The sequence below is a fragment of the Falco rusticolus genome, chromosome 15, assembly GCF_015220075.1.
Source record: "Falco rusticolus isolate bFalRus1 chromosome 15, bFalRus1.pri, whole genome shotgun sequence".
NCBI lineage: Eukaryota > Metazoa > Chordata > Aves > Falconiformes > Falconidae > Falco > Falco rusticolus.
The window spans coordinates 3,711,683-3,855,146 of record NC_051201.1 but is presented as its reverse complement, the minus strand read 5'-3'; the positions used below and the strand labels follow the sequence as shown (position 1 = coordinate 3,855,146).

Here is a 143,464-nt window from a genome sequence, read left to right as displayed (position 1 = left end):
TTCATTTCTGTGTTTTTCAGCAAAGGTCCAACCTTTTCCACAGCAGGAAGAAATGTTTTCAGTTCATTTCCCTAACAGCTGTTACACCTTGTATGTTCTCCTTTCCTTCTAATTCTCTCTTAATACCACCTCTAGAAATCTTCCTTCTCATGTTCTCCCCAGGAAGTGTTTTATATCTTATCACATCTTCCTAATTTTTTTGTATTTTTTTGCCTTATTTAGTTTAAGCTGTAAATTCTTCAGGGTGAAGAGGAGGGCTACATTTTGGCAGTCTTGCTTTGTTCTTGTTGACTTATTCTGGGTTAGATCACCAAGAATGAGAGCAGCAGGAGGTACTGTCCACTCAGTGCAAATACACTTTTAGAGAAATTGTGGCTTTTAATATTTTGTGTTTTAAAGAGGAGGGTGGGTTAAGGACAAAAGAATCCGGTGTTCCTCAGCCCTCTGCTACGCAGCTGCCCATCACTGTCAGATGTTCTTTTGGCATTATTCCTTTGCAATAAATAATGGTCATCTCTCCCACCTGGCTAGAGCCAACTAAAAGCCTGAAAGTATTGAGACTCCTGTGGTCTGTCCTTCATCCCAGAAGACTTTCCAGAGCACCTGAGTTGAAAATGCAAATGCAGTGTTGAATCAGCAGTAACCTGCACTGGACACTGGTAAGGTCTTCCTAGCAGACTTACCCCTTTTCCTACCAATTTCACTGAGTCTGTCACAGCTTATTATCCAAAAGCAGATGCTCTAGGAAGAGCTGTTATGACTGGAGCCCCTGGGGTATGCAGAGGGAATCGTAAAATATGTGTGCAGAATGTGTGCAAGCGCAAGCAAATCAAGAGTTACAGAAATAGGCAGGTATTTATAAAATAATGGTGTTTGCAGTGTGTCCTTCCCTGTGGAGAGGGAGTTTTGGTCATGCTTTTGTCATGGTAACAGTAGCTCTGTGCACTTTCATCCATGTCCGAGAGCTCCCATGATCCAAAACATTTAGAATTTGTGAAAAATCTTTACAATTTTCTTCTTTTCTGTTAGCTGTACTTACAGAAAAAGCATTACTTAAGTCCAGCAGCAATAGAAGCAAAGGTGATGCTGATACCTGCTCCAGTTAAGACACATTTGAATTTGTTTCATTTCAGTGGTGTTCCAGGAAAAGTGGCAGAAATGACGGATGCAAAGATGATCTTGCCTATTATTATGTGATGAAAGTCCTAAATCTTTCTTAAAACGTCATTAGTGTTTCAAGGCTGCTTTTCCACAGAACGCTAAGCAGTATTTGATTATTTCCAACTGGAGGAACATATAAAATAACAAAGAGTTGTTACACTTGATAGTGCCTCATGGCTGGTGGTCTGGCAGCTGTTTGGATGATACATAGGAACACTCAGAAGAAAGCATCTTGGCGAGGTTTGAAAGCCTTTCTTAGAAATGGATATACGTGTGATCCAGTTCACTTCTTTTCCTCAGCCATGACAAATAAATGTTACCAGTGTCAGGAAGAACAGTCCTGGTGCAGGGCAATGGCAGCTTGTTCAAAGAGGGATTACAGCTGAAACCTGGAAGCAAAACACTGTCAGCCTGGCCCTTGGAAGAGGGGAAATGTTCTCAGAGAGAGGGATGTGACATAGAAAGAAAACCCAGAGTGTTTCCTGCACTCATGCCAAGTTTGGTTGGTTTTTTTTTTCCTGGAGGAAGATCGACCCCCTTCCCTGGGGAGAGCTCTGCAACCCCATAAAGAAACAATAGACTCAGTCATGTCAGACAAGATTCTGCAGCTTTTGTGTTGCATATGGGAGTTTTGTCTGGGATCAAGGTAATTAATGACCCATATAATTCATCTCATGTTTTAATTTTTCTAATCAGCCAATGCAGACTGTAAGTAATGATTGCATGAGTAACTGCAGAAGGAAAGAGGTATGTTGTGGCGTCTGCTGCAAGATTTATTTTTCTGGAAACAATGAATAATACAGCTTTTTTTTGGTGGCGGAGTTGATATACATCCAGGCTGAATGCATGAATCAGTGCTGAGGATCAACAAACTGCAGCATTTTCCCTTTTACTCCTAGAGCTCTGTATTTTAGCTTCTGGACTGGAAGGACTCGGGTTGCTACCTCTTGTATCCTTTGCATTACTGCAACTGCTGAGAAAGGGTCGGGGAGATGGCACCATCGGTCTGCTGCTGCCTGCACAGGGTTCTCCTTTACAGTTCACCACTGGAAGACGTAGCAGATGTCACCTGAAGTCAGTTTTCAGTCCAATGCAGCATTTGCTCATCTAGCAAGGTTGGACTGTGACACATCATGAGCACCAAATCAAAATATTCAGTATTGCTACTGTCAGTGTTGCACAAACTGACCTTCCCACAGTCTACAAAACCGAATGCTAATCACCCCCCAATGCTTGCTCTGCACGCCGAAATTGTGTTGCAACTCAAGGAAACCCACCCTTCATATCTCTAATCCAAACAGTGGAGTTAGAAGGAAGCATGAGGCTGCAGCAACAGGGATGAGGTGTTGCTCACACAGTAACAATCCCACCTTGTAAGTAACTACAGGGGCAGCTGTATTTCATAGACTTAACCTTGCTTCCACAGTCTACCTAGCTGGAAGAGTCTGAGTATTACCTAGAAAGACAAAAATGCCCAGGGGGGAGGTGGGCCATATCTGATATCTGTCCTTTCAGCACCAGATTTCTACAGGGGACAGAGGAGACTGACACGATGGGCTGCAGGAGGGAGGATGCGATGAGGAGCTGCTTTTGAAAGACACTTGCTAACAAAGCCACAGATTTTCACGGTTACTCATTTCATGTTTCTTCATGTTTTCCTAAATTCTGTTTTTCAGTGTGGATCAAAAGTCTATCGAAGACTGTAGCTTAATTTTCCAGTGGTTTGTCAGTATAAAAAGATGCCGTTTCCATACAGCCTGTTGTTCCCTGTGTAAATATGTTTTTAGGCACAGAGCAATACAATCCTACAGCTTTACAGAGAAGCTGCAAACCCTTCTGTCAGTGTCTGAGGCAACATAAATGCTCTGTTTCCATTGCTCCTATTTATGAAAAAAACAAAGGCCATTTATCTCCTAGATTCCCATGAGATTTTCTATAGCTTAGTCAAGAGCCATGAATTACTGCTTGATTGGAGTTATTTCAGGGAAACTGCAGAGGATGGGAAGAGGCTGTGCCTCAGCAAACAGCCACAGTGTCTCTAGCCCGGCTTCCAGAAGGGACCATGCTTTCTCCTGTTCTCCAAGAACTTCTAATTTTTCTAGTGGCAGAAATGAGATTTTCATTTAAAACTCCTTTGATTAAAAGTGATCTTAGGTTTTGTATCCCTGACCTCTGGCTTCTGAAAAAATGGCATCCGTACTCATTTAAACCAGCTAGTTCTGGAAAGCGATGGCCTGTTGCCACAGGCAATTCCAGCCCGGGGGAAAAGGAATTGGATGTGTGTCCCATGTGGCAGGGGGGGACCCCAGTGGGGATGTACAGTCACAGGAGAGAGAAGACACAGAAGCCCTCCCAGCTGTGGTGGCTGCTCAGGTCTCCCTTGGTCCTGGTGGGGACAGGCCCAACTTTTTTTCCCATAGACATTCTGTCATAGCAAAGTTTTTTTTTCTTGAGCAACTCCAGACCAAAAATAAATTTTAAAAAAAGGAAAATCTGAGTTCTCCTGACTGGACCAAGAGAAATTCCTTGTGGTTTAAATGGTTAGACTTCAGCTATGTGCTGGCAGAAGGCCCAGTTGAGAAGGGATGGGGGATGCATCCGTTGCACCGAGACCTTTTGAGGCATCCTTCAAGGGCTGCCTGGGTGTCCTTCAAAATGCTCACGCCACAGCTCAAGGCCACACCACGCAACACCACGCTGCTCACAACCTCAGGCCCTCACGTCATGCCATGCATGCCCTGCTGAGTGCTGTACGTCAGCCGGATGATGCTGCTGCTGTCGTGAGATTTGCCCATCACTAAAACACCTTGGAAACTACGGAGTTGTTACGTGATTCCTGTTTACAATGTAATAAACACGCTTCTATTTATTTCTGCTGTTAACACCTCATCTCAGTTTGTAGGAAGCCTTATGTTTCTGAAGTACTTTGGCAAAAGTAGAGGGCAAAGTGGAGTTATTTCTGTTTTGGTATTAAAAAAACCTTTGGAAGACAGATTCTTTATTTGTCTTCTGGTATTTCTAGAAGAAAATGCTAAAGGACATGTAAACCACTCTGCAATATCATTCCAGGAAGACCAAAGAAGCCAGATAAAAGGTATATAAAATTCTTTCTTTAGTGATTTTTTTTTTTAATAATTATTTGGAGAAAAATAAGCTTCTTGATAAAATAATCTAGCTTTTGATGAAGATATCATACTTTAAAAATGAAGACTAATAAGAAAATCCCTTTCTTGGAGAGCTTAAAAAGCAGGGAATAAAAAGAAGATCCTGATCTCTCTCTTATGGAAGGTTTTCCTCCACTCAGTATCCGAACAGATGTTTTAAATTACGTGATACAACATTGAAAGTCTGGTAATTTCTGCTGAGAGTTTACTACTTCCTAGGGGTTTTTTTTGTCAAGAAGAGCTGTCTTCCTGCTCCATCAGCTGATTTCACATTGTGTCAGGAGAGCAGCAGCTGCATGGTGGAGCCCTTGGCTTTTGCCCTGTTGCTGCTGCGCAGGCTCATTCCCACTGCAAATTTAACTGGCGTCCTAAAGAAATCATAATGCCAGGCTCATCTTTTTTTTTTTTTTTTTTTTTTAATCTTTTCTCTATCCAGTAGTTCAGTGAGTTGGTTCAGTTTTAGGAAATCTGAAGTCTTTATGACAATTGTTCTGTTAAACATGGACTTGGGTAAGAAAAAGCGAAATGATTTGAGCCAATTCATTCTTTCCACAGCACTCTTAGGCTCAGAGGGGATTTACCAAGAGCAAAGGTGTGCTGGTAACAGGCTAGCTGATACTTGGCTGGCCAGAAACTCTGTAATTTCTTATGTGAAGGTACAGATCTGGATCATTCTCTAGGCAAATTGTATGTGTAAATAGGAGATCTATCGCATCCTTGAACGTCTTGCCATTTTACAGAAGTTTGTAACTGAAAGCAGATCAATTGAAGTCAGTCCTTTGCACCTGTCAAAGAAGTGGAAATCATGTCCCTAAGTAAAATTCTTAGTGTAATATACTCATGTAGTAACTGGTAATGTCATTATAATGCCACACTTACTGATTTTTACTTTTTTTTTTTACTGGATCAGGACCTTTGTCTTCCAGCACTCCCTCACGTGGTATTTCTTAGATACATTAGACTACTCCCATGTGTTACAGGAGAGCAGCTGAGGTTTGAAACCTTACCTTGGGTGGCTGGTTTCTGCACGGGACTTCTTTGGTGAGTCTCACTATTCTTGTATGTCATTGCTGGCCTCATGCCCTTAGGAAGCGAAGAGCAGTCAGTGCCAGGTTAATCAGCAATTACTGTAATGAAAACCAACGCCAGTTGGTTTCAAAAAGAAGGGTTTAAGTTGCTGGTCTGGTAAGGAAAGTACTGGAAGAGAGTTGTTTATGCCAACATTGGCTCCAGAAAAATGAAGTAGACAGAAAGAGATGTGTGTTTGGGTTTGAAGTCTCTCCACCAAGGCAGAAAACCAAGACTTGCATGCTGTGATAAAATCCCATGCAGGTCATAAATGCACACAAATCCATTTTGACATGAAACTCTGCCAGTTTTGGCCTAAATAGCTGCGAGAAGTTTTTTGCTGTTGCTCTGAGCAATGGTGAGTCTGCTGTGGTGCCTCAACCCCAGAGACACGAGAAATCCTGGCAATAAAAATGCTTCCTCCAATAACACCTTCAGGACTGGCATTGCTTAATGGGCTGTGAGATCACATGAAAGCAGCTGCTTCTCACCATTACAGAGGACACATTACTCCTCTTAGTCAGTTTTAGCACATGGAAACCACAAAATAAGAAAAAAAAGCAAATCAGGGCTAAAGTATGACATTTCCACCTCCACACGCAGGAAACAATGATAGTTCAGTAGTGCTGGCACGAAAGGGACTGAACTCAGCTTTATCATGCTGGGAAGGTAATAAACACCCGTCTTAGAGGAGCTGTAGGTCACTTCGTTCTTCCTGCCAACCCACTGTGGTTCTCTTGTTCCTGTCTCCTGCCATCCCATGGAGGAGGTTAAATAACATGAAGGATGGACTGTGCTGCTTGCCTGAGGTGGCTAGGAGATTGTAGAGACCTGGGGCTCCCTTTGTCCGTAGTACAGTAAGAAGAGGCAACCTGCACTCTGAAAAGCTCCTTCACCCAAAGGAGCACCTCTACCAAGTGGTTGTTCCTGGTAAGGAAATGCCCTGGCCCCCCGGGTAACTCCATTCCATGTCGCGAGGTGGAGACCGCCAACCAGAGGACATGGGCTAACCAAGGAGGAGACTGCAAGGCATCCAACTGCAGTGGGACCAGCTCAAGCCATCCCCCACATCAGCTGGAGCAGAACAACCCTCAGACATGCCTTAGGATGTGCTCAACAGCCACGTAAGATGAAATTCCAGAATAATCTTCAAGCATAGTTAAGACAATGGAAGGTTTTTAGGCAGACTATTTTTTTTTTCTACACCTGAAAAAGGAAAGGCCACCTACAAGAGCAAGGTCAGCATTTTGGTTGCAGTTTCGAATATGAATATTTTATATTCATATCTGAAAAAATGAGAAGTATGTATAGGGCTGAGCTTTTATTCTGGCATTCAAGCTAGCAGGGACGTAAGAGCTCAGATTTCAGCCATCATTTTCATTGCTAAAAAGGAAATATTCAATGCAAGCTATGCTACTAGGATAATACTGACATGTGTTATGCTGGACCTTTCAGAAGGGACCTCACCTACTGGGAATGCTTGCTCCTTTCCAACTCTCCTTCTTTTTGCCATCCCTAGAAGAAACTTGTGAATAAATGTGATCTCATGTTTTCATTCCTGGAAGACAGAAGTCTTGGAGAAACATCTTCCTTTGCTCCTAAAAGGACTGTGGTAGCGAACATGAATTATGGCGTATCCTGCAGCTGATGAGAATGTCAGACGCGGGCACCTCTCTGGAGACAGAAATCACAGGATTCCTTCTTCCTTCTGCTGAAGCCAGAGATACCACGTGTGGTGTGACCGCAGGTTTTTTGTTCAACGAGGCCTCTTAACAGCGATTTAGATTTCAGGAAAGGCATGGCAAGAAATTCCTTCTCCTTATTGTTTGTTTTTCAGGATGGAATTGAGTGTCTGAGTGTCCTGCCTAACTTTATGGGTAACTGGTTTCTCAGAAGTGTTGAGACAGATGATCTGGAATAGACAGAGCTTGGCTTTTGCCTCCTGCAGCTGGGAGGTACAGGAATATTGCTCTTCCATTGATATTTGCTGGAATTCACACCCTTTTCTGAATCAGTTCCTCCAGGTCAATCTGTTCTTTTAACCAGATTTTTAGCTTGATGCTGCTTCTTTCTAAGTGGGTTTGTATGAGTCAAAAAACTCTCTTCCAGAGGCCAGTTACCTTCGTGGGTGGCATGACGGCTCACACTGTCATATACACTCCACATACTGTGTTGGCAATGGGAGATGTGTTATCATGTCAAATTAGTCAAGGAAATTAATTATGTGCTCATTCCTTACGCAGTTCTCACATCTTTAGGTGGTCTGCCATACACTTGACCTCTGGGTTGAACAAATGCCTGAAAATCGCACTTTGTGTTTTCCTGATTCTGCCTGATTTTTTTCCTTCAAACATATTTATGAACACCTTTGGACATGCATGCTGCGGATGTGTGTGCCTGCAGACCTGGCTCACTGCTTCACTTTGCTAGTTCTGGCTAAAGGAATAAAAATCCTTTGCAAATACAGAAATCTGGCTTGGGAAGTGGAGGACTTTGGAGAAATTTAGCTTGCCCTGGAGATCTGACCTGCAACATGCCATGGAATAAATATGTTCTTTTCCTATTCTGTGCTTCAGCTGAAAATCGCTCATTTGTAATTAATAGGTCTTTGTTAATATTGGGAAAGAATGAATGAAAGAAAGAGGCTCAATTTTTTTAGAGTAGCTTTTCAGCTGAACAGGTCAAGAAGCAGATGTAGAAATTCAATCAACCGTGTTTGTTGTCCACAATATGTTTGGAAAACTAACAAGAAGAGGCTCCACGGTGGGTTTTGGGTGGTTCTTTTTTGTGTGTTTCCAAACATAGTGTTCTGAAGCCTGGCACTTCCAGCCAATCTTGTTTATATCATTACAGTAAAAGCTGGTATAAACAGAAGACCATTGGAAGCATGAAAGCTGATATTTAACTTCATAAAGTGTTAGTCATGACCTTCTAAGAGTTTAGAACATCTGTTGCTTTTTCATAATGAAGTGAATAGAGGCTTGTCTTGCAATTGAGTGTTGTTCTCCGCCGTTGCCACTCTGTCAGACTCTGGTTACCTTAATTTGGGATTGGTCAAAGACCTGATGGAACCTGCAGGAATACTTTTGTCTGATGTTCCTTCAGCAGGAGGAGCGATGGCAGTGTCAACCTCTGTTGGTTGCATCTAAGTGCAGTGCATTTCCCTGTGCTTCTGGGCGACAGTAGTTCCTAATACAGGTGTTACCTTTAGCACGGCAGGTCTCATCTGCAGCATCTTCCTGCCCAACCCAGCTTCTGATCTTGTTGGAAAACCAGCTTGGTTTGCAGCTCTTTGGTGGCAGGCCTTACAATGGGATGCTTCTTTTGGTAGCAACTTTTCAGGAACGTTCCTTGAAGAAAATCCTGAAAAGTATCACTGAGTAGCAAGGTGCAGATATTAATAATCTTCACTACTCACTGGAATGAACTGGATGAACTGGGAGTGGGATTTAGCCAGATGACTTATCCTCCCTCCCACCACTTCCCCCATATCTGCCTCTCTTGGATGATACCCGATGGCAGGTATGTTATAAACAGTTTAAACCAGCATGACACGCATCTTGATTATATTTTGATGTGGGATTATTTTACATTTATCCCTCTGAAAACCATTGTAGTGAGACACCAAGCACTTCATCTTGCCTAATGTTTATTGAATAATTTTCTTCTGGCTTCTTGCCCCTAATGCAGCAACCAAAAGTAAAAAATAGCATGCACTTGGCTTGCACTTTCTCCTCATGCTGACTCTCCCTTCTGTTTTATTTCAAGGTTGGGGGCTTTCTCTAGAAAGTAGGTATGAATAAAGTATATAAGGAAAGCTTACGTGGTAGTCTAGCTTTTCAGGGTCCAGCAGTGCTGTAGTTTATTTAGTTGCCAGTTAATTACCGGTTTGAAACTGCAGTTATACTCCCAGGTTTTAGGGCAGTCAAATTAAACAGGAAAAAATGATCCTCAAGGGCAGACAGGTCTGTAGTTTTCAGAGAGAGACTTTCATGTTCGTGTTCATGATGTGGAAAGTGCACAGATTCAAGGTCTAGGGGGAGTTTGTCTTTCCTTGCACCAACATCTTCAGCCAAGTGTGGGAGATATGTTGAGCTCCCTGTTTTTCTGTCCCCTGCCCAGGTGATGTCAGCCAAGTTACTTTAAGCTGGGGCAGAAAAATTAGTCCTATCCTACCACGCCAAAAGCAGCTTCATTAAACTCCACATCTTCAAGACCCATGCTTAGCTGCCAAAGAAGTCTAACTTTCCACCAGTAAATGTTCTTGAACAGCTTGTGCCTTGAACATACCTGTGCCTGGGACCTTAAAGTTACTTTAAGTATGGTGGTGTTAAGGAGTTTGAAGTTTTAAACTTAGTAATAAGATCGCAAGAGAAGGCTGTCTCATCTGCAGGGATTACTTGGTAGACCACCTCAGAGCAGCCCCAAAGAGTGACCTAGAGGAGGTGGGAATGCAGAGGTAAGGGCACTCGTCTGGAAGAAGACCCCATTTGAGTCTTTGCTCATGTAGTAAGCATTTGCTTTGTACGAAGCATTGATTGGCAGAGACGAAACCCACACCTGTGTCTTTCCCTTGATGGGTGCTTTTGTCATGATGCTGCAGAGCCTAGCCGCTGGGAGATGCAGGTTTCTTCAGGCAAAATGGCCTCAGTTCTCTGATATTATAGGAAAACTCCCTGATTGTTTGGATACTGGGGATAGCTCCAGGTAAAGTCATAAAAAATGCCAAGGATCAGAGAGGCAAGAGTGCCACAAATCGGTGATGGCTACTAGGGTGATCAGGTATGAAGTAATGATTTACAGCAGTTTTGTGGCTGGCTGATACCTTTTAGTGTTGCAAGCATGCACTCTTTAATCAGTGGACTTCCATTCACTTTTCCTGTGGCTATCTGTCCAAACAGGCCCAGGCTAAGTGGTACTTTCGGATCCAGAACTGTTAAGGAGGTACCAGCTCTTCACGATAATCTGGATGTGCTCCATGTTTTAGCCAACCCAGCAAAATCATAAATCTGGTACCAGGCAGACGTATGGTTTCTTCCCTCTGTTTTATCCTCCCTATTAGGAGCTCTATGCTGTGTTTTCACAGGCTTAGAAGGGCTTAGGAGCAGGGAATTGTCATGAGGAGAGCACATGAATTGCCAAGCTAAAGTCCTCCCTGATACAAATCTTTTCCATCAGCTCTGTGTTTTATCAGATCAGTGTAGCCGGTGAAGGACAAGGAGTAGCACCAAGCAGAAAGCAGGTAAGACATCCCCATTGATTGTATGGCCAAGTATTACAAGCAAAAAAGGGTTCATCATCCATGTGTTCCTTGTCAGAGTAGAGGAGGACATCAGGAAGTCTCTTAATCCTTGCTAGGTTGCCAAATGATGGAAACTTGAAAGAACGCCAGAGGGAACTGGGATCAAAAGCATTAGCATTCCATTTTTTTGGGACTAAAACTACCTATCCTGTGAAAATAAATCCCTGTAGCTCAGTGATACATCTGTCGCTGAAAGACATTTAAGTTCTTAAAATACTCCTTTTAGTCAGTTTATGGTGATGTTTTCTGAGTTCTTTCAAGCGGGTTTCGGTGTTGGGCGTTTTTTTTAAAGTTCTGTTAGATAGCAGGAGACAATTCACACTGTTCTGCAAACCAGTGGAGCTCAGGCTGAGAAGCAAGAGGACATAACTCAGAAGGGACTTTTCCAGCCACTCTGCAGATCTAACCTTTAACAAAATAAATACATACTTAATCAATCTGGAAAACGATACAAAAAGATCACAACAACATGTACTTACAAAAATGTGCTTCGAAGAACACATTGTACTTTCGTGCCAAAGTATTTTATTTTCACTGCAAAATATTTTGCAAGGGAGCCTTCCTGCAGGGTTATTTAGGAGCGCTGCAGAGGGCTTCAGGTGTTACCTCCTTGCCTCCCAGGGGCTTGGGAAGGTGAGCTGAATCTCGTAAGCAGATAATTTCAGCACTTAGGGCTGAAGCCACAGAAGGAAAGGGTTGCTTGATTGTGGCTTAGCTCAGATGTCTCAGTCCAAAGTATAGATCCTAAATCTCCCCCCGTTTGGCTGCTGCTCAGTTAGAGAGCCCCTGAAAGTCCATTGGCATCTCCATGTCCACAGTGAGGATCCTGAGGCATCAGGATGTCCCCTTTTGGGACTCTGTCCATGAATATTTCTGGGCAAACTGACTACCACAGCCCTCAAGAGAGGTGGAAGCAGAAATACACATGTCCATGAGAGGTGGAAGCAGAAATACACATGTCCATCTCTCCTCATTCCCATCCTTGGACCACGGACATTCCTCCATGGAGCATTTGGGTCTTCCTCTGTTTGGCCTCTCTTCTCTAGAGGCATCTGGCTGCAAGGGGAAGGTGTTCCCAAGGCTTTTGTAGTCATCAGGCTCAGCTGTGGAAATTTTATTGTGTGCTGAGCCAGAGAATGACCGTCAGCATGACTGCACTGCCCAGCACACGTGGAGACAAGGACTGTCATTGGGGATCCAGCAGGCGGTCAGCGTAAGATACTGAAGTCATCCTTGGCCCAGGGATGAGGGAGATGTCTCACACCTCAAAGGTGAGTCCTCTAACAGCAGAGCCCAGTGACCGCAGAGGTGAGGGGGCTGTGATGGGGCGAGGGGGCTGCTTCGGGGTGTTTATCCGGCCGTGGAGGGAGGTGGTGACAGTGGGATGGGGAGCCAGCAAGAGGAGCACCGAATCCCCTGCGAGGCTGTGGCCAAAGGCATGCTTCTCCCCTCAGCATTTTCCCTTGGCCAGCAGCTCCCTGCTTCCCATGCCAGTTATTTTGGAGCCCGGGCCAAGGTGTCTTGCTGTCTCCACAGACTGGAAAAGGAGCCTTGGCAGCAGCGGTCCGTTTCGCCCCGTAGGGTGTCCCGGCTGTCTGGGCTCATCAGGGGATTTAACCCTGCCTGATTTGCCTGAAGCTCTGTGCAAGCTCTGGGCTTCAGCCTGGCTCTCAGCTGACCGCGGGAGCTCAGCTCAGTATTAATTCATGAGCAAATTATTCTTGCCAACCTTTTTATCATCACAGAAATCCACAAAGGGAGGACTTGCTGTTTTTCTCCCCACTCCTTTATCCTATTAATTTTTTAAGTGCAGTAAAAAGGGCTGCTGTAATTACCTTTCTCTGGGTAATGAACTATGAAGGAACAAACTTTGCAAAGCACAATAAGGTTAATAAGAAAAAACCTGCCCTGAGCCTAGGTGGTGTGCTCACAGTATCTAAGAGAACGACATTCCCAAGCAACTATATGACTAATTTGCCCTGTGTCATTAATTATGTCTTATCTTGGTAGGGAGAATGGGATTCACATTACTGCAGCGTGCTTTCCTAATAGCTCACGCTGATGAAAAAGCAGTGGAGAAAAAAGAAAGCAAAGCAAAGAGCAAGGCCGGTAAGAAAGGAGCCACACGGCGTGCCTTGCAAACCAGTTCATGCTCAGCCAAGGCAGTAAATCCCAGTGGGGTGTCCAAGGGGAACTGAGGAACATGGCAGTTTGCTGGGGCTCTCCACGCCTCACGGGATCAGAGGTTGGGGTTATGTGGGCGTGATAAGAAAGAAAAACATAACCTAAATACCAGTGGGCACTCTTTACTGAGAGGTAGGTGCCATTTCTCTGTAAGCTCTGCTGGGCTGGATGACCATGACTTGAACGTCTGCGCTTATTTTCAAACTCCTATTAATCCCTTTGTTGTTGATTGTGTTGAGAAATTCACCCTCATGGTGCCGAAGCAGGAGAGGAGGAAAGGAGGTGGCATTTAACCTTCTCCCTCTCATTTTCTCGTGGGGGAAAGAAGGTCTGGAGGCCTCAGTGTGGAGGGGCCAGCCCCTGCCTGGGCCACGGGCAGGCTGTTGTCCCCCGGTCCCTCAGGACTGCTGACAGCTCTAACGTCTCGGTGGACCCTGCTAGTTTGGAGCGACCTACATTAAGGGTGCTGGGGTCCAAACGGAGAGATGTGTCTCTGCAGCAGTGCTGGAAGCACTCTCTTTCTATAGGGAACGGTAAACGTGGATATTTCCCATCCTGCTGTGAATTTTGACTAAGGAGCAATGGGAAACACAGAGTGTCCGGAGCAGTGCCTTAAATCAGGACACCCCTCTCCCCGGTAAGCGCCACAGCTGATAATACGCAATTGTGCTCTTGCTAATGTGCTTTTTCTGACCTAGTGAAGCTGGGTTTTTTCCTACATGGTGTCAACCAGAAAAGCCCAGCACCCAGAAAATGATGTGATGGTCCTGTGGGCAGAAAGAGGTGTTTGTTTCTTGGTTGTGGAGAGAGCGAAAAGAAGGTGCCCGGCTTCCTGGGTGAGTCGGGGAGGTTGGTGTGGGGGGCTTGCTGTTACCTCTGTTATGTGCACTTTGAAAGCGAGCTTCGGTCCCTTGCATCAGTGAAATGAGATTTGTATTGCCATTTCTATTTCACTGGCTTGAGCTTTTCTCCCGGGCTTCCATGCAGGTCGTTGTTCACTGCTGCGAAGTCCTCGGATGCTAGCAAGGTATGTGGCCTCAACGTCGCTGTGATTTATTGACCTCACTACCCATGGAAGAGCTGTGGGAAGTCCCTAAACCACTGACAACTGGCCTCTGGGAGGGGGTATCAGGGCAAGACCTTTTACATCTACTCCTCCCCACCCCACTGTTAGCTGAGCACCGAGCTGGGCGAACCTCTGCTCCGATGCAGAAAGGCAGTTCCCATAAGCAGCAAACCAACATCTGTCAGGCACTTCAGCTGCAGCTCATAATAGTTTATTTTTTCCCTTTGTTCTCTGCCTTTTATACTTTGATGGCTTACCAGGCCACCCAAACCAGAGGACATCCCTGGGTCTTCAGAGCAGGCGCTTAGCAGCATCTTGCACAGTAGCACAATATCAGAGGGAAAAGATGCTCCCCCGACTTCGGGGGGAAGGAGCAGTAACGATTCTCAGAATGTTTATTTAAACATGGCTGTTTATTTTTGCTGGAGATTGGGTTACCTTCCCTTATAGGAGTAATGTTTTTGGAATCCTCGTTTTGCCTATAATAAATCACAGTTGTCTGAAGAAAAGGAGCGGGGCCCTTTGTCATTTTTCTCTGCTTTTCCTCCATCAGCAAGCGAAGGAAATGCCCCAAGAAGAATCATTTATTACGAACTTTCTTTTGACGTTGTTGGCAAGCCCTTGGCATGTCGGCTAGATAAATTACTGCCCTATCTCTGGGCAGTCAGAGCACAAAGCTTCAGCTCTCTTGTTTCTATTTGTAGGTTGTCAGGACCTCTACTATCAGGCAACACAGAGAATAAAGAAAACAAGAAGAAAGGCTCACAGCTGGATCTCAGTGAGGGTGGCAGGGGTGGAGGGAGGGGACCCCAGGTCCTGTTATGACTTCAAGCCATATTTTGTCCAAGCAGTTGCCAACAACCACACGGACAAAATTTTCTTGCTGGTATTGTGGCTTCTTGCGAATCACGGGCTTCGTTCCTCAGTGTGGGCAAACAATACAGAGTTGCACCCAGGGCTCTTTAATTCTCTGTGAGGGGATGGCATCTGGGCTGGAGAACAGCAAAGGGACCTCAGGGAAGAGCAGACTGATGGTGAAGACTAAGACTTCAAAGAAGTTCTGAAATGGCTCTGATTCTTCTCATCCCCTTTTTCTGAGCAGCTTTTCATTGAGATTTGCTGCTGTGGGCTAAATTGCTTGGAAGTCTTTGGCTGATAGAACAGATGGAACTGGTAATCTCCAGCATCTAACAGGCTCTGTTATGATGATTTTTTTTTTTTTTTTTTTTGCAATCACTCCTTGTTTTTCCCCACAAAGTTCTGAAAAGCATTTACAAAGAATAACTATTTTTTGCATAATCGTGGATGTGTACAGCTAGATAAAATGAGGTTGTATAAATGGGACAGGATCAGGTAGTTCATCAGCAAGTGGGCAAAGGGAGAGTGAAAAAACAGGGTGAAAACCTGGCTGCAGCAAAGTCCGTGGAATTCTATAATTTTAATTTCCTAGGGAAATTAATTTTACAGTGCCCATCTCTCTAGCCCTGATCACTTCTTTAAGGATTGAGAAAGAACAGGACTGGAAAATGAGACATAGCTACAGATAAATATCTACCCGATGGCCGAAGCAGCAGTATGTTTTTAGGAAAAGGCACCTTCCCAGCACTGACCACCATTAATGTGGTAGAAATACCTTTATCTGGGAACGTGGCAGGCCACTCGGATTTACTTGAGCTAAAAAATGGTGAGTGTTCAGTTCTTCCTGCTGGGTAGTTTTATTTCAGCTGCCTCCGTTTGAACCTTCCATATTATTAGACTTTTCTGAGTCTCCTGGGGTAAAGGTGTTGTGCTTTGAGTGGCATTCATCCACGAGAGTAACATACATTACGTTCTTTCTGTAGTAGCCAGATGAAGTATGAATGCAGCCGTGCTGCAGAGCTGACCAAATATTCCAAAAAATCAAAAAGGTGAGGTTATTTTAGGCTTTGCAAGACAGGAAGAAGGGGAGGTTTTCCTCATTTACAATCTCCATCTCTCCTTAGTGAGGTTTAGGATTTACAAGAATTTGGAGGGTGCATGGTTCAGCAAAAGCATTTCCCCAGATTAGATGATGCTCATTCTTTGGTCTCCTTTAAAAATATAAGAAATTTCATCGGACCATGAAACTCTGAATGTCAAATAATCCAGGTTTTGGGGATCTTGTTATGCTAAGTGGATCCTTTGGCATCGACTAGTTTTATTATGGACGGAGCCACAGCAGAACCACATTAGAAAAGGATATTGTTACAACACTTTCAATATCAACAATGCTACTTGGAAAGGAATAATGTATTCCAGATGGCTATTAAGAATGTCTGTTCTTTTTAGAAGGGAATTTTTTTTTGTTTAGTTGATTTATTCTGATAAAATTTGGGATAATGTAGACCTATGTCAAACAGTCAGTAAGCAGGGAGATAAGGTTATCCACAGAACGGGCAGTCTGAAAGGCTACTTTCATTTAATTAAATTAGGTAGGTTTTCCTATTGGTTTTATTTCTTATATCTCAAGTATTGTAGCTAATTTTTCTTCATGAAAGAGAAGATAGAGTACAGTTACTGCAGACATCGGAGCTGCTGGGTTATGTCCAGGGCTTTTCCACATCCCTGGCAGGTAATGGGACTGCAGTTACATGCATAGGTGAGTGGGTGCAATGACAGCCACTGATAGAACAGATGAGATTTTGAGGAGCTTGAATAAAAAAAAAAATCTCAATTTGTGATACGTATCACACCAACACGTCTCACCAGACCTGTGTGTAAGTTGGGCACCAAACTGGAGTTGAACTGTCTGAAATGAAATTAAGAAGATATTTTAAATTTGGCTTTGCTCCTCTGCTGCATGTGTTTGAGGGAATTCAAGATGCTGTTAGGTCAAGCTAAAGTTACCGTAAGTTCACAGGCGCATGGTTTCTACAGGCTGTGAATCAGTGTGTCTGCTCCTCCTTTGTCCTGGTCCCCTGATAGCACCCATGGTCCCTGTAACACTCATGAGAACACACTCAGCATCTCCTTTCTATCACTGATGTCCTTCTGTACCAAATTATCCTGCATGCAGGGAACTGCAGGCAACACAAGGCTGACACCATCCCCTGGCAGTGCTGATGAGCAGCATTGCAGGTAAAATGTTACCTGAGCAGTCTTGCATGGGACATATTTTTAATCCCACTCTGGCTTTCTGGTTTGGCAGGGATTTCAACTCATGGTTTCATGCCCGTCCCCAGGCATGACAGTGGGAACAAAGGCTGTCGTGATGTGCTTCAGCTTTTTATTGTGTGTTCTTCTGCAGCCTTGCTGTAGCTGGGCTCTCTCCCAGCTTCTCCTTAGGACACTGCTTATTTGAATCAGGTATTCACAGCCCCCCAGGGATGCTGGGAAGCATGAGGCACGGGGACAGCAGTGGGGTTTGGGCTGGCTGGATCTGGATGTCGCTTCTCCCAAGCGAGGTCCATGGTGACCTCCGCTGATAGAGATCAATGTGTGCCCCTGCTCTCCAGCAGCCTCCACCCATCTCTCCAGCCACCACATTTTCTCTCTGAAGACTTCATTTTGCATTAGCGTGTTTCTCCAGCAGGCATTAGTTAAGCTGCTTGCTGAAAGGCTTTTGAAGATGTTCCGCAGAGCTAGGGGTTGCTGGGCATCAAGCAGTGGAAGAGCTTGAGGAGGTTTGTTAGTCCTGGATGGCCAGATTCCTGTTGCGTACTTGAAATAGATCTGCAGCCGGTTGGTTAACAAAATATTATGCTCAGGATAACTACCTGAGCCACCTCGCCAAGCCAAAGAGTCATAGTAGGGTTCCAGAAAAGCCAATATTAAATCCAGAGATATCAACATTAGTGAAGTAGGACTAAATTATCTCCAGCTGGCTCTGGCTCTCGCCTGAGGCACAGAAATAAGTAGCTCCCTTGAAAAGAAGAAAAGATGAAGGCTGTGTTAATGAAGACCATAACAAAGCTTGCACCTCAGGTCACGTTCTTTTTCCAGTCCTATCAAGTTCAGCCAATGGCAATTTCTAAGCTCCCATCACTTGCCCACTAGCCACTCCACCAAAGCCAAATTTCCTTGTCAGCAAGGGGGACACAGCCAGTCCCACCGTTGGAGTGTCAGAGACACAAGCTGCTCCCGCTTCCAGGGGCGGCTTGCTGTAGGTGACAAGCAGAGATCCCTTGAAACTTCTGTTGTTCTTGATTCGATTATCTGGTTTTAACTGTTGATTACGTATTAAGCACAATCAGAACTCATTACCAGGTGCTTCTGTCCTCACTGACCAGCATCATTGAGTGTGAGTCTTGAAATGTATGAGGAGAATGATAGGTAAGCGTTGGCCATTGCTCCGTGCTAGGTGTGTTTTATAATAGCGACACGTGAGCAACTTAAAACTCAGCCTTAACCTGGATGTTCAGAAACCTTCACTGTGTCTTTCTGATGAGCTCTTACAACAAAAGTGGTGTTGTAAGAAACTGGGATTTCAGACATGAGCTATTTACTGCTGTAACATGTAGCTCTGCTCTCACAGATACCATCTTGATGCCACTAGTATTTTTAATTAACATCTGTAGGTTCTCTGGAAAACCCTGCTCACCATATGAATCTATGTATATAACTAACCACATGTAAAATGCTTGTATTTGATGTATTTACTTCACTTATGATCAGAGACCTGTTCTTTTTTTGAAAATGTCATGAACCCACAAGGTCCAACCAGGTGCAATGCCTTGGGGGAAGAGCTGCATGAGAGGCTTTACTTTTGCATGGTGACATGAGGAAAGCTAGGAAGAGCTTCCTAACTGCACATCGAGGTGCAGAGAGATACAGCTGTTTCTAAGACTGTTGCGCTTGTGCAGCACTTTGGTGTGTATTGTTGGGCGGAGCGGAGATGGGTATAATGAGGCATGGAATATGTAAAATCAGTTGGCCAGGATCACAGGGTGAGTAATTACCCCTATGGGAAGGTAGCAGGTGGATTAATTACTGAGCTGCATCGGCAATAAGCAATTAAAGGGAAAGCATCAGTTTCACATCATCCATTTCTTCTTTTCCAGGATACTCCTCTGGTTTGTCTCTCAGATATTGCAACCTGGAGACAAGTAATTTCTCTAACAAGGCTGAGCAAACATCATGTGTTCCTCTGTGGAAAGAAATGGAGATGGCCAGGAGCAACAGGACACAGTAAGTAACATCCGGAAACATCTCCTGACTCTCTTGTTTTATTTTCTATTAGATTCTGCCTTGTTCCAATCCAAAATGAATCTCTTTCCAATGACTTCAGAACAGTCCTATTAGAGGTGCAGAAAATAAATCCAGGAGCCAGCTCTACGAAGTGACTCATAGTATCTCTGCTGCCATCTTGAGTAAGAGGAAAGTCTGAGCATCGGATCGAATTTTTCCCGTTTGATCAAGTTGCTTCAAGTAGATTTTTGTTAAATTAGCTGGGCCAAACAGGCAGCTGGTGTGCAATGTGTTGGAAAGCCTCTGCCCTAGGACAGGTTACCCTGTTCAGCAGTGCTTCAGGGTACTGGTGGCTGACGCTGAAGTGTCCTTTTGCTAGTGAAGACTAACAGCAAATGAAATGCAAATGCTGCACTTTGCAAGCCTTTTTTTTTTTTTTTTTTTTTTTTTTTTTGCACCTGCCTTATGTGTTACTACAAGCGTGATTTCTTTATACTCCGGATGGACTTAAATAGGTCGGATCCGGAATAACCCTGCTTTAGGCGAGCTGGTTTAATAGTGCTGGTGTAGACCTAAAAGCATATAGTTAAACGAATAGTTCCCCCCTAGTTTTGCGAATTTCTCACTGGGGTAAGCTAGCCCGCAGCCTGAATCTAGTTGTCTATGGATTATCACGATGTACAGGGGTCTCGCTGCTAACAGAACACAGACATAAAAATATTTTTTGAAGTTGTGGACTTACTTAGTTCATCTAACTTGTGGTCTTGGCTGAATAAGCATCACTTTCTCTGAAAGCCCCTTATCATTATTGTTCTTGCCTGGGAGTTTTTCAAGCAGGGAATTGACTAAATACCCATAAAAAGATTAAACATGCTTCAGCAGGTGTGGTGTTTAGCAATGTGTATCAGTCATCTACTGTGCATACAGCAAACGTTGGTTGGTTTCTTAATATCTTGAACTAAACTCCTCTGTTGGTTATGCCAGTATATAACTGAGATAACTCCATTTGGTGAAGAAATTTATCTGGCTTCCTGCAGTATGACCAAAAATAATGAATCACATTCTTTCTATAATTTAAAGTACAACTAAATTGTTGCTTGGCATGAAGTGCTTAAGCAATATTAGAACTCCTTTTGCCTTATTTCTCTATTTTACAGATGGAAATACAAGTATTGCAGTCCAATAAGAATTTACTAAAATAGGCTATTGCCTAGGGGAATATGCCTTTGGGATATGTTTCTATCAACAATGCTGGGGGCGGGGGGGGCAGGGTGGGGAGAAAAAAGGCATGTAATTAGTGTTACAAATTCTTTGCAGGAGAAAAATGAGCCAAAACCCTATGTACATAAACAGAATATTGCAACTATGGAGAGTAAATTGCTTACTGCTGTCAGACTGGTTATTCATGGGGGCCAATGTAAGTTAGAAAGTCCTAACTGGGAGCAAGCAGCAGTGTTAGAGATGTCCTGGAGAAAGATGACGTGACCTGTTTTGTAAAACTGGGAAATCAGAGTCCTAGAGTGATAGTTATCTTTTCTTATATATACACCTTGTATACACATCAATGAAATTCTGGCCAAAATGGACTGCTTTCAGTCCATGGTGTTGATGTTTAAGTTTTTGGACACTCTCTTGGTTCATTAGATGTTGCTAAATAATTTTCAGTAATTGCCACAGTCTCCCTTTTTTGCATAAAGGAATCAGTACCGTGGATCAGCTCCTTGGTGCCTCTTTAATTTAAAACAATTAGACACATGATTAAACTCCCTCGCTGTGAGATCCAGATTCAGGTGCATCTCACAATGCAGTAGCAAGACCTGGTGGGACAGATGCGCGTCTGGGACCCAGCAGGTCTGGCTTCTACTTTCACTTGTCAGTTTTTTTTCCTTATCTCTTGTCTATTTCATTTGTTGCAAACCAAGGACTGTAACTTGCTGCATTTCTGAACAGCACCTGGTCTGGAAGTATCCATCCCCTAAGGGCTGCTGGAATATAAATAAAAGCAATAAAGAGCCTTTTCCCTGTGCTAATATTTCATTGGTGTTTTTATGCAAAATTTTGGCCTGGAGCAAAGTATAATTGGCAGGCAGCTTTTAACTGGGGAGGCCACACTGACCTATTTCAGCAAGGGACCACAGAATAACAAACCCATGTTATGCTCTAAACATAACTGAAATAAGAAATGAAGCTTGGGTTTGAGAGCTCCTCCAGGATTTAAGGCTGGTTTCCCCTTGCTGAAATATCGGGGCGGGGGGGGGGGGGGGGGAGGGTGTGTGTGTGTGTGTGGAAAAAATAAGCAGGAGGACAGAGATTAGGTTATTCCACATGGCGGTGGAAAAATAGTGTAGTACTGGGAGTTTGAGCTCATTGTCTGGTATTGCACTTTAGCTGTGCCCCCACGGACCATCCTGTTAGCCCAGATGCTGCCCCTCCTTCTCCCTATACCTAAAGGTAATTATTATTAAAACTGGTAAAGAACCTTCCATTTGTCTTTCATTACTTTTTCCTCTGTTAAATTTTTCCTGCACTCTTTTAAGATTTTACATAACTTGAGGAGGCAGGATCGATAGACAGATTTAAAGTAAAAGGGCAGATGTACCAGCTTGTCGCCGAGTTTGGCAGCCACAGGGTAAACCCAGGACAGGGCAAGGGGTGACTTCCCTGCCCCTTCTGCTGTGGGCCAGCAGGTAAGCCAGCAGGCAAAGCAAGGATGGGAAAGATGACTTTTGTATCCCACGTGTGTACTTAGACACGTGTATCATATACCTATTCTATATCTATAATATATATTATACACTATATATACCAATTATATGTATTATAGATAATATACAACATATGCACAAATATATAAGCTAGATCCTACTTCTGTAACATGATATATGTTCTCTCTTTTCTTTCTTAAAATATGCTGGAATCACTACTGCCTTCCCCACACCCCATCTTCGTTTTTTCTCTCTGACTTACAGCGGGTAAACCAGTGAGACTGTTTCTGTGAGACTGGTGAGGGATTTTCCCCTGGGATTGCTGTTGCACAGGCAGAACTACCCCCAGCTGAAGCAGAACTGCCCTGGCTGTCAGGGCAAGCAAACACTGAGCTTTCTAGGAAATTTTTGTTAAAGTGGGGAAATGCAGGACCAAAGCTGAGGAGGGGGAAAAGACAAAAGCAGAAAAAATGTTTTTTTTTCTGTTTCCTGCTATTCACTGTTTAGCAGCATGGACTGCAGCATCGTCAGAGACATTTTCTGAAACATTGTCCGTATTCAGAAAGAGGAGTTTGGCGTGAGACGTGATTTTTTACTCCCCTGTCACTCTTGGGCAAAGGCAAATGATCACACAGTGATCACATCAGTGAGACTGATTTTGGCAGCTGGAAGCTTGAGGATGGTCATTCTTGAGTCGGGGAACTGGCTGGAGGGTGCTATGGGACGTTCCATGTTTCATTCAGCCTAAATCAATATAGTCATATTCATTGCAATGATAAAAAAATAAATAAAAATCACCTTCCAAATAGGTCTGTGAAGAACAGAGATGAGCTTCCTCCTTCAGTGCAGTCGTCTTACACTGCCACCCAAAGGTTTTGGACATGTGATGGTAAAAATGTACTTGTCACTTTGGTATGCGCTCAGGTGTCCTCATCAGGAAGGACCTTGCTTGTAGAGGGCTGGCGCGGGGCTGAGAGGTAGGTGGTGGAGAAATTTGCTTCTGATCCATGAGGTCATTTTGATAGAATGAAGATTTCTGAGCAACTTCCCAGCTACTCTGTCCCTTTAGATTGGATTTAGGCTGGATCCTAATACTTTTTGAATTCATATAGTCTTACTGAACCGAGAGGATCAGATGCTGATCTGCAACCCCCTCCTGATTTCAGCGTCATTCCCTAATGAAAGGACTGGTGCAGCGCGACCGCTGGTCACAGAAATTGGTAGATGGCATTAAAATGTGTATCGGATCTACCCCTGAGACTGACGTTTATTACACATTCGGGTTCAGAAGTTTTGCTAAAAAATCTGCTTTGAGGGAATTTTGACAGCGGCAATTCACCGATGAATAAAAAAGGCGACTGTGTCATTTGCTGGTGAACTCCAATTTCTAAATAATTCACTTGATGTCACATACTCTTTAAGATATGAAATTGGTCTAATTAAAGACAGATGTGCAAAATACAGCCTATATGATGGATATAAGGAAAACATACTTTTCCATGTGAGTGGCAAAGCCCGCCGCCACAAATACCTCTCCAGTCTGGTAGCCTCAAAAATGTATTCACAAATATTATTCATCTCAGTGGTCTGCAAAGATTTATCGGGGGTTATAGCTTCCTGAAAACATCTGTGAAACGGGGAGTTTTGTATATGTGTGGATTTGTCACTCAGTAAACAGTCACTTTCTTTTACTATACCCACTAGTCGACGAGAGCAGCAATTATGAGTAAGGCAGTCCGGAAGGGACTGAAGTGTTCAAAAATGGATATTATGGGGAAAATATAGCTTGATGTTTACAATAATTTCTCCAATTTAAAGTCATAAAAAGCATCTTCCCAGCACGTCGGTATGTCTACATACCACTTTTTTTGTGGGAGAATCTTTCAGAAAGAAAAATCTGTCTGAATTTGACCCAAATACTGTTAAAATAACTTCTCATCTTGGATGAGGAAGGCAGGATATATCCACCTATAGATGAATGCAGTAATCCTGAAAGTCCAGGAGTTAAATAAGAGGCACCTGATATTCACTGATTTTGATGAATAACCCCTTCTTGGGTTATGGATGTTGTTGAATGGATGCTATATCAGATTTCTTCCTGGTCATTAAGGTGTTTTTAAAAGATATTCCTACTAGGAATGAGGAAAAAAAGGAGAAGTCCCCCTAGGATGTTGGAGTGATAGCTTGGTAGAGATGATGGGTACACTGGAGTGTGCTAAAGACTGTAAGGGTACAAACATGCACCCAACCAACACCGGCATTTCTTTCCCGAATTCACAGAGACTGGGGTGCCATTGGTGTTACTCAGACTTGGTTTCTGGAGGAACCGCAGGATAAGCTACTGAATGACAGTGCTGGATTAAATACTTGCTGATGCTTCTCATTTTCCATCTTTCTTTCCAATATCTGGCTGGCACGCGTGTTTTATGATGACTACTTCTGGATGCATAGCTGTAGAACAGAGACCGGCAGTGATTCCTCAGAACTACGGGGGTTTCTCATCTCCCATCTGAAAAACAGTGCTTCAGTTCTGTAGACTAAACTATCTTTTCCTTTTGATTTTCTCATTTTTCTTTTTGGCTTAACCCTTTGATGTTACCCATTAAGACTCATAGATATTGTCCCCAAAGCCTCATTAATTTTGATACAATAACCATTTCAGATATTTTTTTTAAAAGTAATATTTCTTTAGGTCTGTGTGTTTCAGTTTTCCAGTCCCCTGCACAAATGGAAGAAAGTCAACTCCACGCATGTTGACTGAAGATCTTTCCTTCTTACCCTGATGCCAAGCTCCACCAAGATGTTTGTGTGTGTGCAAGAGCTGCAAGATCAGACGTGCGAATATATAACGGGTTATGGTGGCTAAAGCAGACTTGACCTTGTTTTTTGAAGTGGTAGGGCTTCCGTCCTTTCTGAGCTTTTTATATTTGCACTTGGCTTACTTAGAAGACAGCACTGAAAGGAGTAATTTGCAGGAATTCCACATTTGTCCTGAGCTACTGATTTATCTGAAGAATGGCAAAGCTAGAAAATTTAGGGGACCAGAACAGAAACCAAAACTATGCAACAAAATGCTGCGCGATTTCCCCGGTAGGAACCTTGCTTTCAGTTCCACAGTTTACTGTAACACAAGACGATACAACCAAATGTCAACTTGTTCTTGATGCTTCCCTAGATCTGGGTCAAAATCTGTTGGTTTATCTCAGGTAATGAAAATACAGGGTGAAGACACAGAGGAAAATGCCTTACAAAAAGCTTACAACTGGAAAAGATGGATTTTGGGGAAATTTGAATCCTTATGGGGGTAAAGCTGGATCTAGGTCCCACCACAAAAGTTTTAACGTACAAAGGACCAAGGAACAATGTAAATGTTCTTAGACCCGGAACTAGGAATATGCAAGATACGAGCCCAAATGTAAGTCCTGGGTTAATTTTTGGGTATGTGGGATATTATGTTTTAAGATCTATGAGCATGGGTTTGATAGAAGAATACCTTTAAAAGGGTGCTTTATGTGATAGAAATATGCTTTTGAAATAATAAAGGCCTCCCCTAAAATAGAAAGAACAACAGCAACATAAAACACTCATCATGCTTTCAGTGCAAAGTGAAAATTTGCACTCCCAGCCTCCCACATTGGACCTGGGTCTTGAGTAATATTCCTGTTTTCTCTTCAGCTGAGCTAATGACAGATCCTGAAGAAGTGTCAACACTGCAACCGAAAAAGCTCAAAGCGGCAGGAATGTCATTCACGGGGGAGATGGGAGTCATAGCAAATACTCTTTTCAAGCGTGGCTACTCCTGACTAATGGCATGTCGTTTTCAGCAAGAAAAGCCGAAAATTTGCCCACAGGCAGAGGGGTGGTCCAGGTGAGTCCATGCCTACCCCAGGCAGCAGCAGGTGGGGTGATGTTGCCCCCCCAGCTCCTGCTGCCAGCTCCGGTCTGGGCTGGGGTATTTGCTTTACTTAGAGGTCGATGTCACCTGTGGCCAAGGAATCCAGCCTAATTCTTGATGGTGCTGTGTGTCATTCTTTGGGTTGGCAGGGGGAATTCATCTTAGGTGACTTCACCTTCCAAAAAACCCGCAGTGTGTAATTCACCTGCGCTCCCCACGTGCTCGGTTTAGAGGGATCGGCATTGCTGTGCAGTTCAGCCCCAGAACCCCGGAGACCTGACTTAGTCTGGGATAAATCATCCTCTGGACATAGGATGAGAGGAAACAGCATCAAGTTGCACCAGTGGAGATTTAGGTTGGATATTAGGAAAAGTTTCCTCACTGAAAGGGTTGTCAAGCACTGCAACAGGCTGCCCAGGGAGGTGGTTGTGTCGCCATCCCTGGGGGTATTCAAAAAGATGTGTGGATGTGGCACCTGGGGACGTGGTCTGCTGGTGGACTTGGCAGCGCTACGCTTATGGTTGGACTCTATCGTAAAGGTCTTTTCCAACCTGAATGATTCTGTGGTATGCCAGTTTTTCTTTAGTGGCTGCAGAGATACTGATGCTTCTGATCCAGATATGAAGCCTTAGTCTGGGATGGTGAAAATGAGGAGAACGGAGTTGCTTGGTGCGGTAGGCAGTGATCTGGGGCAGGTGGTCTGCTACAACCCTGCATTTCCCTGACCAGCAGACATCTGGACTAGCAGGTGGGGAAGATCTCATCCCGAGGGCAATGAAGTGGGTAAATGAGGGAAGGACTGGAAGGTTGGGTGGTACTTAGGTTTTCTCCATGTGTTTTGGTTCTCTGGCTAGTATGCTCCAATGTGTGCTTTCTGCTTCCTATTCAGTGTTGACCACGTTGAGAGTTTGGAGGAGTTTGGGCTGGATTGGTCTAAGCCAGAGCAGAGCTCACCCCAAACTCTCATGATTATTTGAGTCTGAACTTTCCCATGTAAGCTCAGCCTAGGAAAGACTCACATGGAAACGAAGCGGGTGTCATCTTTGTAGGAAATAAGTAGAAACAGAGCATTTCCCTGCCAGAGAGTGAAACACTGCGCAAAGGTCTCACCTGTGAGACGCTGAAAGAAGTTACCCGTTAATTTTGGTGACTGAGCTGGAGTTTCACAAATGTGTTAATGCTTTCACAAGTTGATGGTATCAGAGACGAGCTGGTCTGAAATTCTTAGCTTTTCAGTCAAAATGTGTTGCTTCCCCATATTTGCCAGTTTTGCTACCTGGGACCTAAAGCTGATGATGACTTTTGAAGTCTCAGCCACGTGCAGTGAACAGCAGGCAAGTTGCCAGGGGTCTCAAATGGCAGTCAGAAGCCGGTGCCATGACTAGTGTTTGCAAACAAAAGTTAAGAACCCAAATGTTTTGTTTCTTTCCTTTCAATACTTTTCCTTTTGTTCATTACTAAATATTTTAATTCCCTTCCCTTCTTCTGTGACTTTCAAAGTTCAGTTACAGATGAGAAATCATTTTGAAGCCAACAAATATTCTTTTCCCCAAAAAGAATCTAATGAAAGTTGTTGCCTTTTTCTCATAATTATTTCAAGTGTTGATCAACTGTTCTCTTTCAAGAAAGAAAAAAACCAAGAAGTTCTCTGAAATATCCCCCAGGAATACCCACTGACAGAGGTATTTGTTGGTGTGATGAATAACATGCAGTTCCAAAAACATTGCAGGCATTTCTTCTTTCTGAGAACTTACTCCTGCTTATGGAAAACAAGAGAAATTCCAAGTGGTGCAGGCAGGAGTCAGGTGTTTGCTGTGAAGCGTTTGCCAGCAAGGGACAGGTTTGCAAAGAGCATTGGTCTCCAGGAGACCCCACCTAGACTGGGAAATAAGGTCTTAGATTTTACTGAAGTGTCCAAAAAGGGGCATTTATTTCTAAAACACAGTCACCTGTGGCTACATGAAGGTATCTTTGCAAACCCAGTTGTTATTCCCAGTGGGAGTTCCCGTTTCGCAACAGATCTGAAATTCAGGCTGTCCCATTTTTAGAAACCTAAATGAGCACCTAGTGCTGCTGAAATTCTGGCCCTGGCCAAGCACGCCGGAGCCAAGAATGAAAGAATATGAACTCAGAAATAACAAGCCATCAGGTTAACCTTTGGTCATCAAAAGAATGTAAAACTTCTTAGATTTATTCCCCGAATCCAATTCAGGTTTCAGCTGTGCTGAACACTCAGTACATCAGTAAATTAACTGGGGGGTTTGTGAATTAACCAACCTGAAGTCTTTGCTGGCAGTAGGGTCTTTGTGTGATTTGTGCTTGACAATTTCTAAAGACCAAAATCTATCATTTACACTTGGTGGAAAAGGTTTTTTGGTGTGGTTTTGGTTTTGTTGTTGTTGTTGTTGTTTCGTATTTGGTTTTTGTTTTGTTTGAGTTTTTTTAATCATCCCAGATGAATTTTTTCAGCATAGTGACTGGAGCTTGCTTAACTCTATTTTCCTCAAAGGGTTGTTATTGAAGATGGAATCTAATTGATCTAAAAGCAAAATAAGTATATGTTAAACAAATGTGTTTGGCAGAAGTAAAGCAAAATAAGTTTGTCTGGAGAGAAAGGAGGTGAAAGTCCTAATCTTTTGCTTTTCTACTCTCCAGCCTCCTGTATGATGGGTGATGTTTTCCCATGTCCATCATGCCACTGTCCATCACGAGGACTTGGAGAAGGCTGTATGGTTAATGCCATCCCTACTGGAGATGCTGTCAAGTCATTGCAGAGAAAAGCCACTCAGATCTTGTTCACCGCCTCAGGGTATGACTCAGGGCTACTCCAGAAATTTGGTCTGTCCCTAAATGACCTCAGATTCCGTGGGTTTGGACTCTAAAGGATCTCTGTCATACCTGGAGGTCTTTGAGGCAAAGCTACCGAAGGATGGGTTTGAAACGGGGTGGGTTAAATGAGCGCTAATGCAAGCTGCCACCAAGCCAAACCTAAGATGTGTTGGGGGTTTTGGCCAATTTATTTTTTTTTTTTTGGGGGGTGGGGGTGGGTGGATCATGCTGTTTCTTGGTCAGCTGAGATTAGTTTTAATGGGAATGGTATTACTTGGGGGTGGAGGGGCCTTTGGGGGACTGTAGAGAAGTGAGCAGGGGCTAAGACTGGAGCCAGATTTAATTTCCCCTTCCTTGTTCACATACCTCTTTCACAGCACTGGAAGAAATAAACTGTTCAGCTTTGATGTCACTGATGGAGTAATTTGCCTCTGGGTTTCCACCTATACAGAGAGCGGGTGAGGCTGGCAGTGGTGGTGGGCTCTGTGGCTGCTGCCCGGCACCACGGGATGCTGAACGTCAGCCTGAAACCCCATCGGTATCCCCCGCGACCAGCCTGGGAACTTCAGCTTGGGCTGCCGCGACATCGACACTCCTAATAGGTACCTGCCTGACTGTCTTGCTTTTTAAACATACAGTGAGTTTTAAACAGAGTAAATTAATTGGCCTGATGCTTTTTGGGAAAATAGACGTTACCCAAGAAATTTCTTAAACTATTTTTATTTTATGAATAATCACTGCGCAGACAAAAATGTTTTTAGGAGATAACAGCAGGGAGAACAAGCAGCCCCTCGCTATACTGTGAAAGGCACGGCACTGTGGAAATGCAATGTTAATTATGATTAGAAATACCTGAAAATGTAAAGAGAGATGTTGATGCTAACTGTATCACAAATATTATTCAGTGATTATAAGAAACTGCATCCATGAAAGGAGGGAACTGATTTAGTAGACATCTGGTCTAGATAAATGTGTCATGTCTGCCATTGTAATTATATGCTAATGATATGATTTCACACTGCTTATAATCTCAGAAGCATACTGTTTCTAATTATACCTTGCCCAGAAAAAAGGCCTTACTGGCTTCTGTCTTTCAATTATTGTTTTTATCCAGACATGTTCTCTCCAAGTAGATAATTTTATGGCTGCTGTTGCTTCTGGTACCTGGGAAGCACCTGAACATCGGTGGGTCTGTGCTCACTAATCCCTGCAAGTTCGGGAAAGGGTTTAATTATTGCTGCATTTCAGATGGAGAGGATCTTCAAAATAGTGGTAGGCCTTTTAAATGTGCTTCTAAAAATAAAAGAAGAAAACTTCTACGCCAAAAATAGTGGCTTAAGTCTGCCTCAGCATTTTGCATAGCAACAAGTCTTTTGTTAGGATTTAGTGTCTCGGAGACCTCTCCCCACTTGCAGCATACTTTCCTCTAAAAAACAGCCTCCAGAGACCAACGTACAGCTGCCATAGCCTGCAAGCATCTTCAGCCCCCACTTACCTGCCAAAGAAATGTTGTTTCTGATGGCTTGCTCACAATGCTTCGTGTTCTCTCTTAATTAATCAGAGCTCTTATCTTTTCTGCACTTCATCTTGTCTAAGTGCATTCCCCAAAACATCTGAGTCTTATTTCTAGGAATAAGCGTGTTGTCTTATTGGGACTATGTGTTCATCGGAGCCTGCCCTCTGTCCTCTCCGCAGTACGTGTGAGAAACCGTATCGGTTCATTCCCAGAGCACTATCTTGAACGTTCATGCCGTTTTAATTAAACATGTCTGGGTTTGTCTCCCTTCTCCCCTTTTTCCTGCACCCTCCAGCTACATTCAACCTCACCGATTTAAAAAAAAAAAAAAAAAAAAAAAAAAGGAATAAATGGAAAACATATTAAAAAGAGGCTTATGTCCATCTGGAGGAGGATTGACGTGCATTTCCAAACTGGGAAGGCTGTGTTGTACCGTCCGGCCAGTTTTGCCTTCGGCTATCCCTACACCTAAGATGCCTGTGCAGGTGAGTCAATGCCCAAGCACCCAGGGAAAGGACAGATGCCCCCAGTCCTGTCCCCCTGCTGGAAAACCAGCAAGATATTTTGAGAAAACTGTGGTTATCTCTGTATGCAATGCGTTGTGGCCGACTCACCCATGCGAGCATCAGTACTGCAGCCCAGAGGGAGCTCGGCCACGCTCTGACGTAGAAGCTCTTTCCCTCTTGCATGGCTGCTTGCCAAGGCTGGCGTGGGGGCATAGCACCCCAAGGCGGGGTATTTGCTGCTGTTGCCAGTGGGGTTTCTCAGGTGGCCACAGCTGGGGAGCTGCTCCCTGCTTGTCTGGGCTGAGTACATGCTCCCCACACATGTTCCTCCTCTGGGTGAGAAAAGGGAGCAATATGGTACAGGCAGACGGTGGTCCTTTGGCTTTCCTGGTCTGTTCTGGCGAAAGCTCTTCAAACCCATAGATCTACTTACTGGGGTTAGTATCTCTGAATTGTGTCGGAGTTACCTTTACCTGTGGTTAGCGCTTGGCTTATGCAAGGACCTGAACGACCCCATCTTTTCTCTGCACTGAGAGAAGGTTAGAAAGGGGTGGTGGAGAAGGATCAGAGCCTGGCTTCAGCCCCGCAAGGTCTCCTTCCCCCCCCCCCCCCTCAAGAAGGCAGGAGTTTCTCCCAGAGCTTTGTGCAGGCAACGTAGTAGCCCTTGTTTGACCTGATCGGCTCTTCTCAGCTCTGGCATGTTGCAGGGAGGGACAGAACATCTGCACACAACCCCCGACACACACAGACATCGTAGCTGAAACAGCTTCTTGAGAGCTGCCATATCTGTGCCCCACAGGGGGCTCAAGCTGGGAACAGTGTCTCAGCCGAGAGCTGCTGGTCAGCCCCACAGATCTCTACCTTCAAACCTTTCCTTACTGTTGCCCTGGTTCTGTAAAGGATTTGAGATTCCTCCTGTCCCCAAAGTCCCTCTTGTGTGTTTGTGGCACGGTTCCACCAGACTGACCAAGGCTGATGGCTGCCCTGGGGACACCCTGGGAGATGCTGGGAGAAGAGCGAAGGGGCGGCAGGTCTGCTGTGCTCCAGGGTGATGCCAAAGCACAGCGAGCCAAACAGCAGCCCTCTCCCACCTGCTGCCAGCCTGTTCCCCACATCAAAGGGAGCTTTCCAAGGGCAGGGTTTTTTATGTCTAACACTTGCTTGAGGTCAACTTGAGAGAGATGTCTTCTTAGCTCCCCAGTTGGTCTGCTCCATCAAGTTGAATCATTGCAAGGCAATGAAGGAACCAGCTAGAGATTTCTGGCTCTTGGCTGGGACAAGTGTCCGCTCTGTTGCAATAACGAGCAGAGCTGAGTAGATGTTAGGGCACCTCAAAGTGAGCTGGATTTCTCCTGATGTTAATAAAACTCAGCCCCAGCCTTGAGGAATCACACTTGAATTGCAGCTGTGACTCAGAAAGTGATGTAAGAAAGCAGGGAGAGGAAAAAGAAACGGTTCAACCCTCAGCAAAGCTCCAGGCTGCTGCTGTGCTGGGGTGGTTTGGAACAGGGTGCTGACATCTGTTTGAAATAATAGATAGAAATGCCACATAACAACACTCCAACACCACCTTCCGTAACAAGTCAGTCCTGATTATCAATGTGGATGTGATGTTGAAATCCAGTCCTGAGCTATGAAATTCACTCTCTAACCTTTTCTTGTCCCCAATACCCTTTTCTCATTGCCAGAGTGAAAATTGTCTGTGCGTCCTCATCGCCCAGCTTTCTTTGGAAAGAAGCCTTAACCCTTGTTTTGGGCTGAGAGACCGAGAACATCAAGGGATCTCTAAAGCCAACATCATCAGGGCAGGAGCCCAGATTTCTTCTCTCAGGGCCACAACTGCCTAAAAGCACGGTGAACACCAATGTGGCTATTTTAAAGGTGAGAAACACATACAAAAACCCCCGGAATTGTAGAAATGTGAGAACTGTTAGCTGTGGTAGTAGCAGAGTGCTGAGAATTGGGCAGGATTGTGCCCATAGCTCAGTTAAAAAAAAAAAAAAAAAAAAGTGCCAGATTAATAGGCATAATCAAGACTGACATTGGGTAAGAGGCAAGAACGACTAATCAGATGCTAACTTAGCTGATGCTGGCATTACTGAGAGCCTGGGGGCATAGTCCAAGGATAAAAACATAACGTCTTATCTAACCAAGGAGTCATTTGTGCACCACTACTTACAACATGTTCTTAAAAAAGGAAAGAAGGAAAAAAAAATATCTATGGCACATGAAATTATTTTATGCCTCAGAAATGATAAGAAAATGAAGGTAAGTGTTCCTGTACCCAATCTTTATAGGGGAAAAGCCTATCTAGAGTTAACCCATTGCAATGTCCGCCCTAAGTCCCCAGGATATGGAAAAAGCCATTAAAAATAATTTAAAAAAAAAAAGGTGAAATGGAGGTGAAATCGAAGTGAGTATACCTAAGACATTTCAAAACTCAGCTTTGACGTATTTCTTGCTATTTGGAGATTGCTAGGCTACGTGGGGCCGCCCTGGTCCTCGGTTCAGTTAGAGTTCAGGCAGTCTGGCAACCCCCTTCTCTTGGCCAAGGCTCCTTTTCTGGCAGCGCATCTCCCTATTTCTCAAGATTCTTTTCCTCCAGGTTCAACAGGATGTTGAACTGTATCTCGCAGAACAGCTCATGGAAAGGCAAGGCCCTCTGACACAAAACAACGTCACCGGCGAGGGAACCGTCATGTCAGGGAAGGCGTCTGGAAGGTGAAACCGGGAATAAACCAGGCACATCAAGCTGTATCACTTTGCATGTCTGTTTTTTTATTTCCACCCTTCTGTAGTACGGTTCACGAGTCTTAACAAGGAAAGAGCTTCTGTGCAAAATTCAGTAAATTCAAAAAAAAAAAATTAAATAAATAAAAGGCAAATAACACAGCCCTGTGGGGAAAACCTGGAATTGTATTTCCATAATACAGGCCTTTCCCAGAAAAGCCAGGCATGGGTCAGTGTGAAATGCAACACCACACATCTGCAAGGGAGTCTGCCGGTTCCTTCCAGCCTTTCCCATTTTCATCGTTTGCCATGGCTTGAAACCTCCTGCCCTGACAACTGCAACCGCAGCTGAGCTCCTTCGCAGTGGGAGCTCGGGACATGGGGGCTGCCTGGGAGCAGGTAATGGGGACAGTGGGTGGTGGTGGGAGAAGTCACCTCCCCTCTGCCTATGGGGCAGGGTGAAACCCTGTGGACGGCCGTAACGAGACCTCATTTTTCCCTTCCCATAGTAACTCAAGGGGTGATCTGGTGTGCAGCGTTGCTGATGTCTCATGGCAGACCTATCTCCACAGTCTTCAGCTACCAGTGATGCTGACTTGTGGCCTTCACCAGTTTCAAGTGGCATCGTTTGGTCTTTTCTGAAGAGCTAGGTGACATCGGGGTGGGTGTCATTTGGTGAGACCACCGCTTCGCCCTGGCGGGGTGGCGCATGTGCGCGCACGCCTCTTGGCAACCCTTCTCAAAATGTTTGTGTAGGAGCAGCCATAAAGCAGGCTGTATCGACCCAAGGATACGATCCGAGTCGTTTGAGTCTAGGCCTTATCTACATCACATTATCAGGACCGAGAGAGCAGAGATGCACCCCGGGAAGGGAGGGGACTGGGTGCCGGGAGGGCACAGCTTCGTCCCCTCTCTGCCGGCGCGGGGAGGGGACAGCGGCGCAGCTGGGTAATGATTTGTCATTGCCAGGGCTGGGGTGTCTCTCTTTGCCGAGGAAACCTTGGCCGTGATTGACAGCAGGGCTGTTTTTTGCCGCTTCCCTTGCTGTTGAAAAGTAATAATGAAGCTTTGTCAGTCCATCATGGACATGGATATGCCAGATTACGTCGATTCCTTGGACTCCTCTTATACCATGCTGGAATTTGACAACCTTCGGGTGCTCCCCAGTAACACCGGTGAGATTTCTGTTCGTTTCCTCTTGATTTACCTCCGCCACCTTTGTTCTGAAGCTGAACACCTAGGAAAGGCAGGTAGGAGGTGTGGGGCAAAGGGTGGCAGGGGTAATATTTAAGCGGCTGACCTGTCAACATCTGTTGCATCTGCAGTTACGTTGGGGCTGCAACGGGACCCCTGCTCGTGCCAGTGCTGTTTTCATTTACTCTTTTCCTCGGTGGGCTGAGCGTCGCATCCTGAAGAGCTCACAACGTGTAGCAAGTGTTGGTAGAGCTCTTTGTGGCCCACCATGGGTTTGTCCCCCTGTATGACTTATGAGAGGATTTATTATTAACATTTCTTCCATAAAATGTGTGTTTCATTCCCATATATGATGTAAATTCATATTTAATCCTTGGGGAAAAAAATGCCGCCTGAAATAGCATTTGTCTATTGCTCGGACAATACACCAAGTGTCCAATCTAACTTGCTCCAGGTACTTGGATTGAGAAGCAATATCCAGATCATTACTTGCCTTATATTTTTTTTTCTGGCTACCAAGATGGTCTAAAAGCCTTTACAGCACACAAAGAACTTGGCGAGGCGTGAGTGTTTATAGGCAAAGGCTTCCACTTTGCTCACAGAAATAAAGCGTATCACCTGGTACTTAGGGTTTGGGTAGTCAAAAGTACTCTGACGTAAAGCGAATGCTGCTCTGTGAAATTAACTGTTCACTGTGTGAGGAATTAAGGACGTTTTAGTCACATAGCATAAAACCGATCGTGTAACTAGAGGAGATGCCAATGTTAGCAATGCCTTCGGAGAGTTTTGGCAGCATTTAATGTAATTTGTTAAGAAGCTTAGTGAAATTAAGATGGGATTTTCAGGGTCTCATGTTTGCTCATTAGCTGTCTCCTCAAAAGAAATCAGAATTTCAGTTAGGGCTATCGTCTACAATATAAAACGATTACACTTATTATTGTGGAACATGGAGGGATGTCAGGAGAAAAAGTTAAAAGGCCCTAGTAAATTAGAATTTAAAGCTGACTTCAAGAAAAGCTCTGTCTGTCCCCAAGTAAAGGACTTTCAATATATATATTTTTTTTGCCAGCTCCAGATAGACTGGATCTTATTTCTTATTCTTGCAGAAAGGTTTCCATCTGCCATCCTCCTCCAGAAATGTTATTTAACACAGATGTTTCTCTTTGTCACTTGCTGCTGAATAACAAGATTTTTTTAAATTTTTTTTTACTTTTTAGAGTGGTACAAATTTCCTCAAAATTCAATATAATTTTGCAATTTAACTACCAAAACCTGTTTGGGGCTCTCTGTTGTTTCATGCAGTGGAACTGACAGGTTGAGTTTTTTTCTGAAGTCTAGCTAGATCAGTATTGTGTTATTTGACTAGCTGTTAATGAGTAACCGGTTCTCTTGGGAACTAGCTGTTTTGAAATTAACTTGTTTGTCTTGGGTAAGTGTCCTCTTCTACAGTTTGTAAAAATATCTTCAAAAAAGACCTGAAACGTCCATACGTGGATCTATATTGCTAACCAACTGAGTTCAGTTCCCATAGGTATCTCAAAATAACAGTTCACACAGATCCTCTCTAGTTTCAGAAATTCTTTAAAAATTGTTAAAATCAAGACATAATCTCATTTTAGGTATTTTAAAAAATATTATGGATTGTTTTAAGCCATATCTTTCCCATTATGCAAGATTATTTCACCTCCTAAATGTAATGGCAGTTCTGCCTTCTATAAACAGGAACAGGAAGGGGAGCAATATTTATTTTAATGGATTCAGGACTGTTTCTTAGAATCTGAACAATTTTAGAAGTGAAAATCAGAATACTTTTAAACAAGGTCATGCATTCTTGAAAGCAACTGTCTCCTCCTTTGGAATATTATTTCATCAAGATTTTGGGCTGGTTAACGATGCGAAGCACTGCCGGTGCTAAGCTTTCTGTTCCAGGAAGCTGCTACCGTTTCGAGATTTGCCTAGATACATATTTTGACTTTCCAACCCTAAGTAGCCCATAATTTTCTGAATATTTTGAAACTAATTCAAAATAAGGAATATAATCTATTATGGGAGCGGAGAAGGAGTATAAACAATTGCCTGTTTTAAACAGGAAGAACAGCAAAAGGAAATGAACAAAAATCGATGTTAATCCTGCTTTCCTTCATAAAACACGTGTTGTAACTGCAGGAATTTTCCCGTTCTGTACAAACTTGTTTCCTTTACCTTGGCTGGCATTACAAGCCATGTTCTCACTCGGGTTTTATGTGCTGTTAATACAGATTTCCTCGCGCTCTTGTCAGAGTTGTCATTTTGCTTAAAATATGGAGCATTATTGAAAGACTGCACTAGTTCTTTAGCCGGGTGTCAGCGAACGCTTTCTCCCACGGTGGTGGGTCCTTCTCCTGCCTCAGCACTCAAATGCCACGCTGATCCCTGGGACTTTGGCTGCCGAAATGCCTTTCCCAGCCCCGCTGCAGTCCAACCCAACGCAACCGTCACCAGACCATCGGGGGGGTTGGCAGGGCCTGACCATCCCTCCAGCTGCACCCGTGCTCGCGAGGAGCTGCGGCCTCTTCGTCATTGCTACTGTAGGATTTGGGAACGTGAAATCAAAACGATGTTTTAGATCTCAGAACCTCCCCCTCTATTTGCTAAAAGCTGAGGTAGAAAGTGGCTGACCTGCACATGGCCAGGGCTCCAGGGCTAGCCCCCACCCAGCCCTACGCCTGTATGCACAGGTTTCACAATTCTGGCTTTGGCCACCAAGTTTGACCGTGTGTGCGTGCCCTAAACCCCTGTTTATGATCTCTCTACAGTCTAGCACAGCACATGTAATTAAGGGATTTGTTAGCTGTAAATCATGTGTGCTGAGACCGGCTTGGATTTCTGGGTAGGTAAAAGCAAAAGCCATTCCAGAAAGTATTGCAAGGTAATTCTCCTACACAATGTGCATCTGGAGGAGGTGTAGCCAGGAACATAACTGAAAGGAAAAGCAGCAAAGAGGTCTGCAGTGGTCACGTCTGGTGCAGAGCTCCACCTTTGAGTGGAAGCCAGATACCATTCCCCAGCAGCATCCTCGCTGAGACCATCCTCACTGTAACTTCTTATCACTGTAAAATCTGGCATCTTCATTTTGGCCTGGTTAGGTAATACCTTACATATGGAGGCAGTAAGTAACGAAAATTTCTATGCATTTGGTTGACCCCAAAGCTGGTGAAGCCACGGCGATACTTTCACCGGTGCTAGGCAGGCTGCTGCACGCTGCTGATCTATAACTCACAAAAGATGCTTGAAACTTCAGATTTTTCTGCCAGTGCACGTCTGGGATGGTTCCAGTGAGGGGTCTGGCCAGAGCTATGGGTCTTCAGCTCAGCCTGGGACCCACACAAGGTCAAGATGAGTTATGGTGTCTTCTTGGAGAACATAGTCAGCTGCACCTCTCCAGGAGAAATTTCGGAGGCCCCATGGCACAGCTCGGGAACTGTTCTGTTACACCACAGTGATGAGTGTCTATAACAATACATGCCCCTGAGCATCTCTCTCCGGGGCGGTGAGGACAGACGTGAGCTCGTGTCAGCTGTCGTGAGCCAGCTGGGCTCTGACCACATCCACCCTAGCAGCCCTCCAGCACATCTCAGTGCGGTGCTGAGCTCCAGGTGGCAACCCCTCTAGAGAGGCACAACATGTTGAGTGAAGCTCTCAGCCTCGTTCACAGGCAGGCGACTGTCCTGGCAGGGATCCTGGAGTTCCTCTGCCTTTCCTAGCAATGATCATTCCAGGGAAAACCCAGATATTTCCCCAAATACTGGGTGGGTTTGAAAGCCACATCGAAACAGTCTTCTGATGCACATGATATCATTTGTGCCTTTGCTCTTCTCTGAGCTAATTCTCATCTGGAACTCATCATTACTTGGTGACAGCCAGGATTTTGTAATTAAAATTTATCATCATAATTAACGTGTATACTGGCTTAGGGTTCCTTTTTTATTATTATTATTATTTCTGTTCACATTCTCAACCAAGCTGAAAAGGACATGTGGCCACCTAACAGCTCTTAGCTTCGTACCTGCCCTAACGCAGAGCCACCTAACTCAGCCGTAGCCCATGGGCTTGTCTGTGTTTTCATGGGTACAAGTGAGGCAAAATTTGGTTTGCTGATTACATGGGCCATCACGTGCTCAGTGCTGATGGTCCTTCCTCCAGTAATGCTTGGTTTAAGGCCAGATTATTAATTTCTTCCTTATACCAGAAAGCAGCTCCTCCTATGTCCTATTCACATAAGGGAAAAAAGTTTCCTCTGGTGAGTAAAAGTTTTCCAGCATCAGGAACATTTTGCAATCTGGACCCAGTTGAAGGATGCTGGTTTGCTGGAGACCCAGACTGTATGACCTTGGCTTGATTCCTCTGAAGTCAGTAAAGAAAGTGTGAGTGGAGCAAAGAGAAAATTGGCCTTTTTATCTTTTTGTTGTGTAGTTTTTTAAATAGAATCCAGCACAATCAGTGCGTTTGTTTATGGTCATATGTTCCTTCAGAAAAATAGATGGAGCAACAGATGCATGAATGTTTAGCAGTACGGTTACTCTCAAAGGAATATTCTAGTACAGTTTGTTTAATACTGAGTTATCAAGCAAAATGAAATGAAGCAGCATTGTAAAAAACCTAAAAATCAATGTAAACTGCCATTAAGCCCCTTTGATGCAGACAATGTTCCCAAAGGAGCCAAGTGCCACTTACTGACAGATGTCAGAGCTGGGAGCATCTTACATGGATTTTGGGAACAGGTAAATCTCAATTCCTGTCATTATGACCTAAGAATGATTTTGATATTGTCATTCTTCCTTGTTGTGTTGCTCCTATCTTGCTACAACCTATTTATTTATTCATCCATATGTTAGAAATTGAGATATATATCAAAAGGGTCTTTTGAGGGAATGAAAGGAAGTCTGACCTTTGCATTTGTGAAGCTTTAGCTAAAAATGTCTTAGTCTTAGCTAAAAAGCTTTCCAGTTCTTGAAAAACTAAAGCTTTATTGGCCTTTTTTTATTTGGCTTTTGATTACAATTTTCATTGCATAGTAAATATTTTCACTATAAATTTTTGATGTGTATTCATACGCAAAAATAGCCTGCTCTCTCCCTCCCCCTGTATATATGCGTGTTGTGTGTTGATTACCCAAAGCTATTTTTATGCGTTATATGTAGAAAACTTTCTCTAGTCTGCCTGGATCAGAGGCCAATTCCTCCCCTTTGAGTAACTTTCTCTAGGATTTGCCTTCGCTCAATGCAGCAGCAGCCGAGCCGTGGCCATCCCACCCGTCCCTTTGGCGAGGCAGGAGCTGTCTCGTCCCAGGGACTTTGCCGGGGTCGCTCCAGCACGAGGTCACTCCCCGGGTGAAGAACACGCTCCCGGAGGGGTGGTCAATTCAATTCACGACACCGTCCTGCAGTCAGTGCCCAGGTCAGGACAGACTCCACAAACATTCCTCCTCTCGGCAAGATGTAAACACCGTCATCTGCGTCTTCTCAAGTGTCTTTTTTTTTTTTTTTTTCCCTCTTTTTTTCCCCAAGCTGTGCCTCAAATTAGGAGGATTAAGAGGGCAGCGAGTCTGGTGGTTAAGGCCGAGGGAGAAGTTTAAAGGGGAGTTTTCAGCAGTGTATACACACAGCCCAGGCCGGGCAGGGGCAGAGCTATTCCTGCCCCAAATGAGTGGGTGCAAACAGAGGACATGACAGAGGGCATTCATATGACCTAATTTTAGGTCCCTAATTTAGAAGGTTGATCTTCCTGCACCCCTCTATTGCTTTCCAGTGGAAAGCAATGGGTATTCAGAGGGCAGTTCAGAGCAGGAGCCAGACGCAGAAGAACTAAAGTGACCCCTGTGGGAGCTGCTGTCTCTGTCTTCCCCGCAGAGGAGCTCTCCAGAGCAGCCTTTTCTCTCCAGCACCTCTGCCCCGTGCAGGCACTTCATCCTTGCTGCCTCTGCTGTCTCTTCTCTGCTTCCCATTCATTAAAGTTAATGTTGTTCTTTCCATTGTCTTCTGTGGGCACCAGCTTTGAACCATGTTCTCCAGGTGTCTGAGGAGGTGGCTCCCCATCCCTCAGAAGCACGTATCTCACATCCAGGTAAGGTTTCCCTGCATCTGCCAGAAGAAGTAGTGGTAATTGTTAAATTCTCACGAGCATGTTGGGTTGCACAGCTTGAAATCTCTCTGTTCCCTGAAGCAAAGCAGAACACCAACACCAGCAGCCGAGCAACCGAGTTACTCTCGGTTGGTGTTGGGAGAAGCACCAGAATCAGTCTGGAGGCTTTACCAACAACACATACTGTGTGTACACATGTTGGGGGGGGGGGGGGGGGGGCTGACTCAGCACATGCTTCACTTGGAAAAAGCAACTGGCTGTCAGCTGATGCTGGTTTCCATCACAGAGGGGTCTAACGGTCCCTGTTCTCTGCCCTCAGATGCCATCGCAGCCGAATCAGCAAACACCAACCTGCTCACCAATGGCATCAGTTCCCTGTGCTCCATCTGCGGGGACCGGGCGACCGGCAAACACTACGGGGCATCCAGCTGCGACGGCTGCAAAGGCTTCTTCAGGAGGAGTGTCCGCAAGAACCATGTCTATTCCTGCAGGTACCTGCTCTTTCTGCAATAAATACATACAATTTATTGATGCTGTAAATAATTTGGGGTGGAGATCAGGTTGTACCACAAGGCCTTTATCCTCTATCCAAATGCCAAGTTACCATGCTGGGAATGCTAATGGGAATATTGCCATTTAGTTTATGGCTGGAGGATGGGGAGCTAAGGAGTAAAATAAGTCCTATTTCATCTTGGACCCTGACATCTTTTGTGGCACTGAGCAATCTCTTCGGTGAGTTCACCAGCACTGCTTTCCCCATGCTGTAAATCAAGGGAAACTTACAGACCTGAGGTTTAACTGGCGTGTGTAACGTGTAAGTACAGATAGTGGGTGCAGAGTGACACCAAGACCTTATCACAGCCCAACAAGGGAAAGCCGAGGTGGCAAAGGATGAAAGCTCCAGAGATTTCTTCTGCAACACAGTCTTTCTTGATTTTCCTGGTAAAAAGCAACAGGCATCCAAGAGCCTGTCACCTCCAAAGCCTCCACCCCCCCACCGTACATTAAACTAAGTACGCTGACATACAGTTGATGTTTTTACAATCATTCTGAGAGCTGAGTATGGACCAGAGATGATTCACATCCACTTTGGCACACAGGTATACCTTTGAGAGAAGTTTTTACCAGGAGGAGGCTATAAATTATAAAGCAGCTATCTTGGTTGACCTCAGAAAAATGAAGTTTATTTTAGAACAGGAGGAAGGGGAGAAAATCCCCTGAATACACTCAAGCCCTTCATCTCTAGTTAAAACTGGAAGTTTTCTTTCTGTTCCAGAGCTCTTCCTCCTTTAAAAGCATTTCAAGTTTTTTAGAACGTGAGGCGCCCTCTCTTTCAAAATGCTCCTGGGGTCCTTATCACTCCAGGAGGCACCAGCCATGAAAGAAACTGGGGGTGACAGCAGTGCCCACCCCAGGAACTGTGGAATCCCAGCAGGAGGCAGCGACATCTACTACTGGTTTCTTTGCAGTTTCAGCTGTCGGTCTCCTGGGAATGGAGTTGTTGCCCCTCCCCAGGAATCCATGAATCTCTGTGATATTTGGCAGCTCAGGGAAGGTCTGCAGCACCGAAGCCAAGCGAATGGCAAATGCTCGCTTGCCTGCAAATCCTTATTTGGTGAGCCGCGCTGTGCTTAGCCCAGCTCAAGTTCTGCTGTTTATCACAGACGTGAATTCCTTGGGAAGTCTTTAGGCCTTTCTACCTTTGGCTTTTTACCAGTCTGGGAAAGTGTCTCAGCTTTTACAACTTGATGATGGTTCAGGAGCAGCCCACGTTGTCTTCTCTCTGCATGGCAGATTCTTCTTCCCTCACTTCACGCAACATGGCAAGGGCTGCCAAGGCTACGTTGGCCACCCCTTGAACAGCACATAGACTCCTAAATCCCCCACTGAAATGAACAGGAATTAGGAGGCCACATGCCTCAAAACTAGGCTGCAGACACAAAAGCGCTTGTGGTCCATAATGTAAATATTCTATACAAAGCAGGACAGTGCCAGCAAGTGGGATTAAACAAGCCTAGACACCAAACACCTAATAACTGTCTGAAAGTGGGAGATGAGGTTCGTACACCAGCACAACTTGAGTCACAGCCGTGCTTTCACAGCCAAAACCATCGCAGTCCTCCAGGGTGGGTGGTCTGAAATCGCCGTGCTCCCAGGTGGCAGGAGCAGCAGTGGGGATGGTGAGGAACCGGGCCAAGCCAACGCTGATTCAAGCCGTTTCTTGCAAACCTTTGGCTCTTCTCTAAGTTCACTCAGTGCACAGCTCGGTGGGGTTTGGGACTCTATGTGGAGCTGCTCGGGGTGAGTGGGTTGCAGATGCCAGGCTGGTTGCTCCATCTTTTATTTCCCATCCTCTCCCAGGTTCAGCCGACAGTGTGTGATAGACAAAGACAAGAGGAACCAGTGCAGGTACTGCAGGCTGAAGAAGTGCTTCAGAGCTGGCATGAAGAAAGAAGGTAGGTGCAAAGGGACATTTCAGAACTGCCTGCTCATGCCTCTTGCACTACTACTGCAGAGCACAGTGGAGAGCAGTGGCAGCACTGGCCTGGAAAGATGATGTTCATGTGTCACAGGGAGATATTCCTTGTTGTTGCCCCTGAACCCCCTGTTTCCCACCTTATCAGATGACAGTTTCAGCGAGAGCCTGTGACAGTATTCACCCATCCTGGGCAGCTGGTCTCTCTGGGATATTTTTATACTGGGAGAGGGATGGGCTTCCTCAGGGTTCATTTGGTCTCTAAGTGCTTCACAACAGCAGTTCCCTTGCTGCATACCTGCTAGTGCAACTCCTAACCGCAGCCGTGACCATCTCAGTGAGGACCTGCCATCCTCCATCCCAAAAAAGCCCACAGCTGGGTGCTGCAGGGTAGTGCTTGGTGGTTGACCTGGCTGGTGCTCATGTAGCTGGGTGCAGCCCTTCGGGCGAGGTAGAGCCTGAACGTGGTGCCTTACGGTGCCAGAGCTGCTCCAGGCAGCGTTCCCAGAGGCAGCTGGCTCCTGTGTCCCCAGAGCTGGGACCTGAGTCAGACCCTTCGGCAGTGCTGCCCTCGTGGTGGCTGTAGCACAGCTATAAAGCCACTGTCAGCACTGATGCTGGAGGGTCAATCCAGTGTTGGCTGGTGCCCCTTGGTGCACTGCGCGTTGGCTGTGGTAAGGGGGAGGTGGAGTGCTGTAGAGCGGTTGGGTACCAGGGAGCATCGGAAAGCGTCCTTCCGATCCGACGCACTGAAGGACATACCAAGTGTTACAGTGCCTAATGCGAAGCAAGAGAAAACCCACTTCTGTTAACCCGTGCCTTACCTCCCTACCACCAGCTTCCCCGGGCAAGTCTGAGACCTACGGTAGCATTTCTGATCTCTGCTCGTTCAGTGTTTGTGTAGTGGGAGAGCGTAGGTGATACTACTTTATTTACTCCAAGCTTTCTGGGCAGAGGCTGCGTGTGTACACTGAGTGCTTAGTAAAGTGGGGGCCCAGCCCACAGCAGATGGTACATCCCTGATGTGCAGGTAGTTGGCTGATGGTTTCAATGCTCTTCATGCTTCATTTGTGCCGATTTCCAGCCCACTGACACCTAAAGGATGAGGGAGCTGGAAAAGAACTTGAGAGTTTCTTTCCACACCGCTGAGTTAAACAGCCCCTACCCAGGGGGTGAAATCATGGTCCCACTGAAACCAAGGGGAAATTTGTCACCGATTTCTGGTAATTCGTAAGGTTTCACTGGTGATGAAGAAACCTCTCCCACCTTCTGACCATATGTTTTCCTGGAGAACAAGGGTGTCTTGAAATTTAGCATAAGTCACGGATGTAGCAAAAATGCCTGCCAGTTTAATTTAGGAGAAATGTAGTAAATATAGCAGATGGGGTGTGTGTGTGTGTGTGTGTGTGCGCGGAAATAGCCCTCAAATTGATGAAGGCCAACCTGAAGCCAGCCTGGTCAGCTGTAGATGAGGATAAAGCCAACTGCCAATGCAGCAAGCTTGGAAAGGCTGAAATCTGGTTATCAGCTCCATTCTTTGAGCTGAAGCATGATTTTTATTGGTTTTATGGTAAAAGTTATAAAACCTTGGCTCATGCTGTCATTATTGATTGCAGCTCGATGGCAGATGACTCAAGTTCCACATAGTCACATTCTTTGAAACTCTTTTATGAGTGCACAGTCAGGTTGTGTGCTCACAAACCGCTCGTGTGTTTGGTAAGGAAGGGTTTAAAGCATCTTGAGCAACTGCTTTGCAGAAATTAGCTTAGCTGACCAGAGTTATATCCAAGGCATGTGTGCAGGACTGTGAAAGAAATTTTCTTGCACAATTGTGTGCACAAAAAGAACGTAGCTATTTGCTTTAGGGTGGTTCTAGATTAATATTAAACAGTATTGTGAAGTATTAGGGGAAAAGAGAAGCCATGTCTTGGAACAGAGCAGTATTAGGAAGATACAACGTTTGTACAAAATCTTTTGGTGGCACGTGCCAATTTGTGTCGGGAGATCACAGCTGTGACACCCACACTCGCCGTGTCCCCTCGTCCCAGCCCTGGCACGCAGGAGTTTGACACGCTTTCTCTGGCACACCACTTCTCAGCCAGCCCATGTAATAGCAATCAGACTTTCCAGGGTGTGGTAACAGCATTGTTTATTCACAGCCGAGGGGAAGAAACTGGGAACGATCCTTTTCCCAGCCTGCCTGTGACAGTGCACCTGGGGGGGTGGGGGGTGTAGCAGGGTTGTGTCACCCTCGATGGTCCCCTCTGCCACCGCCCCACTGACCCACTGCTGACAGGCGTGTGTGCAGCCTTGGAGAACTTGCTGTTCCCCAGCAAAACTAACTGATAAACCGGAATTTTGGATCTAGTGTGATTTTTTTTTTTTGGCTTCCCCCCCCCCCCCCAATCTTCCTGTGTTGTAAGACATAATATGGCACATTTGGATCTTTATTTTTCTTTCCATTTTTCAATTGTTTCTTTGGAAACAATTCTCGTGGATAAGAAATTGTGAGGAGCTGTATTATCTAGCCTTGTAGAAGGGAAATGTCTGTCTAAAGAAGAAGCCGTATGATGCAAAAACCCGGGTTAGCTTTAAAAAGACTGTCTATAGTAAGTGCTGGGCGAGGGTCTCAGCACAGGCTGGTCCTGGGAGCACAAGGGGTTTGGGGCAGCTGGGAAGAGGTTGTTGAGAAAAGCATCAGTGGGGTCCTTTAGATTGTCTTGTTTTACACTCTGAATTGGATCCTGCTTTCGGAAAGGACCAGGACTGTCCCACACACGAGCCCTGTGCTTCCAGGCTTGTGCATTGAGGTGGGATCCAGGTTCCATTGATGCCAGTGAGAGCAAGAAAGGGCCAAAACTCGAGTCTTGTGGAAAGTTCAGCCCCCAGATTTCCTAGAAATTAGCTCATTCAGAAACACTCCTATCCCAATTACATTTTTGGTATCAATAATTCATTTTAACTACAAGTAAGCAATCAGCAAAGTTGGGGTAAGGGGAGAGGAAAAGTCTTGCTTGAATGCAAACCTCTTATTGTCCTCTGAAACACCACTATAATCAGGTTTTGAGATCTGTACCAGAGATTCATGCTTTTATTCTTGTTTTGTGGTTGAGGCTGGGACTGTACCACTGGGTGGTTTGGTGCTTTTCTGACTCTTTGCTCCGATTTTCTGCCTTTGCACCGGAGAAGGTTCGATTTCTGTTGTTTAGCACAACGTTACCAGACAGGTTTTTGGTCACTATAGCATCGGTGGATGTGTGCACCAGATACTTAAACGCCCAAAGAAAACAGCAGGATACTATTTTTAGCATCTTACTGAGATCATATTTAACCTTGAATAAATTAGCAGGGTGTGATTTTTTTCAAGTGAGCCAGGTCATCTGCTCACATGGAGTTGAGTATCTGAAAACCTGGAAGCCTTTTGAAATGCCAGCACTGCACTGTCAGGATTCAGTGTGCTGGTGGAAAAAAGAGGGGTTAATGTTTAACCTCTCATCCCCTTTAAAGTAATTTATGAATGTACAGGAACTCCCTTAGTTTTATGCAGAACTAAAAAGAATTATTGTATCGCTTACTGCCACAACACAGTGGGAAGATTTGAGGCTATTTTTTATTTATTTTTGTTAAACTGGGCAGGTTTATAGGACAGTTTTATTAGTGTTTCACGGGACCTCTACCTTGTTTCGTACCTTTTCTTTGCACATCTCTTCTGCTAGCTTTCAGAAGTCTGGGACTGCGGCTTATTGCAAAGATTATGGAAAAGATAAAGGTTCTTCCCCACTTTACGATAGCCAGTGAAGCCAAAAGCCTGTGAAAGGATTAAATGTGCGTGCACCATTGGGATTTATTTGCAAATAAAATACACCACACCTACAGTATCAGAGGTAGCTCGGGGAAAAAAAATATTTGCGCATGTAAGTTAATCAGGGAGCAGGAGGAGTAAATCGGTGAAGACAGAAACACTGTGACCGCTGGGGACTGCCAGCACCTCCCTCCTCCTGCTCTCTCCTTGTGCCATTTATTAACACATTTCTGACTCCATTGGCATTGAATGAAGATGTTTGTATGGAGTAATAATGGGACTGGTAATTCCCATGTAGGCAGGCCTTTAACCTCTGCAGTTACTGTGGAAAGTTACTGGTTTGCTCCTGTCCCCTTGCAGTCAGCGCCTGTGCCTGTATTTGTTGGACTCCCTGGAGATTCCTCACCACCGGCTCTGTACCTATGTGGCAAGGCAGCAAGGACAAAATGTTTGGGAAACACGGGTTTGTTGCAATCCCACAAACACACCGCTGTTTGCTCAAGAGCCCCCGTGCGTGCTCCGCAGCCTGCCCGGCTGCCGGCATCCTTGATGTGCTCACGGCAAAAGGGCCCAAGCTTGCGCCAAATAACAACCCCCCTCCGTCGGCTCCTCTGCGTCAGATGGAGAATATGTTTGTTTTCACATCTGCTTCCCGCAGCCAGGACATGCCGTAGCCATGGACAATTCCCCGGAGGGGGACACGGGTACATCTAGCCCTCTTGCCCCTTTCCCCAAGGGAAAGCCCAGATCAGGACCGTGCTGTCCCTGGCCGGCAGCATCGTGGGGACTCGCTCCCACTGATGTCCCCTCCCGTGGGGCTGCAGTGGCCCTTCATGGTGTTTATTGGCTTCGGGAATTGGAACACTGTGCAGAGGACAGGATTAGAGGGGGTGGGGGGGTGGGGGAAAGGCAGCAAAGCTTTTGCCAGGCTCATACTGGACATAGTAGTCCCTGGGAGGCACTGGGATCCAGCACTGGGATTTTAGTCCTTCCTGCAAGTTTGCTGAGTTTTATTTCCTGCTAAGCCAAGATTACACCTGAGCCAGAGTGCCCGGTGCACACCCCTCCAGCACTCGCGATGCCTCACCACGAGTGACCTATCCCTTCCCTTTTACAAGCACAATAAATATAGCAATATAATTACCCCACAGTAATAGATTAATTTTGTGGCAGGTAAAAAATTAACTGCCTTTTGTATCTAATTCCATCACATCTTGGGTACTTTCAGCGATAACACCCAAATCACCTTGAGAAGGTTGGTCTGTACCATCCTCTTACGCTTGAAGATTGAGCTTATCGGAGCGTGAGGGAAGCACTGAAATATGGCCCATAAAAGGGCCCTGGAGAAAAACAGGCTGAGGCTTCTTAAAGGAGTCTGCCTGGGTTTGTAGGACTTAGGTAAAATCAGATGTGTAACTCAGCTGGGAAAGCAAAATTTGTATCTTTTAAGTGGAGAAAAAAGGCCCCATCCCCCCTAGGGAGCGATATCGGGGAGCATCTGGTATGAAACCAGGCATAGAAGGTTGGGTGGGGGCTCTCCAAGGATGTAATTCGGGCTGGCTTGTTCTACTCGGTGCTGGATGCTGCTGCTCCTCTTTCTGGTGTACCAAAAAGAGCCGTGATGGATTAATCTGTTTTGAAGATTAATTATAGATTATGGCTTCTATAACCACCTCCAGACTGGTGGGGATCCCCAGTGGAACAGCCTCTTCCATCACCCTGCCACGTGTAGGGTGAAGTACGCTGCTGTCTAAGGTAGGTGAGCAGAGCCTCCCGAGGGCTGTGGTTGTTTTTTCTCTAAATAGATGTCTAATTGCCTGTATGCAGTATCCACAGCCTAGGAAGGCTTCAGCGACACGTATGTGTGCTGCATCTTTTACAAATCGATGTACCCATCCAGCCGCTTGCTGGCAAGGTTGGCTCCGAGTCGCAAAATGGTTTTGGTGGCTGAACCCCAGCAGCCCCCCAAGCACACCCAGCTCAGTGGGGAGCAGGTCCCAGCTGACAGCCAGGCTGAGCCCCAAACCCTGAAAAATAAATACTGTGCTCCTGCCGATAACGGGGGATATTGATTTTTGTCACTGTTGCTTGTTCTCTGCCCTTTCACTTTGTTGGCCTCTCATCAGAGGCTGGCTAAGAAATTGATCGGTGGTTGGACGTGAGCTGGCAAACACCCACCTTCCCACCCCACGTGCGGAGCGGTGCCCACCTCTCCTCCTTTGCAGGAATTCAGGGAAACGTGCCCCGTGCAGAGAGTGATGCTTGCTCTAAAGCAAGGCCCAGCAGCCAGGTAAAGTCTCAAAAGAGTGATGGTGAAACAATTTTGCTGACTCTGCAAAAAAATGGTTACTGGAAAGATCTTCCCCAGTGGCCACTTTTGAGACAGAACTATGCTGTTTCACATCCAAGCGGTTGAAATGAAAAGGAGCCTGGAATTGCTGTATGAAGGAGGAGGGATATGTTGCATTATCACCATGTGCTGCATCTTCCCACCCCCCCATGCTTTAAGGACCTGACAATGGCCTTTCCAAGCAGATGTGGGAGCTGCCAGCAGAACGCTGCCTCTACGGTTGGGCTCCTTCCTCCAGCCCCACGTGGGCTTGTTTGCTGCTGGATGGAGGCAAAAGGGCTTGGGGGAGAAACTGACACTGCAAACAAGGTTGGACTAAGTCTAAATTCTGCTTTTTTCCTCCGCTGTTATTTTACTTGGTGGCTGCAGTGGAGGCGAGTCAGTTCTTGGAGCTTGTGTTGCAAAAATAAGCTGCCAAAGTGCAGTAAATCCCTTATGTTCAACTTGCAGGGTTGACGGAGCATGAGGCTAGGTGTGGCTTGTGCTCCAGGGAAAAGGATGGTTTGAAAGGTGGAATGGGACTCAAGAATTCAGTGGTTGGTTGGTTTTTTTTTTAATTCACCATGGCATGGCCATAGCTTTCTGTTTGCAAAAACACCAGGGCTGACCCTTGCTTTGCTGTGGTCACGATAGTACGTCCAAGGTGAGCTGTATCACTGTCATTAACAGCTCAGGACGCTCAGAGCTGATTTGCAGCAGGGATCTGCAGGGTGCCAGCAGAGCTGGAGACAAACCTGGCATGGTGCGCTCCCCCAGCTGCGTGCTGGCATTGCTGCCAGGGTTACAGGCTCCTTGGGACCTGCAGTGTGACGGGCAAGGCTGAGGGAAGGAGTTTTAATTGGGAATCGGCAAATTTAAGCTTCCTTTCTTTGGAGCCTTAATGAGGTGACTGTTCCTGCTCCCCATGAGAGGTGGTGAGGTCCCCTGGGGGACCACCAGCTGCGATGCCTCAGGGGCAGGGGACGCTTCAAGGCTGCTTTGAGGTGGGATCAGAGGATGGCTTTGCCAGTGCTGCCATAAGGTGAGACACAACCCCACGAGCATCCTGCTGTACCGGGAGCTCAGGAGTGGTCCTCAGCACAGACATGGCAAAAAGGGTATCGGAGGCCAGGACTCCAGCAGCGTGGGTGCATTGCCAAGTGGAAAGGGTTGACACCAAATCCCCTGAGCTGCTTCAAACCCACTAGGACCAGCTAATGTACCACCGAGGCTGCTCTGACAGACCTATCTCCCTCTGTTGCTCCTGTGCTCAGTCTTCTTCCTCTCTGTTGGCCTTTTCCCTTTCCCCAGGGCCTGTTTCACCTTATTCCAGCACCCAGCCAGAGTGGAGGGTCTTGCAGGCTCTGAAGCCCCATCCACTCTTGTTTGGGGACCACAAGTAACAGCAGCCATCGGCTGTGTAGGAAGGGTCTTGCTAACAGAGCTTCTGCTTGCTCTCCTTTCAGCTGTGCAGAATGAGCGTGACAGGATCAGCATTCGCAGGAGCAGCTACGAGGACAACGGCTCGCTCTCCATCAACGTGCTCACTCAGGCCGAGGCCATGGCGCAGCAGGTATGAAGTGCGGGGAGAGCCCTCCAGCAAGTACCCGTCCTTCAGCTGTTCCACATGGGCTTGTGAGCCCACTAAACCAACCAGGGCTGGACCTTCTTCTGCCCTTGGACGGCTTTTGCACAAAGCCACAGAGAAGAAAATGCATTAGAGGTGTCCAAAAGCAGAAAGCAAAGCCCCTCAGTGCATTATCAAGATGACAAGTCCCGCAAGGAGTAGATGCATCCTTTGGGGTGGAAGGTGTAAAGCCGCAATTCCACGGGCTGAGGGCTGTTGCAGACCCCAGGTCCCCTCTGCCTGCAGCCTAAATTTTCACTGCACCCCTAAAAACTCATTGCCTTTCCCACAGAATTTTATCCCTCCTTGCTGCATACTCTGTGCTGCTCAGGACATAATGTTCCTGTCACGGTCAATTATATCTTTTCTTGCAAATTCTTTTACCAAGAATTTTAGGAGAGAAGAATAGAGCTAATACAATTGCTGGGCTTCAACGAACGCTGATTGCTTTCTTATTTCATGTTCCACAATGAATTTCACCCTGTGCATCCTTTAAATTCTTATGCAAATATCCGTTCTTCACTGAAACATACGGTCCAGCTGTTGCGTATTACATGCAGCAATGCATCCACTTCCTTTCCAAAAAATACGAAGTTTTAACCCTCTCCCCCCCCACGCAGCTCTTCAGAGATTGAAATGGGTGTTTCGTGCCCCAGCCAGCACCCTGGGGGAGAAGGGCTGGGTGCGTGAGTGGGTGATGGGAAGCTGAGACCCGGTGCTGCTGGCTACTGCTAAACCAGGAATATCACCCAGATTTTGTTCGGAGCCAGCCCGGAGAGTGGGGAAGGAGGCGGAGGAGGGAGGGGTGTCTGTTGGGGCTGAGCACCACCTCGTGGAGGCTCCACCGTGGGCTGTACATCGGACGGTATACACTGCTGAGCAAACAAGCGTGCAACCGCAACAGCAAATGCCTTATCAGTGCCCCGGTGAGGTTAATGCCCGTGAAGGCTCCATGTTATCAACGAATTGTTGCTATGGAGGATGACAAAGCAGCGCTGATCTGGTCCCAGTGTAACCGGGTTGTTTCTCTTTCAGTATTCATCACTGAGCCCGGTGCACAGCACAGACATTGCTATGAAGAAGGTTGCAACCATCAATGATGTGTGTGAATCCATGAAACAGCAGCTTCTGGTGCTGGTTGAATGGGCAAAATACATCCCAGCGTTTTGTGAGCTCCCACTTGATGACCAGGTAAAATGCAACCACCTTCCCTGCAAACCCACCGCTTTCGATAAGAATTCCCAGCCGTACCTTTCAAAAGGAAAGCCTGACATTAACATATAGATCATCCTATGCAAAGCAATACACCACCAAGAGAGGAAGAATAATTAAAGGACAAGGGGTCATTTAAAAAGAAGTCAAGTAGTCAAAGTCCTAAAAATATAAGAGAGTTGTTCACTCCAGTCTGCACAAGGACCCAGTCAAAAAAATACTGGGTTTCCCTTTATTGGTACCCAATAGTTGAATATAAAAGCTATTTATTTCCTAAGAACTCAAATTACTCAAGCCCCTCTTTGCTTTTTCAGTTGAAAACGTGTTTATTATTTTAAATAAACTTTTTATTTAGTTTGCCATGAACGCAGCACTTTGGAGAAGTGAAGATACACTAACAAATTCTAGCTTTTAATAGTACTTTAGCTGTAGATCTGACATATTTAAGCAAACACCAAATTTGGCTGGATCTAAACAGCAGCTCAGTGTCCTGTTCTGTGCTTTTCCGACATAATACGATTTCTTTCTTCTGTGCCATCTCCAGGTTGCCTTGCTCAGAGCCCACGCAGGGGAACACCTGCTCCTCGGGGTGGCCAAGCGCTCCATACCATACACCGATTTTCTGTTATTAGGTAAAGTAGGGAAATACATTCCTGCTTTTATAGTTCGTGCACTCGAGTCGTTGCCAAGTATCCTGCCTGCCTGAAACCCTCCCTGCGCTCCTGGGCATGGTCTGCACGTCTGGCTCGAGGCTAAGTGCAGGAGGAGGTCTCCAAAGTGTAAAAAGGAACAGACAAATTCACGGGGACTTTCACAACTGTTCCCTTACTGCTTTGAAATTGTGGCTGAGAAAACACCCAATGTTCAAATACCACCTCAAACTGCATTGTCTTGGGTTTGTAACTGAAATTTCCAGGACAGAGGCAATGAGGTATTTGGGTATTGGTGCTTAAAAATTTAGCAGAAAGCCCTAGTAAAAATTACAGTGCAAATAGGTATTTCCTTTTCCTGTAGCTCTCTGCCCCCAAGAACACAGGCGTGATTATTCTTGGAAAAATGAGAATACTGACCTTGAAAGCCACACCTTAAAGAAAAGAGGGAGGGAGAACTTTGTTTAAAAAAAAAAAAAAACAACAAACCACCAAAAATAGAGATACAGCACCACCGGCAAACAGATGGTAGGTATAACAGGGGGGAAACCAGAGCAGAACGTGGAGCAGGCTTTGTGTATGGTGTGGGTGCATCGACATGTGCAAATGAGTTAATTAAGGACCAAAGAATGAAATCCACGGCTTGTTTCTCAGTCATAAGTCTGGGTATGAAATCTGGAAATCTGCTACATGTGGGCACTGGGAATATCTGGCAGCATGCCTGGGGGTAACTTCTGGATGAGACCCTGTCCACAGAGCTAGAGCGAAACTCTGACGGCGTATTTCTCTTGTCTCACCAGGAAACGACTTCATCATCCCCATGCACTGCCCAGAACTGGAAATTGCTCGTGTGGCCACCAGAATCTTGGACGAGTTGGTGAAGCCCTTGCGGGACATCCAGATCGATGACAATGAGTACGCTTGCCTTAAAGCCATCATCTTCTTTGATCCAGGTAAGCTTCCTTCCCGATTGCCAAGCACGGGGCTTGTAAAGGAGTTGAGGGCTCTCCAACAACCAGGAAAACCCCTTGGCAGCAGCTCTACCTTCCACCCTGTCTCTGCTGTAACGAGCAACACCTCGCAGTGCAGCAAGGGCATGTTGGAAGTGACCTATCACCAAACACTTCACTATTTACCGAGTATTAGCTCCAGCCAGACCCATGTGCAAGACTCTGCAGACCCTAGAGGAGTTTTGCCGCTTCTGTAGCTTGGCTTCGGGAAAGCCCATCAGTCTGAGAGGGAGATGACAATTAAGGATGTATATGCCTATACTGAATTATGCACAAGTGAAGTGAGTCGACTGAGCAGTGGTGTGGAGCATCCATCGGGGTTCAGAAAGCAGCATTAAAACCCACAGAGAGCAGGGCTGTTAGAGAACCAGAAATGCTGGGGACGCCCGTTAATGGATCCTGCTGGCAGCCAGCACCGACCGAGGGCAGGGCTGAGCCACACGGGACCGGGAACAGGGAAACACACAGTGGCAAACAAAAACTTGTTTTGAACCTTTGCTGTATTCTCATTCCACAAACACGGGGGTTTCTGTCTCAGCCCAGGTTCCCCCCAAGCACGCCTGTTCCACGCGCGTACAGCAGGCACACAGCACCCCAGTCCCTTTGGGGTGCATGGCCCTGCAGCTTGGAGAGGAGATGGGAGAACAATCCTAGCTCCAGCAAAATCCCCTTCCGTCTTTGGAATTTATGAGCATAGCGAAATTAGAGTATCTTCCCTTACTTATTTTTTGCTGTGTTTGATCATTTGAAATCAGGACACGGGAGTTTTATAAACATCATGAACTTTGGCTCACAAGGAGCCTGCTGTAAACCCAAGTAAGGGCGCTGTCACCAAACTGAGTTTGACAAATGACCTTCTTGGTGGGTCAGTACCTCGGTGAGGCTTTAGATCATTCTGACAGGTGCTGTGATTTCATCTAACAGGAAGACATGTGAAGCTCTACAGAAGTGAAATCTGTTCATGTTAACAAGCAGGCATGGCTATAGAGTTACATGCTGACATACAATAATTGGTTAACCACTTTATCTAATCCCTTGGCATGATGATGGCTAAAATGTGGTGCTTGTGGATTCTTTGTAGACATTGAAAAGAGCGGTCTGGTAAGCCAGAGATCTGGGGTTTAGACAGCAGAAGAGGCAGGAGCAGAAAGCTGCAAAACCTGGCACTTCGCCCTACCCAGGGTGCACGTTTACTTGCTTAAGCAAAGCTGGACCAGTGGTCAAAGACAGGACACCCAGGCAAGACTCTGATGCGGCAGCGGGTGTCATTACAACATACAGGCACTAAACCTGCACCGAGTTAGTGGCAGTAGTTGGGACTCAAAGTATTCAGCAAAAAATTCCAGGCTGTTTCCTTGGGAGGATAAATATGGTTCAGCTTCTAAATCCTCTTCACTAGTGGCGGTAGCCACTAAAGTTTCTGTTTCCCCTCAAATTCCCCTTACTGTTTCCCTGATCCATGTGAGATATGAAGTAGCAGCAGCCCCATCCTAATCTGTCAGATAAACTTGGAGACTCTGACAGATAATTGTCAGAGGATCACTGGCATCTCATTCTTTTCCCTCTGCAGAGCCTGACTGACAGGGTAATGCTTCTTGGTTGCACAGGCTAGCAATTAACTTCATTTTTTTCCCTTCCAAGACTGCAAAGGCCTCAGCGAGCCCGGGAAGGTGAAGAACATGCGCTTCCAGGTCCAAGTCAACCTAGAAGACTACATCAACGATCGCCAGTACGACTCCCGAGGCCGGTTCAGCGACATCCTTCTCCTGCTGCCCCCGCTGCAGAGCATCACCTGGCAGATGATCGAGCAGGTCCAGTTCGTGAAGCTCTTTGGTGTGGCCAGGATCGATAGCTTGCTGCAGGAGATGCTGCTGGGAGGTACAAACCCCGCTGAGAAAGGACAGCAAAGTTATTTTATTTCAAAAGTCTTCATGTCTGGGCTTACATCCTTCTCTGGAGGACGTATGGTAGAGGGAACATGGTCTCGGGAGGAGCAAAGTGAAGGCTCAGGTTGAACTGCAGCTTGAACATGGGTCCTTCTCACTCCAGTCCAAAGCCCAAGCCATGTCTTTCCAGCCCATCTCCCCAGATCTGACCCAGGATCAGTTTTATAGAAATGGGTACACTCTGTGGTACTTCACACCGCTGGGGCACTTGACTTTTAGGCACCCTACCAAACTGCTGCGGTTTGCAAGAAGACAACACATTTTTTTGTTAGCAATATGCAGAAGTTGTAACTTTATGGGAAACCCTGATGAGAGCAGTAACTGGGACACCCACAGACAGATGAACAGTGGGTGGATATTAGCTGAAACCCAGACACAGCGGGAGGTTGTCCCTAGACAGTGGGAAGGCTGAGAGCAAAGAGGACAGCCAGAGCAGGAAGGCAGCAAAGGCGAGCCAGACCAGTAACCCCCACCCACAGAGGTCTTCCATGTTCTCTGAAAAAAAGAGATCTGGCCCAGAGGATCTGGCTTCTTGGTAACTAAGTAGAGAATGATGTCTTTTCCCACTTCCGCTTCCCAGGAACCACCATTGATCTCCAGTACCAGTCAGGACCACCCAACCTCAACCTGGAACCGCTGCCAGGACACGTCCTCCCAAGCAACATGAGCTCTGTGATTCACACCGCTCCAGACCGTAAGTGTCCATTTTTATGCTATTAGTGTCAGCATAATGAAGGGACTAGCTAGGAGAAGCAGTTAAGAAAAAGAGCTTGAAGGGTTTTTTTCATAAGTTTAAGCATTACACTTGAATCAGAGTGCATAGCCCCCCTTGCTGGCTCCTTTACATGCTTCCAAAGAGAAGCTGAGATTTGCACAATAGCATGATCCAGAGGGATTCTGAGATGCTACTAAATATCACAGTTTTTTTTTTTAAAAAAAAAAAAAAAGCAAGCAAGCAAGCAAGATCAGTGACAGTGTGTTTCTATGAACGTGGACAGCACTGGGAAATACCACAAAGCAGCACACAGTTATTAGTGGCAAAAGTTTCCCTACGTAAAGTCTTGCTTGCTGTCAGAACACAATACGACCTGAATACAAGACTGTCTCCAACCACTCTGGGCAGTGCTGCGAGGCAATGGCTAGTAGTTAAGGCATTTACCGCTGTAGTAGTAAATGGACCATGCTATTAAAAAAAAAAAAAAAAAAAAAAAAAAGAGAGAGAACATAAGCTGCAATTTAACAACCGCTGCCACGTAATCACAGTGTTGCGCATATGCAGTCTCATTCTGCCAGCTACAATCACACACCTCTTGTAGCACATTTTGCTGTTTCTCAGCCATGTAAATCTTGGCATCATATATTTTAGCTTGCTTTGATTTTTTTTTAAGCCACCTTACAGCAGGGGAGACTAGAGAGATGCCGTGTTCTGAAAAGGAAGCATAGTGGCTAGCAGGCTGAGCTCTCCTCTGAGGAGAGGAAGGACTGAAAAGCCATTGGGGCCATGTGGTGCAAAATTCCGAGCAGGGTTGGTGCCTGCCTGCCAGCGCGCCCCGTGCCTCACCGCACACCAGGACGGAAGCCTGTGCCAGAACGTGCCTGAGTTTGGGCTGAATCCCCCTGCCCCATCCCCCAGGCTCCTGCTCCTTGGTTCATGGGCTGGTTTGCTGATTTTATTTGGGCACTGCTCTATCAAACAGCATCCAAGCCCAGGTTAATTCTGTTTCTTTTCTCTCCCACAGCATCTCCTGAAACATCCCTTCCATCTCCTTCTACGAGCACAGGCAGTGAAGACTATAAACTAGGTTCTAGCGCAGGACCCAACGCCGTAGTGCAGCTCTTACCTCAGACAGTGATACCCAAGCAGGAGATTTTATAGGGAGAGATGGAAGGAGAAGCTGGGAGCAATGTGGAAACCGTGCTGAAAGTGAAAACGGGCCCTTTCTCTTTGCAGAGGCAAAGCCCAGCAACGCCCTGCCTGTAGCTGGATCTGTCGGGCACACTCTTTCCCGTCCGTGAGACAAGCACCAGGCACCAGGCTGCAGCAGGAGCCTCACCACGGGTCTTCCCACCACCGCCACCCTCATTTCATGGCATTGGGGTTAATGCTCTTCTCAGCAGGACCGAGACCGTAAGCTCTTTGGAGCGGGGATATCACATTGCATTTGTTATCGCCTAGCTTGGTGCGATCACAACCCTTTAAAAGCCTTCGGCCGCTATCTTCATAAAACCAAATGTCTTAGCTCCTGGTAATCGCCAGTGAGTACAGTGTGTCTTGAATTGTCAGTATGAAAAGGTCTATTCCCATTAAAAATTTCATTACACTCCCATTTCTCCTGCTGCATATCAAAAATACCTTCCAAACCCATTAGCAGGCCAACGCTTTCTTATTCCACACAAATGTCTCATTCCACACGGACCAGTTAACGTTTAATGCTGATCAGTTATTATTTGTGGTCAGCAATGCCAACATTTTGTTATTTTTCCATAGTTTCCAGTATATCTGCAGTCCAGCTGTGAATTGTTTGATGCACCCTCTACTTTGTGTGCACATCTAAGCTAGCTCCAAGACGGCACCAAGGATCTCTGCATCAAACCCTGGCTGCCTGGTAAAGCCCACCACTGGCAGCAAGCTCGAGAAGCCATTGACTTACCAAATCACTGCTTTCCATCTTCTGCAAACTTTTGCTGCAAACATATTTGGAAGAAGCAACAGCCATAACAAAAATGCCAAAAAAACTTTTTCCCAGCACACAGACAGAATTTTGCTGTAGTTTTCACTCTCTTTGTAATAGCTGCAAACTAAACTTCAAAGCTCTAAATTAGCCAAAAAAGGCTAATTTATATACAGGTCTCCTATGAGACATTTATTATAAAAGATGTATTTAAAACATAAGGTGCTTCTGCACTTAATGAAAAATATAATCAGCAGTAGGTGACCAATTATTAACCATGTTACAGCTACTTAAATATGCCCAACAGCTGACTATACAACCTCACATGTTCCTAAATCGTGGTCATTGTGTTACAGTGTTTATTTTGAATTAATTGGACTTTTATTAGACAGCAGATTACTGGACTTTTGCTCAGCTGTACAGAAGTCAAACAACCTCCATCAGGCAGCTCTTGGGGGACCAGGAGCAGCTGTTCCCAACAGTAGGACACGATGGAGAATTGTAAGTTCTGCAACACTGGACAAATCTGTCAACCAACGCGCATCTGCGCTGATGGCAGAAGAGGTGCTGGTGCCCAGCTATGGCTTTGCGAAGGTTGTTTCACTAATGCTCGTGGAGCACTTTGAGAACCTCAGCTGGACAACACTGCAGAATGCGATCTTACTGACTGAGAGAAGCTGGGAAGAGCATACGAACTTTCAGCAAAAGCAGAAGACTGTGCATTTCATTCCTTGGGGAGGTATTTCAGAGTTGCCATTCTACAGCACAAAAGAGATCTGAAAACCGTTGAAGACTGGGTTGAATTTCACCTAGGATCACTGTTTTATTTTTCTACTGTCTATGATGAATTTGATCTGACATTCTATGCTGATAACTTTGATTTGAAACAGCTATATCTGGAAACCAGGTTCCAGTGCAAGCATTCCTGCTGCATGACAGATGCAAGGTACTTAGGTAACATTGCTTCCCGTTCCTCCATCATGTAGATCACATTACTTTTCTAGAAATTAAATGTACATTTATACCTATTAATGGTAAGAAAATAAATCTATGAGGGAAATAAATTCAGTATTCTCATATTTCAGATGGACAGTTTGCCTTTTTTCTCGAATTCCAAACCAAGTTTTCAAGTTTCTCTATCGGCTTCCGCAATACAAATACCTTAGGATTTTCACCTTAGGGATTTTGTTTTCATAAAAAAAGAATCCCCTAGGGCTACAAAGCCCAGCTTTGAGACCAATGTAATTAATCTAAGATATTACCTGATAGAAGACAATAAAATTGTCCAGGAACAAGTAGATTTCAGATTCAGCCTCCGGTGTTCAGCTAGTCGGGTGAAGGTTAACAGCAAGAATAATTTACTGTCTCACAGGGGGCCTGTATTAAGGGGCAGAACAGAATCATAACAAAAATATCTTTCTGGCTTCCCTATGTCAAACCTCATATTGTTATGGAAACATATTGTTATGGAATGTTATGGAATTGTCTATTTTATTAGATTTCTACTTTACTAGAATAACAATTTTGTTTACTGAAGAGGTTCAAAACCATAACCTAAAAATATTTTAGTTGCCTGGCAAGATGCCAGCACTGCTTTGTCAGAATACGAATCATGCATCTCTGACAGTAAAGTCCGTAAATTATCGATTTCCTTACCAATTATAACATTTGGATTTATTAACACTGAACCTAGGTCTTATATTAACTTTATCCTGCACTGCAATATTGTAAGAAATTGCAGAAATATTCTGGAGGTGCCAATTATCACTTATTAAGAAACTAAGACTGTGATCGCTTTGATGCATGCTGGCTATTTTCCACAACTCTATTTGGGTGCACCAAGAGCAATGTGCATTTCAGTAGCATATATGCCACTGCAACGCAGTCATGCAATACTGCAAAAACTGAATTACAGTATTTTCTCCATGAAGAAATTCAGAGCACAAGAAAAATAATATTAAAAATGTAACGAACTTACCAGCCAAGAAGCACCAATCCATATTCAACCACAAAGTACACTGTATGAATCGAACTGTTACTCTGTTCAGAGGAATAACACTTAAAAAAATATAAATACAGAACTGTAATGCTGGTGCATTTCATTTTAGTGTTATTAACAGAGTCAAGAATCATTTTATAGTCCAATTTCTGTATTTCAAAACCTATTATGCCACTTTCTTTCTCCAACAGCATTGAATACATTCACATATTGACACAGAGCCAATAGAAAGAAGTGAGAACAATCACAGAAACACAACACTTCAGCATAGGATAGCTGTAAAAAAGTCTGTAAATGTATTCTCACTTGCCACTACTGCAGTCTAAGACTTCAGAAAGAGTTCATGAAACAACCTGACATTACGACTAGAAATTAAACAAGAAAATAAAAAGGAGATAAATTAGCAGGATCCATCTGCAGAGACATCTGTTCCATTTGGAGAGTAAACAAGCTCTTCCTTAAAATATATGTAAACACAGCACAGCCTAACTGTTGTGGCACATAAATATAATCAAATCATTAACCTGCTTAAATATACAAGAAGCAGTGGCACAAAGTTCACGTTTGGAGCTATTTTCTCCATGGAAACAACAGTGTATGGGAAGTGTGATATTATACCCAGGAAAGGTACCACAGTATTTTTTAGAATTATTGCGAACAGGAAATTAATTGCTTCCAATCTCCATCCTTTACTGCCTTTCTAAACTTTGTTTCCAGTTGCTCTGTTAACATCTACCCAAATTGCTGCTTTCTAGGCTGCATAACTGTCTTGATATCAGTTTCAACCTGGTCACAGTTTATATGTAGACAGCCTTCTCTGGGCCCAAATAAATATTATATAGTATTCTTTAAGTTCCAGCATAATTAGACTCAAACAGAAAACTGAGCTCCTCCTTTCTTTGCATCTGAAACTACAGAAATAGTGGAAAAAAGTCAACATTTGCGCAGCGAAACTAGGAAGTCCAAATGTGTATTTTACACAAACACCTTGCAAGTGTGAAGCCTGAGATACTTGGTTAAGAATTTTCAAACAGCAAGTGTTCACCCTGTGTTTTCTCACTCAACTTAGACAAATAGGTCCTAATAAGATAAGCAGTTACAGCAGAGGATGCAGAAAAGGAAACGCCCAAGGGCTAAGCAGTTAGCATAGCTTAAAACCCTTAATAAGCAGAGTAGCATCTTCACTTTGGAGCAATATCAGCTGTTACTTGATACACATATATAAATTACAAGCCAAAGGATGTAAAAATTAAAAGCAACCATTACCCTGAAGTTGCTGCAATCTAAATATATGTGAATATGCACATACATGTGCAAAAAAAGTGACATACAGAGCAGAAGTTAATCAACTAAGACTTCAATTCATTACTTTATTTTTTCTTTTACATTAAAAAAATTACAACGTAACAAGGGTTTGAAAAGCCGAGTAAACCTGATTTCACACACGCACACACTTGCTAAGTCACTGGTTTCAACCGCTTGAAGTGATATTTTCTGATTTTCGTCAGGATATTTTATTAAACAGTATACACATTAAGAGCCTCATGACAAAGCCAGACACATTTTTTCCCCAATCTTTAAGATGTGCAACTGAATATGCAAAGATTCCTGTGGAACTTCCAACTTTCCCCTCAGTTACACAAGACTTAGTTTTCTGGATTTGACTGCAATTTCATTGGATGTGTCCACCTAGAAATTCTCCAGTATTACATACACATGATCCCCCCCCCAAGCAAAGTGAACATATTACATAGTATTGCACGGTTTTGTTCGCAGGGCCATAGATAATAAATGGATCCCTTAATAATTTCACCCATCCAATGGTACAAAACCTGATGAAACTGGAATCGAGATGCCACAAACAGTTACAAACAAATGGAGAAGCAGGTCACTGAAAAAAGAAAGTATAGCTTCTGTATGTAAACTTTATAATGCAAGATTTTTCAGCATGTTGAACTGCTTGAGGTGGGACAGATCATGAGCAAAAGCAAGAACAGGACAATTTTAAGGCAAGTCCCAGAACAGGGAGCTATTTACTTTCTAGGCACGATTTCAAACTATGCATCAAGGCTCCTGCTTTATCTTTTATATTGTCAGTAATTTATAGAACAGATTAGCAATAATACAAAATATAGTCTAAGTAATTTTTAAAGAATCCACTTTTAGCTGAATTTCATTACTTGCAGCTTGTAGTTCATTACTTGCAGATTTATAAACATTTCTTAGCACTACTGTTGTTTGTCAGGCCCACAATAAAGCAGTTCTAGATCTATATTGCTCTCATTTCTTGGAATTATTTTGAATTTAACAGTTTTCCAACCAGAACTACTTCCTCCTATGGCAGATCTTTCTACATTTAAGATCAGTTGTACTTAGAAAGAGGCAACATCCCTCATTTCTGATGTCTTTGTTCAAGGGATCATTAACAGCTCTCCTATGAAAAGTCTGTACAATACAAAAGGGGCAGAGAAAGACCTTACAAAGACAACTGTTTTCTGTTAATTAACTCCAATCTGCAGTACATTCATTTTCATCTCACACAAGAGGATAAAGTCACTGGTCCCACTCATCCCTGCAGAGGACTAGATATGATCCTTAAACATCTACACTTAAGTTCCTCTAGAATCAATGCATTAAGAATTGGAGATGCATATCTGAGGGCAGAATCTAGCCCACAGCCGGTCGTTAAAAGTGTTGTTTGCAGAAGATTTAGAACTTACCTAAATGCCATATGAGATTAATACTGCCAAACACAAGACATGCTTCTGTGAGCCTGGGAAGACACTTGGCAGGGGTGTAACAGTGCCTCTGATGTGTTATGCTGTTATGTGCACCAGTCCTTTGAATCACTTGCATATGAGGAATGTGTGCCTGAAGTGGGACACAAGAGTACAGCTCTGTTTATTAGGACAAGCTGAAATATAAATTGTAACTCAACAAACCACTATTCCCTGAAAAGTGGATTTAGAAGGCTAGGTCTCATTTGAGATCAACTTTCACCATAATGCTCCTCCTTATGATTGACAACTGCACCTAAGTATATACTTCTTATAAAAACACACAGGTAATACCCCGAACATTTATCAAATGAAAAGGGCTTAACAAAAATGGATAATTAATCTCAGAAAATAAATTACAGTAGCATGACAACATTTGGCTTCTTTAGTGTGACCACGTGCTTTTCCTTCGTTATCTTGCTGTTAAGACCATTACAGATCCAGTTCGCGGCTCTGAAAGTCAATGAGATGTCTGTGACGATAAACGTAGAAAACTCTGCTTGCTACAAGCAAATGTCTGATATCAGTTTCACCTGGTCACAGATTATATGTAGACAGCCTTCTCTGGCCCCAAATAAATATTATATAGTATTCTTGTAAGTTCCAGCATAATTAGACTCAAACAGAAAATTCAGCTCCTCCTTTCTTTGCTCTCAGTAGAAGTCGCCTGATTTGAAATCCTGCAAAAGGACTGATCCACAAGAGTGAAGGCTGACCCCCAAAAACAGATTTCATTCCTTCCCAACGTAGTCGCCGCTCCCATGTTGGCTTTTCACTCTTCAGTCTTTCAATCTCCTGTATATAAGCAGACATGCAGCGATGCACTGTTAAGTGTGAAGTTTAGTAACATCTAATAGCAGTTATCAAAACTGATGCCTATTTTGCATTCTTTTAATGGGTACAGGGCAGAAAACTTAGAACACAAAACGTGTACAGGAAGGCTGCTCTACCTCTACCTCTTCCCTCCTCAAACTAAAGGGCAAACTGACCAGAAAAGCTGGTGTTACAGTAAAGGACCTGCATGCAATATACCTACACCACAAATTGTCTACTCAGTTAATGAATCCAGACAAGGTTTCTAAGAAGGCTCCTGTACTGCAACTACTGAAGCCAGGCTTACTCTCCCAAATACTTTATTTTGATGACCATTTTTTATACTTCCCATTAATGAAGGCTCGATATTTATCAATTATCTTCCACATTTCACAGTTATTTTTCAGTACAGAAGTATATTTTCAAACAGCCTCACATAAGAAAAATTCTGAACAGCCACAAGGTTCCAGTTCCCTATGTTTCCAGTCAATTATCCGTCACAAAACATCCTCCCTAAGGCTTAATACTGCAGATCTAAGGCCAAGGGAGCCGAAGGTCCAAACTATGGTTATACTCAAAGTGTATCAAAGTAGAGGAAGGTGTGACGGGTTGATACAAGATCGCTAGTTTCAATCTAAACCAGACCAAAGCAGACATTTCTCCTGACACATAGGAGTTTGTGACGGCAAGTCTGAACTGAAGTCAGAAACTGCAATCTTTGCAATTGAAAACCTAATTATAAAATATATGTCAGAAAAGCAAATAATGCAGTAACTTCTGTTAGAAAGCAAACCCCAAGAAAGCATTTCAATCCTTATAATTGTAGAAAATAAAAATTATGAGCTATTTCAGATCTGGGGTTCTCTCCCAAATAAGAGCTTCCCCTCATGCAAATAAAACAACATCTAACCACATCTTCCGAGAATAATTGTTATAGCGTACATAAGTAGAGGTCTTTACCGTTTCATCATTGCATATTGAGTGGATTTGGGTGCCAAACATGACTGCAGTGAAAGTGAGAAACAGAAAACCCTCAAGGCACAAGAAGATCATCAGGATCACAGTTACAGGTGGGGAGAAGTCACTGCATTCTGTGGAAACATTATATGTAGTTATAAATATTTTTTTTTCATAAATTATAGAGCCTGTTCATACTGAGACATCCCCTCTACAACAAACAGCCATAAAAGCTAAATATCTGCCTCCTGAAACAGCATTTCACAATTAAAACAAACTTCTGATTTCTAGCACTGCAGCAGCTTTATTGGCTGCCCAAGGAAATAAAAAATTTTATGGAGGTAACACTTTCGACTTCCTACGAAGTACATGGTACTGCATTACTGCAATCCTGCCTCAGTATTTCAAGAATATCAAATAAATGTTTGCACATGAGACTATTTAAGTACTCTGAACTGCACATATATAAAGATGAGATCAGCCTGACATTTCACGCATGACAAAAGCTGTAAAAACCATCAACACTGTCAGCTCCGACTCACTAGTTAATCCAGATGTTCCATTTTGCTGGGATAGCTTTATTTTTTTTTTTTAATGTACCATACAATGTAATCAGGTTCTGACTTACACTTACAGTCACATCTCTGGAGATCCTCTGATCAACCGACTAACTCAATTATAGTTAAACAAGAAATTGGACAGTATACAGGAAGCAGAATGTTTCAAGTAAAAAAAAAAATGACTAAAATTCCATCCATTTAGCAGAATATTCAGCAAAAAACAATCACACAGATTCCCCTGTTGCTTCAGGTACCAGGAAGAACACGTGATCAACCATCTTCTGTCAAAAGCACAAGATCAGAATGAGCTCTGGCACAATGGAACATTAAGAAATGCAAGGCAGGGGCCTCAACAAACAACTGGGACAGTTTAGGACATTTCTTTTCTACAGGAGCCCCACAGTTGACTCCAGTAACAGAATGAGGGAGAAATTTGTTTAAGTTTCAGCTGTCGTTCACAGAATTGTCGTGGAACACACAAAGCCCAGCTGGTAGCTTCAGATAATATACTGCTGAGGTGGTGGAGGACCAGCTATCTGTTTCCTTTCTATTACAGAGGTAGTAAATTTTTGCTGTGTGGAAAGGGAGTGAGAATGCCCTTGACACCCACAGCTCTTACAGTAAATGACTAAATTAAAGAAAGATAGATATTTTTTAAAATAACTAAATAAAAAGGACGGGTAAACAGGTATGAGATATTTTCAGGACCTCACTTTAGAAAGATCGAAGTCCTTTAATATTTCACTCACGGGACTAAAATAGGTGGAATGCTATGACTTTCCCCTACTATCTGCTAGATTATGACAGTGAAAGTTAAGTATTTGCTTACCAGTCCACTGCCCTCGGACACAGGAGAAAAACTGAAACCCACACAGTATGAGCGCATGAGCTGAAATTAGGGCTATATACATCTGGAAATAAGAGAGAGTGCTTACTTTTGACTGCTGCCAGGTAGTAAATCAGACATTCCTTTCAGCCAGTCTTCACCACTGCACAGCGAATATACTTTCCTATTTCAATTTTTAATTCAATACAACAATGTAAAAACAAATTCTAATTAAGCTTCAATCTAAAAACATGGGCAACAGTGAAAGTTTAAGGATTAGCTCCCTAAATCACAGTATCATTTCACCAATTGTTACTACATAAAACACAGCAGAATTAAGGTAGTTTAAAATAACAGCACTTTACAACATTAAAATTGAGTATGAGCAAAAATATCCTCCTGCTTAGAGAATAGCATACACAGAAGGAAGAAAAATAAAACCCCAATACAGAACAATTGTGCCCTTAAGCCATTACTCACTACTAAGCACAATCAAAAGTGTTACAATCAAGGTAGATTCAGACCAAAATCAAGCTGCTGTTGATTTTCACTTACCGTAAACAGAACAAAAAATCTCTGATTTTTCTCCCCCACACAATTATTCACCCATGGGCAGTGGTGATCCATCTTTCGAATACATCGTTTGCAAATACTGAAGGAAAGGAAAAGAGACTTCTGTTGAGAAACAATACTTTGCATTTTAATGCAGGGACAAGGGCATCCAGTAGTCATGAGACGATGTGCTGAAATCTTTCTTGACAAACTGTAAACAGTGATTTTATTTGCAATTCTTTAAAGGAACTATTTGCTCACGTAAAATTCAGGGTTTGGTTGTTACAAAACTCACTGTGTACTTAAGATACTCTTCACTGGAGAAAAACAGTATTAATACGAGAATCACTGCATATCCAAACACAGAATCATGTGAATCCAGCAACTTGTTTTAGACATTTGTGGCACTCAATGAGCAAAGCTTCAGCTCTTTTTAGATTCAGTATTAAAAAAAACCTTCCCTTCTGGACAAGATTTTTTTAGACAAAGTAATTGGTTCATTTAGAGACTTTCAAGTTGTTAGTTTGAGAATTGGAAAAAAAACCCCACATCTTCAAGACAGAAATTGTCACTCCAGAGGTTTCAACTGGCCATACAATTCTAAACATAGGCAATCAAAACCTCAACTGAAAAACAACTTACAGTATCACGCCTCACTTCCTCAACATAAAACAAAAATATGGAAACTGTAAGCAGCACACATTCTTTGTCTACTTGTTAATGAATACTTAAACATCAGTGGGTTTTGCTAGTTCTGCAACTAACTGCTTAGCTTCTCCCCAGTTTTGAGTCAAGGTTATTTCCAGAAAAGTATGTCAATAACTCCATTTTACATCTGCTAGGCCATACAGCACCAGAGGGCTCATTTCTCTTATACTCAAGCCCATCTGCAGCCAACATGAACAGTTCTACAATACAAACAGAACAGTTGCAACACGCGTTGGAAGTTCTTCCATAAACGAATAGCTTAAGTAATGCTGATATTTTATTTTCCTAGCTTTGTACTTAAGATAGCCACACACTCAAAGTGTTCCAGATTTTCCTGCAGAATATCCAAAATATTAAGCATTTTCATTTCAGCAGTTATAAAGCCAAATAAGTTTAAAAAACCCGCAGGCACTATTATTCAAAATCCTTTGTTTTTAACACATGCTTATTTATGTATGGAGTGCCGCACTTAAAAGCCACAAAGCAAAGCTAGATGACTGTCACTAGAGTGAAGAAAAGGAGGGGTGTCAGTGAGAAATCAATGCTCCCAGGCATAAAGAAGTTTTTAAGTCATCAATATGCATGATTGTAAGGCAATTCAGCAAAGGGCAGAAGATACTCCTGTGCAGCTCATATGAAAGAATCCCAAACCTCTCACTGCTCCTCTGAAGCTCCCTTTGTCCCGAGTTATCATAACCCAGTTCCTACACACCCACTGCCTCTTGTTTTATATGGACATTAAAGACAATTAATCCTCTGATACAAATAACTTTTTAAGTAGTGCCCAGTTACCCATGAAAATCCCAATACCATAACTAAACACCGCAACCATTCTCCAGTGCAGAAGACACAGGTGTCAGTCAAGGGAAAACATTCAGAAGGCTCTCCAAAAGATTTTCATTTAATAACCTGCTGCCTGTAAGTTCAGCCTCTCATTAATCTTCCAAGCTCGGCGGGAAGGCGAGCTAACTCCAGTTGTAATGTAACACAGAATATATACTGTCACTCTAAAAAGAATATTAATGTGAAGTACTGAGTAAAATCACATCCAGACTCAATCGAGCCAAACACTGGAGGATGTGAGGTGGGCAGGACTCACTTTTGCTCATTCAGTATTCCTCACAAGCCCACACAGAGCTCTCCAAGACACCAGATGTCTGGAACCCTGCCTTCATTTCTTATCTCACACCACGACTCGGCGAACACTTCCAGCCAACAAACCCTGAGCAATGCTTAGAACAGTGGTTCTGCTCCTCCTACCCCTGTCACTTGTATTCTAGTCCTTCCCCTGTCCAAGCAGCAAGAGTTTGGGGAAGTCAGTCCATTAGCTGCAACCTCGGTCATTTCACTGTGCGTGAACACTTAGGCCTTACACAAGAGGGAGGAGCAATGTGGTAGCGAGAACCAGCAGCTGGACAAAGGAAGGTCTTCACCAGCTTGGCACTGCTGCTGAATGCACTCGGGCAACTGCAGGGGCAATTACAGTTGTGAATGCCAAAGACAACGTTCAGAAAGACACAGCTAATGGCTTAAGAGAAATTGGTCTGGATAACAGAAATTCACAGGAAGCCTGATGCAAGCATCTCAGTGAACTGATCCTGAACAACAGCTCCCCACACACACAGGAGGGCACTCAGAATAAACTAGAAATATTGACAGCTGCACTCCTTCAGTGAAAATGAAACGGCATTCACTCAGCATAAGCCTCTTCCTTATGCTCAAAATTTTAACTGGTTAGTAAAACCTCAGTTTAATGTATTTCGCTGAAGCTTGATATTTAGCTGTTAAAAAAGTTTCTTGTTCTTTTTCGTATCACTAATGTGTATTATGGAGCTACTTTTCATCCTTAAAAGAACTGCTGCAGTGTTGCACAACAATTTTCATAACTGCATTGTAAGAGTCTCTTCTGTTAATAATTTACCACTCAAAACATGCACTGTGGCTTTGAGTATATTTCCCAACAGGAACCAACTTCAATTTCCATTTTCAAGTCTCTTCTATAAACAAATTGCCACTTTGACTACTTGGGACTAGACCATCCTTTTAGTGTCCTTGGAATGGGTTTGTAAGCCAGTAAAAAGTTGGCAGTATAATCAAACAAATCGTTTTTTCTATTTGGTAAACTTCCGCAGCGCTAAATCTATGGCAAAGAATCAGATTCTAGTAGCTGGTTTCCAGCCCATTTACCTGTCTATGTAGCACATGTTCAAGAAATTACAAAAAAATCCTTTTTTTTTTACTTAAGAAAAGTTAACAGCAGCTAGTAGTAGTATGTATTGTATGAGTAACAGAAACGAAGACAATTAAACCAGATATCCAACTGCCGAGAAAAACATGACAGCAGGCTTACAAAAGGACAGCATATACACTTTCAGAGTCTGGCTTTCTCTTGCAGATGTTCTGTGCAGCCAGTTATGCATGGTGCAAGCACCAAAATGCATCCTTTGCTCTTACGTGGAACACCTCACAGCATATTTTTACCAAGGCATAAAAAATGAAACAATACACAAGACATGCAAAGCTAGGTCCCTAAACCAGTGGCTAGTGAAAACAAACCCTTTGAAAGTATCACAGGTTTCCTTCACTGTAGACACTACCCATTCTTAATCTGTTTTAACAACAAATGTTCCTCACATTCTTGCTATAAACAATGTATTTGAAGTCCCCACTTAGTTTATTTTTCTTCTTCTTCCACAAAGAAGTATTTTTTTGATCAACATTGCCTAAACTGGGATCACAGGCTACTGGAACATCCAACATAACACAGCACCTGCTCAGGATAACAGCCCACATGTATCCAAGGGACTCTGCAGGGCTTGCCTGAAACCTATATATTTTTTAGTTCCAGGTCTAACAGATAAGCACTGCCCACACAGCTGCACGGGCTCTAGGCTCTCCAATACTCCAGCTTTTTTGCTCAGATACAGAGTTCAACATAAGATGTCTTCATGCAGGGCTACTTCCAAATTAGTAAATCCTATCAGGACCAAAGATACGGGAAATACTTTACCAAGATACCTGCTAAGTCTCTGTAGGAACCAGCCTAAATGTGAGATGAGAAAAATTAGCAAGATCCAGCCTACACTCAGAAGAGGCTCTCAGGTGTCCCTTTACCACATCCCATGAACACAATGAACACCTGAACAGACTGCACAAAATTGTTTTGGATCCCCTGAGATTAACAGCTTATATTCTGCCACGAGAAAGCGGCTGTGCTGCTTCCACCCCCAGGCCCATCAAGCAGTCGGTTCAGCTATGTTCACGTAACGCTACCAGAGCTAATAAATCCAGCCAGAACCAAATCGACTGCACACAAAGGCAGGCCCGGTATCTGCATCCATGCAAAAGCTAAACAACACCACAGATAACCTAACTGAAGATAATTCTATACTTCGCTATTTATGCATGAAACTTTTCCCTTCACACTCCAGATACAAAAACCCACTCACATCTGAGAGCAGAACAAGATTTCAGTGCCAAGGCTGAGTATTTATAATGGAAATAGCTTCTCAGCCATAACTTTCACACAGAGAAGTGACATACACAGAGACATTTAATTTAGAAACCACAAATCTACAGAATAATTTCAAGAGTCCTGACAAGACTTCCCTCTGTTCTTTTGACAGGCACTAACTCAGAGAGTTAAATGTAATATACCACACAATTCAAGACACATCACTCCTCACACCTAGAGGGCCACCAGAAACATTTACATATTTATGTAAGTCTTAATTATGCAGGCATATCTATTTTCAACTCTCACACAATAAACATTACAAATGCATATCCACAGTGCCTAAAAACTCAAAAGATTGAGAATTAAAAATGGATACATTTACTATCTCTTCTATAGCATGCTTAGTTCAAATTACCATCCCTTCTGTCCTTATTAAAATGAATCTTTAATAAGAAGTGCATTTAACCAATTATGTATACAACTCTGGGAAAATAATCTGCCAACTCACATACAGCTTTAAATGACACACTACGAAGACATGACAACACAAATCAAAGTGATAGTTTAAAACTGATCTGTATTTTCTTAATTTAAGGTTGAAGAAGTAATTTCTTAATTCAGCTTCCATCAGAAATCTCCTTGAGATTCTTCCTTTTGCCCTGCATTATCAACAGCACACTAATTACAATGACAAACAGAAAAAAATATTCAAAGATCAAAAAGTATTTCAGACACCACAGTATGATTATTTTTAAAGCTTCTTTGAATCTCTTGCTTCTTTCCCCTCATCCACATTCATTTCTGGCCGTAGTACATTTTATTTACAAAATACTCTGCAACATATGAATTTGAAAGTTTATTTGATATCAAAAGGAATTTGTGGGAAAAACTAACACACAAGTATCAGGAACATTATTCCAAGACTCAATATACATAACTGCTTTAAAGAAAACCAGGGCATACCTGCAATGGTGTGCACGTTCAGGTTTGATACTACAGCACTTTGGACATTTGTAGATCACTTCTCCTGGTTTCAGTTGCAAATTATCCATGTATTCTTTAGTGGCATTTCCTTTGGGTACAGCCCCCTGAAATAATTCCAATTAAAGAACAGAAAGCTTCTTAAATGGTATGAGAGCATTTAAAAGAACACTTTATAGACTTAATACCAGTAATCTCAGGATAATTGCTGAAACAAGTTAATTTATTCAAAGCTAGTCCACCACAAACCAGAATCTTTTCCAAATGAATAAATTACCTCTGCTTGACCTCACATTCAGTTTCATTTCAGCAAGATTCATGTATGCCCAAGTACTAGCATAATTCTGATAGAATCTACTGTCACCAGCATACATAAAATGAAGAGCAAGACATCTTTACATGCAGGTACAAGCCCTACAGGTACAGTATTTGCTGAGAAGTTACTCTGAACAGCCACTGCTAAGAGACGTGCTTTCTTATGGCAGCATACATTAATTGCGACGATGTTCAATTATTAGGCCAAGCCATCCACAAAAGTCAAATCAGCAACAACTACTTGAAAGATGTTATTTCAGCTCTCTGAATCCAAGATTTAGCCACCTGCCCCATGTACACAAGTTTTTGAGAACCAACAGTCAACCTTTTTTCCTTTATACTTAAGCTTTTAGTTTGGACGCTGTCAGTATTAACCATCTTCTTTATTCTACATCCCCTGCTGCCTTCTGCCACTGTGACAGTACGCACAGCTACATGGTAAACAGCTGAAGAAACTGATCCGGAAGAAAAATAACCCATCAGCAAAATAAATTATTTTTTACCGATCAGTTCTCTGAGCCACAAAGCTGCATTAGCAGCTGTTTTAACACACTAAGGAAGATGATGAACAGACAGGAACAGCAGGCAGGACTGCATCTTCCAGTAACAATATTAATCTAAAGTCTTGAGAGATCCAAATCTAACTTTGGATTAGTAAGAATTAAATAATAGACAGTACCACTGTCACCTTGCTTATTTATAGAGCTAATGGCTTATCCGTGACAGAAAGTGACTGTAAAATATACCGGGACGTGAAATGAAAGTGTAATGGCCTTTCTGTACCAGCTCCTCCAGGCCAGCACGTACTTCACACAGGGATAGCCTTCTCCAGGTTAACTTAAATCATCTACAACATTCTATAAATATTTCTCATTCAAAAAAAGCCCTCTGGCAACATCATCACTTCACATAAATACCTTAAGGAAGTTTTTGGGACAGACTTAAGAAAGCAGCAGGCACTTCAGATTCAATTGCAAAAGACCTTTCTACTTCAGCAGAAACTTTCTGTTGCCTATGGCATGGAATAACAATCTTGTGGTTTGCATTGCCCGAGACACAGCCCAAGTTCTGCCCCAGAACTCTTTGGCTAAGTGGTGCTTCAAACTTGAGCCAGCTGGCCTTTTCTGGGGTACAAACTGAAAGATTCTTAAACACTCATGTTGTATTGCTGAAGCGCTTTTTGCAATATGAATGTTCTCATTGAAGTTAATACTTTGGTGTAAACACGGTGAGTTATCTCAGAGAGAACTCCTAAAGCACAAATTTATCTTGTTCCAGGTAAATTTATGCTCATAAAACACATCACACATTCACCTATTCACCTGTCACTAAGGATGGTAACTTCAGGCCATGCTTTTAGCATTTTGCTGATAAAAATATGCTCTATTTACAAAACAACTTTAATAGTCTCAGACAGTCACCAATTCCTTTCAATAAAAAATACGGTTTTGTAGTTATAAGAGTAAATTTAATTCACATATGTTTTGAGGCAATTTATTCCTTTTTTCCTTCAATCTTAGCTCCTATCACACAGTCATGTCTTCCATTCTGGGAGTCAGCAGGAAAGGGGTGGAGAAAAAAAGGTAGTGATTCATCTCAATTTCTATCATGTTTTATCCATAAAGAACAACATAGCTCTAGAAAGACACACAGTTTTACCAGGAGATATTTTTAAGCAATCTATCTTTAAACCACTAACTTTCTTAGCTGTCACAGTCTGTGGAAGTTGTAACATTTCATCACTGGGTGTGGGCTCAGAAGTAAATCAAAGACCTAGAAAATTAACTACAACACCCTGCTGTTTTTTAACACTCCCATAACTTCTATATACACGTCTACGTCTCAAAAATCTGGGGAAAATAGATGTTTTTCCCCCTTACCCCTCTCTCCCCAAATTTATTACCTAAAAAAAAGTAATAGATGTTTGTACAAAACAAACAATTTCATCTCTTGAACTCTTGAATTAAAGAGTAGAAGTCCTAAAAAATAAGTACTTTCAAGACCTCTTACACATACACCATTCCAATGTAAGTTCAACTTAAATCTCCCATCCTGCTGACTCCAAATACCTAAACACAATAATGCATGAACCATGCAGGACAGCAGTTCTTGCTTTATGCCAATACATTACTGAGGTTTTTCAGCATGTCTACCTGTAAAAGTTCCTTCACATGTCATAAATAGAAGGTACATTTAAAATGATACAACAGGATGAATTTTGAAAACACATCTGATGAAAAAAAGAAAGAAAAATTAGGACAGAAAAGACCAAAGCTTAATTAGCTTCATCAGAATGTGGGTTGATATTTTACAAATAAAGTATTTCTCATGAGCCTACCTCTCACTTATAAACTGATTTTATACTGCCTGCTCCTCAAGATCAAAACTATTTATAGTTTCATTAACAGAACAACAGGAAAAGTACAGGTCATCTCTTTACCTTCAGGGTTTTGAATCTAACACTACTTTTCCTGGCGGGAAAAGACTTATTGATACCACTTCAAATTTCTCTGCAGATTGTGAGTTACATGAGAGAACAACCCAACGTCAAGGAACGATTGCATACTTACTGGATCAGTTAGCATAGTTCTCAGGTGTGATGACAAAGCTAGTACTGCCAAGCAGTTAAAGAGAACACCGTTGATCACAGAGTACCAAAAGTCTTTGGAAGGCAGCAACATGACAAAAGTCACTACGAAGTCTGCATAGACAACCAGAAGCCATGTCATTATAGCACAGACCATACCACAGCCATCTCGGATAAACCAAACCCTCTCTGCCATGTCGGCCTCTGAGGAAGAGGAATCGTAGCTGTCATTTTCAGCAAGAAGCGGGTGGTGCTCAACATCACGGAATCTGTGCCCTGATGACTGCATGGTTTTCTGGCCTTGCCCTGCAGGAAGCAAAGATACCATTATTATGCACAAGGAAACTGGAAATACAGGCAGGTCTCACTTTTTATTTCTGTAAGATAAAACATATCCAAGTTCAACATAGATTACTCACGTTTTGATCAAAACCTGAACAGTTCTATGATTAGATAAAGACAAAGTTTTTCTGTAATCAAAAGATACAAATTTATGAAGTTTCATCAACAATTTTGTAAGCCATTTACTGAGTTTTATAATCCTGTAACTTTTTTTTTAAATCATTGTGTTGGGTTTTTGTAACAAGGTTTTGGTAGCAGAGGGACTATAGGGGTGGCTTCTGTGAGAAGCTGCTAGAAGCTTCCCCTATGTCCGATGGAGCCAATGCCAGCTGACTCCAAGATGGACCCGCTTCTGGCCAAGGCCAAGCCCAAGCCCATCAGCAAATGTGGTAGTGCCTCTGGAATAACGTAGTTAAGAAGGGAAAAAAAAAAAACCCTGCACACCAGCAATTACAGCCAGGACAGAGAAGTGAGGATATGTGAGAGCAACAACTCTGCAGACAGCAAGGCCAGTGCAGAAGGAGGCCGGAGGGGCTCCAGGCGCCGGAGCAGAGATTCCCCTGCAGCCCGTGGTGAAGCCCACTGTGAGGCAGGCTGTGCCTCCAGCCCATGGAGGTCCATGGTGGAGCAGATACCCACCTGCAGCCCACGGATAGCCCTGCACCAGAGCAGCGGGATGCCTGAAGGAGGCCGTGACCCCATGGGAAGCCCATGCTGGAGCAGGCTCCCAGCAGGACCGGGGAGAAAGGAGCCCAGGCTAGGGCAGGTTTGCTGGTAGGACTTGTGACCCCACGAGGACCCAGGCTGAAGCAGGCTGCTCTTGAAGAACTGCAGCCCGTGGGAAGGACTCATGTTGGAGAAGTTCATGGAGGACTGTCTCCCGTGGGAGGGACCCCATGCTGGAGCAGGGGCAGAGTGTAAGGCACCCTCCCCACCAGGAGGAAGAAGCAGCAGAGACACAGTATGATGAACTGACCACAGCCCCGTTCCCTGTCCCCCTGCAATGCTGGAGGGGAGGAGGTAGAGAAAACTGGCAGTAAAGTTGAGCCTGGGAAGAAGGGAGGGGTGAGGGGAAGGTGTTTCAAGATTTACTTTTTAATAACCCTAGTCTGATTTGATTGGTAATAAATCAAGCTGACTTCCCCAGGTTGAATCTGGTTTGCCTGTGACAGTAGCCAGTGAATGATCTCTCCCTGCCCTCATACCTACCCATGAGCCTTTCATTGTATTTTCTCTCCCCTGCCCAGCTGAGGAGGGGAGTGACAGAGCGGCTTTGGTGGGCACCTGGCATCCAGCCAGGGTCAACCCACCACAGTTGTGCAACGTCAGTGCTTGACAAAGGGATTTTAGAAGGGTTTCATTTCCATCTCGCTGTGCCTGTAAACCATTCTTCCTCTCTTGTTAAAAATGCAACTTCTTTCTTTTATCTCAAACTAAAATGGCAAAGTCTTCACTAAATTTCAGCTCTCAGAAAACAGCAAATTATGGCGCCAGACTGTTGACTTTTCATACTGCTCCAGCAACCCAGGAACAGCAGAAGGAAAATAACAGAATGGAAATAAAGCTGTTCTAGTACATTGCTCACAACAAAAAACACAAGCAAGTTAGAAAGCAGCTAAATTTGTTGACAAAAGCACTATTGTGTTGGAAAAACCACAAACCTGTTACAAAGATGTACTGGATAACGTACAAAATGGTCTCAGATCAGACCAAACTTAAGGGAAACAAATGGTAGTGATTAAATCAGCATGGCAATGGGTTGCATGAATCAGACTTTCAGAGAACACATTAATTAATTTCATGAAAACTCTTTTACGGCTTTGTTGCTGTTCCAACGTGGAACAAAAACAAGATTTGAAACCTTAATAGTTTTCATGAAAACAGAATTATTTTCCAGACATCTCTAACAAGCAAAGATATAGAATGGCAGAACTGAAGCGCTATCAACAAACAGGAGACGAATTAAAGCTTAAACATTATGCATCAACAATAACATAGTACTTTAAAAGTATACGGTGTTCTAAAAATCATATTGATTCATGCTATTAAAGGCCATGTGTGAGAGAAACTTGAAAGCATTTATATTGATTGATGACAGCCACGCAGAAGTCTCCCGTTTTTTCCTCTTATTAATGGTAGCCTATGTATGACTGGTAGAAATTATGGCTCTTCAATTTACATCCTGAGACCCTGAATCTAGGAACACTTTGTTAGTCTAAAATGGTCAAAGTGACTATTACCAGGCAAAGAGACTCACACTGAGATAGTTTTCAGATGAAGCTATGAATTTCTAAAGCCTTTAAGAAAGTCTCAGTCCTATTACCAGGAATCAGAGAAACATATTCTGCCCAGTAAATCGTTCTGACCCTTAAGCCTTAAGGCTAGAATAGGCAGGAATAATCCAAGAGACTAGAAATGAAGACAAGTATATGCAGATTGCAGCGTAGGGATCCCAGAGCAACAGCGAAATAGCTGAGATACTCATAGGACAGAGTTAAGCGTGGGCTACATTCTCTGGTTGTGAAACAGAACAAACTGAAATACAGCTCTAGTGCTTGGATCTAGTCACTAACAATGCAATATTACAATTTCTAGCAGTTACACTGTGGTTTTTACCCACATGTTGGGTCTTCTGGGTTTGTTTTTTTTTCCACATGCAAGTCCCCTCTCTTACCAGAACGCAGCTACTAAGCCATGGGTGAAGGTAGTCACATACTACAAAAGCATACCTTAGAAAGGAATAAAATTCACCTCCCTTAAAAGCAATTCAAGCTTAACTTAACCTAGATAAGGACCTCTTTTCAGCCACTTTAAATTATCCTAATCTTTCTGAATGTTTACAGTGTAAATTACCATCTTTGCCAATTAACTTCAATGGCACATTGGGACATCAACCACCCCTCCTGGTCAAGACTTGTGAAAGAAAATGCAAGTTTCATAAAGCCTACATAATCAGCAGCTGGAACATGAAGATAACTAGACAAATCAGCTATTATTTCAGCAAAAATAGGCACATAAAACTTTTAAGAAATGTTATTGTCTAGCACTCAAAAAAAAAAAAAAAAAAAAAGGACCCACAGAAAAGCATGTACAATAAACTTTCAGCCAAGCCTTGAGGATGCCCAACAAATGCTCTAAAAAGCCAAAATTCTTCTAAAGAGGTAAGTGGCAGTACTGCAGAAACAGTCCAATACAGTGCATTCACATGTCAGCATTTTGTCCAAGTATTTTTTCACTGGCAAATTCTGGTTTTGTTAACTCAAATTTAGGGTAAACTCAATCAAATTCACAATGGCAAAAGTACTAGCTTTTTCCAATTTTTCAGTATTATTTTTCCCCCGATTTTATCTTTTTGTTTAAAAAAGTCAGTACATAAGTAATTTGGAACATTTTTCAAATATAATGCCATCTTTCTTTTTTTTCCCCACTAAAGAACTCTTTAGAAATCCTACCCCTTCAAGACCTCCTGCCACACAGATGTTTTGAAGTGTTTGCGAGGAATCAACGAATCAAGACCAACCTCCCAATTCTGAAGCTTCCTACAGAACACAGATTTGAAATGCCTTCCAGCTAAGGTGCAATACTTCAGGAGAAGAAATATAGAATTATTTTTCAATCAAGGCGAGTTTTCAGCTGCTCAAGTCAACAAGTACATTAAACAAGAACAGACATGAAGATTCTGGGTGAAAAAAGAAGTCGATCAGTATCTGTGTATGTCACGACAAATATGAATTTTAGATCAATTCTGCAAGCAACTCCTTTAGCATACAAATGAAATTGCATAAAATTGTTGTAATTTCTTTGTTGAACTGTATTAAAGACAACCAAGATTTTTTTTAGTACAACAGAAAAAAGACCCACATACCTCACAAATGTTTTGTATGTTATTCTGACATCACGTCCATCCTTTGGGCTATCCTAGGCTATTCACATAGTCATATCTGCTGTAATCTGAAAAAATATCATCAACAAACTGATTAGTAAAGCACTCCTGCTTCATTAGGAAAGTAGTGTTAAGCACAAATAATATATATAGTAGTACTTTGAAACATGCTGCATGTACTTTACAGCAGACAAGTTTCTGACCAAGAGGAAAAAAACTTTTAGATTAATCTATCAACCTAAAAAACTCCAGCTTCCAAGTGCTTCCAGTAACATTGTATCTGTCTTGTTCATTGTTTTTTAAGGCGAGTTGGATATCCAGTCTTTAACATTATGGATTAATGCATCCAAAGACACATTACTACTTTCTTCTGCTTGCCACTCCTACATGACTAAGAGATGCGCTATGCAAAAAATAATAACCTTACTTGATCGTCTTCAGAGCTTACGGCAAGGTTTTTGATAGCAGGTTATTAATAACAAGTATACATGCCTACCACTAATCTTACAAATGTAAGATAAGATAGGAAAAATTGTTTTGACTCAATTATTAGATCAAGCTATGGCTAATTTAAAATTCCAGAATCTATATATAAAAAGAAATGGCCCACAAGTACACCAGAGGGAATATATGCTTAGAAAGTTCCCCTTGCTAGAATTCCACCATATAGGCAAATAATTACCATACAACTTATGATATACAGATCAGTATAAGGACTGAAATGCTAGCATAAGCCATTCTAACTATGCTTAATTCGTCAACACGATTGTTCCATGATCTTGAATCGCATTCCTTCCTTTCCACAAGGACATAATACTCAAATCCAACACAGACTGCATAAAGTAAGTAAACATCAGTAATTTTAAATGTGTAGAAAACTTCCTTTTTCATAATGAGAGGAGGAGGAGGACACAATTTTATTTAGAAAACCAAGTATTTCAAAGCTTGAAAATTTTAGCAGTTAACTTTTGGAAATCACCACGTGATTTGGAAATCACCACGTCAATGGCATGTGAAGTGGGACTGCAGCACAAAAGCTTGAGTTAGATTTCTACTTGGAGAAGAGAACAGAAGAGGTGTGGGCCTGAATTTCTGACTGGAAAAGTTAGTGCTCACATGCACGCTGCACAGAAAGCACTGCTGCACTGGTTTCTGGCAAATTAAGTTGGGACCCCTGCCCTGCGCAGCAACATTGACTGTCATGGCCACTCGCTCACCCAGACCTACTGCAAACTGTAACATCTGTCTGGCAATTCAATCCTTGATATGTGATCAAGGAAGATTTTCTTGCTTTGTTTTATATCGTACAGGATAAAACAACAAGCTGGAAGTAGGAATTTCCAATTTCTGTCCGATTAGAATTGTCTGAAGAAGTACCAAGGTTTATTTCTTCAGGATGTTTGCATTTCCAGCATTTAAAATAAGCTTCACTCTTGCATTTGGAAGGTTAATTTAAATTAATATATTTTGAGTAATGTAAGGATTCTGACATTTAACAGCTATAGAAAATATGAAGCCACTAACTTGTAAAGGAAAGCTTCTGAAACTAAGCTTGTTAGAAAAAAATATTTCAAATGCAACATTACCAATGGAGTTCTCCAGTTTACATTTTCAAATTTTGCTGATTCAAGGGGAATTATACCAATACAGACTTTCCCTGAAAATGAGAAGCCTCTTGTCTTGTATTTCAACAAACTCATATATTCCACTGCAATCCTAAAAAGTAATGCAAATACTTATTATGCACATACAACTGCGAGAAGCTACTGATTGTTTTCTGGTTTGCTTTATAAATAAGCTTTTATACTTCTGTTAAGCAAGTTTTCACAATATTGTGAAATCCACCATCATTAAGTTGTCATTGACATGGCATTTTGTGGAAGCTGAGTAGAAACACATAAAAAGAAGACAAGTGTATCACATTAATTTGCAATGTCACCCACCCATTCTCTGACTTGAAGATGACAAGCAATAGAAGATATGCTAAGCCTCTGCAGGTGAAATAGTGAAGTCAGAGTAATCACTTGAAATTATTAACAGAGAATTTATTGACAGGACACGGACATGACTTGTTTAGTCAGTTCCCTAACCCTAAATGCAATTCTGTGCAAAATGTCGGTGTTTATCATAGCCTCATCAGTTACTGGTTTATGTGGAAGTGCCGCCACAGTTCAGCTTTTGTGAGCATAATAGATGTAATCATTCTCATGTGATTTCTCCCTCCCCTTCCATCTCCCCACTCCTGTACGTCATTCTCCTCTCCAGCTGCCTACACCATTACCCCCCACCTTGGTCCACTTCAAGGGGAAGAGGATCAATGTTGGAAAAGCACTTAGACTTTATGAAGAGCTAAGAATCCCCACTGAGATGCTCACAGATTTCCTCTAGACTATTAATTTATTGGCTTCAAGGTCTGTCCTAATCAAATTTACTTTGAGTCTTTGCTGTATAGTTGAAGTGCAAACCTTCAAGGCAAAGCATTACATTTCAAGCCCTAATACGCCAAGAAACAGTTCTTAATTTGACCTTTTAAAAATCTTTATCTAGCATTGGAAGATAACACTAAATTATTCAGTGTTTCATGCAAAATATCATCTGCTTGCACACAATAAACCTCATCTAACACAGCTCCACTCCTAGGTGTTATTCAGAATTCTCAGGTTAAGAATGCCTCATCTGACCTGCACTTCACTGTTAATGAAACATAGGCCCAAAACGTAGATACAGTATTGGAATAAAAAAAGCTTTTGCATAAATTACATTATAAACTCATGATCACTGGAAAGATGATCTTGTAAAATGACTGTGCCTAAGATGGTTTTAGTTTTCCAATAGGGCTAAAGAAGATCCACCGTAACAGGAAATCTCCCTTCCCTAAGTTTACTGGAAGAAGGCCACCAAGGGCATTGGGAAGGTAAGTGATACAATATAATCGTTGTATGATGACGTCCCTGTGCCGTTAATTAAATGAAAAAGGGCACCTCAAGGCTAACCACACTCCTTTTCCTGAATATTATTTGAGGAAGAAAGGAAAAACGTTGAGGGGGGATAAGATTTTTCTTTTTATAAAAAGATATACAGAAAGAATTTATATACAGGCTAAAAATCCATCAGATGTCAAAGCCTAAATCTTTTTTTTTTGGTTACTTTTTCCTTCAAGCTACACAATGGACAGTTCCTCAGATTCCTCATGTTTCAGTTACCACGCAGTAAAGAGAACGTCTTTATTTCAACACTGCTGATTGCATCCTGGTAAGTCAATAGGTGTAGGCCACTAACAGATATTGCACACTAGAATAATAATCCTGCAGCGCTTACATACGATGGATTTAAATCCTACCTAGAGAGCAAAGCCTTGGTGGCAAATCAAAATAACAGAACTGTAGTCTCATTAAAAAGTTACAGTGTTACATTAATAACTGCCAAAATTTTAACTAAACCAGGTGGGCACATCTACTACTGCATCCAACTCCATGGACAATTTGGACCATTAACTGCTGACAGATAAATGGCCATCAGATAGTGTCTAGACGTAATCACGCCTAATTTAAGTGAAAAACCTACTTTCTATTACAGATACATGCAAGCCAAACTGCAAAGCCATTTAATAAGTAAACTGCGGCTTGTTTCAACTTCTTCTCAGTGACTAGTCTAGCAAACAACCTCACAGCAAACAAATCAAACTACTCCAGTAACTATATCAACCACTAACCACACTGAAAACCCCTTAGCTCAGCCCCAGCAACTGCACAAGGAGCCCTCTGCTAGGGCTTTACGGCTGACCTTTCCCAGCAGCCACAACATGTAAGAACAGCTAGAGTAGCAAGTATTAAGAAGAACCAGTCCATCAACCACAAACCCAATTTAGCCCTGACTCAACTTCTGCTATCTGTAACTACAAAGAGATATGCCCAACACTGTGCACGCAACGTAGGAAAGAGCAGCTGAAATGGCTTGTGATGGCAACCCATGATACAACCCTAAAGTGTTATCAGCTTATCCCCAAATCTGTCCCACACCCTCAGTGGCATAGCTCATCATCTCTCTAAATCCTTGTCCCTTTTGCTCCAACTTGATATATTTTGTACCATATTTATCTCATGAATTTCCTGTTTATGTCTTGTAGCCTGTCTTTGTACTGACCAATATCTGCTCTACTGCCCAGACAGGGACACTTTACAGCGGAAACTGTGATGCTGTTTATATGCAAACACCCGGCAAAACATTCAAGGGACACTCTTCAGTGGTACATATTTAACAAAGAAAACTTTCACGCTATTGTAATGATTCTCCTTATGCCAGCAAGTGCCAGGCCATAGGAAAACACGGCAATTGTTTCTTTTCGGCTCTGAAAAGGGAATATGCTTCTTCTAAATAACCTCAGAAAAAGAGTATATAGAAGGAGCACTTTGGCATAAGTATGCGTGCCTTACTGCAGAGCTGGTCATCTACTTACTTATGTCTTTACGCCAGCAACATCTTTACAAACACCCTCAAAATCCAGAAATGAGAATCCAGGGTAAAACAAGTTATCGAAAATGAAAGAAAAAAAAAAACCCAACATATATTCAGAACACATATTTATAAAAAGTAATAAAGAACTTTGCTATCACAAATGAATCTGACAGATCTGTCATTTTTCCATAAGCAAGAAAATAATATCCAAGATATTCAGCATGATATCTTTTAGATAGCAGTTTTTCCCCCCGTGGATGTAGAAGTCAAAGAAAATATATTTCACTAGACTTTGGTGCCCAGCAAAGATACACATTATCCAATACATGAAGAGTTCATTGAGCTAAAATAGCAAGGACAGAACGCTTCTGGATTAAAGAACCACCTTCAACTGAGAGAAGGACAAACCCACAATCTACGGCTAGGCTTTTTATCTTAGCTCTTTTGGAACAGGGCCACAAACTCAGAATCAGATTAGATTCCAGAAAGCTAGATGCTTAAACCATTATCAGCATTGTTATGTGGAAACTGAAAGCTTTACTCCTTTGCCAAAAGCAACTGGATGAATCACATTCTACTTTAGAGTATAATTTTTTAATTCTAGCTTTTGCACTCATCACTGTATGCTATAACCTCAAACTCAACTGGAGACAGCTTGGGTATCACGTATACTGATTACTCTGTGATATCAGACTGGCAAGCACATTCTTCTGTCAGTTATACCCACATCCACATGTGTTTCTTCCTTCCAGGTTCCAAAAAGTAGTATCATAGATCAGAGCTGGATTTCTTGCACTAGCAATTTTCAATATCAATTAAAAGAATGCGAAAGCCTTTGTTTCAATAGTTCCTCATAACAGACATATATAAAGCCTCACATTTCCTCCGTATTCTTCAACTTCAGCCTTTCAACTGCTGCAAAATTCTATCACTTTCTTCAAAAGATCTATGCCTTCCTAAAAGGGATAAAAAAGAAATCCACCAGATATGTATGATACAAAATATACCACACTGGAGCCAAATCAAGAAAGTTTCAGAGATGAAAAGTATTATCAATTTCTTTTAGCCACAAAGAGCTTTCAGCTACTTAACTCTACAATCTAAAACCGCTAAAATTTCACATCAGCTTCATCTGCTAATGAATCAGTACAGCTCTACTTTATCTGTAAATTTTCAAAGTCAGAGAGCATCCACTTCAAAAGATCTAATTTAAGCCTGTTAATATGAACAGTCACAGTGTCTTCAACCTAATTATGTCTTCAGCAAACAGCTACATCACTGTAATTCAGCATCCATTATATATCTGTATACGCAGTACAGAAAATCGCCAACAATTTCCCAACCCTTTTTTTCACGGCACAGATCACATACGTGCCGTGCTGTACGAATCTACCCTCTCATTTTTCAGAGTGTGAACTATTTGCACTCCCACTTCCTGTAAGTGCTGTGCTTCCCTCCTGGAAACAGGGCACACCAGCACCACATAAATCAGCAGAACTCCCAAGATCAAGTGCTAGGATGCCACGGAACAGCCTGGCGTGTCACATGGAAACTGCTGCTCCCTCCCTTCGGCTTCCCACGGCGGCACCTGAACGCCACAACTGAGCCGTGCTGGGGCACGGGGACACTTCCATGCACTCGTTCCCATGGCTGCTGACAGATGGGGTGTGTGTTAATTTATTATTTTTTTTTAATAACCCGAAAAGCGGCAGGAGCACAGCCAGGACCCAAACACGCCGCTAAGAACTGACACCAAGCACCAGCAGGGACGGCGGCCGCCGGCGCGCCCGGCCCTCACCCGACCCGCCGCCGGCGAGGGCGATCCCCGCTAACCTTCCCCGCCCGCCCTTGGCCGGGCCACCGCGCTCCGTCCCCGCGGGACCGGGGCTCCGCCAGGGCCGGGGGAAGCGCGGGGGAGGCCGGCGGCGGCGGAGGGTCCCTCAGGGGAACCGGCCGGGCGAGGGGTCCGTGGCCGGGGGAGGGAACGAGAGCGGATTTACCTCAGCAGCGGCGGCCCCGCCGCCCTCAGAGCTGCGGCTGGCGCCGTGCCGGCGGCGCGCTGGGGCGAGCCGGGGCCGAGCCCCCGCCGCTGGAGCGCCGTGCCCGCCACCGTGCCCGCGGCCGGGCGCTCCGCGGAGCCGAGTCCCCCCGGAAGCGGGAAGGGCACCGCCGCGGCAGGCGGAAGCCGGGCGCGCCGCACTGCGCAGGCGCCGCGTGGAGCGGGGCGGGGCCCTGGGCGCGGTGGGCAGGCGCGCGCCAGCGGGGAGGGCACGGCGCGTTGTGCGCAGGCGCCGGTTCGCGTGGGATGTCCTTGGCGCCGGGTGTCCGCCCGGGAGCGCAGTGCGCATGCGCCCCGCGCCGCAGCCCCGCCCCGCGCCGCAGCCCCGCCCCGCGCCGCAGCCCCGCCCCGCGCCGCAGCCCCGCCCCGCAGCCCCGCCCCGCGCCGCAGCCCCGCCCTCGTGCCTGAGGCGGCTGCACACCTGCAAGCGCGCCTGAGCGGACACGGGGTGCTGCGACTGGGCGGATTTCCCCTCAGAGAGCAAAATAATCACGATTTGGGGATCAAGTTGCACCCCTAGACTTCTAAATTCAGAACCGGGTGCAGAGTGAGGGCACAGAGACTGCTGATAGGGCAGCACCCGCTGCCTCAGCAAGAGGCTGAGCACGTGCCCTACCCGAGGCCACTAAGGCAGAGCCTGCCCGGTGCCATTAAGGCTGAGCCTAATCGGAGGCAACGCATGCAGAGCCTGCCTGAGCCCGTGGCGGCACAGCCTGCCCAAGCCCATTGAGGCAGAGCTTGGCAGAGGCCATGGCGGCAGAGCCTGCTTGGTGCCATGGAGGCACAGCCTGCCCGAGCCCATTGAGGCACAGCCTGCTTGAGGCCATTGGGGCAAAGCCTGCCAGATGCCATTGTGGCACAGCTTGCCCAGGGCCATTAAGGCACAGCCTACCTGAGGCCATTGGGGCAGAGCCTGCCCAATGCCATGGTGGCACGGCTTGCCCAAGACCGTGACGGCACACCTTGCCCGGGGACATTGAAGCAGAGCCTTCCAGGGCCATTAAGGCACGGCCTGCCTGAGAACATGGTGGCAGAACGTGCCTGGAGCCATTAAGGCACAGCCTGCCTGAAGCCATTGAGGCACAGCCTTCCCGGGAACACTAAGGCAGAGCCTGCCTGAGGCCATGGTGGCTGAGCCTGCTCGGAGGCTATAGAGGCTGAGCCTGCCCGGGACCATGGCGGCACAGCCTGCCCAAGTCCATTGAGGCACAGCCTGGCCAAAATCTTGGCCAGAGACTATCTGGGGCCAGGGGGCACAGCCTGCCCAAGGCCATTGAGGCACAGCCTGACTGAGGCCATTGAGGCTCAGCCTGTCCCAAGACATGGTGACACAGCCTGACCGAGGTCATTGAGGCACAGTCTGCCCAAGGCCATGGCATCACATTCTGACTGAGCTCATGAGGCACAGCCTGCCCCAAGACATGGCCGCACAGCCTGACCGAGGCCTGGGCAGCAAAGCCAGCCTGGTGCCATTGAGACACAGCCTGCCCGAGGCCATTGAGGCACAGCCTGCTCAAGGCTGTGATGGCACAACTTACCCGGGGCCATGGAGGCACAGTCTGCCCAAGAAATGGCACAACAGCCTGCCTGAGGCTGTGATGGCACTGCCTACCTGGGGCCATGGCCACACAGCCTACCTGAGGCGATGGAGGCACAGCTGGTCCAAGTCTGTGACAACACAGCCCGCCCGAGTCCATTGAGGCAGACCCTGCCCGAGGCCATGGTGGCACAGCCTGCCTGGGGCTGTGACGGCACCAGCTACCTGAGGCCATGGCGTCACAACCTGCCCGAGGCTGTGGTGCACAGTGTGCCTAAGGTGATGGACACACAGCATGCCCGGGGCCATGGCAGCACTGCCCGCCCGAGGCCATGGAGGCAGAGCCTGCCCGGGGCCATTGAGGCCCAGCCTGCCCGATGCCGTGCCAGCACAGCCTCCCCAGGGCAGCGCTGCTGCCCCATCCCTTGGTCTCCTCCTCACCTGCAGCGCTGCGATCCGGCAGCAGCAGCAGCAGCAACAGCACAGCCACCTGTGCTTGCTATAACCGCATACAGACCCAGCGGGTGTTTCTTCTGTTCCTCCATAAAGGGTCTTTGCTTTATGTCTACACACATTTTTGTGGCAATACTTTGTTAGAGTCCCTCGTTGCTTCAGCGAGTCTGAGGAGGGTGATTCTGCACCAAAATCAAGGGCGTGTTCTGTGGCCATTCACTAAATTTGATGCGCCTAGGCTTCAACATCAGTAGTTAAATTAGACAAATTGTTTTATCTGGAAATATTACCACATGACACTCATTCAGAAATCTCCACTGTGTACTGGGAAAACTATGTACCCAGTAGCTTTAAAAATGACATGCAAAATAGCAAACCTTGCACTCCGTGAGCTGAGAACGCATTAAAAACATAAAAAAACTGAAGGATGACAAACAAATGACAGCTCTTGTGTCTGCATCCTGTATTTTCCTTGTAGCACGGTCACCATCTAGTGGGACAGGGGCAGCAAGCACATAGCGTCTGTGTACGCTACAAATTACAGGAAAATACAGCTGTCCACATGCCTGTGTGTGTTTCTGCTTCTTTTGCATTTCCTTCTGCTTCTGACCTGAAATATCAGGGACTTCAGAAAAGTGTGTTTTTGTAGTATTCTACTTCCAAACAGCTGGGTTTCGCGTACTAGAAGTTGTTAGTGGATGTCAATGCCACTGCTGTTCAAATGAAAGTATGTAAACATCTATAGACACAAAATCGGAAGAGCTGATATTTTTCTAAAACTTCCTTCTTAAGTTTTTGCTTAATATGACTAATAAGTCATTTATCCAGGAATAAAAATGAAATTAAGAAAAGCATTTTTCAGGGGTACATACTTATGGTGCTTATTATAGTGAGCTTAACTTCTGAGGAAACAGAAACGCATTGCCTCCCTTGCGCTTTTATCTCAGAATGGCCAAGATATGACAGTTACCCAAGAAGTTACAGAATAGTTAGGTGCTGTGTTGGGGCGTTTTAGCAGCATCAGCTAGAGAGTACACTGCATGTTGTCACACCCAGGAGGTTGTAGACTTCAGCAGTTCCCACACAAGCTTTTCAGTGAGAGCTTCTAATTCAGTGGAAGTTTTGCAATCGATTTCCATGGAACTATCTATGCTTAGTGACTTGTCACCTCAGTGTAACTAGCACGTGTGTCCACTGAATGGTGCGTCACCGATTTGTGCAGCCCTGGGGCAGCCTAAATAACTTTAGTCTTTTTGATCATATGACATCGGCAAACAGCCTACCTCCAGACAAAAATGCAGAGAGGAAAGGTGCACAGACATGGCAGTTATGCAACAAGTCTTTGAAGAAACATCCACATATAACGATATGCAACTTAAATATAGGCTGAAACTAGGAAATTCTGTCCCAGATCTGAGCTTTCTTGAAGTACAGGCCTATCTGGGTCTTATGCTACAGATGCCAGTCTGGCCATTATTTCTGGATGGAGTTCTGAAACTCCAGTTACATTTACAGCTCTCTGAGGAGGAGAGGCCATAATGCATTTTTTTTTTTCTTCTCTTGCCTTTGATTTCAGCTCAAACACTGCTAGAGAGCCTGGATAGCTTTGCACAGCAAATGCAGCCAGTGCTCACTGCTGTGCAAAGAGCCTGAGAACCAGTATGGACCTCAGAGCTACGCTTAATCTGATTTTACAGACCATTGATTTCTGAGAGTGCCAAAGTATTTTTGCTGATGGAATATAGCCCTAACATATCAATTGCCTTTGCCAGGCAGCCGGATTTAAAACAAGCAGTGCTGTTTAAAGTGTTCACTACCCAATAAGAAGTTTGATGGTCAATATTGCAGATGCTTAAATTAGCAAATTTATGCTAACCAGAAATTCTTAAATTCACCTTGCTTTGTTCTCTGTATTTTTAGCACTGTGCATCAGTCGCAGGTTCCTCATTTCCTCCTGAACACAGAAACAAACAAAACAATTGAATATTTTCCTCCCCACATTTTTCCTAAGTATGTGGAACAGATCTTAAGACTTGTTTTAACATGCACAGCATTGTTTTTGCCATGCTAAAAACACTACCAGACATGTCAGGACTTTGGTTCTTCTGCAAGTCCTGCTGGTTTGGAACCCATTTCCACAACAAACAATATTGCCAAGATAAATTGTTTGCCAGACATAACTTTCAGTCCTCGAACAAATTATCTAAGAAATGTTGAAACATAATGCTGCACGAAGCAAACTGCTTCCATGCTTCCTGTCCTCTTAGGAAGGAACAAAGCTTATCTCTGTTACAGATTCCGTAGAGACAGGCACAATAACTTCACCGGTGCGTTGGTTAGACTATGGGAGTTTTTGCATACTTGTAAGTATCAGAGGAACATCTGAAATATTCGTGCCCCATTGATCCTCCCCTCAGAAATGGAAGTACTGAAATTCAGATTTGTGTAAGGACTCCCAACAGTTCAGCAAGGAGCAGTAAAGCTGCTCGTGGACTGCATGAGGAAAAAAAGGAAGAGTTTACAAGAATCCGTCATTCGCCATAGGTTCTTGCTTCTCAAGCAGAGTAGAGCTGCTGAGGGTTTAATTACGTGCATATTTGTAAAGTCCCAAAAGTTTGTCATTTGTGTGGCTCTTTCCCCACTGAGTACTGCTTTGTGTTAATACTGTGCTTAAATTTTAACTAAAAAATAAAAGCTGTTTTTCATAATCCATTTCCTTTCAGCCTTTCTCTGGACTGAGCCGTGTCTGCTGTGCTGCAGGTACAGGGTGATAACATTGTGACACATCTCCTATTTTTAGACCGTTTTCAGTCCCTCCACGACACAATCTGAAGTAAGAAAATAACCTTATTATCTCTCTGGCTCTCTGCCTACTCTGTGTGGTTAACTTTAAGATGTACCTTTTCAATATTAACTGAAGCAATGGCAATTTACAGAAATAAATTTCTGAACCTCATTGTCTTAATCTTGGATGCCTTCTGCTTCTTAGTGCCTGCCCTTCTATTTTTGATTTGATGTGGTCCATGGATAGCAATAAAGCAACACAGAACAGTTCTGCCTGATCTCAGAAAAGGGGAACTGTGTAAAAATAAGGAAGCTTTTTAAGAAGGTAGAAGGAACACTAAAAGCTTTTGAAGGATAGATAGAAACATCATCACAGAGGCAGAGTAAGTGCACATCAGTATCAGAAAAGACTAGATACGGGGCAAAAAGAAGAACAGAACTAAGGAGGTTATTAAAAACAAGTTGCATTCAGAGAACAAAATCAAAAGAACCATAAGCACTGTTAAACACAAACCACAGCAGAGGTGGTTATAAAACCCAATCGAGGGACAGTTGAGATAAGGCATAAAAATGTACAGTAAGTGCTTTTCAGGTAACAGCAAGTCCTCTGAGAAGTCTGTAGAGCTAACAGGGAGTCCCAACACCCAGAAGACAAAAGAAAGCACAGGTTCTGAGAGCCCCATCTTCCTCCAAAGCCACATCAGCTACACTTCAGCTACTCCTGAGAGGCTGGGTTTATTTCAGCACAGGGAAATGAGACTACATGCTGGCTAACTGCAAAAGGAATAAAAAGATCTGTTCTGCAGCCAGCCAAAAGCCTTCAAAAACAGAGCCTCTAGAAATGGGACCCGCAAGAGCTGCTGAAGGGATGCCTGCTGCATTCAGTTGGGTTTTTGTGTGTGTGCCTTGGATGCCAGGGGCTGCCCAGCTTTCTCCCTGCCTCTTGCCCAGAGCTGGCAGCGGGAGCAAGCGAAGGATGCTGTGAGCCCAGTAAAACAGGGTCAGAAATCTACAACAGGAACTGTGATGCCAATTGATGAGCTGAGCCACAGCCACAGCCTTCCAGCTGGGGGGAGAGCCGCTGATACTGCCCTCACCCCCCAGAGATACCCCAAACCCACCTCTCCCGCACCTTCACCCGCAGGCTTTCCTGAACCTTGGCTGTGCCTCTCCAGGGGAACTGCCTGCGCTTCCCTGGGGGCCTTCCATGCAGCTGGGCGAAACGCGCACTCAGATCACGTTTCTCGAGGGAAAAAATGTTTGGCTTTTTTTTTTTTTTAAATTAAAAAATAAATAGAAGGAGCAAACGCTGCTTCCCAGCGTGACGCAGCGCGCCGGCAGCCGGGACAAGCCCCTGGCGGAAATGCCCGTGACCGGCCCCGGGACGGGGCGGTGAGCGGCCCTGAGGCGGGGTCTGCTGGCGGCCAGAGCCAGCGCCGGGCTCCGCGCACCGCTCCGCCAGCGCGCACCGCACCGCACCGCTCCGCCCCGCACCGCGCCCCGCCCCGCGCCCCGCTGCGCCCCGCCCCGCGCCCCGCTCCGCTCCGCTTCGTTCCGCCCAGCCGCGCTCCGCCAGCGCGCAGGGCTCCGCACCGCCTCCGCACGCCCCGCCATGCCGGGGCTGCTGGCGCTGCTGGCGCTGCTGGCGGCGGCGCTGCTGGCGCTGCTGGGGGCGCGGCGGGCGGCCGCCCCCGGCGCGGGGGCCCCGCTGAAGCGCTGGGCCCTGGGCTCCCTCCTGCTCTTCCACGGCGCCTGGAGGCAGCGGGCGGCCGGCGGGGGGGCCCCGGAGCCGCGGCGGCCACGGCCGCTTCGCCCCGACCCCCACGTGAGTGTCCCGCGGCACCCCCGGTCCTAGGACCCCCAGCCCTGGGACCCCCATGCCCCGGGAACCCTTTCCGTGACACATCCTTCCCTCCCATCCCGGTCTCTCTGCACCCCTGCCACCCCACTCTTCCCTTGGGACCCCATCCCCAGCACCCCCACCCCCGATGCCTGGAACCTCCATTCCCTGGGACCCACGTGCCCCCCCCAACACCCATTGCCCGTGGACCCACACCCCCTGGACCCATACCACCTCCATCTGCCAACCCACCTGCTCCCCTCTGCATCCCCAGCACCTTGCACACCCAGGGACCTGCATCCCTCAGGTACCCCCATCCTCTGCATCCTGGTGCCTGGCAGCCCCCACCACCCAACCCCTGAAGCCTGGGGACCCACGTCCTTTCCCCCCACTTCAGCCCATCCCAGGGAGGGCAGGTTGGGGATGTCCCCTTGGCTGTCCCTTGCAGGGAGGAGGGTTACCTCTAATCAGACCAGCTGGTGTTGGTAGGAGAAAGCAGATACCCTACAGGACACAGCAGCCTTTTATTTTAGAATACTTAGTGAATTGAATTTTATTTTCCAGATGTACTTGGCTGCTTAATAAATAACAAACCCTCTGTCTCCAGCCTGTACCTTGCTGGTGTTTGGGTACCATCCTGCCGAAATGCTCACTGTGCCTAGCAGGGAGATGTGGGTGGGCTTTGCTGTGTTTCTTGGTGCGAGGGGGAAGCGTAAAGGCTGATGTGGCAGGATTTCCCTCGCTTTTCCTTGCCTCATCAAGATTCGACTTGCAGACGCCAGCTGAGATGTTGGATCCTAAGTAACTTCTGTGAAAAATGGACTTCTTATTAACATTTCCCAGAGCCTTCTAGGAGTCCTTTAAGATATATTATTTAATAAATGCACTGAGGCCTCTGCTTAGCCTTAAAAAAAAAAAAAAAAAAAGCTGTTTTCTCTAGCTTTTCCTTTTTACTAATTAAGGTGCTGCTTGGGGAAGCTTTTTGCCAATCTCAGCCAGATTTGATAGGGCAGGAGTGACACCTTCTTCCAAATCAAATTGAACATCCAGGGTGGTTTGGGATATAGCCAAGGGGTCTGTGCTTTCCTCTCTGCTCCTCCAGGCAGCGACACTGGAGCAACACTTACAAGAGAAATCTAAAAACGGATCTGGAAAATCTTTCAAAAAATTATGTTTCTGAATTTTTGCATTGGCATCCAGTGGGCTCGCTCTGTGTGTATTTCCAGACTGTGCCCTCAAACCCCCCTCTTACCCATATGCATAAAGGGGATAATCATCTGATTTTAGTATTTTTTTCATTAGCATTTTCTGGTGGATAATTTTTCAGAGATGGAACTTCATCTATGCCCAAAAATACAGACATAAATCTTAATTTCCACGTTCCAGCATTTAAAACCTCACTTTGAGTCAGTCCTGCACAAATGTGTGGAAATGTACGTCTGAATTTGAAGTTGTCACCTTCTGTTCCTAATAGTTTTTAAGATTTGAGATGGTAACTGGCCCTACAGCAGCCCAGCTGCTGATCGTGTTGGCAAAGTGCTGGGTTTCCTGTTACCTTCTTTCTCTTCCTTTTTCCTTTTTAGTGCTGTTTCCCCTACATGTCAGTTGTCCTACTTACAATTTGGAGTTAGGTGGGGAAACAGCATGTTTGTGGCTCAGTTGCATCCTCACAGACACACGTTTTGAGGGTGTATTTCATAAGGTCAAGGGAACTCATTGCAAGATAATCATCTTAATTCAGGATACTGTTTCACCTTATCCGTGGTTTACCATGCAATAATTATGTTCCCTCGCTGAAACTGCTTCTCATCCGCTCCTGCTCTGCTTTCTGTGTCTGCCCTGATGAGGAAATGGGCAAACAGGAAAGGAAAAATGCTTTTGTGTCAATGCATGATGTGCTTATTGTACACCAGCTTGACTAAATGTTGTGGATCTCAGTCATATGAGGCTTCACTGCTGCTAGCAAAACTCTCTGGCTGGTCATTGCTAATAAATATAAAAAGTGAAAGTAAAACTTGATTGCTGAGAAGCAACCTATGGAAAACAAAGAATTACTCACCTTCTCCCGCTCCTTTCCTGCCTCCAGCTGGGGCTGAAATCCATTTCCCTTTCCCTAGGCACTTGATTCGGTTTACTTCACCGGCTTTGCAGAGACCAACAAGTCCTTTGTGATTGCTCGTCTTGCAAAACGTCCTGACGGGATCTGTGAGATGTGGCTCTTCCTGAGAGTGGATGGAATAGGAGAGTTTGAAGTAGGTGGTGGATGTGAGGTGGCATTCAAGAGCAGTGCTTAACTCCTGTCTTGAACACATGTTAGGATCCCAAGCAAAAATTGATGTTCTCTACATCTTCTCTACAAAAACTTCCTAACAGGAAGACATCAGTGCTTTGTCTAAGGGCAGCAGCAAAATTGGCCAGATTGCTGGTAATGTCTAACATTTTGAGGAGATTCTGACATTCACTTCCTTTTTCCCATAATGTGCACAAAACATAGCATATTTTCTAAAAAATGCCTTGTTAAGTCTCCCAGGAAGACTTTGAGCGTTTAGTCTTTCTGATAACATGCAGCACATGGTTACTAAGTTATGTTGTATGCTTATGGTTGATTTTCCCCCCTTTTTTAATGAGTGAATGCTATAAAAAACATTGTGCAATTGCCTCTTTAAAAGAGAAAGAAAAGCTTTTAGGGAGTTATGTGTACATCGGCTTCATTCTTGCTAAAAAAACCACAATATTAAACATATATTTTCCCTGTGAAATTCCCTTTTTGTCAATAGCTGACTACATAGTAAAGGAGGGAAGGTCTGGCATAAATCCCTTTGCACTCAAATATCTTTATATTCAAAAATTAGTTTCACTAAGTAGCCATGACCAGAAAAAGCAGGAGATGTCCTATTTGCAGAAAATTAAGAAAAGAAAAAAAAGAAGAGATTGATGTGCATTGTTTTGTTTTCTAGTAATATTTAGTATAATCATACTACTTTGTGGCTTTGTGACTTGGAACTGCCAAGTTCAGGACCTTCTTAGATCCTTCCCTACAGCAGCAGGTATAAGCTCGCTTTTAGAAAGGTGGCAGCTTTAGGAAACAAGACACGTTTTCCAAAGAGCAGCTGAAGAGTTTTGGGAGCTTGCATGCACTAGAAATTTAGAACATTTTCATCATCATCATCATTAAACTCAGTCTAAAAATAAACTTACCCCTAAAGCCCTGCATCAGCTTGGCTGTGAGCTTGACAGCCACTAGCGTCAGGAGTTGAGCTCTTCCAGTGACATCCCTGTGCACAAGTAATTCAGTTGTATTATCTGAAGCAATAATGTTTTATCTTATAACGCAGGTATTTTAGATGCAATTTTCTCTCTCTAATAATTGATTACCAGAAAGCAGGCAGAACTGAAAAGCCAATTCAACCAAATGTTGCTCCTGCAGAGGGCCATGAGAGCAGGAATCCACCCACATTGCGTCCTCACAATTGAATTGAATGTTTTCCTGAAATGTCTTTTTAGCACCCACAACATCCAAACATGATGGTGAGAGATGAAGCTGAAGACATCTGGAGTGGGGGAGGGCTCACTATTGAATACTTAGAGCCTCAAACATGCTGGAAAATAAGCTTTAATGGATTACTCAGGTATTGCAACACTCCATAGTTTCATTTATCTACCCTTGAGACCAAGGCTTTTTGAACACTGTCTGGAAATATATTTAACCAACTTGAACCAAAAGCAATTTGGTAACAATAGCATGCATTGATTTTTACGGAATGAAAATACAGCTAGTTATATACAGCATTACTCTTCTACCTTAGCATACAATAGTGTCATTCTTCTGCGCTGTCTCCTATTGCACCCATTTCCAAACATACAAGAAACATTTTGCTGTTTGTTTGGGAATGATACAGAATTATAGTGCTTTCTTTACAGAAAAGGACCGTACCGGCAGGAGTGGAGTGAAGAGGAAGGTGAACTTGTACCAGTTAAATTCTCTTTCCAGTAAGTGTTTCACGCTTGCTTTGGGATGTATAGTGATGTATAGTTCAGGGTTAGAGATTTCGTTACTGCTTTCGAAAGGTCATGTGCACAAAGGAACACATGAAGCCCTTGAAAAATAATTTGCTGTCAAAGCAGCACAGCATTTCTGCAGTATTGCTGCGTTTGTGCCTCTGAGCAGACTGGGTGAGAGAAAGCAGCATGCTGTCGCTTGCGGCTTTGCCCTGCCAGCTTCCCTTCCTAGGCAATCTGTTGGCTCTTGCAGGCCGCTGTTGCTCTTCTCAGCTTCCTTTTGTTTGCTTCCTTGAAGAGTAGTAACATATTTAAAATGACAAAAATCAGAATTTTCCAATAATGGCAAAATACAAAGATTGCCACTGTCTGAGCTGCAAGTGCACAGCTTGGCCTGGTATGGTCTGAAAACTAATAATGTCTTTTATTTTTTCCCCATTTTTCTAGTTGGGAGAACTTCACAGATATCTTTAACTTTAGTGTCGACAGTCACCCCAGCACATTGGCACGTGCTTTGGCCCAGGAACCGTGGACCATTGAGTTCTTCCAGAGGGTCAAAAAGTGAGAGGCGAGATTAATTTTTCTGGGGTTAATGGCAATTTTTCTAGAGATCTCTTCAGGGCTTGTCCTATGTTGTTGTAGGTGATTTTAGAAGGCGTGTTTAATTTGAAATGAGCTAATAAGGGACATAGCTCCTGTCAGGTGTCTCCTGGTTTCATGACCTGGCAACCTCTAAGGAGGTTCCTGCGCACAGATGAAGTCTTCCTAATGTGTGGGTGGAGGGACCTGCCCACGGTTTTGGTCTGTAAAACCTTGAGCATTAGGAATGTTTCTTGTTCTGTCTTTTTTCATCGCTATCAACCTGATTTAGGCTGCTTCCAAAGTCAATGGCCTAGGTATGTCTAAGCAAAGGATCGACTGTAATGGTGTGAAAGAAGAGCTAAAGTGGGTGTTTTAATTACTATACAAGCTTCAGAGAGCTGAAAATACGAGAAGAAAGTATGTGTATTGATAGTGCGTTGTCGAAATACAAGCAGAAAATATGGATACCAACAGTCTTTGGCGATACCTGCTGACTTCTGAGCAGCAACTCTTCGGTAGTACGGCATTTTTTTCAAAGAAAGGGCATTTTTATAGTCTGTTAGGGTGGGAATTTGCTGTTGTTTCATTCTCAGGTGTCTCATAGACATTATGTAGCAATAACTGGGAAATGTAAAAGTGATTACTAATGTGTAAAATCTGGCATAGCCATTATCCATGTGCTCTGAAGTCTCTCCTTCATTTTGGGATATAAGTCCATCAGGTTGACATTGAGGCTGCTTGAATAGGAGACTTGTTGATTTTGCCTGTGTCAGTTCACTCCTTTCTTCCAGACAGAGGGAACAACATTTCCGACATGAGCAGTGGGGCCAGTCTGTTGGAGGAATTGAAATAGAAAACCATGAGAAAATCGAACTTTCCCTCAAAGGCGTTCGGAGCCACTCTTACGGTAACGGCTCCAGAGGCAATTCGCTCACTTGTCCGTTTTCACTATAGCTGGTACTGGCAAGACAGTGGGACTACAGATTATCTTTAAAAATAACCAACTCCATGACTGGGCATGAAGTTAAGATGTTTCAGAGGAAATACCGTTACTGTTCTGTATTTTGCACGCCTACCGTGTTATCAGTTACTGGGTATTTCTTTACCAAAGTTAATGTCAAGCCACATACTATTAGTTCATGTTTTCCAGCAATGGCGAACTTTAAGTTGGTTGATTTTCTTCTTTTTTGCAGGTATCCGAAACTGGTCTGAGATTTACCGTTATGTCATGATTTTGGCACACTTTGAAGTAGGTATTAACATGGCAACGTGCTACTTCACCATGAAATCAGAGGTGTTTCTGAACTTCTCAGTCGTATTTAAGTATCCAGAAATAAAGCATTGGGAACATCCATGGCGTGCAATCAGAGGTGCTAACTGGTGCCATCATTAGCACCTATAAGCCTTGGGAGCAGCTCTCAAAAGCAGAGCCATGTGTGTAAAAACTGAGGTTTTGCTACAGGGTTGAACCAAAAGTTGTTTTGGTAACTTGAAACTGCTTATTTTGGCTTTTTAAAGAAACTTTAGATAGGCAGCTTTACAGGACAGATTCTCAGCTGCCGCAAATACCTGGTGCTCGGTGGAGCTGATGCAGTGCTGATTCACGCTAATTGAGAGCCTGAGGTGTTTGAAGGCGTCCTAAGCCTTCATGACAGCAGCCGGCAAATATTTCTGCCTGTGCTGAGCTCTAATTCTCTGCTTTGCTGTTGTGGCTGTGCTGGAGGAGAGTCAGCGCGGTGGCTGCTGGAGCGTGCAGCCTGGCGAAGCGTTGAGTGCTGGCCTTACAAGCTGGCATGCAACCCGAACAGATGCTCCTGAGCAGGCATTTCCTTTGCCAAGACAGGCGTAAAGAAATCGAAACTCTCTATTATAGGCAGTGTTACAGGAGTTAAAGACTGAATTCAGAATAAAAGTTCTTTTCCTGGGTGTACGCTGGCCAGCACAAAGCGCAGCTTGGAAAATCCCACATATGTGCAGATTTGGGAGCTGCTGGGATCTACCATGTGCCTATGTACCTTTTAATAAGGCTGTGCTTCTGCACTGCGATGTGTATCGTCAGGTAGTAACCTCTCCCTGATCTTCATAGGACTCAAAATAACTGTGGCTCTTCCTCTCCTAATTAAAAGCCATCTGACTGTTTATTAAGAAGGAATTAGAGTTTGTTGCCAATTGAAGTTTGGATTCCTCATACCCTGAGTGTCTGTACCTATATAACGTCACAACGTGGGCTTATATTTGCCTCAGAGCAAGCGGAGCATTGGAGGGGTTCAGACTTGATGGAAGAGAAATGCAAAGATACGAGATTCCAGTTTGTTCTTATTTAACATTCTCCCGTTATGCTTCTCTGAGGCATAGAATAATATAGATTAGCAGAGGTGTCTGGTCAAAGCAGGGCCCATTTTGACAGGCTGCCCATCAGTTTTGAACATGGCTAGCAATACAGCTCTGCACGTATTGTTTCCTCCTCTTATGTCCTCTCGCTGTGGACATTCTGTTGTCTTTAGTGCCCTTAATTTGCCTTAATCTGTTTGGTTTATATTCTTGGACGCTCACTTGCAGCCAGATTTTCATGGAAGATGTATTGAGAAGATTTGAAGGTATAAATCAATAGCACACTGCATAACCTGCATTATAGGCAGTGTCTTCTTGGTCAAGTCATCCCGTGACCCACAGAAATGAGTCTGCACAAATTAAACTGTGCTTTCCTTATCGCTGTCTTACAGGATGGGACTGCAGCACATTTAACAGTTATTAATATGCCAGCTACCACAACTAAGTAAGTAACCAAGGAATTTTATGCTGCTAAAAACATATGTGTTAAAGGTGGCATGCTGTGCGGGAGCTATATGCACATTCTTACTTTGAACCTGTATAACCCAATTTCCATCCACACCCTCTTGCTGCCTACCCCCTCCGCCCAGTTTCCCATTTTCAGTTAGTCACAAGGGCAGCTTTTACCTTCAATTACTTCCTTTCCATTCAATTACTGTTCAGCTGATGCAGCTGCTTGTCCTACTGACTAGATGATTTAGGGGTACAAATTGAGCACCTCCAGCTATTTCAGAAGGTGTGTCCGTCTCTAGCGGGGCATTACGCAGGGAACCCTGCCTTGCTGACTGGCACGTGCATCCAGAACTTGAAAGACCAGCGTTCATGGCCCTGTGACCAAGTGGAACCCAAGGGACCTGCCTGTCCCACCTGCCCACCATAATCCATCCTGCAAGCCTCATCTTTCCTGCATGCGTGGCTTCCCCTGCCCAGCATTTGCAACATCCCACAATATAACCTTTTCCATTTATTCCTGCTGCTTTCCAGGGATGAAAGCTGTGCACAGTGTTGAGCTCTTCTGGCAGGCTGATGTGCTGGTCCGTTTGAGTTTTGGTTGAACTTTAAATCTGCCCCCTTTCTTTCCTTTCCAGCCTCACTGTAGGCTATGTCTTTTTCCCCGATGGGAGGAAGGCTGGCATCGAGTGGTCCAATGCCTCGCTGGCCGAGATGGCTGCTGATGGTGTTATCAAGGATGAGTATAGAGTCAGTTTTACTGCTGGTGAGTTCAACATAGCCCAGCTATATCTGCCTTCAGGTTTTTGGCGTGCAGTTAATTTAGTGGAGGAAAGACTATTCAGTGAAATTCCATGTGATCCTTGAAGCAAATGTGAAAGCTAAATGCATCTTCTTACACCCTGAGCAATTAACTTCTGTGCTTAAGCCATGTGTGCAGTGTGTCATCAGCGAAACGGTGCATGTCCACTGCAGGATCAGGGCCACAGGCAGCTGTATGGGAGGGAGAGTTACAGTTTCTATTAGCGGTGGTTGTTGCTTATGCTAATCCAGATAAATGATGTGGCTTTCACTTTTTTGGGTGTCAAAATGTGTGTTACGAGGTGGATTCAGCTGCTCTGGGAATATGGCTTAATCAAAGATTTTACTTAATTTAGAAAGCAGATAGGAAAGCTGTTGCTCTTTAGAAAAGCACAAGAAGGAACTATATGCAAAGATAATAGTTCTTGGGATTTTTTGAGATAAAATACTGCTGAAGGTTGGAGACATTCTTCCCTTCTTACTTTTATCAAAGGTGGCAAGTACTTTGACGTTTCTGCTGTGCTGGATAAGCAGGCTTGCCCCGTGGTGTATAACGGCCTGACTGGAAGTGGCGTTTTCCATGAGTGCATTGCAGATTTCCAACTGAACGGGTTAACACAAGGCTGGGGCTTGGTTGAATTTTATTACAGGTAAAATAATGATAGGCAAGAAGAGGTGAAGAATTCCCATCTTCCCATATTACCTATGTGGCTGCAGCTCCATAGATATTTGAAGCATAAATGCACAGACTTTTTGTCTGATGTAAAGAAATGTTGTTCATTTAGTGCTTAATGTTTTTATTAAATTGACAAACACTCTATATAGTATTTGCAAAAGAATATTGTGCAAGCACTTCATACATGCAGACAAACCATGGCCACTTGTTTAGTTGTTTGTTACAGGTTTACGTAAGATTTTATATAGGTCTCCGTATAGGTTTATGAGCTGGTGCATGGTCCATTCTGGAGACTGTCTTATTTAGGCAATCTGTCACATTATAAAAATAATGAGTCCTCTACCCCAAACAGCAGGCTAACCATTTACAGGGTGAAATTTGCTCACACAAGTATTTGTCAGACTAGAGCATAGAAAAGATAAATGTTCAGAAAATCGGTACAGGAATGCCTCTTCTAGGGGAAAGCATTATATTGACAAATGATGTGCTTCTCAGCGAAGTGCTGTTTCTCCTGCCGCAATTGTCAGTTTTTTACTGGAGTCTTTTCCCTGTTGGGTCTTTTCTCTCATGAAAAAAAGGCAAGTTTGGTTGCTTACATTTAGTTTGCTTTTTAAAATAAACACTACTACTTCTTGGCTGTCAGAGGAAATGCCATAGATGACTTTCAGGAGATTGAGAGCTCAGCTTCTTCTGAAAACCAGACGCATTTCAAGCACATAAAATAAGCCACTAAACAGCCAAATGCCCGTTGGTTGAACTTGAAAAGTGTGGGCTGTAGCTGCCGCTGGGTGCCTGGTCCCCCCATTCACTGGCTGTCAAAACCTGCATGGTGGAGGAAAGGACCCGGCATGGAAAGTCTCAGCTAAAACCCCAACAAGGCACCTTCTGCAAGTCCGGACATCCCTGGACGTTTCTAGATCTGCCCCAGGAAATCTTAATTTGGCAATGATGACAAAATTCCCGTGGGCTCCCATCTTATATCTGCTTCCAAATCAAAATCATGTTAGAAATTAAAGGGTGGGTGTCTGGCTCTTCCCCCTCGCTGCAGGTCGCCAACTCAGCATCACTGCTTCTCTTACAGGGACAAAGCTGCCCAGCTGGTTCCAAATTTGCAGCTTAGTTCAAAAGCTGAAGGACCCGACCTTTCCTCCTGGTGCCCTGCAGCCAATGGCTCTCCCCCATGAGAGTTTGCAAGCTCATCCCAGCAATGTTAGCAAGCATCAGCTTTCAAAAAAAAAAAAAATTATTCCCTGCAAAATGCAGTTTTGAGTGTGGAACTCTTTGTCGCAGGATGCTGTGGAGATCGAGGGTATAAAAGGATATGGAGAGAAATGAGATGTGTTTTGAGTTGTGCAGCTCTTAGTTGTTGCTAACCATGGTGGTCTGGAGGCAAAGGAAACCTCTTGACAGCTGATTGCAGGAAGAGTGCGCTAGGAAGGATTGCTCTGTGCTCTGTCTTTTGGTATTTTTCTTAAATTGCCAGCTGCTCCCCGCTGTGAAGACCAGGACACTGGGCTACGTGGATCTCCGACCCGGTTCAGCAGTTCCTCTGTTCTTTCAGATTTGTTTTTGAAATAAAAGCTCTAACTTTCTGAACTCTCTGGTTGTTATAGTCATTAAAACATGGGGAAAATCTATTACAATTACAGGAAACTACACTGATTTGATAGTCTTGTCTCTGACTATGTGAGAGCTGAACTGGAAGAATAGGAGAAAGCACATCTAAAAGAGTTGTCCTCTAGGAATAGCATTAATAGCCAATGAAATAAGTGGTACAAACACATTTTTCCCTTGAAGGAAAGCCAAAGTCTGGTAGTTTGATTTAGAAGACATTCTGAATTTCTTACTGTTCACTTGAACGTAGATGCCATATTTATCACAACATCCATGTTAGTCACTGATAGCTGCTGGCCCAAGGTAATCTAAAGTGTATTCCCTACCTAGATGCATCTTGCTGTAAAGTACTGAAGATTAAACAGGCATGTGATATGTCAAAAAATAGTTACATGGAAGATCTGGACAGCAGGAATTTAAAGAAAGATGCCTCATTCTCTGTACCAGGCAGCAACGCCATGCAACTGCTGGGAGCATCGTAAAGACAGGCTGTAATAGTACCTCCACTCCGTGTAAGGAACTAATGAAATCTGGGTGCACATATATATTTATAATCTCTGCTTACGTTGACACTGGAGGAGGCTTTAATAGATTTTAAAGAAGACTTTCTCCTTTCTGAGATAATTCTTACACTTATTAATATCAGCATTATATGCAGAATAGGTGCATGAATGTAAAATTTTTCAGCCTATATGTGTCATGGCAATGAGTGCATGTTCAAATCGGGGTATTTTACTGAACAAGGGTGGGATGATGCGAACGATGTGTGGTGTAATGAACAGGCTGCTTTGGCCAGCAGTGCCTTCTGCAGCTGCGCAGTAGGGCAGAGAGATTCCCACTCCCTAATTTATGACATGGCCCCTGTTCGGCACTTGTGCTGGTGAGCTGCACCCCTGCTGAGCACACAGATCTGTGCTGCCAGTGCCGTGCCCCTCCTTGCACCCCCGACTGTCAGCTGTATGTGCGAAGGAGACTTAGGATTGCATTTCTTGTGGGATAGCCATTGATTCAGAGCTCTGGATTTTAGCTGGACTTCCCCTATAAATGCTTCTCTAGTTACAGTGGTATTAAGAAACGCATTCTTGTGAGTCTTGCACAAACTTATACATGTCTTAAATCTGTCTGTGCTCTGGTAGTCTCAATGCACCAATACAGAGAGCTTCTAAATTACTCGAGACAATAGTACTTTGACAGAAGGGAAGGTCTTATGCCTCTTTTTACACATAAGAAATCAGTCATATAGGTAATTTTAGAAAGATTAGAAAAATAACTGTTATATATCACAGTTTGTTCCTACTAAGTATGTGGCTTGTTTTGCTATGATCTCAGGAACATCTGTTCCTTTTTTTCTGTGGAGTTTTTGTCATCCCTTTCCTTCTTTTTTTTTTCCCTTGAAGACTAAAACTTTAACATTTAGAAGACGGAATACAGGCGCATAATTATACAAGGTCTGTGGAGATGTCAGAGAGTGTAGATAATGAGAAAAATGGTTAATTATTACTCTGGAATGATAGTGTGAGAAATTGCTGCAAAAGAATTCCTTGTCCAGGCCAAAAATTAAAAATCCGTCCCATCAAGGAAGGTGTTGGTCTGGCTATTTCTGATTTGCAAGAACCGGGCTACAACCAGGGATGCTGTGGGGCAAATGGCAGGTACCCTCACCAAATCATCATCTCTGAAGTTCATGTTCCTGCAGTGGAGAAGGCAGAGGAGGATGGCGTAGCCTTCATCGCTCTTCTTTTGTCTTCTCTCCTTTCTTTTGGTACCAGTGAATGGAGAATTAGAACACTCCTGAGTTCAGCTTGGAAAAGTTCAAGCAGGGTACAGAAAATGATTAATAAAGTTTTGAGCTGGCAGGTTTATTTGCCAGGTGATGAACTACTGGTACAGTATTTTGGCTTGAAGGACTGAAAAATTGACTGTCGGGGGGTTTCTCCCTGGATTTCAAATTAGTTTATAGTGAGCTTGTGTCCAGGACACATGGAATAACTTATTTAATTTAAAATAAATCTACCAAGCCCTATGCTTTGACCATATGAAGTGGTCCTTCTCTTGCGGCTCCTTTCTCGGTGGAAAAATCCATCTTGGGAAATGCTTCTGCAGCCCAAAAGCATTAATTTTGAGGAGGGGAAAAAAAAAAAAAAAACAAAAAAACCAAAGCAATAAATGGAGGTAAGTCCTGGCCAGAAGTGAAATGTAGCATATGATCTACTCCCGTCCGGCGTGAACGGAGGCAGCTGGAGCCTCGTCGGGATGAGCTGCTTTCCAGCATCTGCGTTTTGCACGCCTGGGAGGAACTGAACACCTGTAATTCCTGCTGCTGTCAATGGGCCAGCGCCTGACACGGCAAAATACTTGCACGTCCCACTGGACCTCACATGCACGTTGAATTTCAAGATTCAGGCACTTGTAAAGAGGTCATTTAAAGGCTGGCAGCCCCAAACTAAGCATTTCCCATCAATCTGGCCTTGGCTACTGATGTCTAGAATGGTAAATATTTTACTAGGCTTATTTATTCTTCTTTTTTGCAGTCTTTCATGTGTGCATAGTATAGATATAAAGGCCATTTTCAGTGACATTGTATTTCACTGGCAGAAAGGAATAGAAAAGGTCTTTTTTCTGTTTGGATTTATGTCCTAGCTTTACAGTTTTTGAAGAAAAGTGTAGCCCAGGGTGTTCTGTAATTTATATTTTTTTTAAAAAAAACCCACTATATGGCCAAATTATCTCTGCAAAGCAACCAATTATTTCAAAAGTAGATTTTTCCCTCCATAAGAGCAAGCTCAGCAGCCAAATGACTCAAAGACATTCCAGAGTAAATGACTGATAACCACCCACTCCCTTCTCCCATTTACTGAAATTGTTTACCATAAACAGCCACATCAGTCTTTCTCCACCCAGAACTGCTCTTCCTTAAGCTGTGGCTTTGTTGTTCTTGCTGCTCTCCCAGCACAGACTCAGAGCTCAGGTGTCTATAGCAGGGCCTCCAAAGGGATCTGTTCTGGGGTGGTGGCTGTGGCTCTTGGGGTCCTCCCTCCCCATTTTGAGGTACTTTCCTGGTTGAGGCTGTAATTAGTTACAGCATTGATTTTTACTTTTATTCAGCATAAAGAACTTTGCTGAAAACACAGTGCAAGTGAAGTTCATTCTAATCTGGCCATAAAGTTTTACGAGGGATGTAAATCAAAGGGAGGAGTGGCAGCTAATGCTCTGGAACAGTTGAGCCCTGTTCAAGTTCTCAATAGAGTTAAATCCCTCCAGGAGCAATTAGCCTAACAAGCTGTTTGGTCCACATATAAATAACGTCACCAATGGAGACGTCTGGAGGTGTCTGCTCTGTGCACAAGAGACTTTCCAAATATGCTGAGTAGTGAATGACTTTTTTTTTTTTAAACTCAATCCCCAGCAGGGGGGTGGTGATGCATATCTGACATGTCCCAGCAGCTTCACTCACATATTCATCATGTTTTCCAGGAAAGATGTAGAAAGGAAAGTAGGAGTGCCATGCTCTTCTGGGGTATCCTCCTACATTGCTTGGTAGCTCTGCACAGGGCAGCTTGTCCTAGGTGCTGAGCCCAAATGCTTTGGTCAAATTAACTTAGAAATTACCCTGTGCACAATAAACCTGGGAATGATTCATGGTTGAAGTCCTTGTCACATGCCCTGAGACATCTGAGACTGGTGAGGTGTCACAGCACTATCCAGACTATCAAGCTGCAACAAGGCTTTTACCATCCCACACCAGGTTAACTTCAGTAAGTAGCTCCCACACCTTGCCCTGGCATGGCCACCAATTCCTCACAAGGTTTCAAAGGTTCATCTACTGTTCATGCTGTTTCTCCATCCTCTTCAGGCCAGGCCACCCTGCTTCTTGCCTCTACTGCATCTGGAATCTTCCTTCTCCTTGTCTCTCCTACCTCCAGGGCACTCTCTCTCTCCTCCCTCTGCTTTTTCCAGGTCTCTCTTCACCCAGAGCTCCCCTTCCATCCCCCTCAGAGCTATTTAACTGCTTAGCAGGAACCAGCCACAGCTGCACATCATCCACGTCAGCCAACCCACTGCCCCTGAAGCCAGCCCACAGCTGTATATTATCAGTGTTAATTAACCCGCCTTCATTCCTCTACAATTCCTCTACAGTGAGGGGCTTCTGGTTGCTATGGGTGTTGGAAATGTAATTTGCGGAAGGAGGTCCATCAGTGCCATTTGAGCAAGAAGATGTTGACAGGAGCGAGGGTCCAGGTGTAGCCCATGACTGTGCCAGCCCTGGTGGGCTGGGGCACGAGAGAGGGAAGTTCTACCTCTACAGAGTGTCTTTTATGCTATCATTTGACTGGAGAGACTCAACAAAGTGGAAATTTCTTTCATGTGTGACCAAGTGACTGGTTTCTGCATTCAGAGGCATCTTGGGCACATCTGGACCCCACCACCTCAGCTAACTCTATGGCCTCATTTTTCCCTTCTGCTAAGAGCTGACCTTAGTTTTCCCACCCATCCCATTGTCTTGAAGCATCTTCTTGAGTTTTTGGCTTTTTAAAAATTGTAATCTGCCTTCTCTTTTTCCAAACTACGTTGTAAGCCTGTAGCATTTGTGGTCTTATGATTACGGAGTAACCTTCTGCAGCACACAGAGAGCTCACCCCATAAAACTGGCTCTATAAAATGCTTACTAGATGTTTTCAATTGCAAGGATAAATAACTGCCCATATCCCTTTAAAGTTTGACTTTTCAAAAGAGGGCTGAAAGGGGCTTGTAGCCAATCTCTGACAAAGCATAAATTCCACCATTGGTTAAAAAAACACCCACACAAGGAGAAAACAGAACTGAATAATTACAGTAGCCTTAAGGTGGTGTCTTCAACCATCAGAAATCAAGACTACCATAAGCAAATAAAACTCAGAACAGATGCTGCCTTGCTTTCAGCCTCTCATATGATTCTGTCATTTGAGTTTACTCACCGAACCCAGCAGAATTCCATGTGTCAGGAGGCATGAACGCTTTTGGATGAGAGGATGAAAAGGATGGGAAAAGGATGAAAGGTATCATCGTGTTTGCACCTTGAAGGGACAGACCTTCGTTCTGCATATTGCATTCAGTGCAGAAAAAGGGCTGGCGCGGGTGTCTCAATAAGCTGCTATCTGAGTGCAAGTGAAACTGGTGATTATCTTTTTCAGGAGTTCCACCATAAAATCGAAGTTGGATGAGACCACGTTTGGTCAGGTCCCGTGGCAAGGGGACTAGGATACGAGACATCCTATTAGGATGTGCAGGACTATGCGGTTCAGCACCAATGAGCCGCTGTGCCAGGGCAGGACCAAGCGCCGTGTCGTGGTTGAAGGCATGGTACCAAGCACACCTCTGTGGTGACAGGAACCAATCTTGTGTTTGAATCTATAAACAGAGAAAAAGTGACCATGAGGCCATCTAGGAGCTGACTTGCTGTTCATATTTTTTCTTTACTTTGAAGGCCAGGAAAGTAGTAGCTATTCAGGCAAGGAGACCGTGATGTTTTTTACTCCCACCATCCCCTTTTCCTTGGAAATCACATTTTTTTCCTTCTGCAAAATGACCCAAATTATGCACACTTGATAGCTTTTGATGAACTTCTTAAACCTTCCTTTTGGATGAAGCATGGGAAATTCCACTGTTTGTTGCTTTTGTTGTCAGTCCTAAATGTCCTTCAAGTAAGGACTGTCTAATCAGTTGGGAAGGAATTAAAAAAATTAATTACAAGCCCCAAAGACTATTTAATAGTGTTTTGCGGAGTGGGAAAAGCTCTGAGGTTACACAATGTACTATGCTGCTGGTTGTCTTTACTAAAGCATCCAGATCTCAATGTTTCCTTTCCCAGTCTTGTTTCTGCTGTTATTCTAAGGCATGTAGGCTTCTAACACATGTTTATAAGCTGATAAAACCATAATGCCAGGAATGTTTTCCTTCCTCTATGAGATTAACAAAATAAGTGCCTTTTCAGATACAGCCCTATTTACCATACTCTCCACACCAAAACAATAGTTGTGAATGAAAGTCATAACTCTCAGAGAGGTGAGAAAATAAGTTGCTCAGCCTAAACGCCAGCGTAAGATGTATCTGCGCATCTCCCTGCTGGTGGGAAATGTTCTGCTCTCCTCACGGGAGCCCTGGTATCACACCACTGCTTTGCTGGGCTGGCAACCCTCAGCTGTGACAGGAGGGGTGACATAATTTTTAGCCCAAATATCTAAGAATAAGTCCCATCAGACATGACTGAGTCCCTGTGCAGCCACTGTTGAGCAATTCATAATTGTACATGTCAGGCAGCTTTCTGACGACATGGGGTTTGATCCCATTAAGACAAAGCAACCACACAAAACATTTTTCATAATGAAGAAGGAGTATTTTAAATGATCTCTAATGAGATTTTCCCAAAGCCATAAATACGCTCCTCTTGATCTGGCATGCACTTAGAAGAGCCGTGCATTGCGTGGGGCTTTCAGAACAAACACCGACATAGAGGAGTTTTGGGGATGGGGAAGAGCCTTGAGCCATCAAAGCCAATTACGCTAAACTCCCAAAATACATAAAGCATTTCATCAAGGGAGATCAAAGTGCCTTTCATGGGAAGGAAGAGCTATGGTCTGTCTTTTACCCATGGGAAAATTCTGGGGAAGAAATCCTCTGGCCAATTCTATAGCAGCATTCTTTAAACGTTAACCCGAGAGTTTACTTTACATTCGTCGCAGCTTCCTATACGCCCTCGCAGCCTCTTGTGAGATCTGCCCAGACCTACAGCAGCCTTCACGTATTTTGGGGTGGGACACAGAGCAGGCAAGGTGAAGAAAGGGGGAAAGTCTGCAAAAGAAACAAAATGTCGGCAAACCCATGAACGAAACAAGGTAGCACCCGCTGTAGATACCTGATGTGTGCTGCATCATGCAAATGCTCTGCAATTGCCCCCAGTACCATAGCTAAAACTGTGACTGCAAAGAATGGTGAAATATTTTTGCAGAAGTTGTGTTGCTCGTTATCGGTTGGAGTCGTTGCTTTGGACTGTGAAGAGCCCAATAGCTGTAAGAATCCTCAGTTTTAATGTACATTATGAATATACCTTGATGATAATACCAAGGCTTTTCCTTCAAATCACTGCTAGTCTTTGGGCTTATAGGGGTGACTGGCTCAGCTCAAGCAGCAGTTAGCACTGTCTGGGTATCTAGTGCAGCACCTTGTTCCTGGGTAACTTAGTGTTCTGGAAATGATGGAAAAGCACTGAAATGAGTGATGATTTGCTCAGTTATCCCTCACCTTAATGAACTGGGGATAAAATATTCCTTAACCATTGTTTCCAATTTTTTTACATTTGTCTCAGAGAGAAAAGAACATTGTGCTGAAGCACACAAAAGAAGTCCAGCTCTACATGCAAACAGGCATGGAGTGATGCTCACAAGAAGGCTCAGGATCTGCATTCACGCTTCTGATCTCCAAAACACAGTAGTTTCCTATGGACAAGCCAGTCCCAATATAACCAGAATATTAAACATTTCTAGTGTGTGAAGTGGTTATGGAGTTTGGTTTCAGCTCTTGGATCTTGGCTTTGGCCAATGCTAAGACCTTCAAAAGCTCATGTAACATTTGGGAAGTGCTGGCACGCAGAGAAGCTCAGCTGATGATTGAGGCTGTTGTGTAACTGGTGTAAGCTGGATGATGATGACCCATTTCTAACCATCTCTTTCTCCCTCAGGCTTTCTCAGCTTCATTGATGGGTGGTGATTCTGCACCCTTTTTTACAGGGACTTCACTGTCTCAAGGAAAAAATATCGAATCATTAGATGGATATCCTTTTCTGCATTTATTTTATTTAAATCCTTCCTCACTCACACCAGACATCTGATTAAAATGCTGTTTGTTAGCATTGTTTAGCAATATTTTGTAGAAAACCATATAGTTTATGGCACTTTACGAGTTCACGCTGATTGAGGAGCAAGGACCCTGGGCATTTTTGTGCAAGTGCATGGACAAATGAGTGCAGGAGCAGGAAAGCACCCAGGTGTGCTCATTGCCTTCCTTGTCAGCTGGAGCTGCATGGACACAGCACGGCCAGTCCTGGTGGAAAGCTTCTCTGTATCTGTTGGCACCGCCCCAGAGGAAAGCATCACCCTGGTCATCTCCTTGGCCTTAGGTTGCTGCTTTCTCTTCATGAGCTTGGGATGGTTTTGCTGTCTCCCCCCCTTCAGTCTGCTGGGACTTGCACTTCCAATTTGTCTTCTCGAATGACTCCAGAGGGTGTTTCTGGGAGGACCTTGTCTCTTGAATTTGTTTCCCCTGTCTGATTCACAGAGCCTGAGCTCGTTTGATCTCCCAGGGCCAGCGTTTCCAGCAGCTCCCTGGGGCTCCATGAAAGGGGAGTAAGGAAGAAGAGTTCACATATGCTACACAGAAATCTCCATATTTTAAAGGGTATCCTGTATCCCTGCTGGAACATTTTTAATGGTCCACAAATCAGGGAAAAAAAAAAAAAAAAGCTGAAAACCACACTTAAGGCATTCATTGTTCAAAGCCCAGATCTTCTGGGGCCGCTGTCTTCACGGAGGCTCCACGGGGCCGTGATGTGAGGAAGTCTGTGCTGAGATCCGACTCCGAGACCCCGCTCAGCCAGGGCTGGGTGGGAGTGCCGCTCTCAGGCACACAGTGTTTATCTTTCAGGGGTATGTTTCCATTTTTGGTAAAGGAAACAAGCAAAAAGATTTCCAAGGAAGAATATAGAAAGGTATTAGCTATGGAGATTTATGCTTTGCTTATGGCAGCCAATGGGGATTTGGTGAAATGTGTGTGAGAAGAGGTAGGGACTTATTTTATTCCTCTTTAAAACTCTTAGAGCAGTATTCTGCTCTCCTCGTGACATCCTTTGGTGAGACTTGACAGTTACCAAGGCTGGCCAGGCCAAAAATGGTTGTTGCTATTTTCAAAACTGCTTGGTAAACCCAGCATTAATTCAGCGTGCTGCAGAGCTGCTCTCTTCCCTTCACATTCTCCATCCGTACCCTCCGCGAATCCCAGTCACTGTGACTAACACAGAAAAATGAAGAGCTCCAAAAGTCAAGTCCGCTCTCTTTAAGTGAGCCATTCGATGTGTCTTCTGCTCTAGTCTTTGGTCACAGGGTGGTAAGAGGAATGACCAGGTGCTGAGAATGCTCCAGCTCTTCAGCAAGGAGGTGTATTTTGTGGGGATGATACGTAAAGACTGGATTTAATCTTACCTGTACTCAGAAGAGCGGTTACTGAAACTGAAGAAAAAATATCCCACAGGAAGTAAATGATGGGACTGGCCAACAATTTGCAACTCATTGTTTAGACACACAGAAAGAATCATATTTTCTTGTGAAATTGTGAGAACAGATTCTCAAAATGTGTCGACTATCATCTATAAATACTTCCAGAATATGTTTGTCCTACAATTCTTTTGGAATGGGATTTACCCATTAAAGTGTGCTGTAAACATTTGGTAATTCTTCTGCTTCCTGGTCAGTAACTGACTAAAGCAGAATTTGGGAATTATACATAGAAAATGTAATTTCATTTGATTTATGACTGTTACGAATCAAAATGTACTTTGTATAACTATTCTGCAAGAATAGGACAAATATTTATATTTCTCCTTTGTAAGGAGACCAAAATTTATGTTAATGTTTTAATAGTAAAATTGTACAAACCCTTAAAAATGTTGACAATCCAGAAAGGTCAACAGCTTGTAGGGAATTCCCATTATTTCAGCAGAGATATTGCCAAAGCAACTGCTCATTTGCTAAGACAGCATCTTTTGCAAATATCCTCCAGCATATTAGAGGTCTCCAGTTAAAAACGTATTAAAACCTATTAAAAAAGGACTTGACACTTTTCCCGCCCTCCCCACTGCGATGCCAGCAGTGCCACTGTTACTGACCAGCTATTTGGTACTAGGTAAGGTGTTTTCATGAGGAAGGATGCCTTTTCCCTGTTTATCTGCGGGATAAGCAAGCAATACTTGCTCTTTGCCTTAGCTGCTCTCATAAGCCATGGACTAATTTATGGATTTTTCTGCCCAGGGAGTGCATGAATGCAACCCCTTACTGCCACAAATTGCTTCCTTCTCTCCTTTGGAGACATTTGCCCACCTCTCTTGCAGATGCCCGGTCCATCCTTCTCCTCCTCCTCCTCCTCCTCCTGGCTGAGGAAGGCCAAAATGTGCTGGATCTAGAGGGAGCACGGATGGGGGTTCCTGTGAGCTGGTGAAGGGACATGAGCATCCATTCAATCATCTGTCTCATTTCAAAGCAGGAGAAGAAGAATATGTGGAAATATCCTGTGATTATACAGGGCTCTAGAGACCTCTCGTGGACAAACACATGTTTTTTCTTTCATGTTACATGTTTGCATTACAGATAGGTTACATTTATTTCCCAAGCCTTAAGCCGGCGTGCTATTATTAGCGGTCCATGGTGATGCCAAGGCTGATTCTGGTCCTACAGTGATGATCAAGCAAATCACATTTTGAATATTTTTTGTCTACTTTCTCACTTTGCCTTGTTCTGCAATTTATTTTTGTGTTAGGATCTTTACGTTCTGAAGTGGTATATGGCAGTGAAAATCATTCAGATTCACATAGCTGCCCTGTTGCTCTTGACCAAAATGGGTTTGGTTTTTCTTAATATTTTAAGTTGTTAGACAATATAGATGCTACAGGAGGAAGCATTAAAACAGCAACACTAAATTTCATTCCTATGTATTTATTGTTGACCATAAAGTATTTGGAATGTGGTATTTTTTCTCATCCTATAAACCTATCAAGATTCATCAATTTTGTTGGCTCTTCCCCCCTCGCTTTTTATTGATAATTTTTTCCTTTGTCACAAAGCAGAGAATTTTCATTAACCAGACAGAAATCTAGGGGTTACTGGGCATTTCTCAGGCGGGCAGGAAGTCTTCAATGGTTGAAACCCACCACCCTTAAACAAGAAGGAAATCAGTGATCGAATTTTTACTTACTGATGAAATAAGTTCAATTTTTTTTCCCCTGAGAAGTGTGTTAACCTGGTTGGATCCAGGCACCGGGATGTGTGAGGTGAGTGTTATACCAAAATCCATGTGTCTGTACCCATCTGCCAGTAGAGGGATAAACTGGTTTTTCTCCAGAGATTATTTGATTTTTTCCATGATCCACCTAATTTTCCAGTTCCATCCTTTCCTCACGTAGGTGAGTTATTGGTGACCCTTGATGTTTTCACATAATGAAAAACATAAGGAGAAATGGCTGTTTTCTTCACTGCCCTGGCTTTGCATGAAAGTGCCATAAAATTAAAGGCAGACAAAAAGTTTTATATTAAGGAGATATAATTAAAGAGTGCACTCAGTTCCCAGTGCTTATCTCCAGCTCCTGTGAGCAGCCCACTGTGTAGAAGTCAAAGGCAAGGTAATTTTTCTTTTTAATATTGCAATAACTCTAAGCTATTTTAAGAGAAAATCTGCTGACAATTTTGGGCAGAAAGCTCCATTTCAAAAATAAATTAAAAACTTGGCAGGAAGCACTTGATTTCACAGGAAAATTTTGATGTACTGGAGAGCTGAAAACCAAACGAGCGGGACATATTTCAGCTGAAAGGCTTTGATTTCTGCAGGGGAAAGACACAGATTTGGTGCTTTGGCTTTAATTCTTTTCAGCTGTTTTTTTGCAGGAGAAAGGACTGGCAATATTCTTTCGTCGTCCTTCGTGGCTTTGGTTGTAGGTGCATAGCTCTAATGAGGGATTTGGGAAGAAGATGATAAAGTCGTTGAGGTTCAGAGCTAGCTCTCCTTTTCCCAAGCTGTGCTCGGAATGCTTTATATACCATGCTCTGAGCAGATGTTAAGTGGATTTTAGGTGGATTTGAGAGGAAATTTTTCTCTTCAGCAGGTTGCTCTACCCAGCCCCTACACCTAGAATCGTAGAATCATACACTCTACTTAACTCCTACACCTAGAATCATAGAATCGTACAACATTTTAGGTTGGAAAAGACCTTTAAGATCATCAAGTCCAACCGTTGACCCAGCGCTGCCAAGCCCACCACTAACCCATGGCCCTGAGCGCCACATCTACACGTTTTTTAAACACTTCCATGGATGGTGACTCTACCACCTCCCTGGGCAGCCTGTTCCAGTGCTTGACCACCCTTTCAATGAAGAAATATTTCCCAATGCCCCATCTAAACCTCCCCTGGTGCAACTTGAGGCCGTTTCCTCTTGTCCTGTCGCTTGTTACTTGGGAGAAGAGGCCGACCCCCTGCCCACAGCCCCTGCCGGGTGGCTGCGGAGACACCAGGTCTCTGAGCCTCCTCTCCAGGCTGACCCCCCCAGCTCCCCCAGCCGCTCCCCACAGCACTTGTGCCCCAGCCCCTGCCCGGCTCCGGACACCCTCCAGCCCCTCAGGGTCTCTCTGGCCACGAGGGCCCAAACCTGAACCCAGCGTTCGAGGTGCGGCCTCACCAGTGCCGAGCACGGGGACAGGCACTGCCCCGGTCCCGCTGGCCACCCTGTTGCAGACACAAGCCAGATGCTGCTGGCCGCCTCGGCCAGCTGGGCACACTGGGGGCTCATGCTCGCAGCCACCAGCCAGCCCCCCCAGGCCCTGTCCCCCCCGGCAGTTCACAGCCCCTGCCCCAGCCTGTCGCGCTGCGGGGGCTGGTGCGCCCCAGGCGCGGGGCCCGGCACCGAGCGGGGTTGAACCTCGCACCACCGGCCTCGACGGGCCCAGCCTGCCCAGGCCCCTCCGCAGAGCCCCCTGCCCTCGGGGACACCAGCGCTCCCCCCAGCTTGGGGTCATCTGCAGACTGACCGGGGGGCACTCGATCCCCTCGTGCGGATCGTCGGTAAGATCCTGACCAGGGCTGGCCCAGTACAGCCCTGGGGACACCCCGTGTGCCCGGCGCCAGCGGGATGTGACTCCATTCCCCACCACGCTCCGGCCTCGGCCGCCCAGCCAGCTCCCGACCCCGCGCAGAGCCCCCGGCCCGGCCGTGAGCGGCGTTTCTGCAGGAGATGCCGTGGGAGACGGTGCCAAAGGCTTCACGAAGGCCCAGCCAGGCGCCAGCCACAGCCTCTCCCCCATCCACTAGGCAGCTCAGCTTGCAGAATGTTACCTGTGTAGGTTTAACACCACTTGCGTATTTACTCTTGTCCTCACGCTGACTGCAAACCAGCATATTCTCACGATAAAATTCTGGGTGTTTTTCAGACACCAGGGAACAACTGGAGCAATGTGGGGTTTTAATTTATTATCTGTTTTCTGGTTTTTCCCCCTTGTATTGCAATCCTAGGTATCAGGTGTACCGAGGAAAAACATGGATCTGTAACCCCAAATTCTTGCCCCATTTTGCTCTCTATCTTTGCCTAAAGCTTTCTTTTTCCAGTTTGACAAACCACCAAGAAGTTTGAATCTGGATATTATTTTTTGCGGTACATCTTATCAGCCAATTAGTGTTTTAATTTAAACGTACAAGTGCCTATCTCTCCGTTCACAGTTATTCTGCCTGATATAAAACAATCGTTTGGTTACAGACTTCATGAATCAATGTTATCACAACTCATGAAGTATCTTATTTGCTTTGTGATATGAATGTTTAGTGTATTTTTAAATTCTATTTTCTTGGTTTTTACTTTTATGTGCCATGAAAACCAGAGTGATCTCAGCAGGCTATTTTCCTGTTGTTAAGCCCTGAACCCTAATCTGAAGGAAACAAACCCAGCTCCTCTTATTTTCAAACAGATAAGATTTGCGAGGTTATTAATCACAGGTTCAAATGGCCTCACTGGGAATTGAAAATGATATACAGTTTTATATAAAACTTGTCAACATTTATTACAGAGACGGACCATCCGTCCAGTGGGAGCCTTAGAAAGTCATTATGTGTCTGGTGTATGATAAAGAGCGATTTAACTGCATAAACAGCCATGACATCATGCTGAACTTACATGTTCTTTCATCTGCCCCTAAATGATACCATTCCTTTTTGGCTATTGCCCTGAGCTTTGATTGTGGAGGGGGGACTTGTTTCTCCTCCTGTGTATCATTTAACCTATTTATCTTTATTTATTTTTTTTTAAACAGAGCAAATTGCTGTTGTTGTTATTTTTCTCAAGGATCTGAAAGCTTTCGGGCTGGATTCGGAGGATTAGCTCCTGGGCAGGTGTAAGTCAACATTATCACACAGAATCTGGCTTCCATCAGACAAGAGTTTAGCTCAGGGTGTTTAATCTTGCTAAATCTGTATGCAGGAAAACATGAAATTACGCCCTCCCCCACATAAACAGATCCTGGTAGGTGATGAACACATTCAAAGAAGATAATTTTCAGATTGCTTTATTTCCTTTCTCAGCATTGCTTCTCAGACATTAAACCTATTTCATGGGTGACTGATACATTAGGGCTACCCAACCCACTGGCTATGCCGACAATTAATGACACAGATGGTAACTTAAAAAGGAGGTTAATTTCTTTTTGCTGTCTACGAGTGCCCAACAGCCTTTAGCTGGAAGGGCTTTCAGCATGTGGTGTACCATCACCATTACTATGACAAAGTAGGTTACAGCCCTCATAAATACCCCATCAAAATCTTCCAGTGACCGTTTGGTGCTGAAACGAACTGACATTGCTTGAAAAGGATGGTGCATAAATAAATATATATATATATGCAATGGTGCTTTGCAGAAGCTCAAGATGGGAAGGGACCCCTTGGAGGGATGCCGCGGTGCAATTGCAGCCACCCTGGGACACCTCGGACTCCCTCCCCATTTACTGCCAAGGACTGTGTCGGAGTAGCTGGTGATAAGATCACAGTATGCAATAAACCTCTCAAGTCCCTTCCAAGGGCTAAAAGATGGCAAGCAAAGTGTTTTAAGTGCAGCCAGATTGCTGTCCTAGGCTGGGGAGAAAAAAGAAAAAGCAATGAAACCGGTATCCAAAGAAGTGGTCTCTGAACCGTGTAAAATTGTGTTTGGCATTGGGAAATTAAGTTATGTGGAGACTAATAAATATAGCTTTTTGCAGCTGGTGGTGCTGCAGCCTTGAACTGGCATCCCCGGGGCTGTGGATACCGAAGGGCAGAGGTGTGTCAGAAGTGGAGAAACCGAGATAAGAGTCTTGCAGAATGACAAAGGTTTCTCTTGTTCCTTTCTTCGATTCCTCCCTCCCAGAGGACAAAGTGCAGGAAGACTGCTAGAGAACTGATGGATTTCCCCTCATGCATACAAAAAGGTTGTTGTTCAAGCTGAGAGGAAGAGCGGTATGCCTTACAACAAGGTGGGTTTTTTTGCAAATTCACAAAGGAAAAATAATAGCAGTGTTTTGGTTTAGATCCCCTATTTAAAAAAATAGTCTCCTCTGACCACCAGCCATTCTTCCCTTACGTGTCTACTTATTAATCACTGTTTAAATTGCTGCTTGGAGCTCCTGTCTTCTACTCCCATCCCTAACAGGGGTTGTGTCACTTTTAAGTAGAAGCTTCTTCAGAAATCTTCCTGTATCATCCTTCAGAGCAAAGAAGAGCCTCCATTTTCCACTTTTTCTGGAGAAAAAAAGTGTTTTCCATTGCTCTCTGAACCTGATGAACTGATGAGCATCTAGTCCCTCTCCCCTGCACACCCGCCGCAATGGCAGAATGTTTTTATAAGCTTGAATATAATCTGGCAGAAAACATCCCCAATCTTTTAAAATCTGAAAATATCAGTTAAACCAATGTAAGGAGAAGGAAGAAGATCTTATTTGAAATGGGATATCCACAGGGCTTTTCTCCGTTTTCCAAGAGATGGATGCTCCGCTCCTTCACAGCCACAGAAATCCTTGGGATTCGACCATGGTGCAGTTAGCTATAATGGTGTCAGTGTTGAAATGGTAATTAGCTGAACTCCAGAGTATGTCCTCCACATCCCAAAGGAGTTTTAAAGCCTGCCCTGAGCTTCACATTGCCCTAGTTAAGTATAGCTGATCTCCAGGTATAAAACACCAGTGCAGAACACTGACAGCAGAGTAGCTCTTCCCACAGTGCGGATATTCAATGTAGATAATCCTCTCTGCAGCCATCAGCTGAGGTCCTCCTGTTGCTGCTGTTCTTAAAGTACTATATTTGCTGTTACTTGGAAGAAGCCATTCTCATGAGCTGGCTGTTCATGGAGTCCCCGGAGGTCATAAGTAGCTGAAATGGCTGTGTGAGGAGAACATTTCTTGGGAATAGGAGTGATTTGCACGAGTAAGTCATCTACAAATGGGTTTTATCGAAATCCACACAATTTACTTAATGGGAAAAGCATGCATGTGGGAAGAGACATTTCACTGAGGCTTCCTCTGCTAGTGTTTTAGTCTCACTGTAGGTATTTTTCCCTGAAATGTGCACATAATTTTGAATTTCAAGATTTTTTTAATGCAAAAGACAACTTGACTATTGGCTAAAGCCGATGATGTAAAATGCTCCACTCTTCGGTAGAAAAAGGGTCACTGTTTATGCAATTCTAAATTCTTCCTTTTAAAATAAAATTTACAGCCTCCTGAAATGGCTTGCACAGACCTCCCAGGCTTTGATTTCTTGCAGAGTTTTTGAAATGCATATCAGCCCCGAGACTGGTAACAGACTGAAATAATTACACTCAATGGTAGGTGTTAATGCCTTTGACATTGCCTGCCAGTTGTCTTCATGCTTGTGAGAAATTTATGTACCAACTGCCCAGCATTTTACTGCCAAATTGTACTCTTTTCATTCCTCTTAGGGATTACCCTCCATGCCATGAATCTACTTGTTAATTTATCATAACAGTTCTTCAAGTCAGATTTATCTCAAAGACAAAAATAAGGCGTGGGCTACAGATCGCTCAAATTGTGGCGAGGTTTTTGGAGGAGGTTAATGCACAGCGCCGGGCACCCTGCACAGGCACGGCATTGCTCTGTGCATTCATTGCAGGCAGAGGAGAAGCTGGTGGAGGTAGCTGGGGTGTGCTGTGACTTTAGGCAACGTGCTGAAAAAAGCGCCTCCAGATCTGCTGAGACATGGCAGGATGTCTAACATCAACAGCTTGGTAAACCTCCAGCTCTCCGTCTTCGTCTTGGCTAGGGAAGACGGTGTTGTTGGTTTTCCAGTCCTCTGGATTAAACATTAGCTGTCCCACTGCAAAACCGTAATGGAGATGAGGAAATTCAGTGCTTCTGTGGAGAAAACTCAGCTAGGGTGGCACTCAGTCCATCTCCCAGGTGGAGCTTGCTGTCAGCACACCTGGAGCCTCGCCTCTCCACGCATGGTCTTATGAAATCCCTTTCTTCTCTATGCAATCTCTACCTTCTCCACCTCCATTTCAGAGTTTAGAGTGGGATAGTGCATGTGTTACCTCAGTGTTCAAAACCCAAACAGACCAAGAGGAGTCTCAAGTCCCTGTGCCAACACACGATGGCCACACAGTAAGAACTGGGGAACGTGCAGCTGAAGACAACTCAGGAATTGGCATTTGCCAGCTTGTCAAATGCTGGAGCCTAAACCTGCCTCTTGGAGGTTTTCCGTGGCTTTTGGAGAGGGGACAGGGAAAGTCAGCCTGGAGGGAGGCAGGAGGGGGCAGATAACAGAGGACCGAAGCTTCCAACCCAACCAGGCTGTGCATTCGCAGGCAGCGTTAGCTTCCTCTCCTCAGCATGGTGATGGGGCTGTGGTAGCTTTGTAAAGCTGAAACGATGAGGATGTACTTGCTAAGGTGCAGACCATGCCCATTGCCTGTGCTTTATTGGGTTTTCATCTAGGCTTTAGGTAAGAGGTGGATCCAAGGTGCCACTGCTGCGTGTCCTCCATCTGCCGCTCCCCGCGACGCCCTGCAGCAGGGGGTGACATCAATCACAGCACCTCCCAGGCACAGATGCTGCTTCGGTTTTATAGCCAGGTGGGACTACCCACCCTCTGTGATGGCTAGGAGTGCCGAGCCAAAAAGTCATGACATGAAACAGTATTATTTCACCACCCTATTCTTTCCTGGCACACGAGTGTGTGCACCATGGTGCAGGAGCACGTTTAACCTGCACACGTTGGGTGACTTGATTCTCTTCTTGCGGCTCTCGCAGTGGTTTTGCTTCCAAAAGGCAAATATTCAGCTGCACCCCAGTAATTTCCAGGTTGATCATCTAAATAGGGCCAGGGAGGTGATGTGTTCACTTCCAGGGAAGGGAGGGTTGTTTATGCGGGTAACTGACTCAGCATAGACAAGTCACCTCACTTGGAGAAGTCAGAACTTGATGGGGTTTTGCATTGCATCCAGATTCCGGGAGAGCTGAAAAAGCTGCTTTTCAGTCCGTGAAAACCAGCACTGAGGCGTGGCAGATCTGCCATCCTGTGTGCCAGAGCTGCAGAGTGCAGCACGAGGCACTGATAGCTCTGCAGGAAATGCTGCTCCGTGCTGGGCAGATTGGATCTGGGCTTTATTTTTTCAGGTGGCTGTGGAAGAGGCTGGTTCTGTACATCATGGTGATGAATGTGGCAATTTCCCTATTGGGTTCTGCCATGGTAAGCTCTTCTGGGTGATGCTGAGGAGACTATGAGAGGACTTAAATGTCTAAACAATTATAATTACCTGCAGGCAGCACACTGCTCTGTCAATACTGATGCTGAAAGCGAAAGTGTTGAGTGAGAACTGGGTGACAAGTAGCAAAAAAAGAGGCATGGAGAAGGAGGAGCAACATCTCCACACCTTCTTTACTTATCAGAAGGGGTTTGTTGGACATATGTCCCACAAAGCAGCATCTGCAGCCCATGTTTCTGGTTCTGGCATGTTTGAGGACATGCTCTCCAGGCGTCTGCCTGGCCTCAGGACAGCTGTGTGCAGCGTACACAACTTAGCTGCGGGGCTGGAAAGTAAATACTGCACGATGGAGCATTTGTCACCTTCCACAAGTGTTTCACCAACAGCCTTACTCCACGGTGTCATGTTTTGACCATTAGCTTAAAGAAACCTGATGCCTCGTGAACGACTTGAGGGGCATGTTCTGCTCTCCAGGGCTACACTGGTTCTCTTTTCTGGTTTTTTCCTGCATAGGGACTTTTCTGGTGGCCCTGGAGTCTAGTTATTTCACTGTCTACTGTTCATGTACCATAGGTAACCCAAACAATCTTTTTTTAGAGTAGTTCCAGAACTTTAGACTAATTTTGAAGTAAAAGAAACAAACCCTTATAAGCAGTGTTTCATACCTCTTGCTTCTAAATTCATCAGAAGTGAGGGAAGGGAAGATCAGCAGAAAGCTATTTTCCTCATGGTCCAGGCAACTTTGAAAAGTTTTGCTAAAACCGTGGAGTTCTTTAACAATGTTTTCAGCTACACTCCATCAAATAGCATGGCTAAACAGGGAAACGGCCAGCCCTTTGAACCATCTTTGTGGCTCCTCATCACTCACTTCTGCACAGGACTCTCTCATAACAATGATCCCGAATAGAAAGGCAGGAGACATACTTAATATATGAGCAGTGTTTCCTGCCAGACCTCAGCTGATCTCAAAGAAACTATAAATGATCTTACATCTAGGCAGAACCACGGGTTGCACTGCAGTCATTTTATTTTCATTAATACCTTAGTTGGGTGTAAACCCTGAGGAGGTCCTTTGGCTCAGACCTCTGCAGAGGATGCGATACAGCTGAAGCCTCCCTATGGGTTGAAAGAGACCCTGTGAACCAAAAGCTCTGGGTTTTATGTTAAAAAATGAGAACTATCCTTAGACCCATTTATCTCCCCCTGCAGTGAAAGTGCCACTGGGATGTGGTTACTTTGAAGTCTGAATTAAGAGAGGAGCGAGGAGGTCGATATCTGGGGGAAGACACTGATCCAAAGAATAGTCTCTCCCGAGAACAAAAGAGCAATGGGTGAGCTGATAAGAGGCAGCTCTTTTTGGACATGGGACCCACAGGGAGGTCACGCAGTTTGGAGAGATCTCCAGACCTCCCATCTTACCATGCAGGAACTTGTGTAGCAAACCACAGCATCCCAGTGTCCACCTTCCACCACCTTCCTCCGTCGGCTTAGCATTAAACTACCTGTAAGCTTGCCTGGGCGAAGGAGACCCAAAATATTACAAAATTAGCGAGCCTTTAGCTGAGTTTATGATCCTCATCCTGAGGCTGGGAGATGCAAGGTCTCTTTTGGGCAGGTGGGAGCTGGAGGGTGGCCGCAGCCACGCTGATCGCAGGTGGGGCACAGCCCCGGCTGTGGCTGGGCGTTTTGGGTCCAGTTGTTGGCTGGGGGTGGGAGACAGCATCTCTCTGCTTTGTACAAGATAATTAGCTCTTGTGGGATGCAGGCTAGCAGGGCTGAGCTGAGAGCAGCAGATGACCCTGCCGTGGCATGTTTCCTCTTGCAGATTAAAAGTCCTTTCTATAACCTCAGCAACACCCGATGCCAAAAGCATTGTTTTACAGAGTGCCGTAGATGCTACCCATTAAACAGCAATTAGTCTGTGTTGTATGCATAGCCCGCTTTCTCTCCCAGATGGCTAGTTATTAAGATATTTATGGTTAATATGAATTTCCCCTGCCATAAATCACCAGCCTTTATACCTGCAGGGAAGTCATGGCAATCAGCGACCCCACTCAGTCGACCTAGGCAACGAGTGCTGTCTTGTAAAATAAAGATTGTAACAACTTATCGTCATCGTAAAAACAACAGGAGAGGGAAAAATCCCAGTGCTGGTATCTGATAACGTGCTGTAATCAAGTGCTTGCATATCCTCTTCAAGGAGGCTGGTAAATGGAAAATTACACAGATTTGTTTATCACTTGGGGACTTCTGGACAAGGAGCCAAAGCCTGTCGCAATTAGATGGGTGGGAGGATGGAGGAGCAGTGATGTGGATGGCTTGCAGGAGGACTGCCGGCCGGCAGACATGGAGTACACCTCACCCAGCACCGGGACATGCAGGAAACACTGAGTTTTAATTAAGTTTGCTGGGATACCACCCTCTGGGACATGCTACCGTAGGTGCTGTAGGCTAAAGTTATTCCAATTCAAGGTTGTATTGAGATCTGTACACATTTTCTGTGTGGTTTATACGCTTTGAAAACCTGAGTTATATGTATGTCTCAAAATAAACCCTCCTGAGCAGTATTAGGCATGCACATGTTCATTGTTTTGGTTTCGTGTTGGGAATTTGGGTGTAGTGGTTATAAATGACACGAAAGTATGCAGAGTATTTCTACGTTTGGGGCTGATCTCATTTTCCCCCTGCGATTCAGGTCTTATCAGAAATTAATGTTCATAGCAACACTGACTGCTTCTAAGCACAGATCTCCAAACCAGGGCAACCTTGTTGCCTTCCCACTCCGCACCCCCCCCTTTTTTTTTTAACCTATCTGGGAAATTGTGAAGCAGCTTTCTCCAAAGCACCTGAGCTGACAGTGGATGGCAGGAGATGACACATCCTCCTCTGCAGGTGTGCAGCTCCCAAGCAGGTTTTTTTCCCCCACCTATAAGACACCGGTGGCCCCACTCATGTTGCTGCCTCAAGCCACGTCACTTTGTCTCTGGTCCTTCCTTTCAGGTGTTTCCTCTTGTCTTAAACAATGTGACAAGGGATTTCATGTGCACCTCAACGTGCCTTTTGAGCACTGGCGAAGGGAACTAACCATCCTTGCATTCCCCATTAACACCTTCCTGCCTTTTGCAGAGGAAAATCCAGACCTGCACAGTATCTTTGGCTTTTCATTAGGAGTTCTGGGCTGGCACCAGTAGGTTTAATCCCTTGCAGCAGCCCTGCTAGCACGAGTATAGTTTCTTCCAGTATCAGTTTACGGTTGCTTTAGTACCATCTGAGTAGCGTGCCCTGGTTGGAGAGTTAACACAGCGATGAAGGGATGGAAAAATCAGCTTTCAAGGTCTTGTGCGGAGTACGCAGGAGCTGTTGAAATGCGATGTCAGTAGATGGCACCATTTTATACTTTATGGGGACACAACACAGGTAGGGAGGGAGTAGTAAAGCTCAGGAGATGTTGCAAACACAGATTTCTTCTTTCTCACTCAGTGCAAATATGTTCCACCAAGATCGGTGCAGAAGAGGTGAAGGGTTTGCTCCACAGCATCTTCGCTCTCCCCTTGGCTGGTACCGAGCCTTTTGCAAAGGTTGAGGTTTAAGGACAAACTCTGTCCTTTCTGGTTCTGGGGATGTTAAGATCCCGTGGCCACAGAGATGTGTTCCTGTGCTTAATAACCATCTTTAGCCACCCTGCTGGGAAAGCGTTCGGGTTGCTGCAGGCAGCTGCGGATAGTCCCAGTTGCTCCCAGAAACTTGCTAAAAGGGGGTGAAAAGGGGTGACATTTTCATTCCTCTGAGGCCCAGAGTTGCTGATGGAGTGATTGAGAACAGCTTTTTTCAGCTGGGCAGGATTTAAAGGTCTCTCTAATGTAAAATGGCTCTGGGTGTTTTATATCTTGGCATATATAATTCTGTGATTAATACCATGTTGTAACCTCACTCGGGCAAACTTGAGGAGGGAGGAAAGGTGCAAACGGAGGCAAAAAGTTACTTTTCTTGTATCCGTTGCAAAGCAGAGAAAATAACAGTCTGTCTCCCCAGTCTAATTCTTTCACCCACTGCCGCAATGCGGGGATAATCCTGGAAAAATCTACCGTGTGACTCTGGTCGGAGGCTGGGGCGCGGGAGCAGAGTTTGGCTGCTGTCTGTCTGCCTGTCTGCCTGTCTGTCCGCAGGAGCCGCTGCTACCGCAGTGGTGCTGGACGCAGCCAAATGATGCCACGGGTGTGTGGCCGAAGCCACCCGAGGGACCGACCCTGCTGTTTGTTGCCATTTCTTCAGAGTTGGATGGGTTTTAGTTTAGAGGCTTTAAAGGTCAGAGAGTTCAAAGTTCAAAAACGCTCATCAGAGTTAACATATATTTTGCCTTTCAGTAAAAAAAAAAAAAAAGAATCTGTCCTTCACTGCTAAATCCCTTATATCAGGAATTCTTGTCATCCTCTGACAGTGACATTTTACTCCCCTTAGTAATTGATTTTTTTCCTTTTCCCCGGAGCCTCCCTTGTTTTGATTCTTGCCATTTATTACTTTTCTTTTTACTAGGCATCTCAAAGAACTGTCGCCATTCCACTAGTGTGCTCCTCTGTCCCTTTGCATGTATAGTGTCTCTTTTTCTGCACTAAAACCAATTAACCGACATGTCTGAAGAGCAGTCAGACTGCCTGGTCTTCGCCCATGCTGGTCCGCAGAAAGGCTAACCTGTGCCCATGTACACCCAAGCCATTTCCCCCTCTGCCCTCCTGCCTGCTCGCTTCCCGTTGCTGATGCAACGCTAGATTTGTAAAAAATCCTGACTACTATACTGTTTTTATCTTGAGGAACATCTAAATCACTTAGAAGTCTGTTGGCTGAACTCAATAAATAAATAGCAGAAAGCTCCCTAGTAGCAGAGAGTTATGTCTTTTCTGTCACTGCTACGCGGGGTTGTATACAGCAGCTGCACTAACAGCCACCCCTCTATTAGCATATGTTTCTTTTAATCCAGTTCAGAAGAATTAAAGCAGTGTTCCCCGCATTGGGGAGCGTGGCATTTTTTAAACGATCCAGATTAAGGTCTGCCTAGGCGGCGTTTTGCTGCCGATAAATAGCCCCCGGGGTTTGCCTGCGTGCAGAGGAGGTGCTCACACCTAACCACATGTGCAGCCCCACTTTGATTTGATGGAATAAATCATCTGTTATCATGCAAATCTCCAAGGAGCTGGCAAAGCTCAAAGCGAACCAGAAGGCAAGCAATGCCCTCTCCTGCCGAGGGAGTAAGCTCACCTTCAGGAGGAAAGGAAGGGGAGGCACGCCTGATGCTCTGCACGCCTCCCCTTGTCTCGCTGTGTGTGCACAGCCGTACGGGTGGCAATGCCGGTACAGATGTCACTACAGCTGTAGCAGAAAGTGAGCCCAACATAGAGTTATTTGCACTACGACTGTACACACAGATTATCTAAAAATAGGTATGATCTCTATCCTACATCCACTACATGTATTCACTATATCATATCTTTACAAGACTATGTATCTTTACTCTGTCTATATATGACAGAGAACTAGTGTAACATATATCTGTACTATATATTGGGTCAAAAGGACGCATGACATCTGTGATTCAGGGGAACAATTCACTATTCAGTTGTTTTCTCCATACAGGTTACAAAACCCTAGCTTTTAGTTACCTACATTTTGCATTTCTGTGCCACTGAACAGTAACGCCTTTTGGGGTTTTTAAAATACTCTGAATTCCTGTTATGCAAAAAGCATACTAAGATATAAATATTTTAATTTTTTTTTTTTAATCCAGGATAGCATATGACTGGGTCCTGTTGTCAACTTTTGACAAACTTAGAATTTCAGGTTCATTTACAGGAGTTTTGTACTATAACCTCATAAAAGTATTTACAATATTTCATTATATTTTAAACTAAAAGCACTGAGATAAAATGCTTTAAATAAAAATGCCCATAATTTTCTGGTTCCCTTGTCACTGTCTGAAAACCTTATCAGAGTTCCTCATTACTTTAATGGTATAGGATTAAGGGTAATGAAGAAACATTTAGGGATCTGCAAATCACTTTGATTTCATTGTATAACGTAACAGCACTTCTCTTTGATTTACTACTCGGTTGTTTGAAATAGCCTATGGTATTTATCAGTCTTGGAGGAAACTCTGTTTCCTTGAACAATAAATTACTCAGACTAAAGTTGAATAACTCTTTTCTTTTATTAGTTTTTTTTTTTCCTTGTCCAGAGCATTTGTGGATGGGAGATAATGGTCCCTCCACTGTATCCTACCTTGATGTTTAGTGGAGTAGAGATGAGTATTTTTATTGCAAATTTTCTTGCAAACAGTTTGATTGTCTAGACAGTTTCCCCCTTTTTGAAGGTTAAAGTAAAGGTCACTAATCATTATTAAATTGGGTTTACTTCTGTATTTTTGCTAATTTTAATTTGCTCATTTTGATTCTCATTTTTCTCATTTGGTTTTCAGTTCAGGTCTGTTTTCCTCATTGCCCACATGGATTTTGCAGTTTCCTCACTGAGGGGGGTGTTTTTTCAGTTACAAAGATTAGTTTTGAAACAAAACACTCCTGTTCAAACAGAACAATAACATTTCTGACTATTACTATGTTCATAAAATAAAATAAAATAAAATAAAAAATCCAAAGAACTCCAAAATATAAAAAACCTTTTAAAAACATTGCAGTTTTCATGGCAATTGCTTCTTACTTTTGGCTTTTCCTATTCATTAGCTGCTGCAGAAGGAGTCCTTCCTCCATCGAATTTACCAACTTCTGCAGGAAGATACCCTGCCTAGAGCTGACTACGGTGGTATAAACCCGAAAAGAGGTGGTTTCTTGGCTCATATTTCTGTCGGCTCAACCCCTGGCACATGGTTTCAGAGCTGTATCTGCTCCTGCACACTCTGCGAAGGGATTTCTTCCGCTCAGGATTGAACCTTTTTGTGGTCTGAACGGATGCTGCTGCATGACCTGGGTATCAGGAACGCCGCAGCCGCCCCGAGTTCATGGGTAGTTCAGTGCATGTGGCGGCACGCAGGGCTTCAAACAGATCGCTGGCGTCGGGTCGAAAATGTTCCAGAGTTCCCCAGTGCACTAAACTCCTTTAAGCGATTTAATAATTGAGGATTAAAATAATGTATCTGTGGTTTTGCTTTTACTAGATGAACGGGTAGCTGGACCAGTTCCTTAATTCCCTTTGATGAATTTTTCCCATGGTATGCACTAGCCAGGTAAAATTCACTGTCAGTTTGGAAAGCCTTGATGTAAGCACAGACTCACTTGAGGTTCAGCTCTTCCCAGCAGGATGATCAGGAACTGGCCGTGACATAATTGTGGTTGCAGACAATGAGTACTATGGGATATCCCCACCTTTAAGGGGTTGATCAACACAACATCTCTGGAGCTGGAGATGACTAAGTAGGGTAGATGGGGAAAGAGCACCAAGAGATCTGCGCCTCTGAAGCCTGGAAAGTGGTGACTGTTGTTAAAAAGGCAGGTGTGTCCTAGTAGGCACAAGAAATTTGGTATGGCAGAGAAGGTGCTGGATATGACTCTCTTCCCAGCCCATTTCCTTAGGGCATGAGCTCGTGTTGTAACTCCTCCACTTCCGAATGGCGTGGGGAAGGCGTCCGTCATGCAGTTGCGCTTTTAGCCCTGTACGCTACTGCGTGGATACACACTGTGAAACAAGTTGAAACACCAGTGTGATTAAACACAACTGATAATACTGATTTGATGGTCTGTCACCTGGCAAAGACACCATAAGAATGAGCCATCCAAAGTTTTTGAAGCAGCTATCTACAAAAGGCATTACGGGCATCTCACAAAAAGTTTTCCTTTGAAAAATAAGGAATATAAAACATAATCTTATATCCAGCAAGACCACCATTAAAAGCATATAAACAACACATTTGTAGATGCATTACAAATGCAATAATGCCTTTTTATATGCCTTTTTGTTTGGAAGTATCTTTGTGGAATTTGCTGAGCTCAGATTAGTGTCTGTTAGTTTCTAGCTACTTGCTTTATACGTTCTCAATGGCTTCTTTTTAATATCCCTCTTCTTGTAAGCAAAGAAGTAGTGTAGGAACCATAATGTATCATGTGCTGTATTAAACCAGCAGTATAATCCTATATTGCTAGTGGGAGATAGCAGTAAACTTAAGAACTTTAGGAATCACAGAACAATTTTTGCAGTGTAATCAGTGCTACCAAAACCCCCTCTCCCAACATTTTTTGGGGGTAGGGGGCAGGAGAAGGGAGAGATTTCAAGCTAATTCTTTCCATCTGGGCTTCATTTATGGATTATGTGGGAAAAGGCGAGATTAATACATCGGAGGAACGAGCACACATTAATTTGCCATCTGCGGATGTAAACAGGAAGCCCAACGCGTTGTGCCTTAATGCCTGCTTATTGGTTTAGTGAGGAAAGATGAGCTGACGCCATGGGTCTTATGCTGAAAATATTTTAGCAAACTCTAATAAGATCTTATAAACAAATGTCAGTCCAAAGCTTTCTAAAAAGGGGGAAAGAACGTTGTCCTTGGATACAAGAGCAGCTGATAGGAGGAAAAAAAATCCTTTGAATGAATTTGGCAGGAAAATCTCACTTGTTTGAGATTATTTTTCTTGAAGTTTGATTTTTTTCCCTAAATTTTCTTTGAATTGAGCATGTAAATTAACCCCCCTCTTCAACCTTTGAACATCTGCTGCTACTCCTTTTAAAATTTAATAACTGGCCTCAAGGACTGACAATGCTTTTAAAGTGTAAGTTTAAGAATAATCCTTTTGTACTGCGATGGCTGAGTGCAAGAGGGATGATTTTCTCCCCTGGCCTTTTCTTTTCACTTCCCATGTATTCATTAAGACTGGCGCAGACCACCTACGTGAGGTGTAACCTGGAGGTCTCCCTGCTCTGCTCCCAAGTGACCAGACCCCATCCCTTTCCACGGTTTCAGTCCCTGAAATACACATCCCTATCTTTCCAGAGCACGTTTCTCTGGAGAGGTGGAAGCTGAGTAGTTAAACAGAGATGACACCGATTCTTCTTTCCCAAGACCCGTAGCTTCACTCCCACCTTCCTCTCCCGTGGCAGGGGGTGGCCGCAGAAGCCCCACTGCCCTGTAACCGCAACCGAACCACCGGGATGTGGTTTCCCACCACCTGCACGTGCAGGATGCCAGCAGCACCCCACGGCAGGGCAGGACCTGAACCCTGCCGAAATCCCACTGCATCATCGCACCCGTGAAAAATTGTGGAGGCATTCCCCACAGCAGCTTTTCGTTTCCCTTAGGCTAAAAAAGCCTGCATCAGGCTGCGTTTGCTCCCAGATTACCCAAAGGATGGTTTTTGCAGGTCTGGACAGCAGCTATTGCACTGGGGTTCATAAATACTCCTACAGAGAAATACTCAGGTCTCTGCAGACAACTGATTCTTTCAAGCCAGGAGTGTTTATTTGCTGTCCCTGGTTTCAAGACAGTGATCAGGACTGCAGACAATAAATGTCAAACCTTGGCATTCACAATTTTATACAAAGTTAATTTGAGAAATTAGGGCAGGTTGGTTTTATGGCTGGCTACAGAAACGGCACAGTCCCTCCTTGTTTTAACCTGCTCTCAGGACTCACTGTGGATGTGGGCATTCCCATCCAGCAAGCTTCGCAGGATAGGATGCTCCTTGCGCTAGAATGGAGCACCCTTCTTTTATCCCCGTGCACCCCATATCACTCCTTGCCCAGGAGTCTGCTGCAGGGCTGTGCTTGGTGGTGGTACAGCATGAATTTAATTTCCAAGGAATGTACGAGGCTCCTCAAGGCTGCTAGAATCCCAGAAGCCTAGAAGATAACTCATTTAAGCCTCAAAGCCGTCTTCTTTCCTGCCCATATCCCATAATTATCCTTTTATATTAATATTTTTTCAAGTACATATGTGTATGTGTGTGTGTATGTACTCATCTACCATTAACTGTGGGCTATTATAAATTTCCATTCCTATCTAATGACTTTTTACAGGCAATGTGATTACCAGCCCTTTTATTGCTATTATAATGATTCAAACATGCATGTAAAAAAAGCATAGTCCGGCTAAAGAAATGGCTGCTGTAAAATTCTATATATGTTTTCTCTGCATAGCTTTAAATTAATCCATTTTTATTAGAGTGCTTGGCACAAATATTAATCGGAAACTGAGTCCAAACAGATTAGAATTTATTACGACTCTGTAACTCTGAAGACTGACTTGATGGATTTAAACCATTTTTACAATAAAAAGAAAATAAAGCAAACAAATTATCCTGGCTTAAAAGCTGGAAAACCATTCTCCCTTCTTGTGCTCTGCAATTCGAACCAGCTGAGACGATAAACTCAAGGTCTGAGTCTTTGGCAAGGAGGGCTGATGAGCTCGGACCAGATGGCATTTGGGCACTGGGTACCCCGCAGGTGCTGGTCGCCCTCCCAGCGCTGTCCCCCCAGACCTGCCCGGGCGACGTGGGGGGCAGAGCTGGACACTGTGGGCAGCACCTCAGTCCAGGAGGGGATTATTTTTATTTCAGTCTGTGAAGGCGGTTGTTAATCAGATATTCAGCAGTGTGTCGAAGTTGAGCAATAAGCACTCTAAGCCTCAAGGATGCTAAACTATTCCTCATCTCTTTAAATATAACATAATTTTGTTTTCTTTTGGGTTCTTTGTGCAGAAAAGCAAACCCAGTGAAAGCCAGGAGATGCCACTATGCCTGTGATGCTCTGTAAGATCCAGCGCCTGTCCCTGCCCTGCCTTGGTGAAAGCTAATCCTGGTGGCAGGTCAGTGGGTGCTGAGGGTTCTAGCACTGCCTGTGGTCACACTGGGCTGGGCAACTGTTAATTAATCCTCCGCTCCTTTGGAGGAATGTTTTCCAAGACTCATTTTACATGCTTTAAATCAAAGCACAGAGAGTTTCCTTTGTACACTTTGACAAATGCTTTCTTACTATTTATATTACTGCAGTGTTCAGAGGCATTAGGAGAGATTGAGGTCCTGTTGCAAGAGATACTGTACAAAACCTCTCTGAAGAGCTGACAAATTAAACAGCTACGGCAAAAATCAGAGGTATGGATATACAGGGAAGTGATTTGATAAAAATATAAGGAGGCTGGGAGCAGCTCTCCTTCCCCATTGCTTTGGTGACCCAATGGTCCAGCTAAAGACCCAGCTGCCACAAGTGTAGCTGTGGCCGAAATCATTCTTCTTTCTTAGATGTTGACTTTAATAATGCCTTAGGATCTCCTTTGGAGGAAACAAAGTCTTGCAATGTTGTTCAGTATGAAATGAAATTCAGGAGCTGCAAGGATGGAGAATATTGGCATATAGCAGAAGGAGAAGTGATTCACAGCAAACGGAGCCACCCTGTTCATCACACTCCTTTGAACACCTCATTTTGGAAAACGAACTTCAAGATCATAATACCTTTCATCCAATTTATGGATTTTTCAACCTGTGGAGAACTAGGAAACATTTTCTGCACACCCTGACCAATCCATCACCAAACAGTCCCCAAGCCTTTTCTTGCCCAAAGACAGCTGCCTGTCTCTTGCCTGCAACAGCGTGCCTTGGGCCACCACGTGCTGTAGTTGCTCTCTCTCACGCAAACGAGCAAATCGAGTCACTCAGCCCTCACTAGGGACTTGGTCTTCATAAAGGAGCGCAAGGTCATTTATAATAACTAGCAGGGGCTAACCCACATGCAGTATTTAAAATCCCAGTGCAAACGTACATCTGGCTATCCTGGTTGTTAAATGATGTATTTTCTTCCTTCCCCCGCAGTGTTGTCCGTTATCGTGACCAGTGTGGACAAGACAAATAGCACCACACACCAATGCGTCTCTGTCAGAGGACGGAAGCTGTACCGAAGGCTACAAATGCCTTCTCAGAAGTCACTGTTGACCTTACTACTAACACAGAGGTTTCTGATTCAAGAGGCGACTCCCTCTGTGCTCCTATGCATTCCCAATTCCTGTATTTGCTTAGTTATTTTTCTTTATCTCCCTGCTTTTTTCTCTTAACTTCTTCCACCAGCAATGGCCATCATTCACTGGGTCACCCCAAGTCATCCTGAATAGGAGCTTTGGCAGCACTTCACTTACTAGTCAGCCAACTCATGGGATCCTGGCAACCTTTTTCTCTCTGTAAGGAGAGGGTCCAAGCTGCTCTTTGATGTTGTCAAACCATGACTTCCACTGGTCTCCCCGCTGATTTCTTTGCTCTTTCTCCCTGGGAGTAGAAAGCCACAGGGAAGCATTTAGTGTTGTATCAGGCACCATGCCAATATGGTTTCAGTCTTTGTTACTGTGTGGAGCAGACAGCCCGTCAGGTCCTGGATCTGCACGAGGGATGCTTTCATCTTCTAAGAATGCTGTGCGTTTCTGCCGTTCAGGTTGTTCCACCTATAGAGTCCATCCAGGCAACCTCTGCAATAGCCAGTCTTCCTGAAACCTGAAGCAATAACAAAAACTCTAAGTCAAACACAGAGATCAAAGTTGGCCCAGAATTTATGTTTTATGGATTCAGAAACATAGAGGATAAGATGAAATCTGCATTTCTGGTGGAATATTGATTTATTTCTATTCCATTTCCCTCCTAAGGCTTGAAATATGTGGACAAAAAGAAGTCATTCACCATATCTGAGACAACACGGATGAAATTCTGGCCCCCGTTGAAGCCAATGGCAAAACTCCCATTGACTATGGTGAGGCCAGCATTTCACCCCATGATTTCTCATCTTGCTTTATTTTACTGACCTTTCTCTTGAATACTAGCGAAATGCAAATATTTTTTTCCAGCACAAGTCTTTGTACTCTATGAACTCTGCTGGATTCAAAGTACTTCATATGTATATAAGAAAAACAGTTAAAAACGAGAGAGCAGTTAACTGTACAAATAATGATCTCCACAATCTATAAAAAATGGCCATGTTCAAAAAGAGATAGTGGTTTAAATGGTCAGGATAAATAAAACAGGCTTAAGGCTAACTTCTGCGCCACAAAGAGCGTTCTGAAGCCTGCACGGTGCAGACCACACATCTCGGGAATGCAGATTGCCTCCAAGGCCACCTCAGCATGGCTCCGTGGTGGCCATGAATTCACAGACACTTTAATATCATTTTAACATCATGCTGATGTACAAAGCCTAAGGAATCCAACACTTCTGGTGTGAGAGGATGGGGGATGTTGCCATTCTTTGGGCATTATTCTGGCTAACTCTTCACAGTAGAAAAAAATGATGTTTCTTTCTGTGCGGGTTCAGTCTCAACATGGAGCGGATAAAGACTGCTGATTTCAGAGACAAATAACTGCCCTCTTTGCTCTCTCCCAAAAGCCTTGTTTCGTCCTTAAAATATTTTAGGATAACCCACACCCTGTGTTGTGATTGCGAATCCAGGGAGTATCACAATTAATGAAATTATTATTTTTTATATTTGTGGAAAAATGCCAAGTATCAAAGCTGTTTTTCAAAATAATTTCACTTTTCATAGTAGCCATCCCTTGCCCACCAAATCCAGTGATTCATCACAAACCTTTCCGCCAGCATCATTCACAATATGAAAGGGCTGTGAGGGACCAGAGATTCAGGCAGCACGACTGAAAGAGACCTTCCAACAGCATCTCAGGCATTTGCAGGTGGCTTGCACGGTTTGGACAGTCCTCAAAACAGCAGAAGGATGTGACCCTCACTAAAACAATCCTGGTTTTACTACGAGCAAATAGAGGCACAAGAAGTCATGTAGAGTGACAAGCCAAGTAAAAGCAGGTGTGGTGGGAAGAAGGCAGAACTCTTGACTCCCAAAGCAGACATGGTATTATAATTGACATCTTGATATGACACAGAAATGAGAAATTATATGCCCCAATCATTTGGAAAGCTTGCTATCACTCCCAGTGCCCCAGTGCAGAAGGAGAGCAGAAGGCTTCTCTCATTCCAGTCTTCATCTTCTTCTGCTGTCTCAGTGCTTTTCAGCATCCTTAAATCCACGGACAACCTCACTTTTGCAGCCTGTAAAATCCAATGGCCATCTTGTGTGGTGCTGCTGTGAGGGCTTTCCTTTATAACCAAATAAAAACGAGGCTGTTTTAAGTGCTTTGGGGTTACATTTTCTCCCCTTTCATTTATTTTTGTTTCAGAATGTGCCATTTTATTAAAAAAAATGAAAAACACAACAAAGAGACTTCTATCGTCTCTTGGGCCATGTTCTGGTGCCTCATGGACCACCAGTGGTTTGCAGACCGCAGGGTGAGTAATGGTGCACGAGAGCACATTGCATGTTAAGTCCTCCAGTCTCACTCCTTCTGCCAAAGTAGCCCTGTTCACACCAGCGCGCTCGCCCATGCTTTGTCAGACCCAATTCTGCCTGATTTGAGTTATGAAGCTTCCATCACGTCTTTGGGGAAAATTATTTCACTGTCTACCAGGTCTCTCGGGCCAAAATGTGGATTCGTGAAGCCTGCAGTGTGTATTTAGTCGAAAAGTGCTTTGAAATGAATAAGGTTGAGGAAACGGGGCCAAAATTCTGTCCTCAGCCTCACCGGTGTGGTGCTTGTTAGAGTGCAGAGGAGCCGCCCCAATGACAAGGGGTGGAGGCTGGGGGGCTTCTGTGGGGGCTGGTGCATCACTGAAATTTGTGAGCTTTGGGAAATTCTTTGATTTTAATCACTTCAGCTGGGAAACCGAATAAACCATCAAACCCTTGCTAAAAAGCCAGTTTCTGCACTTAAATTGGTGTTATCACTTACATAAAAAATAAACAAATCATATACTTTGGGCTTTATTTCCTGGCTGGAAGGAGCGTGAAGACTGATCACTCACATAAAGCAAATTTTATACCAGTTTTGTTTTATAACAAGTGCTGTATTGCACTTGTGAACATGGATTAACAATATTGTTCTTTCTGAAAACGTTAGCGCTCACTGAAATGTTTCAGACAAACATCCTATGAAGACTTAGTGGCCTCAGCTTGTTTGATTTGGAATCGGTCTTGATTTCTAATTACCCAATCTTCAGCAGTCTGTCAGAAAATGCAGTGAACTGCCAATTTTCACACCTTAGCCCAAAAAAAGATCCCGGTAAAAGTCTTAAGAAAAATGGCCTATCACTACTACTGCTAGGAAACTCCCAGTATGTTCAGGGTTCTTCTCCATTCACACACACATACATAGGTGCATACACACGTGCGTATATATCTATGTGCCTCACTCATACATGATCACCCCCGAATCTTAATATATATAAGTGTAGAGAGTCCAAGGTAAGAATATTTTCTTAATTTCCTACAATTTTCCATAGAAAAGGAAAGTTCCACGTATTTAAACAAGCCTCAACCATTCAAAATAACCAATGTTAATCAGCATTTTAGCTCTTTAAATCAGAACACATGCACTGATGTTTTTACAATAAAAATCTATGGGGAAATGAAAAAAATAGAGAATTGGTAGTACATGCTGAAATATAAGCTATCAAACAGCTGTTTAGGTCAAGCATAGAAGTGGTATAAGTAGCATAGCTCAATGGAGTTGAAACTGCGCCCGTCATTATTTTAAAGGTCTTAAAAAAATTCCATCACAAGTCCCAAATGTATCCATAACATTTTCCTTCCAAATTTCATTCATTTGGATTCACCACTGATCATTTTCCATGGCCCCCAAATCTCAGATGTGAGTGACTTCCAGGGGGACAACAAATTACAACCGCTTCTAGTGAGAAAAGAAGTAAAGCTTGAAAACTTTCATTCAGTCTTTTCTCCCGGTTTTGTCAAGAATTCTCTTCGGTAGACATTTCGTGATTAGTTTTTTTTTTCACTTTTGAATTGCTGTTTATCTTCATGCTTTGGTTTTAGAGCCTTCACTTAGATGTGTAACAGTCTTCACTTCAGCATCTTGCTTAGAGAAATGGCTGAGTTCAGTTCTACCGTAAATGTATATAATCATGACTCAGATCCAGCTCAGAGGGACTCCTTGAAGGGACGGAGTATATCATGGATGGCATGTGCTGTCCTCTTCTACAAATATACCTAAGGAGCAGCAATCTGTCCTCCATCTGCAGACAAGCTACCTTTGCTGCCCAACGGGTGATGGGCATAGCTTAGATCCCAAATACTCTCTGACCCTTCTTCTTTGAAGATGGTGTTGGGAGAAGTAACTTTTTCCCCATGGAGTTTAAAAATCTGAAAGCCCATTAAAAAAAAAAAAAAACAAAAAAACCAAACAACCAAAAAACCAAAAAACCCCACGAAAACCCAAAATACCCAAAGTATTAGTGTCCTTGCTCCTCAAGTGGTTAATTTTCACAGAGATTATTTCTCTACCTTCACCCCTGAGGACCAGAATAAGTTAACGTGTTGTTTTATGGAAAATGGTAGAAATGGAGATGAAACAGCAAAATATGTGCTCTTAATGGTGTTGGCAGACACAGAGATGTCTCCGTCTAAATTTTTGCTTGTGCTTCACATTTTCAAGTATGGTTCTGTCTTCTTTTCTCCCTCTAATAATGTTCAGATGCGAGGGAAAATGTTGTTCACTGTCAGCCACAGTGGTTGTACAGCTTTGAGCCATATACTTTGCCTATAAACTGCCTTGTGGGGACTTCTTGACACTTAATCAGAGCATCTGGTACAAGAAAGGGCAGTGGGTTTGAGTCCTGAAGGCCTTTTTCAGCTGTTAGGGAGCCCCTACTCAGGCAAATTCCAACTGACTTCAAGAGAAATTTTGGCCAATTAAAGTCTAGGTGAGAACTCCTAGATTTGGCCAATACTAATAAAATTAGAGAAATGTGACTTGCTTCCTCAGCTAATAGTTTCCTTAAAGGTGCTACCACATGCTGCCACATTTCTCTAATCTCGCTCAGCAGCCCAAACGCGCTCCCCTTGCTGCAGAGCCTGCTCCCAGAGATGTTGATGGCGGTCATGTCTGTTAGGGATTATTTGCATTCCTTAAGCAAGCATTCAGCCCATAAATTACTACAAGAAAGGCTCTTCTCTGAGCCCTCATTTTTAAATTCCTCTTTAGGAAGGTTTTCACTCATATAATGATCCATTAACTAAACCATATGTAAGATCCTCCATCCAGAACCATTCCACTCCCAAAAACACAACTGCTAGGGAGAAATGAATATTTGGATCCATTCTTGTTTTCTTTTCTGGCTGTTTATTTAACACCGGAAAGATTATTGAAGATGTTACCTCAGAGAGAGTTCACTGGGGCATTTTTCTGTGACGGTATTATTGCAAGCACGGTCGGCTGGCTCTTATCTGCAGCTAATAAAGGTGCCTTAAGCAGGCAAAACTGATCAAATGTGCATTGCCATAATTTTGTTGGAGATTTTTTTTTTTTTAAAGCAAATATTCTATTTCTTGCCTCTTTTGTTCAGCTTTAAACGGTTCTGCTTTGCTTTTTGAAATCAGGATGCTACCTAAAAACTAGAGGGTCTTCATTTGGGAAAGGACTCTTTGGGTGTCTGTCTCAATTCTTCATAGCCACTAGCACCTATGTAATAGGGCATAACCCAAAAAAGTCCATATGCTCACTGTGAGAAAGCTCCCCAGCTCCCCAGCATGCTTCAAGTCCTTGCTAGGAGAAGAACAAATTATTTATAAATTGATAGAAATGTCTAGATGGGACTAAACCATGATTTACAGTCCAAGCCTCTGCCGAAAACGGTCTTTCTGCACCTCCGAACTCCCCAGGGATTCCAGCCTGTTTGGGGAGAAGGAAAATGTATTTCCGGTTGCAGATCCATCCATTTGTAGTCATTCAAATATGCCAGGGCTGCCACAAAGTTGTAGGCATTTTTGGTGCCCTGCAAAGCTCTGTGACAGCCTGGTCCAGCCGTTCTGATGCTTCAGCAAGGGATTAATCCATGCAGTAAGGAAACATGAGATTATTATTCCTATTAATGCCGTATAAATAATGCGCAGCAAGTATCGCATAGACTTTAAGAAAGGCTTCCAGATCATCTTTTGGGCAGAGGAAGTTGAGCCGCACTCTTTTTTCCCCACATTTCCAGCATTTTTAACAGACTGAGGCTGAATTTCATGGTCTGTTGGTAATTTGTATGCATTGTAACCACTCAATGATCGTATTCTTTCTGCTGACCCCACTTGAACTTGCTTCCCTCGAGTCCATGGCAAGTCCAGGAGGCAAGGGCTTGGTTTACTGCAACGAGCCCTCGGTGGGACTACACCTTGGACCACCCAGGAACGGCAGCGAACCGTAGCACTGCTCGTGTCTGGAGCACACCTGCGCTCCTTGACCTGCATTGGCTTCTCCTTCATTTCTGGTCTCATTCAGACCCACCGTGCCCCGAACGGTTTAGCTCTTAGGTACCTCAGAGACCTCATCTCTCTCCCTTCTCCTCTCTCCTTGCAAAATCCATTGCAGTGGTGGAGTTGACTTTATTCGGCTTAACTGAGAGCAACTGAGTGCAGCTGGCGTGAACGTGACAGGCTTTGCTGGAAGCCATGGGAACTCCCATGCCAATTTGCATCCTTTAAGAGGTTGGCCCAGGATGTTTTCTATTTTAATTTTTATGTCTGCACCTAGCGTTCCAGTTGGATGTATTTTAAAGTAAACAGAGTTGATAAATAAAAACTAGTGCATTTCCCAGTCATCCCAGAGTATTTCTGTTCCCCCCTCCTTGCCCCCTCCCTACTAGTCTTCTACTGTTTGCACAGATACAACAATAAAATATTCAGCCAGTGTGCCAGTTTTCTCTTGCTCGGTTGATTCATCCCAAAATCTGGTTTTTGAATGGACTTCTTCTAAGAGAATTAGTGCCAGGGTGGAGAATTTAGGTTGTTGGGTGGAAAACTCCTTATGCAGGACTTTTCACCCCAAATTAGTCATCAATCATCAGCGACCAAGTACGTTTTACTCTGACCTTGGGTTTTGCTGGAGCCAAACTGCAGAGGCTTAACGAGAAGGATGGGAACAGTAACACCCAGCCGACCAGCAGCCGGCAAAGAGCCCTGTGATTTCTTCTGGATCCAGATGGTGGAAACAACAGGGTAGCATGCCCACGTTCCAGGTGAAGGTGAAGGGGGGGTGTGGGGAAGGGTCTGTCTTCCCCATCAGCCCTGGTGATGCTCACCTTCCCTGGCCTTCTGCACCACCAGCTCTGCACTGTATGTTTAGGCGCTTTTCCAAATCTGTGACTCCAAGAGAATTTGCCTTAGTTTGAAGCACCAGTCTTTGATCCTAGTAACCAAGGTCTTTATTTGTTTAAGATGGTAATTAACTGAAATTAGTAATGGAAAGATTTTTTAACTTAATGGGCCCTTAAGTGTTTGAAAACCACTGCTGGATTTTTTTTTTTAAATATAAATCGCACCCTTTTCCCACTTTGTGAACTGCTTTCTGTTCATCCTTCTCATTAAAGACCTCAGAGCTAAATGCTGGGGCTTGTGACTTGGGAAGCATATGGATTTTACAGTCCATGCAAACCGAAAGACGAGGCATTCATCTGCACAGACCGTTCCTGTTTGTTTATTGTCCCAGCAATGGGACTTCTTGGCTCGGCAGCCATCGGAGCACAGGTTCCAGACTCTTGGCTTTTCAGGCTCTCGCTGTGTGTCCCAGCTGCATTAAGACCCTGGCAGGTCTAATTCTTCTGTGACGGCCACCTTCCTTCACTGAAAACAAGCCTGGGGATCGTCAGGCCTTGGTTCATTTCCAGAGTCTATTAATTGAACCTGCAGGGCTTAGTTCTCCTAGCACACAAGGAGCCCAACTCCGCAAGCTCCATGCAGCTGCTCTGCCTATTGCAAATGCAGAGCACATGCCAGCCTTACATCTCTACGTGGGAAATAAGGGACTATTCCCAGCCCAGAAGGACTTAAAAAAAACCAAACAACTTCTTTTCTTTTCTTTTCTTTTTTTTTTTTTTTAAGAAGGTCTCATTGAGAGTATGTTTCCTGGCTATGAAGAAATTATTCCTACACAAAAATTGTGTTTATGTCCAAACAGAGCTGTGGAAAGGGTGGGATGAGAAAGAAACTTGCCTCAAAGGCCCACTGAAGACTTGCTCACACCCTGACATCTGCTGCCCAGAGTCCATCCACCCCTGCCCGTAGCCAGAGAGAGAGCCTGGTGATGGCAGCAGTAGGGGAGGGACAGGAACTCGTTGCCCAAAGAGGCCCTTTTGATGCAACATGTCACAGCTCAAACACGAGACATCCTGAAGCCAGCAGAGAACCTCCAGAGACTTCTGAGACACATTGCTCACTTCTCCAGGGCTTTTGTAGCTGTGGTTCAAGTTTTTTTCGGGCACATGGGAAAATAAGAAGGAATTCAGGCTTTGCACTGCATCTTCTCCAAAGCGAAGCGCTTGTTCTGAGACAGTGCAGAAGAGAGGCAGGTTTCTGCTGAATGATGGCTGAGCAAAACAGTGTCCTACTGGGGTCCTCACCCCTCTGAGGAGTCTTCATCTTTGCTGATGAAAGAAAACACCTCCTGCCTCTGTCTCTCCTGTGCATTTTAACCTTCTGAGCAGTGGATGCATCTCTTTTCTATTTATCTTCTTCAGCTGGGCTTTTCTGAGTCTCCATGCTTCCAACCAGTTTTCAGACAGAGAGTGATTAAAGGGCTCAAGTTATCAACCCACATGTAGCTGTTTAATGTTGTTTGCGATCACCTCAAGGATCTCTCTGGCCCCAACAGTTACTCCCAAAGGATATAGGTTTCCCACAGGTCCTATATCAAAACTGGCAGCCCCTTGTAGGTGCCTCAGATATTTCAGGATGCCTCCAAGCAATATATTCAAGCTCCAGAAGTCTATGGCTGGGTCAAGGTCAAGCCTTCATTGCCCTGCTTGGATGTGACTACTCAATGCTTATGACCCCTTGCAAGCCTTGCTTCACCTTCCAGCCTGCTTGGCCCCAAAAAGCTGGAGGTTTCCATCACAAGTGATGGTTCACTGAACGAAAAGGGGGTGAGAGCCAGGCACAGCTTTATCCCACCACTGGCGAACTCCGGCGAGCTGTCTCCACCAGCCTTTGCCCAGGTAGAACCAGCTCCCACAAATGACTGGGGAAGGCAGAGAGCAAAGGGGAGTGAATACACAGAAAGCCATTTGTTTGAAAACTGGGACACACATTGACTGAAAATATTTTGCAGCATTCACTCAACCCTAATAGGAACTCACACATTCCTTGAAATGGGCTATTCATTATACAGCAGCTAGTAAAAAAGAAGGGATTTTTTCCCCCAGCCCTTAAACATTAGTCCAACAAGGACTTTACGAAGTTCACATGGAGAAACTCCACCAAGGGCAGCGCGTAGTGCCGTCGGCCGCGTGCGAGGCGGGGGCACTTGCTCGGGGCTCGGCAGTCCTGGTGCAAACCCGTGTTCATGGGCCCCTTGTGCCTGGGAAGCTGTGCCAAAGTCATGAGCTTTTATTAGCACTAACTTTCCATTTAGTCGGGAGGGACCTTTCCATTTGCTTCCCCGGCAGTATAGCACTGGCTCCACCTCAACATTTGCACCTTATAAAGTGTTGTCATGACCCGACTAGAGCAGTTTATACAAGGCCCTTCAAGATCCCCAGTAATGAAGAGTAAATAACCGAGGAAAGCTTTCTCTCACTTTGCAGCTTTCTTTCAGTCTCAAAAGAAATAAAACAACTTACTTAACAGCATTCTTTAATCTTTTGCACCAGTGGCCTCCTTTATAGGGTGTTATACAGAGCCAGTGTAAATCCAACCTCTGTAATGGGGTCAGTGTTTCTCAACAGGTGTTGGGTGGATACAGTGTAAGATCTATTTTTTCAATAAATGTCAAGCCAGAAAGCTTGCTGTTCATACACAGGCAACGTTAACATGTGGTTCTCTCACGCGCTCACCCTCCCCTACCCGGTACCCCTTTCCCAATCTCTTTTTTTCTTTTTTTTTTTCCAGCAGCCCACCAAGGTCTCCAGTTTAATAAAGAAAAGCAGTGAATGCCCGTTGCCCAGCCGTAGGAGCAAGAGTACAAAAGCTGCCATCCTGCTGTGCTTTGGGCATGACAGACCCCAAAAAGATTAGAGGAATCCTTCATTTTGGGGAAAGAAATCCTTCCTCCTGCTCTTTTTCCATGAAGGGGCTGGAAAACACACTGGTGGTACAGGGAAAGTACAGCAGGCAAAGCCATTTGAAAAGACTCGCTCCACCGTTTGGGAGCAGCCCCGGGCCTGATCCTGAAGCTCTTAATTATTCTTTTACTAAGGCAAACCCCCCCCCCCGGAGCCAGCAGAACGCTCACCTGAACAAGGATGGCATTAGTGAGCCCACGGCCACCAG

At 44.2% G+C, this 143,464-nt stretch overlaps 3 protein-coding genes across 7 annotated transcripts; 2 read left to right on the top strand and 1 right to left on the bottom strand.

Moving 5' to 3' along the window:
• Window positions 1-34,236: 34,236 nt before the first annotated feature.
• LOC119157941 (hepatocyte nuclear factor 4-beta-like) lies at window positions 34,237-60,851 on the top strand. 4 transcript variants are annotated; one of them, XM_037409359.1, is made up of 11 exons: window positions 34,237-34,446; window positions 40,496-40,567; window positions 40,905-41,076; window positions 42,947-43,041; window positions 50,659-50,765; window positions 51,855-52,010; window positions 52,576-52,663; window positions 53,482-53,634; window positions 55,333-55,569; window positions 56,218-56,331; window positions 57,377-60,851. In XM_037409359.1, exons 1-11 carry the CDS (start codon window positions 34,332-34,334, stop codon window positions 57,511-57,513), a joined length of 1,446 nt encoding a protein of 481 aa, XP_037265256.1. In that variant the 5' UTR covers window positions 34,237-34,331; the 3' UTR covers window positions 57,514-60,851. The 4 variants fall into 4 exon arrangements, with proteins under 4 accessions (XP_037265256.1, XP_037265255.1, XP_037265254.1 ...); XM_037409358.1 differs by having other exon boundaries at window positions 34,237-34,521; window positions 57,589-60,851; XM_037409357.1 differs by having other exon boundaries at window positions 34,237-34,521.
• A 798-nt stretch (window positions 60,852-61,649) lies between these two features.
• On the bottom strand, window positions 61,650-85,670 carry ZDHHC7 (zinc finger DHHC-type palmitoyltransferase 7). Of its 2 annotated transcripts, none has more exons than XM_037409361.1 (8): window positions 85,522-85,670; window positions 79,049-79,134; window positions 74,825-75,147; window positions 71,922-72,058; window positions 66,797-66,893; window positions 66,245-66,326; window positions 64,859-64,989; window positions 61,650-63,880 (listed from the first exon to the last, which is right to left on the bottom strand). In XM_037409361.1, the coding sequence occupies exons 3-8, from the start codon at window positions 75,128-75,130 to the stop codon at window positions 63,704-63,706; spliced, it is 930 nt and encodes a 309-aa protein (XP_037265258.1). In that variant the 5' UTR covers window positions 75,131-75,147; window positions 79,049-79,134; window positions 85,522-85,670; the 3' UTR covers window positions 61,650-63,703. The 2 variants fall into 2 exon arrangements, with proteins under 2 accessions (XP_037265258.1, XP_037265259.1); XM_037409362.1 differs by having other exon boundaries at window positions 71,922-72,046; window positions 85,522-85,667.
• Window positions 85,671-91,951: 6,281 nt separating this feature from the next.
• Window positions 91,952-102,629, top strand: LOC119157953. The gene is made up of 11 exons (XM_037409376.1): window positions 91,952-92,179; window positions 94,312-94,446; window positions 95,699-95,823; window positions 96,116-96,184; window positions 96,641-96,754; window positions 97,567-97,682; window positions 97,969-98,024; window positions 99,499-99,551; window positions 100,195-100,322; window positions 100,851-101,007; window positions 102,115-102,629. Exons 1-11 carry the CDS (start codon window positions 91,967-91,969, stop codon window positions 102,215-102,217), a joined length of 1,269 nt encoding a protein of 422 aa, XP_037265273.1. The 5' UTR covers window positions 91,952-91,966; the 3' UTR covers window positions 102,218-102,629.
• Window positions 102,630-143,464: the final 40,835 nt, after the last annotated feature.

Coding starts and splice junctions, on each gene's coding strand:
- LOC119157941 (XM_037409357.1), top strand. CDS start 34,332: ATGAAGCTTTGTCAGTCCATCATGGACATGGATATGCCAGATTACGTC. Junction 41,077..42,946: donor AACCATGTCTATTCCTGCAG/GTACCTGCTCTT, acceptor ATCCTCTCCCAG/GTTCAGCCGACAGTGTGTGA. Junction 55,570..56,217: donor GCAGGAGATGCTGCTGGGAG/GTACAAACCCCG, acceptor TCCGCTTCCCAG/GAACCACCATTGATCTCCAG.
- ZDHHC7 (XM_037409361.1), bottom strand. CDS start 75,130: ATGCAGTCATCAGGGCACAGATTCCGTGATGTTGAGCACCACCCGCTT. Junction 66,327..66,796: donor GATTTTTTGTTCTGTTTACG/GTAAGTGAAAAT, acceptor TCTTATTTCCAG/ATGTATATAGCCCTAATTTC. Junction 63,881..64,858: donor CAATATGCAATGATGAAACG/GTAAAGACCTCT, acceptor GCTTATATACAG/GAGATTGAAAGACTGAAGAG.
- LOC119157953 (XM_037409376.1), top strand. CDS start 91,967: ATGCCGGGGCTGCTGGCGCTGCTGGCGCTGCTGGCGGCGGCGCTGCTG. Junction 92,180..94,311: donor CGCTTCGCCCCGACCCCCAC/GTGAGTGTCCCG, acceptor CCCTTTCCCTAG/GCACTTGATTCGGTTTACTT. Junction 96,185..96,640: donor CCAGTTAAATTCTCTTTCCA/GTAAGTGTTTCA, acceptor CCATTTTTCTAG/TTGGGAGAACTTCACAGATA.